Source organism: Phaenicophaeus curvirostris, chromosome W, assembly GCF_032191515.1.
Source record: "Phaenicophaeus curvirostris isolate KB17595 chromosome W, BPBGC_Pcur_1.0, whole genome shotgun sequence".
NCBI lineage: Eukaryota > Metazoa > Chordata > Aves > Cuculiformes > Cuculidae > Phaenicophaeus > Phaenicophaeus curvirostris.
Genome location: NC_091430.1, coordinates 1 through 137,209, shown reverse-complemented (window position 1 = coordinate 137,209; position 137,209 = coordinate 1). Strand labels below are relative to the sequence as shown.

General features: G+C 51.7%; 5 protein-coding genes across 8 annotated transcripts; 2 read left to right on the top strand and 3 right to left on the bottom strand.

Annotated features, from left to right (window-relative positions):
• The first annotated feature begins 33,709 nt into the window (after positions 1-33,709).
• LOC138732924 (netrin receptor DCC-like) lies at positions 33,710-82,740 on the top strand. The gene is given in 29 exon segments (XM_069879705.1): positions 33,710-34,145; positions 43,482-43,634; positions 43,637-43,759; positions 46,026-46,176; positions 46,386-46,522; positions 51,476-51,630; positions 53,791-53,911; positions 55,071-55,227; positions 56,959-57,113; positions 57,923-58,071; positions 58,349-58,487; positions 60,930-60,979; positions 61,435-61,576; positions 63,084-63,194; positions 64,874-65,068; positions 66,123-66,218; positions 68,926-69,164; positions 71,168-71,306; positions 71,716-71,823; positions 72,670-72,864; positions 73,653-73,685; positions 75,238-75,303; positions 75,954-76,119; positions 76,985-77,202; positions 77,568-77,684; positions 78,217-78,372; positions 79,106-79,336; positions 81,441-81,583; positions 82,651-82,740. Coding segments are annotated over 29 exon segments (4,371 nt in total).
• Positions 82,741-85,689: 2,949 nt separating this feature from the next.
• Positions 85,690-97,681, bottom strand: LOC138732930 (methyl-CpG-binding domain protein 2). 3 transcript variants are annotated; one of them, XR_011339339.1, is made up of 8 exons: positions 97,504-97,681; positions 93,669-93,828; positions 92,132-92,269; positions 91,555-91,645; positions 91,148-91,325; positions 87,834-87,974; positions 85,861-87,270; positions 85,690-85,829 (listed from the first exon to the last, which is right to left on the bottom strand). XR_011339339.1 is itself a non-coding variant. In XM_069879712.1 (7 exons), the coding sequence occupies exons 1-6, from the start codon at positions 97,614-97,616 to the stop codon at positions 87,845-87,847; spliced, it is 810 nt and encodes a 269-aa protein (XP_069735813.1). In that variant the 5' UTR covers positions 97,617-97,681; the 3' UTR covers positions 85,690-87,270; positions 87,834-87,844. The 3 variants fall into 3 exon arrangements, 1 of the variants encoding a protein (XP_069735813.1); XR_011339338.1 differs by having other exon boundaries at positions 85,690-85,911; positions 86,313-87,270; XM_069879712.1 differs by having other exon boundaries at positions 85,690-87,270.
• Positions 97,682-99,117: 1,436 nt separating this feature from the next.
• LOC138732932 (DNA polymerase iota-like) lies at positions 99,118-107,134 on the top strand. Its single transcript, XM_069879717.1, has 10 exons — positions 99,118-99,212; positions 100,644-100,757; positions 100,990-101,154; positions 101,231-101,377; positions 102,596-102,832; positions 102,907-103,085; positions 103,221-103,312; positions 103,475-103,608; positions 103,856-104,040; positions 104,778-107,134. The coding sequence occupies exons 1-10, from the start codon at positions 99,137-99,139 to the stop codon at positions 105,183-105,185; spliced, it is 1,737 nt and encodes a 578-aa protein (XP_069735818.1). The 5' UTR covers positions 99,118-99,136; the 3' UTR covers positions 105,186-107,134.
• LOC138732933 (oxalate decarboxylase OxdD-like) lies at positions 105,831-110,326 on the bottom strand. 2 transcript variants are annotated; one of them, XM_069879718.1, is made up of 8 exons: positions 110,165-110,326; positions 109,672-109,899; positions 108,248-108,526; positions 107,555-107,708; positions 107,149-107,258; positions 106,782-106,895; positions 106,542-106,688; positions 105,831-106,397 (listed from the first exon to the last, which is right to left on the bottom strand). In XM_069879718.1, the coding sequence occupies exons 1-8, from the start codon at positions 110,231-110,233 to the stop codon at positions 106,296-106,298; spliced, it is 1,203 nt and encodes a 400-aa protein (XP_069735819.1). In that variant the 5' UTR covers positions 110,234-110,326; the 3' UTR covers positions 105,831-106,295. The 2 variants fall into 2 exon arrangements, with proteins under 2 accessions (XP_069735819.1, XP_069735821.1); XM_069879720.1 differs by having other exon boundaries at positions 108,248-108,478.
• Positions 110,327-120,394: 10,068 nt separating this feature from the next.
• On the bottom strand, positions 120,395-136,748 carry LOC138732923 (transcription factor 4-like; the record flags this gene model as incomplete). Its single annotated transcript, XM_069879704.1, has 9 exons — positions 120,395-122,325; positions 122,974-123,126; positions 123,951-124,180; positions 125,898-126,060; positions 127,031-127,163; positions 127,700-127,903; positions 133,208-133,281; positions 135,868-135,946; positions 136,681-136,748. Coding segments are annotated over 8 exons (1,091 nt in total), but the record flags the coding sequence as incomplete, so codon positions are not given.
• Between the last annotated feature and the right edge of the window lie 461 nt (positions 136,749-137,209).

Genomic DNA, 137,209 nt, shown 5'->3' with positions numbered 1-137,209 from the left:
GAGAAGTCTTCGCTGAAAGAGTGGTGAAGCCCTGGCAGAGGCTGCCCAGGACAACCCTGGAGGGGCTGTCTCCAACCCTGGAGGGGCTGTCTCCAGCCCTGGAGGGGCTCAGAAGATGAGTAGATGTGGCACCTGGGGACACGGTTTGTTAGGCACAGCGGTGTTGGGCTGACGGTTGGACTTGATGATCTTAAGGGTTTTTCCCAACCTCAATTATTTAATTCCCATATAAAGCTCAAGGTACCATTCTGATTTTTCAGCTGGAAGTCTGTCTGAAAAAGAATTAAGTATTTTTGACTTTATTTGTTCTCCCAGCTCCTCTTAAAGTAGGTTTGCTGGTTGAGTAGAACATGAAAAACTTATTTTCCAGGTGTGATAGTGGAAACAAATAAAACACCGAAACCTTCAGAACTTTGTCCTTCCTTGCACCTACCTGGAGGCTGTAAAAGTGGTGGGGGAGGTAAAACGGATGAGTTCTGCAGGTTCATTTAGGAATAGGACCACAGTAATTATGTCACATCATTATTTGGCTCTTTATTTGGTTGGAGCTCATCTACTTCGATAAATGGTATTAAGTAGTTTTATTAATGATAATCTTGAAGCACATTAAAAACCTGTTCTGTTGAGCGTTTTGGATTTAAAACATATGTTTTCCCAGATACAGCCTCTGATTTATGGATTTCATTAAGGAATGTGTTCTGAATTATAATGAAAATTAATATTAAAGTGAATTGTATTTCCTGTTTTGGTTACCTGTAGATTCATGATCTCCCTCTACACCTCTGGTCCTATCAAGAAATATAAGAAAACGTACGAGAAATATAAATTTTGTGGGTTTGGTTTCAGACAAAGACCTCTAGAGCGTGTCTGAGCTTAAGTACTTCATGTAGTTATGGAGTCATCAGATCGAGGAAGACATGGATCTGTTGGAGCAAGTCCAGAAGAGACCACAAAGATGATCTGAGGGCTGCAGCACCTCCCATACGAAGACAGGCTGAGAGAGTTGGGGTTGTTCATCCTGGAGAACAGAAGATTCTGAGGAGAACTTAGAGCCGCTTCCAGTACTGAAAGAGGCTCCAGGAAAGCTGGGGAGGGGCTCTGGATCAGGGAGGGCAGGAACAAGATGAGAATGGATGCTTCTTGGCTGCATGAGGGTGATTGAGATGAGATCTTAGGAAGAAATGTCCTGCTGTGAGGGTGGGGAGGCCCTGGCCCAGGTTGTCCAGAGCTCCCCTGGTGGAGCTTGAGGCCATTCCCTCTCGTCCTGTCCCCTGTCACTTGGGAGAAGAGCCCAGCTCCCTCCTCTCCACAACCTCCTCTCAGGGAGTTGGAGAGAGCAATGAGGTCTCCCCTCAGCCTCCTCTTCTCCAGGCTGAACACCCCCAGCTCTCTCAGCCGCTCCTCTTGTTCTCCAGCCCCCTCACCAGCTTCGTTGCTCTTCTCTGGACTCGCTCCAGAGCCTCAACATCCTTCTTGTGGTGAGGGGCCCAGAACTGACCCCAGGATTCGAGGAGCGGTCTCCCCAGTGCCGAGTCCAGAGGGAGAAGAACCTCCCTGGCCCTGCTGGCCACGCCGTGTCTGATCCAAGCCAAGATGCCATTGGCCTTCTTGGCCCCCTGGGCCCCTGCTGGCTCCTGTTCAGTCGCTGTCAACCAACACCCCCAGGTCCCTCTCCTCCAGGCAGTTTCCTTCATCCAATAGGTGGACGAGGAGTAACGCCAAATCCCCCCTTCAGTACAGTATTTTCCATTCTCTCTTCATTTCTTCCCTCCCATATGATAAAACCACAGAACACGTGTCAAGAGTTGTGATTTTTGGAGTCTGAGCTCACACTTGTGCACGTTCATAAAATGAATCTTGATTCAGTCGTTCTCTAACCTTAACCCCTCAAAACCCTTTTCCAACCAAAGAATTGTATGATTCTGGTAAAAATCGGAAAAAAATTTTCTTTAAAGAGCACACGTGGTTTGCAAATGAATTGAGTTCCAATAACTTTCCTGGGTTTTTTTCCTTCTGTAATTGCTATGTCTTAAATAAAATGCTGGTTCTAAAAATATTTAGCTTTGAAAATGCTCTCTCATAATGCTTTTCTTCAGATATTCCTCTTCTCTGTTTTAGAAAGGAAGGATTCTTGGAGTAGATAAGGAATTAAGTGGTGACATCAGTTTATTTCCATTTGACTTTGATGGATTATTTTAGCGAGTCGTGTGCCTTTAGAAGAAGACAGCGTTTTATTTCTGCTTTGTTTCTCCTCTTCTTATTTTCAGAATGAATTCTATCCAAGGCAGATACTTATTATTATTATTACAGGTACGTCCCGTTCCCAGCATGACCAGATCGGAGTGTCCAAACCAGCAATTAAAATAAATACGCCCTGTTCCATATGAATCTGTCACTTTGGGATGTTCTACCCTTTCGCTTAATCTGAAGTTCATTTTCCCCGTTGAAATTTTGATTCTTTGTGACATTTCTGCTAGGAAATGGACTCAGATCGTGCTGGGGACGTTTAAATTGGAGAGTAAGAATAATTTCTTTGCTGAAAGAGCGGTGAAGTATCGGAAGAGGCTGCCCAGGGCAGTTGTGGAGTCTCCATCCTTGGAAGAGTTAAAAAAAATGTGTAGATGTGGTGCTTGGGGACATGGTTTAATAGGCAAGGTGGTGTTGGGCTGACGGTTGGACTGGATGAGCGTAGAGGTCTTTTCCAACCTCGATGATTCTAAGATCCGATGGAGAAAACCTTTCTTTTTGAATCCTTTCTGGTTGACTAACTTTTGCCCTTCGGAAGTCTTCATGAGAAGCAACTTCTAGATGTCTTCGTTAATTGTTACGAGCTTCTTCTAGACCCTTCCAAGGCCTCCGGACGATCGGTAGCTGGTGTGAGTGCCAACGTACGAATAGCCTAGATGGTGCAGCGCTCACAGGGAGTAAAAGCGCTGCCTATAAATCTAATTTGAGGGCTACTTTGCAGATTTATCGCTGTTTGTCGGCTGCTCCTTTTGGCAGGATGTTGTGGCAAGCCTCATGAATAATGGATGCCGTTCCCACAGTGGTTTTATGATCTCAGCCCATCAAATACCTGCCTGGATTTTCGCGAATACGCTGCCAAATATATTCATAAATCTTGCAGGAAAGGTATCGTCGTATATATGGGGAGAGAAAAACGAAGACGAATGCTTCGTATGTGTGGTTGGGAAAGGAATTGTCGACTCTCGAGTGGGTCAAAAGCCAAAGGTTTATTGGCAGGGGTGTTAGAAATCTAGTGAAGTGGTTGAGCTCAGGAGCTGAGGACACGGCGTCACCGCAAGCCGGTGAAACCATTTCGTAGAGTCAGAATCACGGAGCGGTTTGGATTGGAAGGGAACTTAAAGCCCATCCCGTTTCAACCTCCCTCTCACGGGATCAGGGGCTCCAAGCCCCATCCAACCTGGCCTTGAACCCCTCCAGGGATGGGGCAGCCACCCCTGCTCTGGACAACCTGGGCCAGGGCCTCGCCACCCTCACAGCAAAACATTTTCTTCCTAAAATCCCATCTAAATCTCTCCTCTTCCAGCTCAAAGCTGAAATAAAGCTTTCCGTTTTATCTGTAATGCCCTGCTGTCTCTCTCCAACCTCCAAGGGCTTTGGAGAGTGTTAGATTCGAATTTCACAGGCACCTAGGTGCTCGCCCCCTGCTTCCAGCTACACCACTGTAATTTGGCATAACTTCGTTATCTCCAGGACAGCCTCGTCCTTGAGTCAGCAACAAGATTCTCCACCCCAGAGAAAGGCTATTTCTGCATCAACTTCAGTCATCATTCTCCTGTAATATATTTGGTCCTAACCCATGATTTACATGTGAAAGGACAAATGACCCGAGAAGCTGTGCGGGTGTTTATTAACGAGGGGCTCCTTGGGAAGCCCTTCCTAGCCTTGTGCTGGGTCTCCTAGTCCAAGGATTGGCTAGAAATTCCTTTGTGCGATGTGCTGTGCCACGAATGGAACATTCCGGCTATTGGAAGGCGTGGAAGGTTTGGAAGGTTTCCTCATCTAGTTTTAGTGTTGTTCAGTGCAACCTGGAGGGATCGACAATACAAGCTCCTCTTGAGCTGGAGGAATACTCGCTGCCCTTTATGCTTGGCTGAAGCTGGTGGATGTTCCTCAACATGTAAAGCTCTTTTTTCTTTGAGACCAGAATATTTGTGAGAGGAAACATTTCCACCGTGTCGGGACAGACGTGTCCAGCCCACGTAGGAAATTTTGTTAGGTTAAGGGTTGAAATTCATGAGCTTTAAGGTCTTTTCCCACCTAAATGATCCTGGGGTTCGATGGCCTCAAGTTGCACCAGGCGAGGTTTAGATTGGATATTAAACAAAACGCCCTGACAGGGTGGTGAGACATCAGAAGAGGCTGCCCAGGGCAGCAGTGGAGTCACCATCTCTGGAGGGGTTCAAAAAATATGTAAATGTGGCACTTGAGGACATAGCTTGGTAGGCATAGAGGCGTTGAGCTGATGGTTGGATGGGATGATCTTAGAGGATGATCTTTTCCAACCTTAATGACTCAATTATTCTATGAACACGCTCCTAAATGTTGGTAAAACGGGACACAGAAAGATTCCATCACCCAACGCAGGCAGGGAAGTTGAGACGCACAACGTATACCAGCGCGGCTGAGAGGAGGATGGTGCTTGGAGTCAAAAAAGAAGAAGTTTTGCTTAGCTATATTTCGTAATCTCATAAAATTGATGATTCATTTTGCTACGCAAAACTTCAAATAATATGAATTACGAAATATTATTTCACTCTGGGCTGGAAGGGACTTCAAAGCCCATCCAGTTCCATCCCTCTGCCCTTTGACACAGTTTCTCCCAGCATTCTGCTTGAGAAACTGTCACCTCTGGGCTGGACAGGCGCACACTCTCCTGGGTGGAAAACTGGTTGGCTGGAGGGCCCGGAGAGTGGTGGGAGATGGAGTTAACCCCAGCTGGAGGCCAGTGACAAGTGGGGTTCCCCAGGGCTCAGGGCTGGGTCCAGCCCTGTTCAATGTCTTTATCAATGACCTGGATGAAGGCATCGAGTGCACCCTGAGCAAGTTTGTGGATGACACTAAGCTGGGTGGGAGTGTGGATCTGCTGGAGGGTCGGGAGGCTCTGCAAAGGGATCTGAACAGGCTGGATCCATGGGCTGAGACCAAAGGGATGAGGTTTAACAAGGCCAAATGCCGGGTCCTGCACTTGGGGCACAACAACCCTGAGCAGCTCCAGACTAGGAAAAGTCTGGCTGGAAACTGCCTGGAGGAGAGGGACCTGGGGGTGTTGGTTGACAGCGACTGAACATGAGCCAGCAGGGGCCCAGGTGGCCAAGAAGGCCAATGGCATCTTGGCTTGGATCAGACACGGCGTGACCAGCAGGTTCTTCTCCCTCTGGACTCGGCACTGGGGAGACCGCTCCTCGAATCCTGTGTTCAGTTCTGGGCCCCTCCCCACAAGAAGGATGTTGAGGCTCTGGGGCGAGTCCAGAGAAGAGCAACGAAGCTGGTGAAGGGGCTGGAGAACAGGCCTTATGAGGAACGGCTGAGAGAGCTGGGGGTGTTCAGCCTGGAGAAGAGGAGGCTGAGGGGAGACCTCATTGCTCTCTACAACTGCCTGAAAGGAGGTTGTGGAGAGGAGGGAGCTGGGCTCTTCTCCCAGGTGACAGGGGACAGGACGAGAGGGAATGGCCTCAAGCTCCGCCAGGGGAGGGTCAGGCTGGACATTAGGAAAAAATTTTTCACAGAAAGGGTCATTGGGCAGTGGCAGAGGCTGCCCAGGGAGGGGGTTGAGTCACCTTCCCTGGAGGGGTTTAAGGGACGGGTGGACGAGGTGCTAAGGGACATGGGTTAGTGATTGATACGAACGGTTGGACTCGATGATCCGGTGGGTCTCTTCCAACCTGGTTAATCTGTGATTCTGTGATTCTGTGATCTATAAAACTGAAATTTTCATGATTTCCTGGACTCAAATTATGGGGTTTTTTGCTGCCTGTCCAACAAGTGGGATACGGGGATACTGTTTGCCTTCCCTTCTAATGGGAATCGCAGCCTAGTGCCGTATACAACTTAGTTTCATGCCTTGTTTAAGCAAATTATGCTCAAGTGGGGTATTTTAAAAGTAGCAGTTCATCACAGTTCATCATTTACTCGGATGAAACTCTGGATGTATTTTAGACTCGATATCAAGTACAGATTTTCCTTCTCTAATGACGTTTAGTTACCATAAACGACCTCCTAATGAGGTTAGTTGTTAGACTCTCAAAGACCTCTCAGAGTTCTTTCCCCATCGAACAGTGCTTGCTGTCTACAATTATCTGGAAGGAGGTTGTAGTGAGTTATGAGTGAATCATAAAATAGTTTGGGTTGGAAGGGACCTCAAATATCATCCAGTCCCACCCCGTGCCATGGGCTGGGACACCTCCCACTGGATCAGGGCCTCCAAGCCCCATCCAACCTGGCCTTGAGCATCTCCAGGGATGGAGCATCCACAGCTTTTCTGGGCAACAAGGGCCTCCCCACCCTTGTTGTGTAGAATTCATCCCTAATGTCAAGTCTAAATCTTCCTCCTTCCAGTTTATAGCCACTCCCCCTTGTCCTATCTCTTCACTCCCTGATCCAGAGCCCCTCCCCAGCTTTCCTGGAGCCCCTTTCAGCCCTGGAAGCTGCTCGAAGGTCTCCTCGGAGCCTCCTCTTCTCCAGGCTGAGCAACCCCGCCGCGCTCAGCCTGTCCCCGTGGGAGATGCTCCAGCTCTCAGATCATCCCCGTGCCCTCCTTTGGGCTTGCTTTTTAATTTAGTCATTTCATAAGCATTTTAATCACCTGGAAATGCTGTTCCTTTGAAGTTTAATAAACTGTAAAAGAGTAACAGGACAGCAGTCACAGCCTGTGCTCGTTGTTTTCTCTAAAGCTCTTCAAAAAGAGGAGAAAAAGGAGTGTCCTTTAGCACGTGCGGTTGAGAGCGATAGGATCCCTTCAAACCTCTCGCATCCGTGTTTTCTGCTAGTCCAGAAACACGCGTAAGATCATAGAATCATAAATCATAGAATAACCAGGTTGGAAGAGACCCACCGGATCATCGAGTCCGACCATCCCAATAAGGGATTTTTAGGTTTTCTTTTGTTTCAAGCCACAGCAAAATCACTCAAACAAGGAGAAAAAAAATCAATCCCATCAGGATTGGTGTCTTGACCGATTTAGACTGCTTTGGTCTTAATCTGTGGGGTGAAGCCAAAGACAGAGAGAGTTAAAAAAACACAGAATAATTCTCTGCGGTGGTACGGAAGGTTGGTTTTTAATTTGGTTTAGGTGCTCTGCTTTATTCAGTTCTCGTGGTGCTACTCGAGGCTCAGGAGGGGTAGCAGCCTCTTCTATTTCGACGTGGAAGCCGGGGTGCTCGTGGTTTCATGCAAATTGCCAGGCAACTAAATCGTCTCTCGAAACGCCGTGTCCTTCGCTAAGTGGAGCTCGGCAAATGCCATCGGCAACCTGTTTTAAAGGGATCCCTGCTGTGATCTCTGAAGCAGCAAGAGGAGAAAAATCCAAATTGTGTCTTCGTAGGCTGAATAAATGTCAATTCCCAGGGTTTCTGTTATACATCCAAAGGCACTCAAGTGCTTAAATGACCGTGTCTATTGATAACTGTGGGATTTTAATATTAGCCAAGGGAGGGATTTTTCAAACCCTTCTGGGACGCCGGGCAGGTTTTCAAATGCGTTTACTTCTGTGCTTAAATAATTTTGAGTAGAAGGGTTGGCTTTAGCAATCTCGTTAGGTGAGCGCTTAACACCACATCTAAACACAGTATCGGTCTTCGATGACTTAGGGGGAAACATGAAATATGCCTCATGTGAAAAAAACAAAACACCAGCAAGCCCGAGAAACCTCAGACCAAGCCAAAAAGATTGAGATGAGATCTTGGGAAGAAATGTTTTGCTGTGAGGGTGAGGAGGCCCTGGTCCAGGTTGTCCAGAGCAGGGGTGGCTGCCCCATCCCTGGAGGGGTTCAGGGCCGGGTTGGATGGGGCTTGGAGCCCCCGATCCAGCGGGAGGTGTCCCTGCCCATGGCAGGGGGGTTGGAATTAGATGACCTTTAAGGTCCCTTCCAACCCTAAGTATCTATGATTCTATAATTCTAAATCAATAAATAATTTCCAAGCGAATATTGGCTACGTAAATATTATATTGCTTATTTATTTCATTTTTTTGTTTACCATTTGCTTTTAACTGTTACGAAAACCGCGCGCCATGCTGCTCTTGGGTTAGCTCTGCGCCTAATTTTTCCTTCTGGTATGTTGGAAAGAATCCCCTACGCGTTCTCTTTATTGACGTAACCATGAATAAAATCCCATTGTTGCAACTTGGGGGCCACACGTCATTAAACCTTTATGAGATGATTATTGCTGACTGGAGTTTGATCAAATACCGAGCTAATCAGGTCCATTTAACATCAAAATGCAATTCTGTGCATAAGGTTTTCGGGAACAAAGTGCAACATAAATAATGGATACGGTTCCCTCCTAGTGATTTTTCGAGGATGGCATCGTATTGTTTTCTTCTGTGTTTTTGGGGCAATTTCTACAGAATGAATGAAAATTATAGAATCATCGAATTGCTTGGTTGGAAAAGACCTTTGAGATCATCAAACCGCATCCCTACCCATCTTTTAAACCCATCCAGGGATTGGGACTCCACCACCTCCCTGGGGAGCCTCTGCCAGCGCCTGAGAACCCCTTTTCTGAAGGAAACTTTCCTAATTTCCAATCTGAACCTGCTCTGGCCCAGCTTGAAGCATTTTCCTTTTGTCCTGTCACCTATAACTTGGGAGAAGAGACCGGCACCCACCTCAACGTAACCTCCCTTCAGGGAGGTGCAGGGAGTGATGAGGTCTCCCCTCAGCCTCCTCTCCTCCGAGCTAAAACGAGGGTGCAAGGGGAGGAACAGGGAAGGAATTAAAAGTGAGAGGTGAAGAAACCCCCGCGTGCCGTTCAAGACAATTTAGTGGAGCACTCTCCTCAGTCTTTATGTCGGATGATTCCCGTGAGACCCACACTAAAACCAATCGAGCTGCGATGTAGAGTTACGCATACGCAGTTCCCGGTTATTTCATCACGTATTTTCGACTGGCAAACCTTTCGCTCGCCGTTTTCATGGGACGAGCACGTGTCCCTGCACAATTTGCTTCCTTCTAGCTCGTGCCGCTCGAAGATGATGGACACGTGCCCAGGGATATGTTCATCTCAATCCCCCCTCTTCCAGCTGATAAACCATCCTCCCCGTCCTGTCCCCGCGCCCTCAACCAGGAGCCCCTCCCCAGCTTTCCTGGAGCCCCTTTTATTACTGGAAGCAGCTCTAAGGTCTTCCCAGAGCCTTCTCTTCCAACTCTTCTAGCTTGTCCTCGAGACAAAGCGAGGCAGCTGCCGATGTCGCGGAGGGAGCGAAGGATTTCAGGAGAGGCGAGAGCCTCTTTCCAGGGACAAAGGACTCGGGGTGGTGCATTCATCTGGGAAGCCTTTTTGAAATGCCTGCTTCAGGCATATTCAGATTTAGCATCCTTTAAAAAAAGAAAAACAAGTCCTTCTTCCATCCAACATTAACAATGATGTCTTTATTAGTATTGTGTAGTTAATAGCGGGTTATCATTACTCCGATTTGTTTTCGGGAGCCGCGAGCCTGATTTATGGGCTGGCAAAAAGGTCTGCGGTGGACTTTTTCCAGTTCTCAATGACTTCAGAGGCAAAATGATGACAAAAAAAGGAGGAAGTGCCAGAAACGAGCGAGTTCCTAAACCTAACGCTGTAGAGAACACCAGGAGCCGAGAGCTGGAAGATGAAACGAGGCGAATTAAAATGCTAAGCAAGTTGGACACGTTTAAGAGAGGCTGGCTGTCCACGTCGCTGGGCTCTCTTCACGCCTGCCTCCCTTCTTGCACAATATTCTTGGTTCAATGACAAGGTTTGGAATTATAAATGACTCACTGGATCGTCTTTGTTCAATAACTAAGCAGATGAGAACATCATAGAATAATGGGATTGCGCTGGCATGGAAGGAACAGAATCATAGAATCATAGAATCACAGAATAACCAGGTTGGAAGAGACCCACCGGATCATCGTTCCCATCAAACACTAACCCATGTCCCTCAGCGCCTCGTCCACCCGTCCCTTAAACCCCTCCAGGGAAGGTTCCTCCAGGGAACCTTAAAGCCCATCCAGTTGCAACCCCCCTGTCACGGGCAGGGACACAGAATCCCAGAATCATCGACATCTCCCACCGCATCGGGGGCTCCGAGCCCCCTCCAACCTGGCCTCGAAGCCCTCCAGGGGTGGGGCAGCCACCTCTGCTTTGGGCAACCTGGGCCAGGGCCTCCCCACCCTCATCACGAGGGAATTTCTTTCTAATATCTCATCTACATCCTCCCCCTTCCAATTTAAAGCCATTCCCCTTACCCCATCTCTCGCAGCACTTGTAGAATATTCCCTTGTAAAATACGCGGCCCGGGAGAAGGTTGAGCTTCTGGGCTGCGAGTGCGATGAACGTGCGAGGAAACCGCTTCTGTTGTTTCTTTTGCCGCGTGCCGTAAATACAAGCCTGCCGGCCCTAAATCCTCCGTGCGTGACTGTAGGAATAAATTTTCTGCGCCGCGGGGTGGAATGGAAGCACTCGTAAAGGGTGAGCGCGCCACGCTGAGCAGTTGAACCCTCGCCTTTTTCCATTAACCCGTGTCCCTCCTTTGCCTTTCAAACAATTACCTGGAGTTTTTTTAACGCCGACGCCTTCAGCTCTATAAATTAAAGCTCATTCTGCAGAGTTGGAGGTGATGAAGCAGCAAGACCTCTTATTTTTCTTATTTTTCTTCTTCTTTAACTCCCTTACCACCTTCTCCTCAGGCTTGCTGCCCATCCATTCTCCACCCAACACGCAGGTTGGTGTCGCTGGCGACTTTGCTCATGGTGTCCTCCATCCTACTGTCCAGGTCTGTGATAAAGACACCACCACCCCTCCTGCAGGCTCTGCCAGGGCCTGAGAACCCTTTCAGTGAAGGATTTTTTTGTAATGTCCTGGCACAACTTGAGGCCGCTCCCTCCTCAGGTTCTATCACCTGGGAGAAGAGAGCATCACCTACCACTCTACAACCTTCTTTTAGATAGTTGTAGACTGAGATAAGGTGCCCCGCATTCTCCATCTCTCCCCAGCTTTTCTGGAGCACCTTCCAGTGCTCCCCTCAGCCTCCTCTTCTCCAGGCTTCACCCGCTTCTCATAAAACTCGTTCTCCAGCCCATCACCAGCTTAATTGTCCTTCTCTGGACACTCTCCAGCCCCTCAATGTCCTTCTTTGAGTGTCCAGGCACCCAAAACTGAACACAGGATTCGAGGCGCGGCCCTCAGTGAAGCCGTGCGTGTGACTGGACGTTGAATTGGTGCAGAAGGAGACTTCAAGTACACGAATATCTCGTTGCTGATTAGTCTAGTTCTTCACTTTGACCTCTGCCGTGAATTCAAACCCAGTATGATGCTGGTAACTTCAGTCCTTGCTAGATTAATACGTTCCCAGGGTGCTGAGCTAGTAGGAGGTGTCCCTACCCATGCCATGAGGGTGGAACTGGATGGTCTTTAAGGTCCCTTCCAACCCAAACCATTCGATGATTAGGATTCCTTGTTGGACATCCCTGATTTTTTTTTTTTCAACTGAAAATAAACCACCTTTATGTCCATTCTTTATCATCACAGTCACCTAGCAACAGAGCTTCTTCTCGTGACCCTTTCCCTTTTTGGAAGGTTTGTCCCCGAGATGCTCTAAATAACCTTAGTTCTTCTTGCAGTTTCTGCGACTTGTACAGATAAAGGGTTGATTTACGCTCGATTTCCCAGAAAAGGAGGTGCTGTTTGCTCCGACTCCTGTCAGGATAAACCAATATTATTAATACGAAGTCGTTATTTTCGCGGAAGACACTTTCTAGAAAAAAAAATAAAAATTGCTCGCTCTATTAATATTTCAGGGAGTTGGAGGCAGCAGTTTTTACTAACTCAAGCTAATTTTCTGTTGATTATTGAAACAAATTCTGCTGCTGCAGCAGCTGGGACTCCATCCAATGCGTTACCACTGGAGGATCATTAGCAACCTGATTGCGTTGAAGATTTCCCTGCTCGCTGCCGGGGAGTGGGGCTAGATGACCTTCATGGCACCTTCCAACCCAACCCATTCGATGAGTCTATGAGATTTGTGGCCCGCGTTAAAGGTTATTCCAAGCTTTCCATTGTGGGATTCAGGTTTTTTTGTGTTCCTCTCAGTCTGTTAAACAATCCCCTTTGTTCTTCTATAGAATCGCAGCCCTCTGAACGCCACCATCCAACCAATTCCTCGTCCACTGAACAATCCACCCATCAAATCCGCGTCTCTCCAGTTTAGAGAGAGGGATGTTGTGGGGGACCACGTCCAAGGCTTTACAGAATTCCAGATCGAGGACATCCATCGCTTCTCCCGTGTCCCTGAATGCGATCAACCCATCATAGGGATCAACCCCAACTAGGTTGGTCGTGCAGGATTCACCCCGGTGAAGCCATGCTGGCTGTCTTGAATCACCTCCCCATCCTTTATGGTTCTCAGCAGAGCTTTTAGGAGGATCTGTTCCATGACTTTCCAGGTCGATAGTTCCCAGGATCGTCTTTTCTACTTTTCTTAAAAATAGGCACAGGGTTGTCCTCCTTCAAGCCACCAGGGACTTCCCCGCCTGCCACGACTGTAGAGATATCACAGAGAGTGTCCTGGCCACCACGTCATCCAACTCCCTCAGGACTCTGGGGTTTGTCTCATCAGGTCCCGTAGACTTAGCTACGTTCCTGTTCCTCACGTGGTCCCATAATTTCTATAATAAACTCGGCTATAAAGCTCTCAAAGTCCCGATTTGGGTCTTTTCCTGATTTTTAGGCCCGATTTAAAATGGCATAAAACGCATCGTTCTGAAATAAAGGCACAGGACTAAAAATAAATCATATTTGCAACGCGTGATGTCAAAATTCTGAAAGATCTCTGGGGTTTTGGGGCTGCAGCCGCTGCCGTGAGCTCGTGATGTGAATGTTGGGGTTGTCCTGGGGAGGGACAGGAGGCGGGCTCGATGACCCCTTCCAACTCAGGGGACTGTATGATTCTGTAACAGCGTATTTGGCTCTTAAAGCAAGAAAGAGGCCTTCGGTCTCCGTGTAGCTGCGAATTCTTTATTTATTTTATTTTTTTTTTTGAGCAAAGCTATTCTCAAAACTGCTTTTTTTGGAGGGTTAGTAATTGCCAGGCTAAGAAATTTAATATTTTGGTTGCCTTGAAATAAAGTGATGCAGTTCAGATCCAACAAATTAGATGTGGCATCCATCAGAATCATTAAGGTTGGAAAATCACAGAATCACAGAATCACAGAATCACCAGGTTGGAAGAGACCCACCGGATCATCGAGTCCAACCGTTCCTATCAAAAAAATACCTCTAAGATCATCCAGTCTGTCAGTCCAACATCGCTGTGCCTACTAAACCACGTCCTGAAGTGCCACAGCTCCAAGACTTTTGAACCTCTCCTGGGATGGTGACTCCACTGCTTCTCTGGGCAGCCTCTTCCACTGTTTCACCATCCTTTCAGTGAAGAAATATTTCTTAATATCCCGTCGGAACCTCCCTGATGCAACCTGAGGCCATTTCCCTGTCACTTCTTGCTTGGGAGAAGAGTTGAAGACCCGCATCTCCACACCTTCCTTGCAGGGAGCTGCAGAGATCAATGAGGTCTCCCATTCAGCCCCCTCTTCTCCAGGCTAAACAACCCCAGGTCCCTCAACCATCTCCACAACCCCTGTTCTCCAGCTCTGTGCCCTTCTCTGGACTCACCCCAGCCCCTCAATGTCCTTCTTGTGGTGAGGGGCCCAAACCTGAACTCAGGATTCAAGGTGCAGCCTCACCAGCTCCGAGTCCGTGGTAACAACCCCTTCCATGCTCCTGCTGATCCAAGCAAGGATGCTGTTGACCTTCCTGACCACCTGCCCAGGTCCCACGTTCCATGGGGTTGCCCAGAGCCGGGGTGGCTGCCCCATCCCTGGAGGGCTTCGAGGTGAGGTTGGATGGGGCTTGGCGATGTTCTCGTTGGAAGAGCGTGTAGAAAGAGAGAAAGGGACGCTGAGGAACTGGGATGCGTCTTCGCTGCTGCGCGGTGCCGTTATTTAACAAATAACGTTAAGTACGTACGGTGATCCCCTTCACCAAGCCGGTTTTTTTTTTTTAGTCTAGGGGGAAAGAAGTAATTTGTTGACATTACAGCAATTATAAAATACTTGCCTCCGAGAACACAAACGTAATGATATTAAGTTTAATTACATATAATTAATTCTGCGAAATATTTAAATGGTTGTGGTGAATTGTGCGGCGACGGTTGCTGTACGTTTCGTTAATGCGTGGAGCAGATGTGCATGAAAGAGCCTGGAAGTCATCCAGAAGTTGGTAATTATTAACTGGATAATCCGATCGTGATTTATTCTACCGCTGGTTAACGAACCTACAGAAATGTCTACGTACAAGACTCATCCAGCAGTGGCAGAGGCTGCCCAGGGAGGTGGTGGATCCCCATCCCTGGAGGGCTTTAGAAGCTGGGTAGATGGAGTGCTTAGTGATCTGATTTAGCGTTGAGCAGGTATGATTGGGCTTGACGAGCTTTCCAACCTGGTGATTCTCCGATTCTATTCCCATGCAGAGCAAGTAGGCGTTGACTGCACAGCTAGAGGCGATAGGACTTTAATTGTTAAATCGTCGTTAGCGTCGCTGAGAATCCACATTCCCACAACCTGATCCCGTTTTCCCCGCTGCCGGTTCTTGGCGTCAGGTTATTTTTAGATCCCTGCCTAACGAGATAGTTCATATCACAGGATTAGACGACTAGATCCACGAAATAATCCGCGGGGATCGAGCGCTAATCCTGTTCAAAGGGGCTAAGAAGTTAGACGACTTCCGCGTTATTTAATTGGATGCCTGTATTGAGTCCGTCGAATCACAGAATCATGGAATGGGTTGGGTTGGAAGGGACCTCGAAGACCATCCAGTCCCACCCCTGCCCTGAGCAGGGACACCTCCCACTGGATCAGGGGCTCCAAGCTCCATCCAACCCGGCCTTGAACCCCTCCAGGGATGGGGCAGCCACCCCTGCTCTGGGCAACCAGTTCTGGGGCCTCCCCACCCTCACTCCGCTTGGATCTATCTGCAAATTCTGAGGCTAGAAGTTATTTCGAGCTCTATCCCAGTGCCAGGTGTTTTAATTATGATTTTTTTTTTATTTATTTTTTAATTTCTATTCTGGAAGATGCTGCTGCTAGATATCTGCAGCCTGCGAGGCAGCTGTGGGGAGGTGTGTGTGTTATCGTTATCTACCAAGCGTGGCTCGGAGTCGTCAGGACAACCCCTTTGGCAGGAGGTAGCGTCTGCATCCCCTGCCTTTGAGCATCGGTGGGGTGTCAGAGCTCATCGCCGAGCCCCCTCCCTCCCCCTGACAGTCGTGGCGAAGAAGAACCGTTTATTCCTGACAGCTTCGGTGACAATATCCACTAATTTATGCAGAACTTCTTCCTGGGATAATTGGGACGCGGACATGCTCTGCATAAAAGCCGAGGGGTAGGAGGAGACCCCCAGCCTACCAACTGCTGCTCCCTGGAAGAGGCTGGAGGCCAAGCAGATTGCCCCTTTTCAGAAGAAATGAAGGGGGATAAGGAGGTTTGAAGACAAAGAAGCCAGAGCCCCGCGCGGGTCAGAGGTCAGGAGCTCTGGATAGAGCTGGGGAGGAGACAATGGGAACAATTTCAGCTCCAACAATGCGACTTGGAGAGACGCGGGGGGTTTATTAGAGAAGGGAATAGAAATGTTGGCTCTCGCCGTATTCCCCTCTCTTTAATTTCAAGCTCAACTACAACTCGCCGAGCAGAAACGTCCCCTCTTCCTTTTTCTGCGTCTTGGTTCAGGAAAATCAGCAAATGATTCAAATCTTGGCTGAAAACGCGAGGTTTGTGGCAGGAGGACAAAGCGTAGGTGGAAAAAAAAAAAAAAGGCAAAGATGATGACAGTTTGAGATGACAGTAGAAGTTAAGGGATCTCTTAAAAATGCACTAATTACCTGTAATTTGTCTCTGGTCTTTCGAAACATGAAGCTGGATGTTGAGAGCAGACAAAACGAGACAATTTCGCCTCTGCTTCTTTTTTTTTTTTCCTAAGAGATTGGGTCCAGACCTACAGATGGTTCCTAGATGGATTTTGAAGCCAGCTAGATGAGCTGCTGAGGGATCTGATCTACTAGTGGGCTCCTACGGTTGGGCTTCATGATCTTAAAGGTCTTCTCCAATCTAGTGATTTTCTCATTCTACGATTCTGTGCTAATGACGTAGTGATTACTTTGCTCATTAAGCCGAACCAGTCAGGTTAGACTTAATTAGAATTTTCTTAACAGCTTAGGTAGAATTTTCTTAACAGCTTTTACGCGAAGAATTCTACCTTTTTAAAGAGCGTCGATGCCAAAATCAAATGAAAAGGTAGCGAGGTCTTTGGGAGAGTGAATGTCCCCATTTTAGTCTTGCTGGGGTGGACTTAGCTAAACTTTCTATGATTCTAAGCAGAGTCACAGCATCACAGAACCAGGTTGCTCCAAGCCCTGATCCAGCGGGAGGTGTCCCTGCCCATGGCAGGAGGTGGAACTTCATGGGCTTTGAGGTCTCTTCCAAATTATTCTCCGATTCTATCATTCTACCATCCATGCAGGAGCTCCGACCGATTCCTCTTGATTCCATCACTCAACACCTTGTCTTTGTTCTGTGTTCTAAGCGTGATTTCTCATTCTCTCTTGTGTTTCCTTTCTAAAAAAAAGACATTTAAAGCTTGGTGTTTCTTCTTCTGGATGCTACTTGTCCTTACAGGCCAGTATTTATTTCAATAACCATGCTATTTAACGAGAAGAAAAATTCTTAATGGAGAGAATGAAGGGAAGGAGTGGAAACCTAATTTTCTTTTCTTACCCTATAAATCCCGGAGAGTAATTTAACAATTGCCGTATGCGACACAAATTGGGTTTTTTACAGTGTTATGGGAAAAAACCTCTTGTTTCCCTCCTCCACTCTTCAGGCTTGCTCGAAGAAATATGTATATTAAAAAAAAATCATTATGTAGATAAAAAAAATCATTATGAATTGTCTCTACAAGTTGTGCCGGTGAGGACACACCTCAAATCCCCGTTTTTGTGGCCTCTATCCCCATTTTTGGCTCTCTGACACCACTTTAGGGGTCCCTGTGTCCACTTAGGGGTCTCTGTCCCCATTTTTAGGTCCCTGTCCCCATCTTTGGTCTCTTTCTCCCCATTTTGGGGTCCCTTTCCCCATTTTTGGTCTCTTTCTCCCCATTTTTGTGGCCTCTATCCCCATTTTTGGCTCTCTGACACCACTTTAGGGGTCCCTGTGTCCACTTAGGGGTCTCTGTCCCCATTTTTAGGTCCCTGTCCCCATCTTTGGTCTCTTTCTCCCCATTTTGGGGTCCCTGTCCCCATTTTTGGTCTCTTGCTCCCCATTTTTGTGGCCTCTATCCCCATTTTTTAGTCTATGACACCACTTTAGGGGTCCCTGTGTCCACTTAGGGGTCTCTGTCCCGATTTTTAGGTCCCTGTCCCCATCTTTGGTCTCTTTCTCCCCATTTTGGGGTCCCTGTCCCCATTTTTGGTCTCTTCCTCCCCATTTTTGTGGTCTCTATCCCCATTTTTTGCTCTCTGACACCACTTTAGGGGTCCCTGTGTCCATTTAGGGGTCTCTGTCCCCATTTTTAGGTCCCTGTCCCCATTTTTGGTCTCTTCCTCCCCGTTTTTGTGGCCTCTATCCCCATTTTTGGCTCTCTGACATCCAGTCTAAGCCTCCCCCGGTGCAACCCAAGGCCATTTCTTCTCGTCCTCTCACTGTTGCCTGGGAGGAGAGGCCAACTCCTACCTCACCACAACCTCTTTTAAGGTCGTTGTAGAGGGCAATGAGGATTTCGAAGAGCTCGCTTCCCTCAGCCCCCTTCTGAGTGGTGGCAAGGGTTCTCATGAGAACTCATGAGGTTCTCCCAGCCCCTCTCCTCCAGCCTGTCCAGGTCCCTCTGGATGCCACCCCAGCCTTGTGGTGTGACAACCACACCACTCAGCTTGGCGTCGTCTGCAGATTTGCCGCGATTAAATGCCTTCTCCGTAGCTGGAAGGGTGTGAGAGCTGCTTCTTGAGGAGATGAAGCTATCACAATCCATTTTGCGGCTCAACAAAGTCGCTTGCCATCCTGGGTTTGGATAGTCTTATGTGTTTGCATAGGCCTGGCAAGAGCAGAAGGAAAGATGAGCTCTGCAAAGCAACCGCGTCCCTCAGTTTTGATTTTACACATGAGAGGTTCCTATTCGAGCGTGCGAGAATCTATGAATGTTGGCATTTTGTTTAGGGGAAAAAAAAAAATACAGTCATTTTCCTCTCTTTCTTTCCCTCCTCCCACCCCGCTTCCAACTCCGTCGCGTACAAATTATTGGAGTAGCAGGAGGACTCGGTAATTTTCAAAATACATAAATCAAGGGCCGCGTTTCAAATCGATCGGTGACCGAAGATGCAGTCAAAACAAATTGGAGGCTGGATTCGGGGTTGGTTTGGTCTTAAATTGCCCTGTTTTCACGGAAATGGGATGACAGAATCACAGAATCACAGAATAACCAGGTTGGAAGAGACCCACCGGGTCATCGAGTCCAACCGCCTGCCCACGGAATCGTAGAATCATCACATCGCAGAATGGGTTTCGTTGGAAAGGACCTTAAAGCCCACCCAGATCCACCCCCGGCCACGGGTAGGGACGCCTCCCGCTGGATCAGCGGCTCCGAGCCCCGTCCAACCTGGCCTTGAACCCCTCCAGGGATGGGGCAGCCACCACTTCTCTGGTCAACCAGTTCCAGGGCCTCCCCACCCTCATTATAAAGAATTTCTCTTCAATATTTAGTCTAAATCTTCCCCCTTGCAATCTAAAGCCGTTGATGCACAGATTTCCATCCCCGAATCCATCTACAGTGGCGTTTTCCTTGAATAGCATTCCAGGAAATCTTAAATCCGTTGTTTCCCATCATTTATTGGCGTAGAAGAGCGAGGAGACTTGGCTGAACGCGGCGTTAGAGGCAATATTCCTCCTGCGATGTTGCTCTTGACCTTTGAAGACGACACCGTACAAGTTCACTAGTTCTTCGGTTTATGAAATTGCCTTCTTGAAGCTCCGGAGAAGCAACTTGGTGGCTCCATCCGAACAGATTTATGCGCGCAGCTCTGCGCGGATCCTTTCTGATAACCATAACCCTCCGTTAGACGGTTTCGGTTGTTGTTTAAAGGAAATAAATGCCTCCAGTAGTTACAGGGCCAGACAGAGAGCGACGTGTCTAGCTAGTAAGATTTATTTGCAGGTCAACTGCTCGACGGTTGCACCACTTTACCTTTCAGAAAGTGAAGCGGTGATTTATCGTGGGCTGGTTTTGTACGCGTCGAGTATTTTTGAGACCGGAGCAGCAGCAAAGGGCACTTTATATATTTACATTAGGAAAAGTGACTTCCAAAGGAAAAGTCAGCAAAAGATTTAATTAACCTTTTCACTATAAATCTAACTCCATCGATTGTCTTCTACTTCGTCCTCCTTTTCCTTTCTTTCGTGTTCTTTCTCGTAGACCAATTTTGTTGCTTGTTTTTAGATTTTACATGCGTCAACTGCTTTTCTAGCTCTAGCCTGTCTCAGTCTCTGAAACCACCTTATTTTCTCATCTGTGGGTCTTCCATAGTGATTTTGGCTACTTTATTACCTCCTCTAGCCCTGCTAAATATTTAATTGAAAAAAATCATTATAGGCTCAAGAAAACAGGGTCGGCCGAGGAGTTTCGTTACCTCCCAGGGCTGAAACTTCGAAATATTAGTTTGACCTCAGGGCTTCACAATTCACCTCGAAAGAATATTATTTCACGGATTCGTGGAGTCGTAGAACGTCCGGAGGCGGAAGGGACCCACGAGGATTATTGAGCCCAGCCCCACGCGGAGACGCGGCTCTTGGGGTCGTGGTTTAGCAGGCGTGGGGGCGTTGGGCTGATTTGATTGGATGAGCTTAGAGGTCTTCTCCGACTTTATCGATTCTACGATTTCATGATCTCTTCCATCATTGTTCAATGCTCTTCCGGCTACCGAGCTGTATCCAAATTAAGCGCTTATTGAGATCTGAAGAATATTTTGATTGCTTTCTATTTTAACGCTTCTCTCCTTCCAAACGAGGCCGGAAATAGAAGCTGGGAGAACTGGGTGATCATCAACGAGCACAGCGACGTCTGTGTTTGCATCACCTTGATGTTGCAGCATCAACTCTAGAGAGCTGGTGGGAAGGGGCTGTTGTCCACCACGCTAGATGCATTTCGGAGTTTTTGCTTCGAGGAGTTGCGTTCGAATCCTAGGGATCCAAAGCTCTTCCAGCCCGGCTTCAGGTTTAGCTTCAGCTGGAAGGGACCCAGTTTACGTGCTCCACCACGTGGACTGAGCAGAACAGGTCAGAGATACAAGGAGCTCCGAAAAGCTCTATTGAGACCCAAGCCAAAATGCTCGTGTGGGTGTTTTCCATCTGTCCCTGGTGTGCTGTGATCTGGAGAGCAATCCCAGTGCTCTAAGATCGCAACCGACTTCTGCGTCTCCTCAGCTTTGCACGAGACGAAGAAGGTTCTGATATAATATCGTGTCTCTTAGGGTTTCGGTTGTTAAAATCGGTGTCTCAAATGGCAGCAAAACCAAGAAAAACAACGTTTTTGAGATGGTTACATCCCACTTCAGTGCTGTTTGAATAGAATAAATTGTTGGTGCAGCTTATTTTTTATTACTCTCAATGTTGATAAGTGTAGGATCTGGGGGAGTGTGGCTGGAGAGCTGCTCAGCGGAAAAAAGACCCGGAGGTGTTGGTCAACGGCAGCTGAACGTGACCCGAGGTCACCAGCAGCATCCTGGATGGGGTCGGCCGTGCAGGGACCAGCAGGAGGAGGGAAAGGATCATCCCCGTGGCCTCGGCACCTCAAATCCTGGCCTCGGTTTTGGGCCTCTCAGTAGAACGAGACGGAGGGGCTGGAGCGTGGCTGGAGAAGGGAAATGGAGCTGAGGAAAGACCTGGAGCACAAGTCTTAGAAGGAGAAGCTGTGAGGAGCAGCTGAGGGAACTGGGTTTTTTCAGTCTGGAGAAGAGGAGGCTGAGGGGAGACCCCATCGCTCTCTGCAGCTCCCCGAGAGGCTGTAGCAAGGTGGGTGTTGGTCTCTTCTCCCACGTACGAAGCGATAGGACGAGAGGGAACGACCTCAAGTTGCGGCAGCGGAGGTTTAGATTGGAAATCAGGGAAAAATCCATCACAGATTCTTGTCTTTTTTATTGCAGTCGAAGTTTACAAAGTAGGACAACTCAAAAAAAAAATGACCATGTCCCTCCCCAGCTGGGCAGGGAAAGTGGAATTGGATGAGCTTTAAGGTCCTTCCCAGCACAAACCGTTGTGAGATTGTATGGAAAGTAACGTCAGGAAGGTCTAAAAAGCTTCAAGGGCTTAAAGATCGTCATCAAAATTGGAGAAGGTGTCATTTTTGCAGGAATGGGTTATGCAACTAGGGGACTTTTCTTCTTCCAACAATACTCAAATTTTACGGTTCCTCTAGAACAGTAGAGTTTGGATACCTCTTGGGTACATCTTGAGTAGCCTGATCTAGTGGGATGTCCCTGCCCGTGGCAGAAGGAGTGGAACTAGATGATATTTAAGGTCCCTTCCAACCTAAACTGCTCGATGATTCGATGATTCTAAGGTTTGTCTTGAAACAGCGCGTCGAGCATGTTTTTTCTAGAAATAAAACAGATTGGAACGTCTCGAAGGTTTGAAGGAGAGAGAGAAACCTTCACCTCCGAGGGACAAACAGGGTGTGTTCGGTGGCACTAAAACCAGCAATTTAAATAAAAAAACCACGACCGATTCCTTTCTTAACTTAAATCTTCCATTCTACGCCGTCAAAGCTAATTTCTTCCTTCTGCCTCCAACCTTCCACTAATTTCACTCTAGCTAATGAGACAATTCTAGGCGCTCATCGACACGATCCAACAAGCACGGCGTCAGCTCCTTCGTGGCGCGGCCGCGCGGCCCTTTTCAGCCGCTTGGAGTTGGACGGTTTCCATCTCGGGGCTTGCCAAGAGCAGTTCTGGAGTCTTTGATATTTTGTCTGACATGAGTCAAGGCCGGTAAAGCAAGATTCCTTGGCAGCGGTTCTGCAAACTCGTCCGTTTGGTCAGGAGAAAGGGGTGAGCCAGCTAAAAAAAGAAAAAAAAATATATATTTCCTCTATAAAATAACGGCGGAAGTCTTCATCTTGGATAAATATGAATTCATCTAGAACGAAATCTCCTGGAGATGCAGGCAGCGTCTCCGTTTCAAGTGCTAATGACCAAAAAAAAATGTCGTATTCGTTCCCTTGAGCTCCGATTTGGAAAATAGAAAGTGAATATTGATTAGAGAAATCAAAAACGTCTCTGTTTTTTAAAATTCAAGCCACGTCGGCCGGCCTCGCTTCGTGAATGGAGACTGTGCAAGAGTGGCTGCTCCTTCTGTTTCTCTGTTTCTGCCTCTTATTCCAAACGTCTTGTTTGATACGGATTTCTACTCATGTTCTTAATCAGAATGAGCCACAGAGCCTCAACCTTTTTCACAGAATCAGAGAATCGTCTCGTTGGAAAAGACCTTGGAGATTATTGAGGCCAAATGGTAGCTGGACACCACCAAACTGGGTCTCAGAGTGGGTTTTCTGCCTGGCTTTTAGATGCCTCCAGGGATGGGGACTCAATAATAAGCTGAGAGAGTTGGGGTTGTTCAGCCTGGAGAAGACTCTGGGCAGACCTTGGAGGAGCTTCCAGTGCTGAAAGGGGCTCCAGGAAAGCTGGGGAGGGGCTCTGGATCAGGGAGCGCAGGGATAGGATGGTTTTAAGCTGAGAGAGGGGAGGTTGAGATGAGATCTTACAGAGAAATGTTTTCCTGCGAGGGTGGGGTGGCCGTGGCTCAGGTTGCCCAGGGATGTTGTGGTTGCCCCATCCCTGGAGGGGTTCAAGGCCAGGTTGGATGGGGCTTGGAGCCCCTGATCCAGTGGGAGGTGTTCCAGATGGAAAGAGGGTGTTGGTCCAAGCCCTGCTTCTCTGAGGAGAACTGGCCAGAGGAGGGGAATGGAGCTGGGGAAGGGTCTGGAGCTCTTGGGGCTGTTTTGGCTGGAGAAGAGGAGCCTGAGGGGGGACCTCGTGACTCTCTGCAGCTCTTGGAAAAGCAGCTGTAGTGAGGTGGGTGTTGGCCCCTTCTCCCAGGTGACAAATGGTAGAAGAGGACACGGCCTCAAGCTGCACCAGGGTAAGTTTAGATTGGATATTAGGACAGATGTCTTCACCAAAAGGGTGGTGAAGCACTGTTGGAGGCCGCCCGGGGCGGTGGTGGAGTCACCATCTCTGGAGGGTTTCAGAGAGCATGTAGATATCTACATATGCACTTCAGGACATGACTTAGTAGGCACAGTGGGTTTGGACTGGTGGTTGGGCTGGATGATCTTGGAGATATTCACCAAGCTTAGTGATTCCATGATAGGTTTGTGAGTACCGAGATCATAGAATCATAGAATCACCAGGTTGGACGAGCCCCATCGCATCATCTTGCTTGCTCTTAGTAGCGTCGCTTGCCAAATTCACCACCACCACCACCGTAACCATCGTTTCCACTTCGTTCTTCGCTCAAACGAGGTGCCTGCCGGGCCGCTTAACTTTCCAGGTGTGGCGTGATGCCTGTGAAGTTTGATATTCAATTAAACCACAGCGATAAATTATTCCGAGGACAGATGAATCTCGTTGAGTGGCGTTTTACTCCCAGATTTGACTGCTGAATAATAACCTGGTTAGTAAGAAACGCGCTCGTCACTCAGCGGGCTGCGGGATATTTCAGCATCTCTTAATTAAGAAGGGAGAGAATTTCCTCCTAGCAAAATCAGCTTTATGTAATACTCATTCACTAGGTTGTATAACGTTTAATTTATTCAACATATCCTTAACGCAATGGTATTTGGGCTTATTTTGACACTCGTTGACTTAGCAAACCGTGTATTTTCACTGTACTTAATTAAGAGAACCGATGGCCGTTAAAGAACTATATATTTACTCAGTCGGTCTTATGGAAAAGGCAAAAAAATACCCCTCAGGGAGTTAATGTTGTGGCTGTAGCCCTGGAATAAAGAAATGTTCCTTTTTTTAAAACCGAAGGCTACTTGGAAATTGCGTTGTCCCAAAGCGACGTGCTCTTCGTTTGCTGCTAGAGGTCCTAAAGCTACTTTTTGCAGAAATTCCGAGTGCGAAGGTTTCCAAAAAGGGTTTATGGGTGATTTGCTGGATCTTCAGAAGACGGGAACCACCGAATCGTGGAATGGTTTGGGTGTGAAGGGACCTCAAAGCCCATCCAGTTGCACCCCCTGCCATGAGACACCTCCCCCTGGATCAGGTTTCTCAAATTCCCATCCAACCTGGTCTTGAACCCCTCCAGGGCTGGGGCAGCCACCACCGCTCTGGGCAACCTCTTCCAGGACCTCCCTGTCCGCATCGTGAAGAATTTCTTCCTGAAGTCTAATCTAAATCTTCGCTCTTCCAGCTTAAACCCATCGTCCTTCTCCTCTCCCTGCACCCTCTGCTCACCAGCCAGGAGAAAAGTTAAGGTCCTGCCTTAATCAAACCTCTTCTAGCGATCTTGTTGTGATTATTAATTTTTTTATAGTATTGTTGAACGGTTTCACCCTTTGAAACTAAAACCTAGCAGAGATTTTATCACTAAAAACATCTGAAATTAAGCATGTATGGCCGGATTTAATTCTTCTTCCAGTCAATCAACAAGCCCTGTTCTTCAGATTCTCCTGGAGAACTTCTACTCCATCCTTCCCTCAGTGTTAATTGCAAGGAGAAGAAATGAAGTTGTGGCTGTTCAGCTAGTAGGAGGTGTTGTCTTTTCAATCCAATTGCATTCCACAATTAAAAATCCGCCGCATATTAATATATTTTTATTATTGAGTTTATTAACACTTCATAAAACTGTGCAACGTGCACTACTAGTAGCTGCTTTATAATTGCAATATATTTTAAGTTTTCAGCTCAAAGTGGTTTTTTTTAAATGGTAATTAGTATAAAGGGTGATGGGAATATTTTAATTAAAAACGGTGAGCGATCAGATCGGATATCAGGAAAAATATCTTAACTGGAAGAGCGATGAAGGAGCAGCAGAGGTTGCCCAGGGCAGTGGTGGCATCTCCATCCCTGGAAGGGTTCAAAAACCATTGGGATACGGTTCATCAGACACGGTAGAGTTGGGTTGATGGTTGGACTGGATGCGCTTAGAGCTCTTTTCCAACCTTAACGAGTCTATATTTCTTCTATAATTTGGAAAGAGGATTTAGTACTAAGGCAGACAGTGGTTTTGTCTCGATGATGTCTTAAATCCATGTGGCTCTTGCTTTTAAATCATTGTCCGGCTATTCGAAGGGCTCAGCAGTGAAATATTTAACTCCCGACTGGTCATTCCTTCTGACCTACATCGCGTCCTCCTCGAAGATAGAAGCACTGACTCATGATAGTTCCTGGCAGTGACGAAGCTGCTTTATTACTTATCATCTTTCTTCCGTGCTGAGTGTCCATGACTGGGTTCTAGGAGACCTGTGAATGAATCGGACTGGTGAGTTACGCGCCCTGAGATACCTTAAATGGTGGGTGGGTGGGGGATCCACCATAGTGGTTGAAGAAATAGGTCTGAAATTCCAGAAAATAATCTCCTGGGGCTTAAGATTGCAGACATCTGCTTTTGTAGATCCGTGAAAGGACTGTTTGAGGATGCTCAAGCCTTGTGAGGTGCCTACCAGGGACCTGGCTGAGATGAGAAGTAGCCGTTGTATCAGAAAGCGGTTGCGGAGCTGAGGCTCCTCCTGCGACCGCGTGGGCTTCGCCTTGAAATCCCTAGGAGAGCCTCAGGTGCTGCTGTAAAACCTTGTAGTGGGACCAGAAGGGTGAGGGAGGAGATTCTACCCACCTACTGCGTTCAGTTGTGGGCCCCTCCCCACAAGAAGGATGTTGAGGCTCTGGAGCGAGTCCAGAGAAGAGCAACGAAGCCCTAAGATCATCCAGTCCAACCTTAGTGGCTGCTAAACCCTGTACTGAAGTGCCTCCTCTACACATTTTACTCATTCTGGTTGTTCAAAAAATCTGATATGGGCTTTAAAGTCCCTTAAAGTCCAACCAATTCTACGATTCTGTGAAATTCGGGGCAGGGGACACGTGCTCCAGAGACACTTTCTTCACTTCGGTAATTGCGCGTCACTTAAAATAGAGTATTTTGCAGAAAAAATACAGTATAAGTAGAATAAAATCATGGAACGGGTTGTTGGATGGACCTTAAAGATGAATAAATTATTTTTTTATTATTACAACGATAGATTTTGTGTTTCTAAAAAAGTCTTGTCTGAAATTTGCTTACAGAAGCGCGATTTGGGGGAGATATTTCTACTTAATTGAAGAGAAACTGCCGTTCTTAATAGATGTTTCTTCCTGATCCTTATCATTAAACGAATTAAAACACGAGGCGCGATATTTGCTGGCTTTGAAGGGAGCACCCTTCGGCCAGCAAGGGCAAACCAGGAGTTGGAAATCATTCTAGACGGTCAAATCGGGGGAAATAAATTCATTTTCCTCTTTATACTTTTTTTCTGAGGTGGCTGCGTCCGTATTTAGCACAAAATAGAAATTATTTCGCGGCGTGCAGGACTCTGCGAGCGGGTTCGCGATGAGAAGCCAGTTGGGGACCACACACTCTTCCATTACGCCGCTGCCGGTTGGAGGATTTTGATGGATATTTATTAATATAAAAGGTTTTCTATTTTTCCCGTGTTTGTCGGGAGAGAAATCAAAGCCCCTCCAGTCCGCCTTTCATTTTTTTTCCCTAATTAATTGGCCTAATTGGTAGAAATGGGCCATTTGGGAGTGAAAACTCCATCAGTAACTACCTGAAATTACTAAGCCCTGTTTATCTACGCGAGCGGTTGTAATTTAAATTAAAATGTTCGGTCCAGAGCTTCATTCTCACCACGTCAAGTGATTTTAATTCTTTTCGTCACGTTATCCTCTGATTTTTGTTTCATGTCTTCCACTTTCCTTTCTACATGAGAAGCCAGAGACCATCCATCTTCACCTGCTTTTATTTTCCACGCAGCGCTCGAGGAATACGGGGAACCGAGTCTCCAAGCGACGTGCTGGGCTTTGAGAAAGCCGGGGTGGAAGGTGTAAATTAAAGGAAAAATAAAAATTAGACCATTTCGATTTGTTAATTAAAGATGGAGCTCCTCAAGCGCTTGTGTTCTCCCAAGTAACTGGTGACAGGAGAAGCGGAAATGGCCTCGAGATGCACCACGAGAGGTTCAGACTGGAAACTAGGGAATATTTTTCTTACTGAAAAAGGGGTAAAAGCTTTGGAAGAGGCTGCGCAGGGGTGGCTGCCCCATCCCTGGAGGGCTTCAAGGCCAGGTTGGATGGGGCTTGGAGCCCCTGAGCCAGTGGGAGGTGGGTAGAACTGGATGGGCTTGGAGGTCCCTTCCAACCCACCCCATTCCATGATTCGTATGATTTAAAAGCAGGTGTTACCGACGGCAGAGGTTGTAGAACGTCTTCGCCTCCCACCGCAACTGCCTTCATAAGCTTGAAATTGAATTTTTCGCAGCCCTCAGATCATCTCCGTGGCCTCCTCTGGACCCGTTCCAGCAGCTCCCCGTCTTTCTTCTGTTGGGGATTCCAGAAATGGACACGGGACTCCAGGTGGAGCCCCACAGGAGTGGAGTAGAGAGGCAAAATCCCCTCCCTGGCCCTGCTGGCCGCGCTGCCTTGGATGCAGCCCAGGAGATTGAATCATAGAATCACCAGGTTGGAAGAGACCCACCAGATCATCGAGTCCAACCGTTCCCATCAAACACTAAACCATGTTCTTCAGCGCCTCGTCCACCCGTCCCTTAAACCCCTCCAGGGAAGGGGACTCAACCCCCTCCCTGGGCAGCCTCGGGCAGGGCCCAACGACCCTTTCCGTGAATTTTTGATCTTGATTTTTGATCTTCCCAGAACCTCAGATAGGGAAACTCATCCGACATATGTCTATAAGCATAAGTCTGAGTTCCTAGCTTAGGGATGTAAATACTTTTGGTGTGTAGCCTCCTCGTTTTCATCCTCCCAGAAACCCTGACGCAATCCGAGAAGTCGTTCAGTCGCAAGGGGTGGCCACGAGCCTTGGCAGAAGGCCCCAAAGCCACTGCCCCATCTGCACGGCATTATCTGCATGAGTAGGTTTTCTTCATCAAAACCAACAGGACCGTATGGCAATATTCAGAGCTGAAATTATTTCGAACGGGTTCCCGTGTCGTTACAAGGCGGCGCCTCCGATCTCGGGGATTTCAATTTGGAAACTCATTGGAGTGGATAAAATAACGTCGGACTGCTCCTTCTGTCTTCCCTCGGAGCTGGAAAACTTAGAAAAAAAAACTTTATTCTCTGGAAACTTCGCAGGATGGGAAGAGGACATCTGGGTGGTTCAGATTTCTTTGCTCCGTGTTTAAAATTGAGTCGAAGTTACTATTTCTGCACGACATTTGAGTGAGAGCGACTGAAGGTTCTTCTCTGGGTTTTCATGGAATCTTGGAATGGGTTTGGGTTGGAGGGGACCTCCACGCCCATCCAGTCCCACCCCATGAGCAGGGACACCTCCCGCTGGATCAGGAGCTCCAAGCCCCATCCAACCACGCCTTGAAGCCCTCCTGGGATGGGGCGTCCTCACTCATAGAATCATAGAATCATCGAATAACCAGGTTGGAAGAGACCCAACCAGGTTGGAAGAGATCATCGAGTCCAACCATAATGGGAGCCAACCTCCTCTTCCTTTCCCTTGGGCTGTAAGTTTGCATTATGGGATGTCATTTTGGGGTAACCGTAAAGAGAAGAGGGAACTCTTGCGAGGTCTTGGTGGCTGTGGGGCCGTGGGTTGTTGCTCTGCGCAGCGGGACGTGAAACGAAGCACGGTGATGGCATCCAACCTGTGGGAAGTGCTTGAGGAGCCTCTTGGTGGGAGGACCTACACCTACCATCCATGGGTTCCACACAGGCTGAGGGATGATGTGATCGAGAGAAGCTCCGTGGAGAACTTGGGGTGATGGGGATGAGAAGCTCCTGATCCAGTGGGAGGTGATGGAACTGGATGGCCTTTGAGGTCCTTCCAACCCAACCATTCCATGATTCTCCAACAAAGAGCTTCATGATACCCTGAAACAAAATGTCCTGATAAGCTCAACCGGTAGTTTTCACCTTCCCGACGCGACTTATTGAGATTGATTGAAGCTCCGCGCTCGTCCTACCCAAACCGCTGCGTAATTAACGCTTCATTATGCTAACGCATGCAAATTCGGTCGTACGCCTTTGATGGGGAGGGGAGAGAACGAAAAGGATTAAAGAGCTCGCTCTAAAGTACAAATTAATTGATTGCATTGCTAAATGGCCTGCAAGGAAGGAGGGAGGCGGTTAAGAAATGAACAAAGATGAACACAAAACCAAAAAAAAAACCTTTCTAAACGTTTTGTCTTGCTGAGAAGTGGCTTTATTCCGAGCGCTGGCGCCTGCGTGAGGAGCTCGTTTGTGCTGTGGGCTCTTAGGACAGGAATCGTGAAGCGGGTTGGGTTGGAAGGGGCCTCAAAGCCCACCTGGAGCACCTCCCGCTGGATCTGGAGCTCCAAGCTCCATCCAACCTGGCCTTGAAGCCCTCCAGGGATGGGGCAACCACAGCTTCTCTGGGCAACCTGGGTCAGGGGCTCCCAACCCTCAGGAGAACATTTCTCCCTAACATCTCATCTCAACCTTCTAGCAGCTCTTTTATTCGTCTTCAGTCCTTGTCCCCCGAATAGTTTTATTTTCTTGCTCTCTACTTCGTGTTTTACGCTTCAACCGCAAGGAATCTGGCCTGAGAAGATCGGGTTTCTCGTAAGGGTCGGTAGGTCAATCTGGCTCTTGTGTTTTCATAGAATCATTAAGGCTGGAGATGATCTACGATCATCACATCCAACCCCGTTGTCCTGCTTCGCTGGAGCCAAAGGGAAGGAAGCCCCAGGAGCACACGGCTGGGGCTGGAGGAAATGAGGATCGTGCATCCCTCCCACTTCACCACGTCCGGAGATCGGCTTGGATCAACCCCAGAGCCGTTGTCCGAATCGCTTGGTTACTCCACGTACCCACGCTGGGAAGGAAATCAAACCAATCCAATCAATTAACGTGGATTTTAGAGGCACCAGTCACCTAGAGGGCAGCAGAAAGGGACATCCGTGCGCGCGTGTGTGAACGCTCTCACCTCTCTCATCCCATCAGGGTTCGTTGAGCACGTGCAGCCTCGTTAAATCGGAGCACTGAGGGTGTAAGGCGATGTGACAAACCCATCTGTTGCGTAGGGGCTCTTCGCTCTTCGTTAAGGAGAATTACACACGGAATTCAGCTGGTTTTCTTCTATCGTGGATTAATTTGCTTTTTTTTTTATATACGGGACGATGGGCTTGCACTAGAGGGGTGGCTTGACGGTGGGACACGCATCATGATGGATCCGCTCCTCGGTTTCAGACTTATTCCTAATAAATTTTTCACGGAAAGGGTCATCGGTCCCTGTCCGAGGCTGCCCAGGGAGGTGGTTGATTCATATTCCTTGGAGGGGTTTAAGGGCCGGGTGGACGAGGTGCTGAGGGACGTGGTTTAATGTTTGATGGGAACGGTTGGACTCGATGATCTGATGGGTCTTTTCCAGCGCGGTGATTCTATGATTCTAATTGTGGAATCATAGAAACATTGTGGTGGAAGAGATAATGAAGATCATCAAGTCCAACCCCGTATCGTAAGCAGGAACATCGTCAACTCAACCAGGTTCCTCAGAGAAACATCCAGCCTGACCTCAAACCACCCTCAGCCTCAAAACTTTCTTCTTAATGTTTAGTTTAACCTCTCGCCTTTTCGTTGAAGTCTTTCCACCCCTTGCCCCGTTGCTGAGGGCTCCAGAGCTGCTAAAACCTTTTTTTCTAGCGGTTGCTCCTCGCTTATCCCCAGAAAAAGGTCTTTGTAGCTGAAGTTTTGAGCCCTCTGGATATAAATAGTTGGGAACTGGGGTGTGGTGGCACTACCCTTCGTGATAAATAGCCTCAACCCCTTATTTTTTTATCAAATTAAAGGTTTAAATTAAAAATGAGACAGCCACTCACTACACATCCCTAATGAGTCATTAAATATGGAGGAGTCGTGATGGAGTTGGTGTTGTAAACGCTTTAAGTAAAGTCCAAAACCTTTTAAAACTTCAGCGGTTCAGGACATGGCGATAAAATCCTGCGTCAAACTCTTTGTTCGCTTTCATTCTCAGTGGAAGAACTGTTGGGATGAGTCTAGAAGAGGGCGAGAAGATGATCCAAGGGCTGGAGAACCTCTGCTGCGAGGACAGGCTGAGAGAGTTGGAGTTGTTCAGTGTGGAGAAAAGAAGGCTCCAAGGAGAACTTCGAGGAGCTTCCAGTCCCGGAAAGGGCTACAAGAAACCTGGGGAGGGACTTTCAAAGGGTCTGGAGGGCCAGGATGAAGGGGAATGGCTTTAAATTGGAAGGGGGAAGACTTAGATTGGAAATTAGGAAGAAATTCTTCGTGATGAGGGTGATGAGACCTTGGCCTCAGTTGTCTACCCCATCCCTGGAGGGTTCAAGGCCAGGTTGGATGGAGCTTGGAGCCTCCGATCCAGTGGGAGGGGTGGAACTGGATGGACTTTGAGGTCTCTTCCAAGCCAAACCATTCTATAACTCTACGATTCCTCTAAAAATTGAGCGATGCTTCCACGTCCCACGCGCTCGCGTGCCGCGTTTTCCATTTCTCAGAGCAGGGGGCTTTTGGAGGAGAAGGACCTGGAGGTGTTGGTTGAACGTGAGCCAGCGGTGGCCCAGGGGGCCAAGAAGGCCAAGGGCATCTTGGCTTGGATCTCAACAAATTTAACTTTCTTTTTTCCGTCTCATTCGATGGTTTGAAAAGTCAAGTTGGGCCTCGAAGCCCACCCAGTTCCACCTCCGGCTGGATCGGGGGCTCCAAGCCCCATCCAAGCTGGCCTTGAAGCCCTCTGGGGATGGAGGAGAACCTGGGCCACCCTAATGTCTAGTCTAGAACTTCCCCCTTCCAAACTAAAGCCGTTCCCCCAAGTCCTGTCCCCCCCGTGAAAAGTCCCTCCCCAGCTTTCCTGGAGCCCCTTACGCTCCTGGAAGGCTGCTAGATGCTCTCCTTGAAGCCTCCTCTTCTCCACACTGACCAACCCCAGCTCGCCCAGCCCTCGGATCATCTTCGGAGCACAAGAGACCTCCAAGAGACCTCCAAGAGACCACCCAAGAGACCTCATGATGCCCATTCCAGGCTCTCCATGACCCCCACCCAAGAGACCTCGTGATGCCCATTCCAGGTGCTCCATGACAACCTTCCAAGAGACCTCGTGATGCCCATTCCAGGTGCTCCATGATGCCCATTCCAGGCTCTCCATGACACCCACCCAAGAGACCTCATGATGCCCATTCCAGGTGCTCCATGACAACCTTCCAAGAGACCTCGTGATGCCCATTCCAGGTGCTCCATGATGCCCATTCCAGGTTCTCCATGACACCCACCCAAGAGACCTCATGATGCCCATTCCAGGCTCTCCATGACACCCACCCAAGAGACCTCATGATGCCCATTCCAGGTGCTCCATGACGACCTTCCAAGAGACCTCATGATGCCCATTCCAGGTGCTCCATGACAACCTTCCAAGAGACCTCGTGATGCCCATTCCAGGTGCTCCATGATGCCCATTCCAAGCTCTCCATGACCCCCACCCAAGAGACCTCATGATGCCCATTCCAAGTGCTCCATGACGACCTTCCAAGAGAGTCCAGAGAATAAAATGGCTCTAAAGCTCCTGGAGAGTGTCTAGAGGAGGACACGGGAGAGCTCATCATGGTCCACAGCTTCCTCACCAGGGGAGGAGGAGGAGCAGGCGCTGAGCTCTTCTCTCCGGTGACCAAGGGCAGGACCTGAGGGAATGGCAGGAAGATGAGCCAGGCAGGGTTAGGTTGGACATCAGGAGAAGGTTCTTCCCCCAGAGGGTGGTGGAGCCCTGGAAGAGCTCCCAGGGCAGCAGGCACAGCCTGACAATGTTCCAAAATCAACATCCTTGGCCCCACGGTGTGAGTGTCGGGGTGTCCTGTGCAGGGCCAGGGGCTGGACTCGAAGATCCTTGTGGGCTCCTTCCAACTCGGAACGTTCTACGAGTCTATTCTCCACTTCGATGGTCTCCTAATTAAATCAACCTCAAGAGGTTTAGTGGTTTTATATGAGTTTCCATCTGAGTTGTACATAGTCGTAGAGGTTTTTAGCTTTCCTACATCTCCATGTTTTACACAGAAATAGGAAAATTGTCTTTCCTGAAAGAGTGGTGGAGCCTTGGAAGAGGCCACCTAGGGAAGCGGTGGAGTTCTGAGCCCTGGAGGGCTCCAAAAACCACGTGGGCCACGGTTTGGTAGGCACGGTGGGGTTGGGGTTGGACTTGATGATCGTAGAGGTCCTTTCCAGCCTTGATGATTCCATGAATCAACATTTCTTCTCCCATAAAAAAATACAGAACGAATATTTACTCCGTGTCTCTTGTGGTTTCGCCCTTTCAGGTTCGCAGACGAAGACTTTTACCTCACTGAGGTTCTTGGTGGAGCCTTCCGACGCCGTCACCCTGCGCGGGAGCAACGTGCTGCTCGACTGCGTCGCCGAATCGGACCGAGGAAGCCCCGTGGTCAAATGGAAGAAAGACGCCGTCTTCTTAAACCTGGCGGTGGACGAGAGGAGGCAGCAGCTGCCCAACGGGTCCCTCCTGATCCAGAACATCGTCCACTCCAGGCACCACAAGCCAGATGAAGGGCTCTACCAGTGCGAAGCGTCTCTAGAAGGCATCGGAGCCATCATCAGCCGGGCAGCTAAGGTGATGGTTGCAGGTAAGCAGGAACATTCCTATTTTTATTTCCAAACTTCTCTAGGGCACTGAACGTACAAATTCTTATGGTTTAGGAACTTCTTCATCCACGAGGAAGGACTCATTATGCACCTAATTGGAATTGGCAGCTTCTTTGTGTCTCCTTTAATATGTTTGTCTGGGAACACAGCAAAAGTTCTCAGATACCTGGTGACAAACCCCTCCAGCTCCTCGTTGACTCAACGAATTCCTTCGTAAAAGATGTTTGCTTGAGGTTTTATAGAGCCTCTTCGTCAGTCTGGAGAAGGATGTAGCGAGAGTCCTCGATCACCTCGTTATTGAGGAAAAAGGTGGTTGGAAAGACTTCAAATAAAAGCTAGAAAGGAGCTGGGAATCTCTTCGGAACCGACCCCAACACGGATGGGCTGGAATCATAGAATAGTTTAGGCTGGAAGGGGCGCGGACACCTCCCACCGGGTCAGGTTGCTCCAAGCCCCATCCAACCCAACCCTGAACCCCTCCAGCGATGAGGCAGCCCCCACTTCCCTAGAAAAGTGGATCGGTGGCCTCACCACCCTCCGCGTGAAGAATTTCTCCTTAACGTTTAGTTGAAACATCAATAAGCTTGATAATTATAGGTGCGGTTGAGCCCTGATGGGTGGAAGATCATGTTTGTGTCAATGGTAGGGATCCTCATTTTCTTAGTCTTCCATTTCTGCGCAAGATTCCGTTTTTCCGAGTTTTTTCTAGTGATGCGGATAGAAACGGGAATGGGAGCGCTGGAGAGAAACTCAGAGCTGCTTCCTTCTCCTACAAGAAGGACGTTGAGGTCCTTGAGGGTGTCCAGAGAAGAGCAACGAAGATGTTGAGGGGCTGGAGAAGAAGAGGAACGGCTGAGAGAGCTGGAGGTGTTTATCCTGGAGAAGAGGAGGCTGAGGGGAGACCTCATTGCTCTCTCCAACTCCCTGAGAGGAGTCAAGAATAAATAAGGATTAGGGGTCCGAGTTAGAGCTCAACAGGTTTTTCTCGTATTAGATTGTAATTAAAGAAAACGGGATCCCTCTATTCTTCATGGTCATAAGTGGAGGAGCAAGATCCCCTCAACATTAGGTTGGTCATCAGAGAATTTGTCAGCAGGCTGAGAAGAAGCCAGGCTAGATAAGGCTGTCGATTGCTCCACTGAGGTCCACTGAGATCCTGAGGGTCTCTTCCAACCTGGTGATTCTATGACTCTACGATTGCCGTTACGAGTGCAGCTTCTCCAGGTCTTGGTGCCCATGGCCACCTCCTGCAGAGACAGCCTGATCCTTCCTTCATGGACGAGGCACAGTGGATCTACCCACCAGGCAGTAAGTAAGACCTCTGAGTTCATCAAGCCCAACCGTCCCTGTCCACTAAAAATCAGATCCTGAAGCACTTCATCTACGCAGCTTCTAAACCCCTCCAGGAATAGGGATTCCACCACCTCCTGGGGCATCCTCTGCCTCCAAGAGGCTGAACCTGCAGCTGAGAGTGAGAAGAACTAAAGGCAGAGGGGTCCTTCTTGGCTCCAGAGCCTCCCGATGGGAGATGGCTTGAGGGAGGAGGAGAAGAGATGCTGTTTCTTTCCAGGCTTCGACTGTTGTCCCCCAGCAGCACCTTTGTCTTGAGAAGACGAAGAGGCTCCGTTTCCATAAAATCACGTCCTGACACGTCATCCCGAGGAGATGGTGGGATTTCGCTCGCTCAGGGTTTGAGCAGACAGAGGACGAGCCGACGCGGTGGGGAAAAAACCTTTCCTGGAAGGTCAACTGGTCATGGATCCACGGGCTGAGAGCCACCTCCAGTGCTGATGATCTATGAAACTCCATCATTTTAATTCCCTGGGACCTCGTGCCCTCGTTAACGGCGGCTGCTCCTTCTTCAATCCAATCTCCTCCGGTTCGGTCGCCGTAAATCTCCGCGGAATCCAAAGCGAAACCTTTCTCCTAAATGAACTTTGCTAATTAAAGCCGCGTTTCTAGGCAGGGCAAGGACGCGAAGAGGAGGAGCTCCCTGGGCAGCCCCTGAGGACCTTTTCAGTGAAGAAATTCTTCTCGATGTCTAATCTGAACCTCCCCTGGTGCAGCTTGATGCCATTTTGGGGAGGAGAGACCAACATCCACCTAGGTGCAACCTTCTTGCAGGGGCTTATGGGTAGATAAGGTCTCTCCTCAGCCTCCTGTTTGAGCTGGTGGGTCTCTTCCAAGCTGGTCATTCTATGATAAGGCCAAGGGCATCTTGGCTTGGATCAGACACGGCGTGACCAGCAGGTCCAGGGAGGTTCTTCTTTAAACTGGAGGGGGCGAGATTTGCATGAGATTTTGCGAAGAAATTCTTCACGCTGAGGGTGGGGAGGTCCTGGCCCAGGTTGCCCCATCCCTGGAGGCCTTCAAGGCCGGGTTGGATGAGGTTTGGAGCCCCCGATCCAGCGGGAGCCTCATCCAACCCGGCCTCGGACCCCTCCAGGGATGGAGCAACCACCTCTTCTCTGAGAAACCTGGTCCAGGACCTCTCCGCCCTCCCAGAAAAACTTCACTTCCTAAGATCTCGGCTCATCTCCCCTCTTTCCGCTGGGCTCTTCTGCCTGCGGCGTTCTTCTCATCCCTCGTTTGGATGAGCCTTCTCTTCTCCAGGCTGAACAACCCCAACTCTCTCAGCCTGTCCTCAGCGTAGAGGTTCTCCAGGCCCCAAATCATCTCCATGGTCTCCTTTGGACTTGCTTCAACAGATCCATGTCCTCCCTGTGCTGAGGATTCCAGAACTGGATGTAGGACCCCAGGTGGGGTCTCACTAGAGAGGAGCAGAGGGGTTGAATCCCCTCCCTCCCTCTGCTTTGGGTCCCCCTGCTCTGGATGCAGCCCAGGACACGGTTGGCTCTCTGGGTTTAGGAATGGTTGGACTCGATGATCCGATGGGTCTCGTCCAACCTGGTGATGATTCTACGATTCTACAACATCTTCGACTGGATCCGCTTGCTCAGAGCCCCATCCGACCTGACCTTGAATGTTCCCAGGGACGGGAACCTCCTGAGGTTCTCTCAAGCTCCGTTCTCCAGCTTCTCAAGGTCCTTCTGGATGGCACCACGTCCCTCGGGGACGTCAACCTCACCACCTAGTGAGGAATAGATGGTGCGTATGGTGGTTTTGGAGACTTGATTGACGTACAACCACGCAGAAAGAGTTGAAGCAAGGAATTATAGAGTGGGTTAAGGAAAGGACCTTCAAGATCATCCAGTTCCAACCCCGCGGCCATGGGCAGGGACACCTCTGGCACTGAAACGATTCGAATAATTAGCGTTTATTATGCTGGTGGTTTGAGGCAAAAAAAAAAAAAGGAAAATCCTGGAACTGAGAAGCTGTCGGCGTTTCCGAGATCAACTCGATTTTCATGGGTTTATAATTCATTCCTCAAAGCTCACCTGGGCCGGTGGCTGGTCTCCAAGATCTTAAGTCAGAAATGAAGAGTCCACAGAGGAATTTTCCATCCCCTCTCTTAAAATCGAAGAATCATGGAATGGGTTGGGTTGGAAGGGAGCTTCAAGGTCGTGGAATGGCTCGAGGTGGAAGGAACTTAAATTTCATCCCGTTCCAACCTCCTTCCGCTGGATTGGGTTGAACATAAGCCCATCCAGCCTGGACTTGGCCACCTCCAGGGATGGGGCATCGTTACGTGCCGTGAGTAATTGGAGATGAGTCATTTTGGAGAGTTTCTCCACTCTTCCCGTCGTGTTTTACGACCGAGCCAGAGGGGTTTTTTTTAGCAGAGCGTGTTCTACAAATATTTATCGACTTTGGAGCTCATGGAAGACCTTCCAAGCAGGCAGGAAGCCCAAATAAGACAATATGAAGCTATAGGAGGCGTTATGTTCATTTTTTTTTATTTATTTCCTCATTTAAGATGGAAGAGGGGAGGTTGAGATGAGATTTTAAGAAAAAATATTCTCCTGGGAGGGTGGGAAGGTCCCGGACCTGGTTAACGATGAGAGAAAATGGGATCAAGCTGCACCAGGGGAGGTTCAGATTAAACATCAAGACCAATTTCTTCATCAAACGGGTCCTCAGGGGCTGCCCAGGGAGGTGGTGGAGTCTCCATCCCTGGAGATGTTTAGAAGATGGATAAAGAAGGTGCTCAGGAATCATTTTTAGAGGTGGACTTGATGATCTCGAAGGTTTTTTCCAACCAAACGATTCCGTGAGCCAGCGGGAGGTGTCCTTGCCCACGGCAGGCGAGCTGGATGGGCTTTAAGGTCTCTTCGTACGTCAATCGTTCCATGATCCTCTGATTCTACGGAAAACTCACTAGGAAAACACCCAATCAACAATAAAACCCATCAAAAACCCACAGAAAATAATAATAAAATAATAAAAACCCACAGAACCATCAAGATTTTGGGGTTAGGTCCAAATTTCTATGGAAATAGGATAGAAATGATAGAAAAAGCAATTAAAGAATAAAAATAATTGGGGGAAGTGGGCGCACGCTACATTTATTCATTTATCTTATCTGGAATCCTCAGTAGAAGGACATGGAACTGTTGGAAAGGGTCCACGTGAGGCCACCAAGATGATCTGAGGGCTGGAGAAGCTCCGGTATAAGGCCAGGCTGGGAGAGTTGGGGTTGGTCAACCTGGAGAAGGCTCTGGAGAGACCTTAGAGCAGCTTCCAGGGCTGAAAGGAGCTCCAGGAAAGCTGGGGAGGGGCTTTCTACGAGGACACGGAGCGATGGGACAAGGTGGAACGGCTTGAAGTTGGAAGAGGGAAGGTTGAGATTAGATTTTAGGAAGAAATTCTTCAAGTTGAGGTTGGTGGGACCCCATCCCACGTTGTCCAAGGAAGCTGTGGTTGCCCCATCCCTGGAGGGCTTCAAGGTTGGGTCGGATGGGGCTTGGAGCTCCTGATCCAGCGGGAGGTGGCCCTGCCTGGGGCTGGGGGTGGAACTGGATGGGCTTGGAGGTCCCTTCCAACCCAAACCAGATGCTCCAGGCTGGGGGGAGAAGATTTCTCAGCCTGAAAAATCTGACTTTTCATTAAAATCGGATGGAGAAGGTCGGTCCCAACCCCCCTCCCTCCACATAATCCTCCCCTCTGCCTCCGGAGGAGTTTTAACGAGATCCTCGTTAATCCCGGAGCGCCGTGTAATTCAACAAACTCGGACGCAAGCAAGAGCTCATCCCAACCTCTTTCTGCCTCCGGGTTTCGACGTAGGTGCAAGTTTAAGAGTTTTAATGCGATTTTTTTGATTTTTATTTTCAGTTTCCCTCCCGTTATTATCCTTTTTTTTCCATTAGTGGCTCATCCCGTTATATAACGACTCTTTCTAATCTTCCTTAGCAAGAGAAAAATAATAATATTGAGCTCGTAGATGCGTCTTCCAGGGCGACGTGGCCCAGTTTTTCTCCCCGAGGCAGGAAGGTTGATTTGATGCTGGAATAAAATATTTGGAGGTCGTTGCTCCACGGTTGCCGTGGTCGCTAACGATTCGTGTTGCTAAAAGTCGCCCTCGCGCTTCGTTAAGTCGTAAAATCCCGAGGTTGGAGAAGACCTTTGGGATCCTCAAGCCCAACCGTGTGACTTGGCGCTTCAGAGGGACTCGTGGCCTCTGGGTTTGGGGTGAAGGTGGATTCCGGGAAGAGGGTTTGGGAGCGACGAGGGAAGCGTCGAAGCTTAGAGTCATGGAATGGGTTGGATGGGACCTCGAAGCCCACCTAGTTCCACACCTCCCACTGGTTCAGGACCTCCAAGCTCCATCCAACGTGGCCTTGGACACCTCCAGGGATGGGGCAGCCACCTCTGCTCCTCGCCCTCAGCGTGGAGAAGTTCTTCCTTGATCGAAATCTTCCCCCTCTCCAATTTAAAGCCGTTTCCCCTCGTCGTGTCCTTCCAAGCCCTCGGAAAAAGCCCCTTCCCACCTTTCCTGGAGCCCCTCTCAGCGCTGGAAGATGCTCCTTCTCTTCTCCAGGCTGACCAACCCCAACTCTCTCAGCCTGGCCTTGAGCATTAAATCCAACTCTGGACTCAATGCTCTGTGGCTTCTCTAGAAAACAGCCCGAGCAGAGAGCTGGTTGCTCATTCCTTTGAGAGACCAACTCTCAAGACCAAGATGCCCTTGGCCTTCTTGGCCACCTGGGCCACCGCTGGCTCCTGTTCAACCAACCCCCCCAGGTCCCTCTCCTCCAGGCAGCTTTCTAGCCAGACTTCTCCTAGGCTGGAGCTGCTCAGGGTTGTTGTGCCCCAAGTGCAGGACCCGGCATGTGGCCTTGTTAAACCTCATCGAAAAATCATAGAATCGTAGAATCGTGGAATTGTGGAATCATGGAATCGAAAAATCATAGAATTGTAGAATCGTAGAATCATAGAATCGTGGAATTGTGGAATCGTAGAGTTGTAGAATCTTAGAATCATAGAATTGTGGAATCGTAGACTCATAGAATCGTGGAATCAAAGAATCAGAGAATCATAGAATCGTAGAATCGTAGATTCATAAAATCGTAGAATCGTGGAATCATAGAATCATAGAATCCTGGAATTGGAGAATCTTTGAGTCATAGAATCACAAATCATAGAATCACAGAATCATAGAATCGTAGAATTGTAGGATCGTGGAATCATAGAATCATGGAATCGTAGATTCATAGAATCATAGAATCGAAGAATCGTGGAATCGAAGAATCATAGAATCATAGAATCACAGAATTGTAGAATCATAGAATCAGAGAATCATGAATCGTTGAATCATAGAATTGTGGAATCGTAAAATCGTAGAATCGTAGAACCATAGAATCGTGGAATCATAGACTCATGGAATCGTAGAATTGTAGAATCATGGAATTGAAGAATTGTAGACTCTTAGAATCGTAGAATCATATAATCATAGTAATCGTAGAATCATAGAACCATAGACTCATAGAATCATGGAATCGTAGAATCATAGAATCATAGAATTGTTGAATCATAGAATCAGAGAATCATAGAATAGTAGAATCGTAGAATCATAGAATCACAGAATTGTAGAATCGTAGAATTGTAGAATCATAGAATTGTAGAATCATAGAATTGTAGAATCATAGAACCATAGAATCATGGAATCGTAGAATCATAGAATCACAGAATCGTAGATTCATAGAATCATAGAATCGAAGAATCACAGAATCGTAGAATCATAGAATTGTGGAATCGTAGAATTGTTGAATTATAGAATCGTAGAATTGTGGAATCATAGAATCGTATATTCGTAGAATCATAGAATCATGGAATTGTGGAATCGTAGAATCATAGAATCGTATAATCATAGAATCATAGAATCGTAGAGTTGTAGAATCATAGAATCGTAGAAACACAGAATCACAGAATCTTAGAATCATAGAACTATGGAATCATAGAATTGTGGAATCAAAGAATCGTAGAATCACAGAATTGTAGAACCTCAGAATCATAGATTCGTAGAACCTTAGAATCATAGAATCGTAGACTCATAGAATCGTAGAATCGAAGAATCACAGAATCATAGAGTTGTAGAATCGTAGAATCGTAGAATCGTAGAATTGTAGAATTGTAGAATCATAGAATCATAGAATCGTGGAATCGAAGAATCACAGAATCGTAGAATTGTAGAATCATAGAATCACAGAATCATAGAATCACAGAACCATAAAATCATAGAAATGTAGAATCAGAGAATCAGAGAATCGTAGAATCATAGAATCGTGGAATCGTAGAGTCATAGAACCAGAGAATCACAGAATTGTAGAAACGTAGAATCATAGAATCGTAGAATCGTGGAATTGTAGAGTTGTAGAATCGTAGAATCATAGAATCGTAGAATTGTAGAATTGTAGAATCGTAGAATCATGGATTCGTTGAATCATAGAATTGTAGAATCATAGAATCGTAGAATCACAGAATCTTAGAATCATAGAATGGTGGAATTGAAGAATCATAGAATATTAGAATCGTGGAATCACGGAATCGTAGAATTGTAGAATCTTAGAATCGTGGAATCACAGAATCATAGAATTGTGGAATCTTAGAATCATAGAATTGTGGAATCATAGAATTATAGAATTGTGGAATCCAAGAATCGTAGAATCATAGAATTGTAGAACCTTAGAATCATAGAATCATAGACTCATAGAATTGTAGAATCGAAGAATTATAGAATCATAGAATCGTAGAATCGTGGAATTGTAGAATTGTAGAATCTTGGAATTGTGGAATTGTAGAATCATAGAATCGTGGAATCGAAGAATCACAGAATCGTGGAATCGAAGAATCACAGAATCATAGAATTGTAGAATCATAGAATCATAGAATTGTAGAATCGTAGAATCATAGACTCACAGAATCACAGAATCTAGAATCTTAGCATCGTAGAATCCCTAGAATCGTAGAATCATGGAACGGTTGGCTTGGAAAGGTCCTTGAAGCCCATCCCATTCCAACTCCGTGCCGTGGGCAGGGACGCCTCCCAGTGGATCCGGCTGGTCGAGGCCCCGACTTTGAAGCCGGAATTAAGCGTACGATTTCTCGCTGTGTCCTCTTCTGCCCTGGGCTGCTCTTGAAACGCTTGGCGGGTCCCCCTCCTCGGCTTCTCGGACCATCTCGCTCTCCTTCCCTCTGTGGGAAATGGCTTCCGCTTCCGTCTCGCCAACCCTGAGGGGCCCCCAACGTCGCGTATCGAATAAAATATCTTCTTAATATTAATTTTATTGTAATATCGAAATCCTTCCCCTCGAATCCTTCTCGTTAGGCTGGTAGCGAGTCCGAGGAGTGGCCGGGGAGGCGATTTTGGAGCTGGGAGCGCGGGGATGGGATGAAGGGAACGGCTTGAAGCTCAAAGAGATGAGACCTTGAGAAGAAATGTCCTCCTAGGAGGGCGGGGAGGCCCTGGAAGGGTTTTTCCTGAGAAGCTGTGGTTGCCCCATCGCTGGAGGTGCTCAAGGGCAGCTTGGATGGAGCTTGGAGCCCCTGATCCAGCGGGAGGGATGGATCTGGATGGGCTTTGAGGTCCCTTCCAACCCAACCCATTCTACAATTCTCAAAAAAATTTGCTCTGGGTAACCTCAACCAGGTCCTCCTTGCATCAGCGTGAAGAATTTCATCCTAACACCTCATCTAAGTCTTCCCCCTTCCAATTTCAAGCCAGGACCCCTCATCCCGTCACTCCAGGCCCTCAGAAAAAGCTCCTCCCCGTTGGGTGAAGCATGAGACGTCCTCGTAGATCATCTTCCATTTAATTTATTTTGGAATTCCCACCACGCCAGCTCGTAACTTGGATTTCCAGCAGCTCCAAAATTGCTTCAAGGGGTTGGGTTGGTTTTTTTTTTTTTTTCTTCTTGCAGGACCTCTGAGGTTCCTTTCCCAGACGGACTCGGTCACGGCTTTCGCGGGAGACACCGTCCTCCTCAAGTGCGAAGTGGTGGGGGAGCCCGCGCCCACCGTTCACTGGCAGCGAAACCAGGAGGACCTCATCCCTCTGGACGCCCGCGTGGCCGTCCTCCCTCCGGAGCTCTCCAGATCAGCAGGATCCAGCACGGAGACAGCGGCGTCTACAGGTGCTTGGCCAAGAACCCCGCCAGCTCCAGGACCGGCAACGACGCCGAGGTCCGAGTTTTAGCAGGTAAGACCTCGATCAACCCCCTAAACCACCTTTAGGAGCCCGGATGGTTCATCTCACTTGGGTTCCTTCAAGTCGCACGTTCTTCTTCATCTGGAGAAGTTTAGAAGCAGGTGGGTTCCTCCCTTGGGAGAAGAGCCCAGCTCCCTCTTCTCCACAAGGCTTCCAACCCAACCCATTCCATGATTCTAGTGAAGCCTTCAACCTCCGTTAGCAACAAACGAGCTTGAGGTCTTCTCCAAGCGGTTGGATGGTTCTACGACTCTAGAAAGATGTTTTATAAAGAGCTGGGGCCTCGCGGGCTTCTCCATCATGAACCTGGTGGCCGTAGATGCACGCGGAGCAGACGCTTGATGGTCCTTGAAGGTCCCTTCCAGCTCCAGAAATTTCATCAGCTGGAAGTGAGGAGGGTCAGAGAAGCTCTAGGTGGAACGTCAGGATCATCGAGGAGAAGAGAAAGAAGAAGAGGAGGAGGAGGAGGAGGAGGAGGAGGAGGAGGAGGAGGAGGAGGAGGAGGAGGAGGAGGAGAAAGAAGAAGAAAAAGAAGGAGAAGGAGAAGGAGAAGGAGAAGGAGAAGGAGAAGGAGAAGGAGAAGGAGAAGGAGAAGAAGAAGAAGAAGAAGAAGAAGAAGAAGAAGAAGAAGAAGAAGAAGAAGAAGAAGAAGAAGAAGAAGAGAGGGACGGAAAGGAAAGGAAAGGAAAGGAAAGGAAAGGAAAGGAAAGGAAAGGAAAGGAAAGGAAAGGAAAGGAAAGGAAAGGAAAGGAAAGGAAAGGAAAGGAAAGGAAAGGAAAGGAAAGGAAAGGAAAGGAAAGGAAAGGAAAAGGAAAGGAAAGGAAAGGAAAGGAAAGGAAAGGAAAGGAAAGGAAGAATAGAAAAGGAAAGATAAGGAAGAAAAGAAAAGGAAGAAAAGGAAGGAAAGGAAAGAAAAGGAAAGGAAATAAAAGGAAGAAAAGAAAAGGAAGGAAAGAAAGGGAAGAAAAGGAAGGAAAGAAAGGGAAGGAAAGAAAAGGAAGGAAAGAAAGGGAAAGATAAGGAAGAATAGAAAAGGAAAGAAAAGGAAAGGAAAGAAAAGAAAAGGAAGAAAAGGAAAAGAAAAGGAAGAATAGAATAGAAAAGGAAAGAAAAGGAAGAAAAGGAAAGAAAAGGGAAGGAAAGAAAGGAAAGAAAAGGAAAGGAAATAAAAGGAAGAAAAGACCAGGAAGAAAAGAAAAGGAAAGATGAGGAAGAAAAGGAGAGGAAAGAATAGGAAGAAAAGAAAAGGAAGGAAAGAAAAGGAAAGAAAGAAAGAAAAGGAAAGAAAAGGAAGGAAAGAAAAGGAAGGAAAGAAAAGGAAAGAAAGGAAAGAAAAGGAAAGAAAAGGAAGGAAAGGAAAGGAAGGAAAGGAAAGAAAAGGAAAGAAAAGGAAGGAAAGAAAAGGAAGGAAAGAAAAGGAAGGAAAGAAAAGGAAAGAAAAGAAAATAAAGGAAAAGGAAAGGAAAAGGAAAGGAAAAGGAAGAAAAGGAAAGGAAAGGAAAGGAAAGGAAAGGAAAGGAAAGGAAAGGAAAGGAAAGGAAAGGAAAGGAAAGGAAAGGAAAGGAAAGGAAAGGAAAGGAAAGGAAAGGAAAGGAAAGGAAAGGAAAGGAAAGGAAAGGAAAGGAAAGGAAAGGAAAGGAAAGGAAAGGAAAGGAAAGGAAAGGAAAGGAAAGGAAAGGAAAGGAAAGGAAAGAAAGGAAAGGAAAGGAAAGGAAAGGAAAGGAAAGGAAAGGAAAGGAAAGGAAAGGAAAGGAAAGGAAAGGAAAGGAAAGGAAAGGAAAGGAAAGGAAAGGAAAGGAAAGGAAAGGAAAGGAAAGGAAAGGAAAGGAAAGGAAAGGAAAGGAAAGGAAAGGAAAGGAAAGGAAAGGAAAGGAAGAAGGAAAGGAAAGGAAAGGAAAGGAAAGGAAAGGAAAGGAAAGGAAAGGAAAGGAAAGGAAGGAAAGGACAAGGAAAGGAAAGGAAAGGAAAGGAAAGGAAAGGAAAAGAAAGAAAAGGAAGAAAAGAAAAGGAAGGAAAGGAAAGATTCTTCAAGTTCTTCCACTCCTCATCTCCTAACTCGCCACTTTCTCTTCTCTCACCGTATTTCACGGCCTCATCGAACCGTTGGCTTGGCTTGGGTTGGGTTGGGTTGGCTTGAAGGGACCTCCAAGCCCATCGAGCTCCACCTCCCGCTGGCTCTGGAGCTCCGGGCGTCCCCAGCGAGGAGAAGGCTTCGTTGGGCTGGGGAGGACCTCGACGGCTTCGTCTTCCCTTGCAGATCCAGGGCTCGCCAGGCAGCAGTTCTTCCTGCAGAGACCGTCCAACGTGGTGGCCACGGCAGGAGAAGACGCCGTCCTGGAGTGCTGCGTGGCCGGGTCCCCCCCCCCCACCTTCACCTGGCTGCGAGGAGATGAAGTTCTCCCCCTCAGGTAAGGAAGGAGGAACCCTGAGAAGGTGCAAGGAGCTTCTTCTCCCTCTGGACTCACCTCTGGTGGGACCAAGCCTTGGATGGTGGGTTTCATCCTGGTTCCTCACCTCGAGAAGGAGGTTGAGGACGTCCGGAGAAGAGCAACGTCTCTGGAAGGACACGCCTGAGGTGTTTCTCTTAACGAAGGCGCTAACGTAACGATGTTTTCAGGTCCAGGAAATACTCGTTACTGGCCGGGAGCAACCTCCTCATCTCCAACGTGACGGACGCCGACGCCGGGACCTACACGTGCGTGGTCACCTACAGAAACGAGACCAGCAGCGGCTCGGCTGAGCTCTCGGTGATGGGTAAGCTCGTCAACCTCTCCCATTTCAGTTTTCGTGGTCCATAAGTCCCTTTCTCGAGAATTTTGGGGCTTCCAGCTCCTCGAGTCGCTTCGATTCCCACCCTCGGAAGCCAGAAGGTTCGCCGTCTCCTGAAGAAAAGTCAACGAGTTTAGGGTCTTCTCAAGGATGGAGGGCTCCAAGCTCCATCCAAGGTGGCCTTGAAGGCCTCCAGGGATGGGGCGGCCACCACTGCTCTGAGGAACCTCGACCAGGAGCTCCTCAGCCTCCCAGGAGGACCTTTCGAGCTAAGGGCTCGTCTCAAGGTCCCCTCTTGAAGCTTCGAGGTGTTCTCCGGGTCTTATCAGTGGGACCTTTGATCAAGAGGCCTTCAGAGCTTGCTGGAGGCTCTTTCCAGAGTGGAAGAGGCTTGAAGGTCTCCTGCGTGGAGGCTTCTCTTCTCCAGGGTGAAGAACCACGAGTCCCTCAGCCCCTCTCAGCCTGTTTTTATGTGGTGATAAGATACGGTGGGAAACGAGGTGGGATGGAAGGAGAGAAGAGAGAAGAGATGAGAGATAAGAGAGAAGAGAGAGAAGAGAGAAGAGAGAAGAGATAAGAGATAAGAGATAAGAGAGATGAGAGAGATGAGAGAGATGAGAGAGATGAGAGAGATGAGATAAGAGATAAGAGATAAGAGATAAGAGATAAGAGATAAGAGAGATGAGAGAGATGAGATAAGAGATAAGAGATAAGAGATAAGAGATAAGAGATAAGAGATAAGAGATAAGAGATAAGAGAGATGAGAGATGAGAGATGATAAGAGATAAGAGATAAGAGATAAGAGATAAGAGATAAGAGAGATGAGAGATGATAAGAGATAAGAGATAAGAGATAAGAGATAAGAGATAAGAGATAAGAGATAAGAGAGATAAGAGAGATGAGAGATGAGAGATGAGAGATGAGAGATGAGATAAGAGATAAGAGATAAGAGATAAGAGAGATGAGAGATGAGAGATGAGAGATGAGAGATAAGAGAGATGAGAGATGAGAGATGATAAGAGATAAGAGACATGAGAGATGAGAGATGAAAGATGAGAGATGAGAAGAGATAAGAGATAAGAGAGATGAGAGATGAGAGATGAGAGATGAGAGATGAGAGATGAGAGATGAGAGATGAGATAAGAGATAAGAGAGATGAGAGATGAGAGATGAGATAAGAGATAAGAGATAAGAGATAAGAGATAAGAGATAAGAGAGATGAGATAAGAGATAAGAGATAAGAGATAAGAGATAAGAGATAAGAGATATGAGAGATGAGATAAGAGATAAGAGATAAGAGATAAGAGATAAGAGATAAGAGATAAGAGATAAGAGAGATGAGAGAGATGAGATAAGAGATAAGAGATAAGAGATAAGAGATAAGAGATAAGAGAGATGAGAGAGATGAGATAAGAGATAAGAGATAAGAGATAAGAGAGATGAGAGATGAGAGATGATAAGAGATAAGAGATAAGAGATAAGAGATAAGAGAGATGAGAGATGATAAGAGATAAGAGATAAGAGATAAGAGATAAGAGATAAGAGATAAGAGATAAGAGAGATGAGAGATGAGAGATGAGAGATAAGAGAGATGAGAGATGAGAGATGATAAGAGATAAGAGACATGAGAGATGAGAGATGAAAGATGAGAGATGAGAAGAGATAAGAGATAAGAGAGATGAGAGATGAGACATGAGAGATGAGAGATGAGAGATGAGAGATGAGAGATGAGAGATGAGATAAGAGATAAGAGAGATGAGAGATGAGATAAGAGATAAGAGATAAGAGATAAGAGATAAGAGATAAGAGAGATGAGATAAGAGATAAGAGATATGAGAGATGAGATAAGAGATAAGAGATAAGAGATAAGAGATAAGAGATAAGAGATAAGAGATAAGAGATAAGAGAGATGAGAGAGATGAGAGAGATGAGAGAGATGAGATAAGAGATAAGAGATAAGAGATAAGAGATAAGAGATAAGAGAGATGAGAGAGATGAGATAAGAGATAAGAGATAAGAGATAAGAGATAAGAGATAAGAGAGATGAGAGATGATAAGAGATAAGAGATAAGAGATAAGAGATAAGAGATAAGAGTTAAGAGATAAGAGAGATAAGAGAGATGAGAGATGAGAGATGAGAGATGAGATAAGAGATAAGAGATAAGAGATAAGAGATAAGAGATAAGAGAGATGAGAGATGAGAGATGAGAGATGAGAGATAAGAGAGATGAGAGATGAGAGATGATAAGAGATAAGAGACATGAGAGATGAGAGATGAAAGATGAGAGATGAGAAGAGATAAGAGATAAGAGAGATGAGAGATGAGACATGAGAGATGAGAGATGAGAGATGAGATAAGAGATAAGAGATATGAGAGATGAGATAAGAGATAAGAGATAAGAGATAAGAGATAAGAGATAAGAGATAAGAGATAAGAGAGATATGAGATAAGAGATAAGAGATAAGAGATAAGACATAAGAGAGATGAGAGGTGAGAGGTGAGATAAGAGGTAAGAGATAAGAGATAAGAGATAAGAGATATGAGAGATGAGATAAGAGGTAAGAGATAAGAGATAAGAGATAAGAGATAAGAGATAAGAGATAAGAGATATGAGAGATGAGGCATGAGATATGAGATATGAGATATGAGAGATGAGAGATGAGAGATGAGATATATGAGAGATGAGAGATGAGATGTGAGATGATAGATAGGAGATAGGAGATAGGAGATGAGACATGAGACATGAGACATGAGATATGAGATATGAGATAAGAGGTATGAGAGATGAGATATGAGAGATAAGAGATGAGATAGGAGATATGACATAGGAGATAGGAGATACGAGATACGAGATACGAGATAGGAGATAGGAGATGAGAGATGAGAGATGAGAGATGAGATATGAGAGAAGAGATAAGAGATATGAGATACGACATGAGATGATGTATATGAGATATGAGATGTGACATGAGATGAGATATGAGATAAGAGGTATGAGAGATGAGAGATGAGATATGAGAGATGAGAGATGAGAGATGAGAGATGAGAGATGAGAGATGAGAGATGAGAGATGAGAGATGAGGTATGAGATATGAGATATGAGATATGAGACATGAGATATGAGATAAGAGATAAGAGATAAGAGATAAGAGATATGACATGAGATGATGTATATGAGATATGAGAGATGAGATGAGATATGAGATATGAGATATGAGATATGAGAGATGAGAGATGAGAGATGAGAGATGCGAGATGAGAGATGAGATTAGAGGAGATATGAGATATGATGATAGATAGGAGATAGGAAATAGGAGATAGGAGATGAGATATGAGAGATGAGAGATGAGAGATGAGAGATGAGAGAAGAGATAAGAGATATGAGATATGAGAGATGAGACATGAGATATGAGATATATGAGAGATGAGAGATGAGATATGAGATGATAGATAGGAGATAGGAGATAGGAGATGTGAGATAAGAGAGATGAGATATGAGATGTGAGATAGGAGATAGGAGATATAACATGAGATGATGTATATGAGATATGAGATGAGATGAGATATGAGGTATGGGAGATGAGATATGAGATTAGATGAGAGATGAGAGATGAGAGATGAGATATGACATAGGAGATAGGAGATAGGAGATGAGATGAGAGATGAGAGATGAGAGATGAGAGATGAGATGAGATGAGATGAGACGAGACGATAGGAGATAGGAGATAGGAGATTAGATGAGATATGAGATATGAGATATGAGATATGGGATGATAGATAGGAGATAGGAGATGGGAGATGGGAGATGAGAGATGAGACATGAGACATGAGATATGAGATATGAGAGATGAGGTATGAGAGATGAGATATGAGACATGAAAGATGAGATATGAGATAAGAGATATGAGGTATGAGACATGAGGTATGAGAGATGAGAGATGAGACATGAGAGATGAGATATGAGATGATAGATAGGAGATAGGAGATAGGAGATGAGAGATGAGAGATGAGAAATGAGATATGAGATATGAGAGATGAGATATGAGATAAGAGAAATGAGTTCCAAAGTTTCCTTCAAAGGTTCCTTCAAAGGTTCCAAAGGTTCCAAAGGTTCCAAAGGTTCCTTCAAAGGTTCCAAAGGTTCCAAAGGTCCTAAAGGTTCCAAAGGTTCCTTCAAAGGTTCCTTCAAAGGTTCCTTCAAAGGTTCCAAAGGTTCCAAAGGTTCCTTCAAAGGTTCCTTCAAAGGTTCCTTCAAAGGTTCCAAAGGTTCCAAAGGTCCTAAAGGTTCCAAAGGTTCCTTCAAAGGTTCCTTCAAAGGTTCCTTCAAAGGTTCCTTCAAAGGTTCCAAAGGTTCCAAAGGTTCCAAAGGTTCCTTCAAAGGTTCCTTCAAAGGTTCCTTCAAAGGTTCCAAAGGTTCCAAAGGTTCCAAAGGTTCCTTCAAAGGTTCCTTCAAAGGTTCCTTCAAAGGTTCCAAAGGCTCCAAAGGTTCCTTCAAAGGTCCCAAAGGTTCCTTCAAAGGTTCCAAAGGTTCCTTCAAAGGTTCCTTCAAAGGTTCCTTCAAAGGTTCCAAAGGTTCCAAAGGTTCCTTCAAAGGTTCCAAAGGTCCCTTCAAAGGTTCCTTCAAAGGTTCCAAAGGTTCCTTCAAAGGTTCCTTCAAAGGAAAAATTAACTTAACGAGCTTTTCTTCCCTCTCCTCTCGCTCCAAGACAATTAAACGCCTCTTTCCTTCTCTCGGAAGCAATTAAATCGCGGCTTTAATTAATTATCGAGCTAAAAAATGAATTAAACCCAAATTTCGAGCCTCTTATTCCGCTTCGAAGCTCAGAAACTAAGTGGATTTCGCGCTATTTTTGATGGCGTCTTCGTCTCCTCCCCCCTTAACGAGGCGATTCGCTCTCTGCGCCCTAATTAGCCGTTTCCTCGTTATCTCCCCGCAGTCCCCCCCTGGTTCCTCACCCGCCCGCGGAGCCTCTTCGCCTACGAGCGCCTGGACATCGAATTCGAGTGCGCGGTGGCCGGCAAGCCCGTCCCCACCGTGGAGTGGATCAAGAACGGAGAAGTGGTGATTCCCAGCGATTATTTCCAGATCGTGGTAATTAGCAGCCTTCATTTCTTAATTATTAACCATTTACGAGGGCGTCGACTCCATAAATGTCTTTCTCCGCCCCAAAACCCCTCGTTTGCCACCTAGAAAGAAGGGGTTTTTTGAGGAGAAAACCCATCGCAGGAGCTCCAAGGTCCATTCCAGGAGCTCCAAGGTCCCTCCAACCCCTTCCAGGAGCTCCAAGGTCCCTTCAAGGTCCCTTCCAGGAGCTCCAAGGTCCCTCCAACCCCTTCCAGGAGCTCCAAGGTCCCTTCAAGGTCCCTTCCAGGAGCTCCAAGGTGCCTCCAACCCATTCCAGGAGCTCCAAGCTCCATTCCAGGAGCTTCGAGGACCCTCCAAGGTCCATTCCAAGAGCTCCAAGGTCCCTTCCAGGAGCTCCAAGGTCCCTCCAACCCCTTCCAGGAGCTCCAAGGTCCCTTCCAGGAGCTTCAAGGGCCCTCGAAGGTCCCTTCCTGGAGCTCCAAGGTCCCTCCAACCCCTTCCAGGAGCTCCAAGGTCCCTCCAACCCCTTTCCAGGAGCTCCAAGGTCCCTTCCAGGAGCTCCAAGGACCCACTAAGGTCCATTCCAGGAGCTCCAAGGTCCCTTCCAGGAGCTCCGAGGTCCCTCCAACCCCTTCCAGGAGCTCCAAGGTCCCTTCCAGGAGCTCCAAGGTCCCTTCCAAGAGCTCCAAAGTCCCTTCAAGGCTTATTCCAGGAGCTCCAAGGTCCCTCCAACCCATTCCAGGAGCTCCAAGGTCCCTTCCAGGAGCTCCAAGTTCCCTTCCAGGAGCTCCAAGGTCCCTCTTAACCCATTCCAGGAGCTCCAAGCTCCATTCCAGGAGCTTCGAGGACCCTCCAAGGTCCATTCCAAGAGCTCCAAGGTCCCTTCCAGGAGCTCCAAGGTCCCTCCAACCCCTTCCAGGAGCTCCAAGGTCCCTTCCAGGAGCTTCAAGGGCCCTCAAAGGTCCCTTCCAGGAGCTCCAAGGACCCACTAAGGTCCATTCCAGGAGCTCCAAGGTCCCTTCCAGGAGCTCCGAGGTCCCTCCAACCCCTTCCAGGAGCTCCAAGGTCCCTTCCAGGAGCTCCAAGGTCCCTTCCAAGAGCTCCAAAGTCCCTTCAAGGCTTATTCCAGGAGCTCCAAGGTCCCTCCAACCCATTCCAGGAGCTCCAAGGTCCCTTCCAGGAGCTCCAAGGTCCCTTCCAGGAGCTCCAAGGTCCCTCCAACCCATTCCAGGAGCTCCAGGTTCCATTCCAGGAGCTCCAAGGTCCCTCTTAACCCATTCCAGGAGCTCCAAGGTCCCTTCCAGGAGCTTCGAGGGCCCTCGAAGGTCCCTTCCTGGAGCTCCAAGGTCCCTCCAACCCCTTCCAGGAGCTCCAAGGTCCCTTCCAGGAGCTCCAAGGACCCACTAAGGTCCATTCCAGGAGCTCCAAGGTCCCTTCCAGGAGCTCCGAGGTCCCTCCAACCCCTTCCAGGAGCTCCAAGGTCCCTTCCAAGAGCTCCAAAGTCCCTTCAAGGCTTATTCCAGGAGCTCCAAGGTCCCTCCAACCCATTCCAGGAGCTCCAAGGTCCCTTCCAGGAGCTCCAAGGTCCCTCCAACCCATTCCAGGAGCTCCAAGGTCCCTTCCAGGAGCTCCAAGGTCCCTTCCAGGAGCTCCAATGTGCCTCCAACCCCTTCCAGGAGCTCCAAGCTCCATTCCAGGAGCTTCGAGGACCCTCCAAGGTCCATTCCAGGAGCTCCAAGTTCCATTCCACGAGCTCCAAGGTCCCTCCGACCCCTTCCAGGAGCTCCAAGGTCCCTTCCAGGAGCTCCAAGGTCCCTCCAACCCCCTTCCAGGAGCTCCAAGGTCCCTCCAAGGTCCATTCCAGGAGCTCCAAGGTGCCTCCAAGCCATTCCAGGAGCTCCAAGGTCCCTTCCAGGTGCTCAAAGGTCTCTCCAAGGTCCATTCCAGGAGCTCCAAGGTCCATTCCAGGAGCTCCAAGGTCCCTTCCAGGAGCTCCAAGGTCCCTCCAACCCCTTTCCAGGAGCTCCAAGGTCCCTCTTAACCCATTCCAGGAGCTCCAAGCTCCATTCCAAAGCTCTTCAAGAAGGGGGTTTGACCTCTGAGGTCCCACCAAACGATGTTCTCCTAATTAATTTTCTTAATTATCTTAATTTTTTCTCCTTCCAGGGGGGCAGCAACTTGAGGATTCTGGGCTTGGTCAAGTCCGATGAAGGTTTCTACCAATGCGTCGCGGAGAACGAAGCCGGGAAGGTCCAAGCCAGCGCTCAGCTCCTCATCCCCGAGCCCGGTAATGAACTAATTAACCTAATTAACCTAATTAACCCACCCAGCCCTTCCCGCGGCTTCTTTAGAAGCATCTAAACCACCTTTGTGGACGCGTGGAGGGTGGAGATGGAGCAGATCGGAGGTTTCCTCGTGGTGGGACCTCAGGTTGAGAGGTTCTCGATGGGCTTTGAGGTCCTTCCAAGCCTCCAGAGAGAAGCTTGAAGGCTTCTAGAAGGTCTCCAGGGAGGTTTCTCCTCGCCGGGATGAGCCACCTCAACGTTCTCAGCCTCTTCGTGTCCTCCAGGAGGTTCTGCGGCCCTCGAGGTCTTCTCCGTGGGCTCCTCTGGAGCTGGTGGAGAAGCCCCGATGGAGCTGGAGAAGCTCTCGCTGTGAGGACAACGTGAGGAGGGTCAACCTGGCGAGGAGAAACCTCCGAGGAGACTTTTGAGGGCCCTTCAAGCCCCGAGAAGCTGAGGAGAAGGCCAGAAGTTGCAGGAGGAGAAGGGTTGGAAGGTCCAAGAGGGGCGAGAGCTTCCAAGGAACCTTCTCCTGGTGGAGGGGGGAGGTCCTAGACGAGGCCACCTAGAGCCGTGGTGGCTTCTCCGTCTCCTTGGAGATGTTGGATGGAGCTTGGAGCTCCATTTGAGGAGCTGGATGGACCTCAAGGTCCTTCCAAGCCAGCAGAGAGAAGCTTGAAGGCTTCTAGAAGGTCTCCAGGGAGGTTTCTCCTCGCTGGGATGAGCCACCTCAATGTTCTCAGCCTCTTCGTGTCCTCCAGGAGGACCTGGATGGACTTTGAGGTCCTTCCAAGCCTCCAGAGAGAAGCTTGAAGGCTTCTAGAAGGTCTCCAGGGAGGTTTCTCCTCGCTGGGATGAGCCACCTCAACGTTCTCAGCCTCTTGTTCTCCTCCAGGAGGACCTGGATGGACCTCGAGGTCCTTCCAAGCCCCGATCTGATGACCTTGAAGCCCTCGGAGGCTCCATCTCCTCTCAAGCTTCTTCTCGAGACCCACCTCCAAGCTCTTCTTTGACTCTCGCTTCTTCTTCTCTTCCTCCCACCCCTTTGTCTTCTCCTGCCACCCCCCTTGACCCCCTCAGAGGTCCCCTCGGTGGCTTCTCCGGCCCTTCCCACCGCTCCGAGCCCCCCGGCTTCTCTGATTGTCTCCTCTCCTTCCCCACCAGCCTCCCCCGGCTCCGGTGTCCTCCCCTCCGCCCCTCGCGACGTTGTCCCCGTCCTGGTCTCCAGCCGCTTCGTCCGCCTCTCCTGGCGTCCCCCCTCGGAGCTCCGAGGCCACCTCCAGGCCTACACGGTCTTCTTCTCCAGGGACGGCGTCAACAGGTAAGTTGGAAGACCCCGTGGACCTTCTCCCTTCCCTTTAAGCTGTCCCAGAACCTCAGGAGAACCTTCCGAGTGCTCCTCAAGCTTCACCTCGTGGGAAGCCTGGAGGTGGAAGGGACTCGGGGCCCTCTGGAGGCATCTAGACAGGTTCCTCGAGGGGTTTGAAGGACCTTGCGTGGTCCTGGTGGTGGATTCGGACCTCGGGTCCTCCAAGAACCTGAAGCGACGTGGGCTGAGGTCCTCCAAGCAGCAAAAATGAAGGAGTTGGAGGTCCTCCAAGCATCTAAAAGGAAGGAGAAGCTCCATCTTCTTCATCCCCTGGAGCCACCAGCTCAGATCTTCATCCCATGGAGCCACCAAGATGAGGTCTTGGAGAAGGTTCTGAGGTCTTGGAGAAGGTTCTGAGATCTTGGAGAAGGTTCTGAGGTCTCCGAGAAGGTTCTGAGATCTTCAAGAAGGTTCTGAGGTCCTGGAGAAGGTTCTGAGGTCCTGGAGAAGGTTCTGAGGTCCTGGAGAAGGTTCTGAGGTCCTGGAGAAGGTTCTGAGGTCTCCAAGGAGGTTCTGAGGTCCTGGAGAAGGTTCTGAGGTCTTGGAGAAGGTTCTGAGGTCTCCGAGAAGGTTCTGAGGTCTCCGAGAAGGTTCTGAGGTCTTGGAGAAGGTTCTGAGGTCTCCAAGGAGGTTCTGAGGTCCTGGAGAAGGTTCTGAGGTCTCTGAGAAGGTTCTGAGGTCCTGGAGAAGGTTCTGAGGTCTTGGAGAAGGTTCTGAGGTCTCTGAGAAGGTTCTGAGGTCCTGGAGAAGGTTCTGAGGTCTTGGAGAAGGTTCTGAGGTCTTGGAGAAGGTTCTGAGGTCTCCGAGAAGGTTCTGAGGTCTCCGAGAAGGTTCTGAGGTCTCCGAGAAGGTTCTGAGGTCCTGGAGAAGGTTCTGAGGTCTTGGAGAAGGTTCTGAGGTCTCCAAGAAGGTTCTGAGGTCTTGGAGAAGGTTCTGAGGTCTCTGAGAAGGTTCTGAGGTCCTGGAGAAGGTTCTGAGGTCTCTGAGAAGGTTCTGAGGTCCTGGAGAAGGTTCTGAGGTCTTGGAGAAGGTTCTGAGGTCCTGGAGAAGGTTCTGAGATCTTGGAGAAGGTTCTGAGGTCTTCGAGAAGGTTCTGAGGTCTCTGAGAAGGTTCTGAGGTCCTGGAGAAGGTTCTGAGGTCCTGGAGAAGGTTCTGAGGTCCTGGAGAAGGTTCTGAGGTCCTGGAGAAGGTTCTGAGGTCTTGGAGAAGGTTCTGAGGTCTCCGAGAAGGTTCTGAGGTCTCCGAGAAGGTTCTGAGGTCTCCGAGAAGGTTCTGAGGTCTTGGAGAATGTTCTGAGGTCTCCAAGAAGGTTCTGAGGTCCTGGAGAAGGTTCTGAGGTCTCCGAGAAGGTTCTGAGATCTTCAAGAAGGTTCTGAGGCCTTGGAGAAGGTTCTGAGGTCCTGGAGAAGGTTCTGAGGTCTTGGAGAATGTTCTGAGGTCTCCGAGGAGGTTCTGAGGCCTTGGAGAATGTTCTGAGGTCTCCGAGGAGGTTCTGAGGTCTCCGAGAAGGTTCTGAGGCTTCATTGAAGCCCTGAGGGCTGGAGAACCTCCCCATGAGCTCCAGAAGCTTCTCAGGAGGCTTCGGATGGAGCCTCGTATCTCAGGGGCTTCCGAGTCCACCACGAGGTGGAGCTCGAGGAGCTTCTCGAGGGTCTCAGGGGCTTCTCGGGGCTTTCTTGCAGGGAACGGGCGGTCAACACCTCGCAGGGCGGGAGCCTCCAGGTCACCGTGGGCAACCTGAGACCTCAGGAGACCTACAGCTTCCGGGTGGTGGCCTACAACGAGTGGGGCCCTGGAGAAAGCTCGCAGCCCATCAAGGTGGCCACTCAACCAGAACGTGAGTCCCGTGAGTCTTTGAGGGCCTCCCGACCCCTTCCAGGAGCTCCAAGGTCCCTCTCAACCCCTTCCAGGAGCTCCAAGGTCCCTTCAATCCCCTTCCAGGAGCTCCAAGGTCCCTTCCAGGAGCTCCAAGGTCACTCCAAGGTCCATTCTAAGACCTCCAAGGTCCCTCCCACCCCTTCCAGGAGCTCCAAGGTCCCTTCCAGGAGCTCCAAGGTCCCTCCAACCCCATTCCAGGAGGTCCAAGGTCCATTCTAAGACCTCCAAGGTCCCTCCAACCACTTCCAGGAGCTCCAAGGTCCCTTCCAGGAGCTCCAAGGTGCCTCCAAGGTCCATTCCTGGAGCTCCAAGGTCCCTTCCAGGAGCTCCAAGGTCCCTCCAAGGTCCATTCCAGGAGCTCCAAGGTCCCTCCCACCCCTTCCAGGAGCTCCAAGGTCCCTTCCAGGAGCTCCAAGGTGCCTCCAAGGTCCATTCCTGGAGCTCCAAGGTCCCTTCCAGGAGCTCCAAGGTCCCTCCAAGGTCCATTCCAGGAGCTCCAAGGTCCCTTCCAGGAGCTCCAAGGTCCCTCCAACCCCTTCCAGGAGCTCCAAGGTCCCTTCCAGGAGCTCCAAGGTCCCTCCAAGGTCCATTCCAGGAGCTCCAAGGTCCCTCCAACCCCTTCCAGGAGCTCCAAGCTCCATTCCAGGAGCTCCAAGTTCCCTTCCAGGAGCTCCAAGTTCCCTTCCAGGAGCTCCAAGGTCCCTTCCAGGAGCTCCAAGGTCCCTCCGACCCACCCCAGCCCCTGATCCTCTCGTCTTCCTCCTCCAGTTCAAGTCCCCGGCCCCGTCGAGAACCTCCGGGTGGTGTCCACCTCGCCGACCTCCCTCCAGGTCACCTGGGACCCTCCGGCTTACGTCAACGGCCCCGTCGAAGGCTACAGACTCTTCTGGAAGGAGGCGGCGACCGGCAAGGAGCAGGTGAGAAGCTCCAGGGAGGAGAAGACCTTGGGTGGTGGCATCTCGGGGGGGTTCGGAGCCCCGAGAAGACCCAACGTGAGAAGTTGGAAGGGTTCCTCGGGGGGTATTTAAGCCTCGAAGGTCCATCTGGAGCCACCTCCCACCAGAGGAGGTTCCTCCAAGCACGTCTTGGAGACCTCAAGGCTTGGAGGAGCCTCCAAGGGGTCTAGAAGAAGGTGGATTGAGTCTTCCTTCTTCTTCTTCTTCTTCTTCTTCTTCTTCTTCTTCTCTGATCCAGCACGTGGAGGTCGAGGGCTTCTCCCACCGCCTGGAGGCCCTCAAGAAGTTCACCGAGTACTCCCTGCGCCTCGTGGCCTTCAACCGCTACGGCCCCGGCGTCTCCAGCCACGAGCTCAGCGTCTCCACCTTGTCGGATGGTGAGAAGGGACCTGGGCCACGAGCTCCAAGGTCCCTCCAAGGTCCCTTCCAGGAGCTCCAAGGTCCCTCTGACCCCATTCCAGGAGCTCCAAGGCCCCTTCCAGGAGCTCTGAAGTCCCTTCAAGGTCCCTTCCAGGAGCTCCAAGGTCCCTTCCAGGAGCTCCAAGGTCCCTCCAAGGTCCCTTCCAGGAGCTCCAAGGTCCCTCCGACCCCTTCTAGGAGCTCCAAGGTCCCTCTGACCCAATCCAGGAGCTCCAAGGTCCCTCCAAGGTCCATTCCAGGAGCTCCAGGTTCCATTCCAGGAGCTCCAAGGTCCATTCCAGGAGCTCCAAGCTCCCTCCAACCCCTTCCAGGAGCTCCAAGGTCCCTCCAAGGTCCCTTCCAGGAGCTCCAAGGTCCCTTTGAACCCATTCCAGGAGCTCCAAGGTCCATTCCAGGAGCTCCAAGGTCCCTCCAACCCCATTCCAGGAGCTCCAAGGTCCCTTTCAGGAGCTCCAAGGTCCCTCCAAGGTCCATTCCAAGAGCTCCAAGGTCCTTCAAACCCATTCCAGGAGCTCCAAGGTCCCTTCCAGGAGCTCCAAGGTCCCTCTGACCCCTTCCAGCAGCTCCAAGGTCCCTTCCAGGAGCTCCAAGGTCCCTTCAAGGTCCATTCCAGGAGCTCCAAGGTCCCTCCAACCCCTTCCAGGAGCTCCAAGCTCCATTCCAGGAGCTCTGAGGTCCCTCCAAGGTCCCTTCCAGGAGCTCCAAGGTCCCTCCAACCCCATTCCAGGAGCTCCAAGGTCCCTTCCAGGAGCTCCAAGGTCCCTCCAAGCTCCATTCCGGGAGCTCCAAGGTCCCTTCAAGGTCTATTCCAGGAGCTCCAAGGTCCCTTCCAGGAGCTCCAAGGTCCCTCCAAGGTCCCTTCCAGGAGCTCCAAGGTCCCTCCAAGGTCCCTTCCAGGAGCTCCAAGGTCCCTCTGACCCCATTCCAGGAGCTCCAAGGTCCCTCCGACCCCTTCTAGGAGCTCCAAGGTCCCTCTGACCCAATCCAGGAGCTCCAAGGTCCCTCCAAGGTCCATTCCAGGAGCTCCAGGTTCCATTCCAGGAGCTCCAAGGTCCATTCCAGGAGCTCCAAGCTCCCTCCAACCCCTTCCAGGAGCTCCAAGGTCCCTCCAAGGTCCCTTCCAGGAGCTCCAAGGTCCCTCCAAGGTCCCTTCCAGGAGCTCCAAGGTCCCTTTGAACCCATTCCAGGAGCTCCAAGGTCCATTCCAGGAGCTCCAAGGTCCCTCCAACCCCATTCCAGGAGCTCCAAGGTCCCTTTCAGGAGCTCCAAGGTCCCTCCAAGGTCCATTCCAAGAGCTCCAAGGTCCTTCAAACCCATTCCAGGAGCTCCAAGGTCCCTTCCAGGAGCTCCAAGGTCCCTCTGACCCCTTCCAGCAGCTCCAAGGTCCCTTCCAGGAGCTCCAAGGTCCCTTCAAGGTCCATTCCAGGAGCTCCAAGGTCCCTCCAACCCCTTCCAGGAGCTCCAAGCTCCATTCCAGGAGCTCTGAGGTCCCTCCAAGGTCCCTTCCAGGAGCTCCAAGGTCCCTCCAACCCCATTCCAGGAGCTCCAAGGTCCCTTCCAGGAGCTCCAAGGTCCCTCCAAGCTCCATTCCCGGAGCTCCAAGGTCCCTTCAAGGTCTATTCCAGGAGCTCCAAGGTCCCTTCCAGGAGCTCCAAGGTCCCTCTGACCCCTTCCAGCAGCTCCAAGGTCCCTTCCAGGAGCTCCAAGGTCCCTTCAAGGTCCATTCCAGGAGCTCCAAGGTCCCTCCAACCCCTTCCAGGAGCTCCAAGCTCCATTCCAGGAGCTCTGAGGTCCCTCCAAGGTCCCTTCCAGGAGCTCCAAGGTCCCTCCAACCCCATTCCAGGAGCTCCAAGGTCCCTTCCAGGAGCTCCAAGGTCCCTCCAAGCTCCATTCCGGGAGCTCCAAGGTCCCTTCAAGGTCTATTCCAGGAGCTCCAAGGTCCCTTCCAGGAGCTCCAAGGTCCCTTCAAGGTCCATTCCAGGAGCTCTGAGGTCCCTCCAAGGTCCCTTCCAGGAGCTCCAAGGTCCCTTCCAGGAGCTCCAAGGTCCCTCCAAGGTCCCTTCCAGGAGCTCCAAGGTCCCTTTGAACCCATTCCAGGAGCTCCAAGGTCCCTTCCAGGAGTTCCAAGGTCCCTTCAAGGTCCATTCCAGGAGCTCTGAGGTCCCTCCAAGGTCCCTTCCAGGAGCTCCAAGGTTCCTCCAAGGTCCCTTCCAGGAGCTCCAAGGTCCCTCCAAGCCCTTCCAGGAGCTCCAAAGTCTTTCCAACCCCCCTCCACCCCCCCAAGTCCCTGATCTTTGACCCCAGGCCCACGAGCCACGTTGCCTGGACCTTCATCCACCTCGGAAGAGCCTCATCTTCTCCATCTCCTTCTTCTTCTCCTTCTTCTCCTTCTCTTCCAGTGCCCAGCGGGCCCCCCCAGAACGTCTCCTTGGAGGTGGTCAACTCCAGGGTAAGTCCAGGTGGCCCCAGCACCACCTTCTCGCCACCTTCTCCCTCGCTCCCATCATCTTCTCCACCACGGGAGGTCCCCAAGCTCGAAAGCCACACCTTGAGGTTCCACCTCGAAGCCCTCCAGCTCCTCATCTCCAACCCCCGGAGCTCCACGAGCTCCACGGGACCTCGAGGAACCTCCTCCCGTTGCTCTCCACCCACCTTGGAGGAGGCTTCAAGCCTCCAAGCCCTGAAGGACCTTCCTGAAGCTCCTTGGAAGCATCTCAACCACCTTTTGTGGACGCTTGGAAGGTCCTCCAGGTGCGGAGATGGAGACGACAGAGTCGCGGATGAAGATCTGGAGAAGAACTTGAGGGTTTGAGGCTTGGAGAAGCTCGACCTTCTCCTCCTTCCACGTCTTCGAGGTCCTGCTGGACCCCAAGACCTTGACCTTCTCCTCGTTTCTATCTCCAGAGCATCAAGGTGACCTGGTTGCCGCCTCCACCGGGAACCCAAAACGGTTTCATCACGGGCTACAAGATCCGCCACCGGAGGACAACCCGGCGCGGAGAGATGGAGACCCTGGAGCCCACCAACCTCTGGTACCTCTTCTCAGGTCAGTAGGTCCACGTCTTGAGGTCCTCAAGGGTCTTTCTGGGCTTCCTCCACGCCTGGAGATGCTGGAGGTCCCACCCGAGGCTGGTGGGAGGCGGTTCTTCTCGAAGGAACCCGGATCGAAGCTTGAGGAACCACCTCGTGGCCCTTCAAACCCTTCTCCTCGCCCCGTCCCACCCCGTCAAGGTCCAAAACTTCTTCTCCGGAGGCTCTTGCCCCTCTAGAACCTTCTCCGAGGTCTCCAGGGCACCTTCTCCTCCGGGTTGAGGAACCTCAAAGCGTCTCAAGAGGTTCCGGGGTGGGATGGGACCTGGAGATGGCTTCGAAGCTCCAATTTTTGAGTTTCTTCTTCTCCTTCTTCTTCTTCTCCTTCTCCTTTCTCTTCTTCCTCTTCCTCCTCTTCTTCTTCCTCTTCTTCTTCCTCTTCTTCTTCCTCTTCCTCCTCTTCTTCTTCTTCCTCTTCCTCCTCTTCTTCCTCCTCCTCTTCCTCCTCCTCCTCTTCCTCCTCCTCTTCCTCCTCCTCCTCTTCTTCTTCTTCCTCCTCTTCTTCCTCCTCTTCCTCTTCTTCCTCCTCTTCTTCCTCCTCTTCTTCCTCCTATTCTTCCTCCTATTCTTCCTCCTCTTCTTCCTCCTCTTCTTCCTCCTCTTCTTCCTCCTCTTCTTCCTCCTCTTCCTCTTTCTCCTCCTCTTCCTCCTCCTCTTCCTCCTCCTCTTCCTCCTCCTCTTCCTCTTCCTCCTCCTCTTCCTCTTCCTCCTCCTCTTCCTCTTCTTCCTCCTCTTCCTCTTCCTCTTTTTCCTCCTCTTCCTCATCCTCTCCCTCCTCTTCTTCCTCTTCTTCTTCTTCTTCCTCCTCTTCTTCCTCCTCCTCCTCTTCCTCTTCCTCTTCTTCCTCCTCTTCTTCTTCCTCTTTCTCCTCTTCTTCCTCCTCCTCCTCCTCCTCTTCCTCCTCCTCCTCCTCTTCTTCTTCCTCCTCTTCTTCCTCTTCCTCCTCTTCCTCCTCCTCTTCTTCTTCTTCCTCTTCTCCTTCCTCTTCTTCCTCCTCTTCTTCTTCTTCCTCCTCTTCCTCCTCCTCTTCTTCTTCTTCCTCTTCTCCTTCCTCTTTTTCCTCCTCTTCCTCCTCCTCTTCTTCTTCTTCTTCCTCTTCTTCCTCCTCTTCCTCCTCTTCCTCTTCCTCCTCTTCCTCCTCCTCTTCCATCTCCTCTTCTTCTTCTTCTTCCTCTTCCTCTTCTCCTTCCTCTTCTTCTTCTTCTTCTTCTTCCTCCTCCTCTTCTTCCTCTTCCTCTTCTTCCTCTTTTTCCTCCTCTTCCTCCTTCTCTTCTTCTTCTTCTTCCTCTTCTTCCTCCTCTTCTTCCTCTTCCTCCTCTTCTTCCTCTTCCTCCTCTTCTTCCTCTTCCTCCTCTTCCTCCTCCTCTTCCTCCTCCTTCTCTTCCTCCCCCTCTTCCTCCCCCTCTTCCTCTTCCTCCTCTTCCTCTTCCTCCTCTTCCTCCTCCTCTTCCCGGTCCCCCCAGGCCTGGAGAAAGGGACCCACTACAGCTTCCAAGTAGCCGCCATGACGGTCAACGGGACGGGCCCTTCGTCCGACTGGGTCACGGCCGAGACCCCCGAGAACGACCTCGATGGTAACCGAAAGGGCCTCCAAGCCGGGTTCCTCAGGGGCTCCGGAAGCTTCTGAGGGGCCTGGAGAGGACCAGGTGCTGGGAAGAGGTGGTTGAGCTCCATAAAGACCTAAAAATGAGGGGGTGGAGGGGGAGAGGTGGGTCTGTGGGGGCTTTCTAGAAGGTTCTAGGATGGAGGAGGCTCCATGGGGACCTTCTAGAATCATAAAATCATGGATGGAGGCTCCATGGGGACCTTCTAGAAGCTTCTCAGGCTGAAGGAGGCTCCATGGGGACCTTCCAGACTCATAGAATCATAGATGGAGGCTCCATAGGGACCTTCTAGAAGCTTCTAGGATGAAGAAGGCTCCATGGGGACCTTCTAGAAGCTTCTCAGGACGGAGGAGGCTCCATAGGGACCTTCTAGAAGCTTCTCAGGAGGAAGGAGGCTCCATGGGGACCTTCTAGACTCATAAAATCATGGATGGAGGCTCCATGGGGACCTTCTAGAAGCTTCTCAGGGTGAAGGAGGCTCCATGGGGACCTTCTAGAATCATAAAATGATAGATGGAGGCTCCATAGGGACCTTCTAGAAGCTTCTCAGGATGAAGGAGGCTCCATGGGGACCTTCTAGAAGCTTCTCAGGCTGAAGGAAGCTCCATGGGGACCTTCTAGAAGCTTCTCAGGGTGAAGGAGGCTCCATGGGGACCTTCCAGACTCATAGAATCATAGATGGAGGCTCCATAGGGACCTTCTAGAAGCTTCCAGGATGAAGGAGGCTCCAAAAAGTCCCTCTAGAACCTTCAAAGTGGAGCTGAGGAACCTCTAGGAGATGTTTCCTCAAGCTCAATCTCCATAAAAGGGGCTCCAGCTCCATCTTCTCCTCCAAAAAGTCCCTCTAGAACCTTCAAAGTGGAGCTGAGGAACCTCTAGGAGATGTTTCCTCAAGCTCAATCTCCATAAAAGAGGCTCCAGGTCCTCAAACCCTCCATTAGGTCCTTCTAGAACCTTCAAAGTGGAGCTGGGGAACCTCTAGGAGATGTTTCCTCAAGTCCAATCTTCACAGAAGGGGCTCCAGCTCCATCATGTCCTCCATAAAGTCCCTCTAGAACCTTCAAGGTGGAGCTGAGGAACCTCTAGGAGACGTTTCCTCAAGCTCAATCTCCATAAAGGGGGCTCCAGCTCCATCTTCTCCTCCATAAAGTCCCTCTAGAACCTTCAAAGTGGAGCTGAGGAACCTCTAGGAGATGTTTCCTCAAGCTCAATCTCCATAAAAGAGGCTCCAGGTCCATCTTCTCCTCCATAAAGTCCTTCTAGAACCTTCAGAGTGGAGCTGGGGAACCTCTAGGAGATGTTTCCTCAAGCTCAATCTCCATAAAAGAGGCTCCAGGTCCTCAAACCCTCCATTAGGTCCTTCTAGAACCTTCAAAGTGGAGCTGAGGAACCTCTAGGAGATGTTTCCTCAAGCTCAATCTCCATAAAAGAGGCTCCAGGTCCTCAAACCCTCCATTAGGTCCTTCTAGAACCTTCACAGTGAAGCTGAGGAACCTCTAGGAGATGTTTCCTCAAGCTCAATCTCCATAAAAGGGGCTCCAGCTCCATCTTCTCCTCCATAAAGTCCCTCTAGACCCTCCAGATTGGAGCTGAGGAACCCCTAGGAGATGTTTCCTCACCATTTTTGCTCTTCTCCTTGTCCACCTCAGAGTCCCAGGTCCCCGACCAGCCCAGCTCCCTCCACGTCCGCCCCTTGGCCACCAGCATCGTCATGACCTGGACCCCCCCCCTCAAGCCCAACGTCCTGGTCCGCGGTTACATCATCGGCTACGGGGTGGGGAGTCCCTACGCCGAGACCGTCCGGGTGGACGCCAAGCAGAGGTTCTTCTCCATCGACAACTTGGGTGAGTAGGACCTTCCCCTTCCACCTCCCGGGGCTTCCGAGGAGAAGCAACCCCCTTGCTTGGACCTTTCTTGAAGGTTCCTCGCTTCCTCCTCAACTTCTTCTGCATCTTAGACCATCCCGGGTCCCTTCATGAAGCTCTAGATGCTCCAAACCTCAGGAGATGGTGGTCTCCACCAGCTCCTCCGGCTTCAGGAGGACCTCAAGCTCCATCTCCTGGTGGCTTCGAGCTTCTCAAGATGCTCCAGAAGGACCCGGGACCTTCTCATAGTGATGGGTCCTTCAAGGTTTCATGGGTTCCTCCTGGTAGCTTCTTGAGAACTTCCATGGAAACGAGGCGATGGCTTCTCCGTGGTCCAAGATGAGAAGAAGACTCGTTAATTCATTAACTAATTGGCCCTCAGGAGGTCTCCAAGGTGACCTTGGAGCCACCAGAGCCACCAGAAGGTCCCCGTGTCCCCGTAGAAGGTCACGACTCGATGGTCCTTGAGGTCCCTTCCAGCTCCAAACCTTCTAGGAGGCCACGGGGTTGAGTGGAGGAGAAGTTCCACCTGAGGAACCTTGAGGAACCAGGCACCTGAGCTCCACGGGGATGGACCAGGTGGTCCTAGGGGGGGGTTGGATGGTCTCCAGGCCACCTGAGCTCCATGGGGATGGACTCCAGGTCTTCTCCAGGAGATCTGGATGGTCCTAGGGGGGGGTTGGATGGTCCCCAGGCCATCTGAGCTCCACAGGGATGGACTCCAGGTCCAGGAGCCACCACGACCTTCACCTCCCACCTTCATAGAAGCCTCCTGAGCTCCAGCTGGTGGCTCAGAAGCTCCGGTTGAGGTGTCCTCCACCTCTTAACTCGGACCTGGAGCTCCTCAACCCAACGTCAACGTGGAAACCACCACGAGAGGGACCTCAACGAAGGTCCTAGACCTCAACCTTGACCACGAGTGGTTCTCCTGGTGGCTTTTCTGGGTTCTTCCTGGGGTTTAGGAGGACCTTCTCCTCTTCTCCGGCCTCGATGTGGACTTTAAGGTCCTTCTCTTCACTCTTTTCTCCTCCAGAGCCAAGTTCTCACTACGTCATCTCCTTGAAGGCCTTCAACAACGCCGGAGAGGGGGTCCCGCTCTACGAAAGCGCCACCACCAGGTCCCTGACAGGTGAGTCTCGAGGTCTTCTGGGTCCCCGAGAACCTGGTGCCTCCAACCTCCCTTCCACGAGGTGGAAGGAAGAAGCTCCAGGGCCTCCAGAACCTCTTGGAGATGGTGGGATGGGGCCTTTCGCCTTCTCCACCAAGAGGTTCTAGAAGCTCTGGGGTGGTGGGACCCGAAAGAGCTCGAAGAACCTTCATGGTTCTCAAGGTTCTGAGGGTTTTCCACCCCTCACCGTGAGCTGAGGGACCTCAAGATCTTCTCAAAGCTCCACGAGCAGGTGGCTTCTCGAGGTTCTACCACGTCGGGTGGAGCTGAGGGGGGTCGAGAAGGTCGGAAGTGACCTCAAAAGCCACCCCCTGAGGGGCTTCTGGAGAGAAAGGAGCAGCTGGAGGCCCACCAGGAGGTTCTAGAAGGTCAGGGAGGTGGGACCTGAAGGGTCTTGAAGAACCATCAAGGTTCTCAAGGTTGCGAGATGAGAGTTCCCACCAACCATGAGCTTCAAACCACCTCGAGGAGCTTCAAACCACCTTGAGGAGCTTCAAAGCACCACGAGGAGCTTCAGAACCACCACGAGGAGCTTCAGAACCACCACGAGGAGCTTCAGAACCACCACGAGGAGCTTCAGAACCACCTTGAGGAGCATCAAATCACCTTGAGGAGCATCAAAAAAACCTTGAGGACCTTCAGAATCACCTCGAAGAGCTTCAGGACCACCTCGAGGAGCCTCAAACCACCTCGAGGAGCTTCAGAATCGCCTCGAAGAGCTTCAGAACCACCTCGAGGAGCCTCAGAACCACCTCGAGGAGCCTCAGAACCACCTCGAGGAGCCTCAGAACCACCTCGAGGAGCCTCAGAACCACCTCGAGGAGCCTCAGAACCACCTCGAGGAGCCTCAGAACCACCTCGAGGAGCTTCAAACCAGCTTGAGGAGCTTCAGAACCACCTCGAGGAGCCTCAGAACCACCTCGAGGAGCCTCAGAACCACCTCGAGGAGCCTCAGAACCACCTCGAGGACCTTCTTGAAGGTCCTCCTTGATTCTAGGTGGCCCCAGATCTCCTTGAGGACCTTTCTGAAGGTCCTGCAGGTCCTTTGAAGCCTACGACCTTCTCCTTGGGGGTTGCGGGGGGGTGGGGGGAGGTCTCCAAGGTGTCTTCTGCTGGTGCATTAACCCCCTTCTCTCTGTTCTCCTCCTGTTCTTCCTCCTCATCGAAACCATCAAACCTCGTCGTGCTCCTTGGTGCCTTTGACCCTCTTCTTCTCCTCCATCTTCTTCTTCTCCTCCTTCTCCATCTCCATCTACTCCATCTTCTCCTTCATCTTCTTCTTCTCCTCCATCTTCTTCTTCTTGTTCTCCTTCTCCATCTTCTCCTCCTCCTCCATCTCCATCTTCTTCTCCTCCTTCTCCATCTGCTTTTTCTTCTCCTTCTCCATCTTCTTCTTCTCCTCCTCCATCTTCTCCATCTTCTCCTCCACCTCCTCCTCCTCCTCCACCTCCTCCTCCTCCTCCACCTCCTCCTCCTCCTCCACCTTCTCCTCCTCCTCCACCTTCTCCTCCTCCTCCACCTTCTCCTCCTCCTCCATCTCCTCCTCCTCCATCTCCTCCTCCATCTCCTCCATCTTCTCCTCCTTCTCCTCCATCTCCTCCTTCTCCTCCATCCTCTTCTCCATTTTCTCCATCATCATCATCTTCTTCTCCATCTTCTTTTTCTCCTCCATCTTCTCCATCTCCTTCTTTTCCTTCTCCATCTTCTTCTTCTTTTCCATCTCCTCCTTCTTTTTCTCCATCTCCTTCTTCTCCATCTTCTCCATCTTCTTCTTCTCCATCTTCTTCTCCTCCATCTTCTTCTCCTTCTGCATCTCCTCCTCCTTCTTCTTCTCCTTCTCCATCTTCTTCTCCTTCTCCATCTTCTCCATCATCTTTTTCTTCTCCTCCATCTTCTTCTCCTCCATCTTCTTCTCCTCCATCTTCTTCTCCTCCATCTTCTTCTCCTCCATCTTCTTCTCCTCCATCTCCTCCTTCTTCTTCTCCTTCTCCATCTTCTTCTCCTCCATCTTCTTCTCCTCCATCTTCTCCATCTCCTCCATCTTCTCCATCTCCTCCATCTTCATCTTCTTCTTCTCCTCCTCCATCTCCTCCTCCATCTTCTCCATCATCTTCTTCTTCTCCTCCACCTTCTTTTCCTCCTCTTCTATCTTCTCCTCTCCATCTCCATCTTCTTCTCCTCCATCTTCTTCTCCTTCTCCATCTCCTCCTTCTCCTTCTTCGTCTTCTCCTCCTTCTCCTTCTCCATCTTCTTCTCCTTCTCCTTCTCCTTCTCCTTCTTCTCCTTCTTCTCCTTCTCCTTCTTCTCCTTCTTCTCCTTCTCCATCTCCTCCTTCTTCTCCTTCTCCATCTCCTCCTTCTTCTCCTTCTCCATCTCCTCCTTCTTCTCCTTCTCCATCTCCTCCTTCTTCTCCTTCTCCATCTCCTCCTTCTTCTCCATCTCCTCCATCTTCTTCTTCTCCATCTTCTTCTTCTCCATCTTCTCCTCCTCCTCCTTCTCCTCCTCCTCCTTCTCCTCCTCCTCCTTCTCCTCCTCCTCCTTCTCCTCCTCCTTCTCCTCCTCCTTCTCCTCCTCCTCCTTCTCCTCCTCCTTCTCCATCTCCTCCATCTCCTCCACCTCCTCCTCCATTTTTGGTTGCAATGTTCTCCCGTTGACTCGCCGCCCCCAGACCCCGTGGACCCTTTCCAAGTTGATTTGTCTCCTCTCCTTGACGCCCTCCCCACCTCGCTCCCAGACCTCTCCCCCCCCATGCTCCCCCCGGTAGGTGTCCAGGCCGTGGTCCTCGCCCACGACGCCGTCCGGGTCCTCTGGGCCGACAACTCGGCTCCCAGGAACCAGAAGAGCCCCGAGATCAGGTTCTACACCGTCCGCTGGAGAACCAGCTACTCCACCAGCGCCAAGTACAAGGTGAGCTTGGAGCTCCTGGGGGCTTGAGGAGCACCACCACCTTCTCCTCGTGGGCTCGCGATGGCCTTGGAGGAAGGTTCTTCCATGGAAAATGGTGGTTGGCGCCATAAAAGGGTGGTGGACATCAAGATATGGAGGTTTCCAGCCATAAAATGATGGTTGACATCCATAAAATGGAGGTTGACATCAAAATATGGAGGTTTCCATCCATAAAATGGAGGTTGACATCAAAATATGGAGGTTTCCATCCATAAAATGGTGGTTTCCAACCATAAAATGGTGGTTGACATCAAAAAATGGAGGTTTCCATCCATAAAATGGTGGTTTCCATCAAGATATGGAGGTTTCCATCCATAAAATGGTGGTTGACATCAAAATATGGAGGTTTCCATCCATAAAATGGTGGTTTCCATCCATAAAATGGTGGTTTCCATCCATAAAATGGAGGTTGACATCAAGATATGGAGGTTTCCATCCATAAAATGGTGGTTGACTCCATAAAATGGAGGTTGACATCCATAAAATGGTGGTTGACACCAAAATATGGAGGTTTCCATCCATAAAATGGTGGTTGACTCCATAAAATGGTGGTTTCCATCCATAAAATGGTGGTTGACTCCATAAAATGGAGGTTTCCATCCATAAAATGGAGGTTGACATCAAAATATGGAGGTTTCCATCCATAAAATGGTGGTTTCCATCCATAAAATGGTGGTTTCCATCCATAAAATGGTGGTTTCCATCCATAAAATGGTGGTTTCCATCCATAAAATGGTGGTTGACATCAAGATATGGAGGTTTCCATCCATAAAATGGTGGTTGACTCCATAAAATGGAGGTTGACATCAAGATATGGAGGTTTCCATCCATAAAATGGAGGTTGACATCAAAATATGGAGGTTTCCATCCATAAAATGGAGGTTGACATCAAGATATGGTGGTTTCCATCCATAAAATGGTGGTTGACCTCAAAAAATTGATGGTTTCCATGAACAAAATGTTGGTTTCTATCAAGAAATTGTGGGTTTCATCAACCAAATTCTGGTTTCTATCAAAAAATTGATGGTTTCCATCAACAAAATTTTGGTTTCTATCAACAAAATTCTGGTTTTCATCAAAAATTTGATGATTTCTATCAAAAAAGTCTGGGTTTTAATAAAAAAAATTATGGTTTCTATCAAAAAATTGATGGTTTCCTTCAAAGAATTGAGGTTCTTCATCAAAAAAATGGTGGTTTCCATCCAAAAATTGTGGGTTTTATCAAAAAATTGATGGTTTCCATTAAAAAATTGTGGGTTTCATCAACAACATTATGGTTTCTATCAAAAAATTGAGGTTCTTCATCAACAAAATTCTGGTTTCTATCAAAAAAATGATGGTTTCTATCAAAAAATTGTGGATTTCATCAGCAAAATTCTGGTTTCCATCCAAAAATTGATGGTTTCCATCAAAAATTTGATGGTTTCCATCAAAGAATTGAGGTTCTTCATCAAAAAATGGTGGTTTCCGTCAAAAAAATGGTGGTTTCTATTCAAAAATTGTGGGTTTAATCAAAAAAATTCTGGTTTCTATCAAAAAATTGATGGTTTCCATCAAAAATTTGAGGTTCTTCATCAAAAAAATGGTGGTGTCCATCCAAAAATTGTGGGTTTCATCAACAAAATTCTGGTTTCCATCAAAAACTTGATGGTTTCCATCCAAAAATTGTGGATTTCATCAACAAAATTATGGTTTCCATCAAAAAATTGATGGTTTCCATCCAAAAATTGTAGGTTTTATCAACAAAATTATGGTTTCTATCAAAAAATTGATGGTTTCCATCAAAAAATTGAGGTTCTTCATCAAAGAATTGAGCTTCTTCATCAAAAAATGATGGTTTCCATCCAAAAATTGATGGTTTCCATCAACAAAATTTTGGTTTCTATCAAAAAATTGTGGATTTCATCAACCAAATTCTGGTTTCTATCAAAAACTTGCTGGTTTCCATCTCCTTCTCCTCGTAGTCGGCCGACACGACTGCCCTGAGCCACACGGTGGTGGGGCTGAAGCCCAACACCATGTACGAGTTCTCCGTCATGGTCACCAAGGGCAGAAGGTCCAGCACGTGGAGCATGACGGCCCACGCCACCACTTACGAAGCAGGTAAGGGACCTTCTGGAGCTCCTCGGGACCTCCTGGAGGCCCTCAAGACCTTCTGGAGGCCCTCAAGACCTCCTGGAGGTCCTCAAGACCTTCTTAGAGACCAGCCGGGCTTGGTGGGACCCGTAAGCCACGTGTCCTCCTGAGCTTGGGAGGTCCTAACGTCTCACCTTGAGGTCTCGGAGCTGGTGGAGAAGCTCCAAATCCACCTCGAGGAGCTCCAAGAGGCATCGAGAAGGGACCTGGTGGAGCTCCGAGAACTTCTTGAGGTTCTCCAAGCTCCACGGGGTGGAAGCTCCGAGACCTGGGGGCGTGGTGGGGACGTGGGGCTGGGTTAGAAGACCCGGAAAGTCTTCTCCAAGCCAGCCGTTGCGAAGCTCTGAGCTTCTTCTTGATGGTTCCTCCTTCTCAGCTCCATCTTCTCCACCCAAGGACCTCACGGTCATCGGCCGAGAGGGGAAGCCCCGAGCGGTCACGGTCACCTGGCAACCCCCCCTAGAAGCCAACGGGAAGATCACAGGTGAGGTTCTTGGTCTTCTCCAGGGCTCCAAGACCTCAACGGGGCTCCAGAAGGTCCTTGAGGGCCTTCAAGTGGGTTCAGAGGAGGTGGAGAAGGTGGAGAAGGAGGTTTGAGGAGCAACCAAGGGGCTGGAGAAGGTGGAGAAGGAGGTTTGAGGAGCAACCAAGGGGCTGGAGAAGGAGGAGAAGGAGGTTTGAGGAGCAACCAAGGGGCTGGAGAAGGTGGAGAAGGAGGTTTGAGGAGCAACCAAGGGGCTGGAGATGGTGGAGAAGGTGGAGAAGGAGGTTTGAGGAGCAACCAAGGGGCTGGAGAAGGTGGAGAAGGTGGAGAAGGAGGTTTGAGGAGCAACCAAGGGGCTGGAGAAGGTGGAGAAGGAGGTTTGAGGAGCAACCAAGGGGCTGGAGAAGGAGGAGAAGGAGGTTTGAGGAGCAACCAAGGGGCTGGAGAAGGTGGAGAAGGTGGAGAAGGAGGTTTGAGGAGCAACCAAGGGGCTGGAGAAGGTGGAGAAGGTGGAGGAGGAGGTTTGAGGAGCAACCAAGGGGCTGGAGATGGAGGAGAAGGTGGAGAAGGAGGTTTGAGGAGCAACCAAGGGGCTGGAGAAGGTGGAGAAGGTGGAGAAGGAGGTTTGAGGAGCAACCAAGGGGCTGGAGATGGAGGAGAAGGTGGAGGAGGAGGTTTGAGGAGCAACCAAGGGGCTGGAGATGGAGGAGAAGGTGGAGAAGGAGGTTTGAGGAGCAACCAAGGGGTTGGACCTTCTGGAGAAGCAAATTTTGAGGGTTTCGTGGACTCCGTGAAGGTTCCTCCTGGCGAGGAACATCTCAAGACCTTCTCGGCGTGTCCTTCCAGCCTATCTCCTGTTCTACACGGTGGAGAAGTCCTCGCCCATCGAGGACTGGAGGCTGGAGACCATCGGGGGCGAGCGGCTGAGCCACCAGCTCCTGGACCTCCACCTGGACACCCTCTACTCCTTCCGCATCCAAGCCCGGAACTCCAAGGGGGTTGGACCTCTCTGCGAGCCCGTCACCTTCAGGACCTTGAAAGGTGAGGAACCTCATCCTGGACCTTCTAGAAGCTCAGGAGGTTCCATCAAGGTCCCAAGCCAGGTGGTCCTGGACCTTCTAGAAGCTCAGGAGGTTCCATCAAGGTCCCAAGCCACGTGGAGAACCTCATCCTGGACCTTCTAGAAGCTCATGAGGTTCCATCAAGGTCCCAATCCAGGTGGAGAACCTCCTCCTGGACGTTCTAGAACCCTTAATTGCTTAATTACTTCATTAATTAACTAATTAGAAGGTCCAGATTGAGCTTCTCCAAGCTCTGGTGGGACCTTCACGTGGACCTCGGGGGCCTGGGACCTGGTGCCTTTAATTAATGGCAATTAGGGGCTTTAATTAATGAGCTTGGGGGCTTTAATTAATGGGCCTTAGTGGCTTTAATTAAAGGGTATAGTGGCTTTAATTAATGGGACTTTGTGGCTTTAATTAATGGGACTTAGTGGCTTTAATTAAAGGGTCTTAGTGGGTTTAATTAAAGGGTCTTAGTGGCTTTAATTAATGGGATTTAGTGGGTTTAATTAATGGGATTTAGTGGGTTTAATTAAAGGGTCTTCATGGCTTTAATTAATGGGACTTAGTGGCTTTAATTAATGGGACTTTGTGGCTTTAATTAAATTTGTGGCTTTAATTAATTAATGAGTCTTGGAGGCTTCATTGCTGGGTTCTCGTGGCTTTAATTAACGAGCCCTGGTAGCTTTAATTAAGGAGCCCTGGTGGCTTTAATTAAGGAGCCGTAGTGTCCTCGTTAACCGCTAACGAGCTCTCTCTTCGTTACAGCCGATCACCCCGATAAAATGGCCAATGACCAAGGTAGGTGCCTTCCAACCTTCTCCAGAACCTTCCGGAAGGAAGAATCGGCCTCGTTAACGAGGCTAATTAACCTCCTTAATGAAGCTTCGGCCTCGTTAGAGAAGCTGGAAACGAGTTGGGGACGAGCTTCGTTTGTCCTCGTCTCGAAATTTAGAAAGCTCCATGTTTCTTTTTCTTGAAATTTCTAAATTTCCAAATTTCTTTCTAAATTTCCTTCTAAATTTCTATTTTGCTTTGTAAATTTCTTTCTAAATTCCTAAATTTCTAAATGTCATTCTGAATTTTTGAATTTTTTAATTTCTATGTTTCTACGTTTCTACATTTTAAAATTTCTAAATTTCTTTCTAAATTTCTGAATTTCTTTCTAAATTTCTTTCTAAATTTCTAAATTTCTTTCTAAATTTCTAAATTTCTTTCTAAATTTGTAAATTTCTTTCTAAATTTCTTTCTTTCTTTCTAAATTTCTGAATTTCTTTCTAAATTTCTTTCTAAATTTCTAAATTTCTTTCTAAATTTGTAAATTTCTTTCTAAATTTCTAAATTTCTTTCTAAATTTCTTTTTCTTTCTAAATTTCTTTTTCTTTCTAAATTTCTAGATTTCTTTCTTTCTTTCTAAATTTCTAAATTTCTAAACTTGCTTCTTTCTCTCTAAATTTCTCTCTAAATGTCTCTCTAAATTTCTAAATTTGTAAGTTTATTTATAAATTCCTAAATTTCTTTCTTTCTTCCTAAATTTCTTTCTTTCTTTCCTTCTAAATTTCTATGTTTCTAAACTTCAAAGTTTCTAAATTTCTAAGTTTCTCAATCTCTTTCTAAACTTCAAAGTCTCTAAATTTCTTTCCTCCTAAATTTCTTTCCTCCTAAATTTTTAAGTTTTTAAATTTCCTTCCTTCTAAATTTCTAAATTTCCTTCCTTCTAAATTTCTAAATTTCTTTCCTTCTAAATTTCTTTCCTTCTAAATTTCTTTCCTTCTAAATTTTTAAGTTTCTAAATTTTTAAGTTTCTAAATTTTTAAGTTTCTAAATTTCTTTCCTTCTAAATTTTTAAGTTTCTAAATTTCTTTCCTTCTAAATTTTTAAGTTTCTAAATTTCTTTCCTTCTAAATTTTTAAGCTTCTAAATTTCTTTCCTTCTAAATTTCTAAGTTTCTAAGTTTCAAAATTTTGAAATTTATTTCCTTCTAAACTTCTAAGTTTCTTTCTAAATTTCTAAGCTTCTAAATTTCTTTCTAAATTTCTAAATTTCTTTCCGTCTTTCTAAATTTCTTTCTGTCATTCTAAATTTCTAAATTTCTTTCCTTCTAAATTTCTAAATTTCTAAATTTCCTTCCTTCTTTCTCAATTTCTAAGTTTCTAAATTTCAAAATTTCAAAATTTCTTTCCTTCTAAACTTCTAAATTTCTTCCTCTGACCTCAGCTCCTCCTCGAAGCCCCCTCAGATGTTCCTCAAGCCCCCTGGGGCGTCTTCTCCTCCATTTTTCTGACCCCTCCCAGGTTCCTCTGTGGTTTCCTCCATCCCCTCGTATCTCAGGAGCTTCTTTCTCCTCCTCCAGGTCGTCACGGGGACGGGGCCTTCTGGCCGGTGGACACCAACCTCCTGGACCGGAGCAGCTTGAACGGTAACCGCGACGCTCCGGAAGCTTCTCCTTCAGCTTCTCGTCTTCTTTCTCCTGGCCTGGAGGCCACCAGGCCTCCTCCTGGACCTTCTCCAGCCTCTAAGTTGCTCCTGGAGAGGAGCTGAGGCCACCAAGATGGTCCTAGAGGTGGAGAACCTCAACTCTGAGGTTCTTTGGAGCCCTTGGACCATCAGAGGAGACCATGGAGATGGTCCCAGAGGTGGAGAAGCTCCTCTCTGAGGTTCCTTGGAGCCCTTGGAGGAGCTCGAGGGTCTTCAGGGAAGCTTGGGAGATACCAGAGATGGTCCCAGAGGTGGAGAAGCTCCTCCCTGAGGTTCCTTGGAGCCCTTGGACCATCAGAGGAGACCATGGAGATGGTCCCAGAGGTGGAGAAGCTCCTCTCTGAGGTTCCTTGGAGCCCTTGGACCATCAGAGGAGACCATGGAGATGGTCCTAGAGGTGGAGAAGCTCCTCTCTGAGGTTCCTTGGAGCCCTTGGAGCATCAGAGGAGACCATGGAGATGGTCCTAGAGGTGGAGAAGCTCCTCTCTGAGGTTCTTTGGAGCCCTTGGAGGAGCTCGAGGGCCTCCAGGGGTGGTGGAGACGTAGAGACGGGGCGGTTCCTCACCTTCTCGTGGTCTTCTCTCCTCGCAGAACCCCCCGTGGGGCAGATGCACCCACCCCACGGCGCCGTCCCCCCCCAGAAGACCAACCACCTCCTCCTGGTCCTGGTGGTCACGGTCGGCGGCCTCGCGCTCCTCGGGGTGGTGGTGGCGGCCGTCGTCTGCTCCAGGAGGTCCTCGGCCCAGCAGCAGAAGAAGTAGGTGCCTTCGGCTCCTGGGAGGGACCTTGGAGGGACCTTGGAGCTCCTGGAAGGAACCTTCGAGCTCCTGGAATGGGGTCAGAGGGACCTTGGAGCTCCTGGAATGGGGTTGGAGGGACCTTGGAGCTCCTGGAAGGAACCTTCGAGCTCCTGGAAGGGGTTGGAGGGACCTTGGAGCTCCTGGAAGGGACCTTGGAGCTCCTGGAATGGGGTTGGAGGGACCTTGGAGCTCCTGGAATGGGGTCAAAGGGACCTTGGAGCTCCTGGAAGGGACCTTGGAGCTCCTGGAAGGGGGTTGGAGGGACCTTGGAGCTCCTGGAATGGGGTCAAAGGGACCTTGGAGCTCCTGGAAGGAACCTTCGAGCTCCTGGAAGGGGTTGGAGGGACCTTGGAGCTCCTGGAAGGGACCTTGGAGGGACCTTGGAGCTCCTAGAAGGAACCTTCGAGCTCCTGGAATGGGTTGGAGGGACCTTGGAGCTCCTGGAATGGGGTCAGAGGGACCTTGGAGCTCCTGGAATGGGGTCAAAGGGACCTTGGAGCTCCTGGAAGGGGGTTGGAGGGACCTTGGAGCTCCTGGAAGGGACCTTGGAGGGACCTTGGAGCTCCTAGAAGGGACCTTGGAGCTCCTGGAAGGGACCTTGGAGGCACCTTGGAGCTCCTAGAAGGGACCTTGGAGCTCCTGGAAGGGGGTTGGAGGGACCTTGGAGCTCCTGGAATGGGGTCAAAGGGACCTTGGAGCTCCTGGAAGGGACCTTGGAGCTCCTGGAAGGGACCTTGGAGCTCCTGGACTGGGGTCAGAGGGACCTTGGAGCTCCAGGCCTGGGGTGGTGGGACCTTCTCTGATGTCCCCGTGTCCCCGCAGGAACCGAGCGGCCCCCAGCGCCGGGAAGCGGAAGGGGAGCCAGAAGGAGCTGCGCCCTCCCGACCTGTGGATCCACCACGAGGAGATGGAGATGAAGAACCTGGAGAAAGCGGCGGGAGCCGAGGCCACCGGGAGAGAGACCCCGATGGAGACCAACCAGGAGATCAACCCGAGCCCTTCGGAGACCCAGCTGGGGCCTAAGAACCCTCCGCAACCTGGTGAGAAGCTCCAAGGTCCAAGCCTGGAGCTCCCCGAGGTCCCTCATGAAGCTGGAGGAGCTCCTTGAGGTCCCTCATGAAGCTTGAAGAGCTCCTTGAGGTCCTAATGTTCCTCTAGATCCAACCCTGGAGCTCTTGGAGCTCCTGATGCTCCTCAAGGTCCAACCCTGGAGCTCCCCGAGGTCCCTCATGAAGCTTGAGGAGCTCCTTGAGGTCCCTCATGTTCCTCAAGGTCCAACCCTGGAGCTCCTTGATGTCCCTCATGAAGCCTGAGGAGCTCCTCGAGGTCCCTCATGAAGCTTGAGGAGCTCCAACCTCTTGTAGCTTGAGGAGGAACCTTCTCCTCCAGCTTTTTCTCCTCCCAGGCCCAGACCCAGAAGACGTTGGAAGCTCCATGTCCACCTTGGAGAGGTCCCTGGCCGCTCGCCGAGCCACCCGGGCCAAGCTGATGATCCCCATGGAGCCTCAAGCCACCAACCCACGTGAGTTTGGGGTCCCACCTCCCTCCTCAAGGTCCTCGGAGGGTTTGGAGGGGTTGGTGGATCCTCAGATGCTCCTCAAGGCCTTGAAGGACCCGAGGAAGCTCTGGAGAAGCTCTCAAGGAGGTCCCAGTGGGGCTTGGCGGCTCCTCAGATGCTCCTCAAGGCCTTGAGGGACCTGAGGAGGCTCTGGAGATGCTGGAGAAGCTCTCCAGGAGGTCCAGTGGGGGCTTGGTGGCTCCTCAGATGTTCCTCAAGGGCTTGGTGACCACCAGGGGGTTGAAGGACCTGGAGCTGGTGGCTCAGAGGAAGCTCTGGAGATGCTGGGAGGGCTGGAGAAGCTCTCCAGGAGGTCCCAGTGGGGGCTGGTGGCTCCTCAGATGCTCCTCAAGGGCTTGAAGGACCTGAGGAAGCTCTGGAGAAGCTCTCGAGGAGAACCAAGTTGGCTTTGTGATGTTCCTCAGCCCCTTGAGGAGCCTTTGAGGTCCTCCCGGTGGCCTCCGGGGTTGACCGGGGTCTTCTTCTGCCCCCGCAGCGGTGGTGAGCGCCATCCCGGTGCCGACGCTGGAGAGCGCCCAGTACCCCGGGGTCCTCCCGTCGCCCACCTGCGGCTACCCCCACCCCCAGTTCACCCTGCGGCCCGGGCCCTTCCCCAGCCTGGCCGCCGACAGGACCTTCGCGCCCGCACGAGGTCAGCACCGTCTCCTTCTCCTCCATCTCTTTCTTCTCCTCCATCTCTTTCTTCTCCTCCTCCTCCTCCTCCATCTCCTCCATCTCCTCCTCCTCCATCTCCTCCATCTCCTCCTCCTCCATCTCCTCCTCCTCCTTCTCCTCCATCTCCTCCTCCTCCTTCTCCTCCACCTCCTCCTCCTCCTCCATCTCCTCCTCCTCCTCCTCCATCTCCTCCTCCTCCTCCTCCATCTCCTCCTCCATCTCCTCCTCCTCCTCCTCCATCATCTCCTCCTCCTCCTCCATCATCTCCTCCTCCTCCTCCATCTCCTCCTCCTCCATCATCTCCTCCTCCATCTCCTCCTCCATCTCCTCCTCCATCTCCTCCTCCATCTCCTCCTCCATCTCCTCCTCCATCTCCTCCTCCATCTCCTCCTCCTCCTCCATCTCCTCCACGTTCTCCTCCTCCACCTTCTCCTCCTCCTCCTCCACCTTCTCCTCCTCCATCTCCTCCTCCATCTCCTCCTCCATCTCCACCTCCATCTCCTCCATCTCCTCCATCTCCTCCATCTCCTCCATCTCCTCCATCTCCTCCATCTCCTCCATCTCCTCCATCTCCTCCATCTCCTCCTCCTCCATCTCCTCCTCCTCCTCCTCCATCTCCTCCATCTCCTCCTCCTCCATCTCCTGGTCTTGAAGCCCCCTCCCTCCGAGCCTTGAGACCCCCTCAACCTTCTCCTCTTCTCCTCCTCCAGCCGCCACGGAGGCCCCGCCGCCTCCTCCACCTCCTCAACCTCCTTCCTCCCTCCTCCCTCCGGGCCCAGGAGGAGACCACCCGGCCGCCGAGGACGCCCCCAGCAGGACCATCCCCACCGCCTGCGTCCGCCCCACCCACCCCCTGAGGAGCTTCGCCAACCCCCTGCTGCCCCCCCCCATGAGCTCCATCGAGCCCAAGGTCCCCTACGCGCCCCTCCTGGCCCAGCCAGGTGAGAAGGTCCTCGGGGGGGGTGGGCTGGGAGGGGAGGGAGAAGGTCCACGGGACCATTGGAGCCACTTGAGTTGCGAGGAGAAGGTTGGAAGAACCTTCAAAACGGGGTTGAGGGGGGAGAAGATCTCCAAGAGCTGCTGGTTCCGTCATCTAAGGAGGTTGAGGTGCCTCCAAACCCATAAAAAGGTTGAGGAGACCCTCAAGATCTTCCAGTTCCAGCATCTAGAGGAGGTTTAGGGGCCTCCAAACCCATAAAAAGCTTGAAAAGACCTTCAAGATCTTCCAGTTGAAGCATCAGGAGGAGGTTTAGGGGCCTCCAAACCCATAAAAAGGTTGAAAAGACCCTCAAGATCTTCCAGTTCCAGCATCTGGAGGAGGTTTAGGGGCCTCCAAACCCATAAAAAGGTTGAAAAGACCTTCAAGATCTTCTACTTGAAGCATCTAGAGGAGGTTTAGGGGCCTCCAAACCCATAAAAGGACCTTGAAGATCATCCAGATCCACCTAGAAGGATCTATAGGATCATCAAGGTTGGAGAAGACCCTCAAGATCTTCCAGTTGAAGCATCTAGAGGAGGTTTAGGGGCCTCCAAACCCATAAAAAGGTTGAGGAGACCCTCAAGATCTTCCAGTTGAAGCATCAGGAGGAGGTTTAGGGGCCTCCAAACCCATAAAAAGGTTGAAAAGACCTTCAAGATCTTCCAGTTGAAGCATCTAGAGGAGGTTTAGGGGCCTCCAAACCCATAAAAGGACCTTGAAGATCATCCAGATCCACCTAGAAGGATCTATAGGATCATCAAGGTTGGAGAAGACCCTCAAGATCTTCCAGTTGAAGCATCAGGAGGAGGTTTAGGTGCCTCCAAACCCATAAAAAGGTTGAAAAGACCTTCAAGATCTTCCAGTTGAAGCATCTAGAGGAGGTTTAGGGGCCTCCAAACCCATAAAAGGACCTTGAAGATCATCCAGATCCACCTAGAAGGATCTATAGGATCATCAAGGTTGGAGAAGACCCTCAAGATCTTCCAGTTGAAGCATCAAGAGGAGGTTTAGGGGCCTCCAAACCCATAAAAAGGTTGAGGAGACCCTCAAGATCTTCCAGTTCCAGCATCTAGAGGAGGTTTAGGGGCCTCCAAACCCATAAAAGGACCTTGAAGATCATCCAGATCCACCTAGAAGGATCTATAGGATCATCAAGGTTGGAGAAGACCCTCAAGATCTTCCAGTTGAAGCATCAGGAGGAGGTTTAGGGGCCTCCAAACCCATAAAAAGGTTGAGGAGACCCTCAAGATCTTCCAGTTCCAGCATCTAGAGGAGGTTTAGGGGCCTCCAAACCCATAAAAAGGTTGAAAAGACCTTCAAGATCTTCCAGTTGAAGCATCAGGAGGAGGTTTAGGGGCCTCCAAACCCATAAAAAGGTTGAAAAGACCCTCAAGATCTTCCAGTTCCAGCATCTGGAGGAGGTTTAGGGGCCTCCAAACCCATAAAAAGGTTGAAAAGACCTTCAAGATCTTCTACTTGAAGCATCTAGAGGAGGTTTAGGGGCCTCCAAACCCATAAAAGGACCTTGAAGATCATCCAGATCCACCTAGAAGGATCTATAGGATCATCAAGGTTGGAGAAGACCCTCAAGATCTTCCAGTTGAAGCATCTAGAGGAGGTTTAGGGACCTCCAAACCCATAAAAAGGTTGAAAAGACCTTCAAGATCTTCTACTTGAAGCATCTAGAGGAGGTTTAGGGGCCTCCAAACCCATAAAAAGGTTGAGGAGACCCTCAAGATCTTCCAGTTGAAGCATCTAGAGAAGGTTTAGGGGCCTCCAAACCCATAAAGGGTTGAAAAGATCCTCAAGATCTTCCAGATGAAGCATCTAGAGGAGGTTTAGGTGGCTCCAAACCCATAAAAGGTTGAGGAGACCCTCAAGATCTTCCAGTTGAAGCATCAGGAGGAGGTTTAGGGGCCTCCAAACCCATAAAAACCTTGAGAAGGTCTCCAAGATGATCCAATCTCCAACCTTCCTGGTTCCTCCTCGATCTCCTGGAGCTTCCAGCCTCGTTTTCTCGCCTCCAAGAGCCTCCGGGTGACCTCGGTGTCTTCTTCTCCTTGCAGGGTCCAACCTCCCCAAGGCTCAGGTGAAGACGGCGTCTCTGGGCTTGGCCGGCAAGGCCAGGTCCCCTCTGCTCCCCGTCCAGGTCCCAACGGCTCCGGAGGTTGGAGAAGAAGGTCCCAAGGCCATGGAGGACACCACCAACGTGAGGAGCTTCCACCCCTTCCCATCATTCCATGCTCCCAGCAACCTCGGAGGTCCTCAAGGCCACCTCAGAGGGCCTCAAGGCCACCTCAGAGGGCCTCAAGGTCACCTCAGAGGTCCTCAAAGTCATCTAAGAGGTCCTCAAGGCCTCCTCAGAGGTCCTCAAAGTGACCTCAGAGGTCCTCAAGGTCACCTTGGAGGCCCTCATCTCATCCCGGAGGTTCTCAAAGTGACCTTGGAAGTCCTCAAAGTCATCCTGGAGGTCCTCAAAGTCATCTAAGAGGTCCCTAAGGCCACCCTGGAGGTCTTCAAGGTCACCTCAGAGGTCTTCAAGGTCACCCTGGAGGTCCTCAAGGCCACCTCAGAGGTCCATAAGGTCACCCTGGAGGTGCATAAGGTCAACTTAGAGGTCCTCAAGGTCACGTTAAAGGTCCTCAAGGTCACCTCAGAGGTCCATAAGGTCACTTTGAGGTCTTCAAGGTCACCTCAGAGGTCCATAAGGTCACCTTGGAGGTCCTCAAGGTCACCCTGGAGGTCCTCAAAGTGACCTCAGAGGGCCTTAAGGCCACCTTGGTGGTCCTCAAGGCCACCTTAGAGGTCCATAAGGCCACCTCAGAGGTCCTCATGGTCACCTCAGAGGTCCTTGAGGTCACTTTGAGGTCCTCAAGGTCACCCTGGAGGTTCTCATCTCATCCTGGAGGTCCTCAAAGTCATCTAAGAGGTCCTCAAGGCCACCTCAGAGGTCCTCAAGGTCACCTTAGAGGGCCTCAAAGTCAACTTAGAGGTCCTCAAGGCCACCCTGGATGTCCTCAAGGTCACCTCAGAGGTCCATAAGGTCACCTCCGAGGTCCTCAAGGTCACCTCAGAGGTCCATAAGGTCACATTGAAGGTCCTCAAGGTCACCTGGAGGTCCTCAAAGTGACCTCAGAGGTCCTCAAGGTCACCTCAGAGGTCCATAAGGTCACCCTGGAGGTGCATAAGGTCAACTTAGAGGTCCTCAATGTCACCCCAGAGGTCCACGAGGTCCTCGAGGTCCCCTCCACGAGGCGCCTTCTCCTTCTCCTCCAGGTCTACGAGCAGGACGACCTCAGCGAGCAGATGGCCAGCTTGGAAGGCTTGATGAAGCAGCTCAACGCCATCACGGGCTCGGCCTTCTAGAACCTTCTCCCAGAAGCCAGGAGGAACCCAGCACCAAGAAGCCCACCAGGAACCACCTCGCTCCATCTCCTCCAGCTCCGAGAAGACGCCTTCCAAGTCCTTCAAATGGAGGAGAAGAAGCGCTGGAGGTCACCTTGGTTGCCACCATAAAGCTCCTCGAGGTCATCACGGACTCTTCTTCCCATCGAGCTTGGTGGATCTTCATCTAGATCCTCCTCGAAGGTCTCCTAGGTGGCTCCTCGGTGCTTTCTCCTCGTTCTCCATCGTCTCCTGCCCGACCCAGACCAGCTCCTCGGGGTCTTTGGGGGCTTCCAGGCTTCTTCTCGCTCCAGAGATTGGTTTGAGGCATCGCTGAAGCTCCTTGAGGTGCTTCTTGGAGCCTCCAAGAGCTTCTTGATGTTCCTCAGGCCTCTAGGAGCTACTTTTGAAGCTCCCTGAGATGCTTTTTGGAGCCTCCAAGAGCTTCTTGATGTTCCTCAAGCCTCGAGGAGCCACTTTTCAAGCTCCTTGAGAAGCTTCTTGGAGTCTTCAAGACCTTCTTGATGTTCCTCAAGCCTCGAGGAGCCATTTTAGAAGCTCCTTGACATGCTTTTTGGCTCCTCCAAGAGCTTCTTGATGCTCCTCAAGCCTCTAGGAGCCACTTTTCAAGCTCTTTGAGATGCTTCTTGGAGCCTCCAAGAGCTTCTTGATGTTCCTCAAGCCTCTAGGAGCCACTTTTCAAGCTCCTTGAGATGCTTCTTGGAGCCTTCAAGAGCTTCTTGATGTTCCTCAAGCCTCTAGGAACCATTTTAGAAGCTCCTTGAGATGCTTCTTGGAGCCTCCAAGAGCTTCTTGATGCTCCTCAAGCCTCGAGGAGCCACTTTTCAAGCTCCTTTAGGTGCTTTTTGGAGCCTCCAAGAGCTTCTTGATGTTCCTCAAGCCTCTAGGAGCCATTTTCAAGCTCTTTTTGGAGCCTCCAAGAGCTTCTTGATGTTCCTCAAGCCTCTAGGAGCCATTTTAGAAGCTCCTTGAGATGCTTCTTGGAGCCTTCAAGAGATTCTTGATGCTCCTCAAGCCTCTAGGAACCATTTTAGAAGCTCCTTGAGATGTTTTTTGGAGCCTTCAAGACCTTCTTGATGTTCCTCAGGCCTCTAGGAGCCATTTTTGAAGCTCCTTGAGATGCTTCTTGGAGCCTTCAAGAGCTTCTTGATGTTCCTCAAGCCTCTGGCTGGAGACGATGGAGACGATGGGTCCTCGGAGCTGAAACCTCTGGACCTTCTGGAGCCCAGGGAGGAGAAGACCTGGTGGGCGGCTTCCTCCTGGTCCACTAGAGCCGGCGAGAGGACCTTCTCGTCGTCACATTGGGGATAAAACTCGGGGTCTGGGGGGGGGTTGGGGTGGGGTGGGTCGTCCTCGTTTTTCTACGTCCTAATTAATTTATTGCTTAGCGGGTTCTTAATTAATGGGGATAACGGGGCTGGAGGTCTCCACCCCAAGAGCTTCTGGGGGGGGTCCAGCTCCTCGTGGTGGCTCCAGCTCCTCCACCTCGAGGTCCTTGGAGCTCCTGGCCGGCACCTTGGAGAAGGTGGGACCCTCGTTAAGCTCTTAACGAGCTTGATTGGGCCCCATAATTAAAACAAAAGGAGGTGGAAGCGGCTTCTGGAGCTCCACGGCTCGACCCGAGGGGGAAGGACCTCCAAGTCCTCATGGGAGCGGTGGGACGTCTTCTCCAAGGGGCTTTTTGTTGAGCGTAGGGGGGGGGTAGGAAGCTTTAATTAGCCTTAGACGGGGAAACGAAGGTAACGAGAGGCTCGTTAAGGTCCAAGGAAGCCGGTTGGAAGCTCCTTGAGATGCTTCTTGGAGCCTCCAAGAGCTTCTTGATGCTCCTCAAGCCTCGAGGAGCCACTTTGAAGCTTCTTGAGATGCTTCTTGGAGCCTCCAAGAGCTTCTTGATGTTCCTCAAGCCTCGAGGAGCCGTTTTCAAGCTCTTTTTGGCTCCTTCAAGAGCTTCTTGATGTTCCTCAAGCCTCGAGGAGCCACTTTTCAAGCTCCTTGAGATGCTTTTTGGCTCCTTCAAGAGCTTCTTGATGTTCCTCAAGCCTCGAGGAGCCACTTTTCAAGCTCCTTTAGATGCTTCTTGGAGCCTTCAAGACCTTCTTGATGTTCCTCAAGCCTCTAGGAGCCACTTTTCAAGCTCCTTGAGATGCTTCTTGGAGCCTTGAAGAGCTTCTTGATGCTCCTCAAGCCTCGAGGAGCCACTTTGAAGCTTCTTGAGATGCTTCTTGGAGCCTCCAAGAGCTTCTTGATGTTCCTCAAGCCTCTAGGAGCCACTTTTCAAGCTCCTTGAGATGCTTCTTGGAGCCTTCAAGAGCTTCTTGATGTTCCTCAAGCCTCTAGGAGCCACTTTTCAAGCTCCCGGAGATGTTTTTTGGAGCCTTCAAGACGTTCCTCAGCCTGTTTCATGCTGCAAAGCAGGAGAAAAGCTCCTCCAAGGTCTCCATGTGGACCTCGAGGTCTTCAGGAAGAGGCGACCGGACCCAAGGAAGCTTCTCGCCGCCTTCGCGGAGCCCCCGAGGGCTTTGGTGACGCCCTGGAGACACGTCCCCGAGTCCTTTTTTTTATAGAAACGTCCTCGCCTGGAGGGTTTTTTTGGGTTTAATAAAGAACGTTTTGATATAAAACCCCAAAGGCTCGCGTGGTCCTCCTGGTGGGGTGGGATGGAGGTCCGGGAGGGGGTCAGAGGGACCTTGGAGCTCCTAAAAGGGACCTTGGGGCTCCTAAAAGGGACCTTGGAGCTCCAGAAATGGACCTTGGAGCTCCTGGAAGGGGTTGGAGGGACCTTGGAGCTTGTGGAGACCACGTTTGATGAGAAGCCCCCCCCGTTTCTCCCCCCCGAAGGCCTCGGAGATGATGGGAAGAGGCCCCCGAGGAGGTTCTCCTCCTTCTCCTGGTCACCACAGGACACGGGCGTGAAGTGCTGCCAAGCCTTTTATTTCTCTTTCCAACCGCGACGGGACCTTCTCCAGGGGCGGCCACCCCGCGGAGAAGACAAAGCTTCTGTACAAGAAGGCGGAGAGGAAGAAGAGCTTGAGGTTCTCCTGCTCCAAGACCTCAAAACCTTGAGGTTCTTCACTTTCCAACCTCAAAATCTCGAGGATTTTGCTCTCCAACCTCAAAATTTTGCTCTTCAACCTTAAAATCTTGAGAATTTTGCTCTTTAACCTCAAAATCTTTGGATTCTGAGCTCTTCAACCTCAAAATCTTGAGGTTCTCCTGCTCCAAGACCTCAAAATCTTGAGGTTCTTCACTTTCCAACCTCAAAATTTTGAGGTTCTCCTGCTCTAAGACCTCAAAATCTTGAGAAATTTGCTGTAAGACCTCAAAATCTTGAGAATTTTGCTCTTTAACCTCAAAATTTTGAGGCTCTGAGCTCTTCAACCTCAAAATCTTGAGAATTTTGCTCTTTAACCTCAAAATCTTTGGATTCTGAGCTCTTCAACCTCAAAATCTTGAGGTTCTCCTGCTCTAAGACCTCAAAACCTTGAGAATTTCGCTCTCAAATCTCAAAATCTTGAGGTTCTGAGCTCTTCAACCTCAAAATCTTGAGGTTCTCCTGCTCTAAGACCTCAAAATCTTGAGAATGTTGCTCTCCAACCTCAAAATTTTGCTCTAAGACCTCAAAATCTTGAAGTCCTTCTGCTCTAAGACCTCAAAATCTTGAGGATTTTGCTCTCCAACCTCAAAATTTTGCTCTTCAACCTCAAAATCTTGAGAATTTCGCTCTTTAACCTCAAAATCTTTAGATTCTGAGCTCTTCAACCTCAAAATCTTGAGGTTCTCCTGCTCCAAGACCTCAAAATCTTGAGGTTCTTCACTTTCCAACCTCAAAATCTTGAGGTTCTCCTGCTCTAAGACCTCAAAATCTTGAGAAATTTGCTCTAAGACCTCAAAATCTTGAGAATTTTGCTCTTTAACCTCAAAATTTTGAGGCTCTGAGCTCTTCAACCTCAAAATCTTGAGAATTTTGCTCTTTAACCTCAAAATCTTTGGATTCTGAGCTCTTCAACCTCAAAATCTTGAGGTTCTCCTGCTCTAAGACCTCAAAATCTTGAGAATTTTGCTCTCCAACCTCAAAATTTTCCTCTCCAACCTCAAAATCTTGAGGTCCCGAGCTCTCCAACCTCAAAATCTTGAGGTTCTTCCCTTCCCAACCTCCAAATCTTGAGGTTCTCCTGCTCCCCGACCTCCAAATCTCGGCCTCAGGAGGTTTAGAACCTCGGCCTCAAGCTCAGCTTTGGCTGGAAGGACCAGAAGGTCCAAGAGCTCCAAAAAAAAAAACCAAAAAGAGGACTTGGAAGTCCTTGGAGACCCAATAAAGTGGCTTCTCGGAGGAGATATTTACATCCAAAAATAGGAAATCTAGAAAAAAAGGGACTTTAATGCTAAAGGTCGAAGCTCTAGGTGCACGGGGTGGGGTCTTCTCCAAGAAGACCCAAGGAGAAAGTGCCTTGGACCTTCTAGGAAGTTCCTCCTGGGACGAATCCAAAGTACCTGGAGACAAAAAACCAAAGAGAGAGGGTGGAGGGAAGGTCTCCAGAGGTTCCTGGGCTGCTCGGAGCCACCAATCGAGCTTCTCCAGAGGTTCCTGGGAGGTTGGAGCCACGAACTGAGGTTCCTCAGAGGTTCCTGGGCTGCTTGGAGCCATGAACAAGGTTCTCCAGAAGGACCTTGAGGGGTTGGATCCATAAATTGAGCTTCTCCAGAGGTTCCTGGGCTGGTCGGAGCCACAAATCAAGGTTCTTCAGAGGTTCCTGGGAGGTTGGAGCCACGAATCGAGGTTCTCCAGAGGTTCCTAGTCAAGCTGGATCCACAAATCTCCTCTGGAGAACCTCAATTCTTGGATCCAAGCAGCCCAGGAACCTCTGAGGAACCTCAATTCATGGATCCAACCTCCCAGGAACCTCTGGAGAAGCTCGATTTGTGGATCCAACCCCTCGAGGTCCTCCTGGAGAACCTTGTTCATGGATCCAAGCAGCCCAGGAACCTCTGAGGAACCTCAATTTGTGGATCCAACCCCTCAAGGTCCTTCAGGACCTCGAAAGGAGGTGACCCACCTGATTTCTCATCACGCTTCTTCTCCATTGTCCATCTCCACCTCGAGGTCCTTGGTGACGTCGGCCGCTCGGGACAAGATGTCGGCCAGAAGTGCTTCTTCCAGTTTCTTTCGGACCTGGTGGACTCGTTCTTCTTGCTTCCTGGAGGCCACAAGAAGGGGAAGAACCATCGAATCGTGGCCAGGAGGACCTCAAGGTGGCTTCTCACCACGTTCGAGGACTTGGAGATGAAGGACGTGGGGGAATCCTGAGGAGTTTGGGCTCCAACCTCAAAATTTTGAGGTTCTCCTGCTCCTCAACTTCAAAATCTTGAGGATTTTGCTCTCCAACCTCAAAATTTTGGTCTCCAACCTCCAAATCTTGAGGTTCTCCTGCTCCTCAACCTCAAAATCTTGAGGATTTTGCTCTCCAACCTCAAAATTTTGAGAATTTTGATCCCCAAACCTCAAACTCTTGAGAATTTTGCTCTCAAACCTCAAAATTTTGCTCTTCAACCTCAAAATCTTGAGGTTTTTGGTCTCCAACCTCAAAATCTTGAGGTTTAGAGCTCTTCAACCTCAAAATCTTGAGGTTCTCCTGCTCTAAGACCTCAAAATCTTGAGAATTTTGCTCTCCAACCTAAAAATTTTGGTCTCCAACCTCCAAATCTTGAGGTTCTCCTGCTCTTCAACCTCAAAATCTTGAGGTTCTCCCGCTCTACGACCTCAAAATCTTGAGAATTTTGCTCTAAGACCTCAAAATTTTGCTCTTCAGCCTCAAAATCTTGAGGTTCTTCTGCTCTCCAACCTCAAAATCTTGAGAATTCTGGTCTCCAGCCTCAAAATCTTGAGGTTCTCCTGCTCCAAGACCTCAAAATCTTGAAGATTTTGCTCTCCAACCTCCAAATCTTGAGGTTCTTCACCTTCCAACCTCTAAACCTTGAGGTTCTCCTGCTCTAAGACCTCCAAATCTTGAGAATTTTGCTCTCCAACCCCAAAATCTTGAGGTTCTCCTGCTCTCCAAACCTCAAAATCTTGAGAATTTTGCTCTCCAACCTCAAAATTTTGAGATTCTGAGCTCTTCAACCTCAAAATTTTGCTCTTCAACCTCAAAATCTTGAGATCCTGAGCTCTTCAACCTCAAAATTTTGAGAATTTTGGTCTCCAGCCTCAAAATTTTCCTCTCCGACCTCAAAATCTTGAGATTCTTCACTTTCCAACCTCAAAATCTTGAGGTTCTCCTGCTCTCCAAACCTCAAAATCTTGAGAATTTTGCTCTCCAACCTCAAAATTTTGCTCTTCAGCCTCAAAATCTTGAGGTTCTCCTGCTCCTCAACCTCAAAATCTTGAGAATTTTGCTCTCAAACCTCAAAATTTTGCTCTTCAACCTCAAAATCTTGAGATTCTGAGCACTTCAACCTCAAAATCTTGAGGTTCTCCTGCTCTACGACCTCAAAATCTTGAGAATTTTGCTCTAAGACCTCAAAATTTTGCTCTTCAGCCTCAAAATCTTGAGGTTCTTCTGCTCTCCAACCTCAAAATCTTGAGAATTTTGGTCTCCAACCTCAAAATCTTGAGGTTCTCCTGCTCCAAACCTCATAATCTTGAGAATTTTGGTCTCCAAACCTCAAAATCTTGAGAATTTTGGTCTCCAACTTCAAAATTCTGGTCTCCAGCCTCAAAGTCTTGAGGTTCTCCTGCTCCAAGACCTCAAAATCTTGAAGATTTTGCTCTCCAACCTCAAAATCTTGAGGTTCTTCACCTTCCAACCTCAAAACCTTGAGGTTCTCCTGCTCTAAGACCTCCAAATCTTGAGAATTTTGCTCTCCAACCTCAAAATTTTGCTCTTCAGCCTCAAAATCTTGAGGTTCTCCTGCTCCAAGACCTCAAAATCTTCAGAATTTTGCTCTCCAACCTCAAAATTTTGAGGATTTTGGTCTCCAACCTCAAAATCTTGAGGTTCTCCTGCTCTAAGACCTCAAAATCTTGAGAATTTTGCTCTCCAACCCCAAAATCTTGAGGTTCTCCTGCTCTCCAAACCTCAAAATCTTGAGAATTTTGCTCTCCAACCTCAAAATTTTGAGATTCTGAGCTCTTCAACCTCAAAATCTTGGGGTTCTTCACTTTCCAACCTCAAAATCTTGAGATTCTGAGCTCCACGACCTCAAAATCTTGAGGTTCTCCTGCTCTAAGACCTCAAAATCTTGAAAATTTTGCTCTTCAACCTCAAAATTTTGCTCTTCAACCTCAAAATCTTGAGATCCTGAGCTCTTCAACCTCAAAATTTTGAGAATTTTGGTCTCCAGCCTCAAAATTTTCCTCTCCGACCTCAAAATCTTGAGATTCTTCACTTTCCAACCTCAAAATCTTGAGGTTCTCCTGCTCTCCAAACCTCAAAATCTTGAGAATTTTGCTCTCCAACCTCAAAATTTTGCTCTTCAGCCTCAAAATCTTGAGGTTCTCCTGCTCCTCAACCTCAAAATCTTGAGAATTTTGCTCTCAAACCTCAAAATTTTGCTCTTCAACCTCAAAATCTTGAGATTCTGAGCACTTCAACCTCAAAATCTTGAGGTTCTCCTGCTCTCAAACCTCAAAATCTTGAGAATCTTGCTCTAAGACCTCAAAATTTTGCTCTTCAGCCTCAAAATCTTGAGGTTCTTCTGCTCTCCAACCTCAAAATCTTGAGAATTTTGGTCTCCAACCTCAAAATCTTGAGGTTCTCCTGCTCCAAACCTCATAATCTTGAGAATTTTGGTCTCCAAACCTCAAAATCTTGAGAATTTTGGTCTCCAACTTCAAAATTCTGGTCTCCAGCCTCAAAATCTTGAGGTTCTCCTGCTCCAAGACCTCAAAATCTTGAGGATTTTGCTCTCCAACCTCAAAATCTTGAGGTTCTTCACCTTCCAACCTCTAAACCTTGAGGTTCTCCTGCTCTAAGACCTCCAAATCTTGAGAATTTTGCTCTCCAACCCCAAAATCTTGAGGTTCTCCTGCTCTACGACCTCAAAATCTTGAGGATTTTGCTCTCCAACCTCCAAATCTTCCTCTCCACCTCCTCCCATCTCCGAGCTTCTCCTCATCCCACCGCTCCAAGCCCTCCGAGGACCCTCCAGGAGCCCCTTCCAACCTCTGCCCCTCCTCCCCCCCCCATCACCTCCCCCCTGAAGGCCCCAAACCCCTCCTCGAAGCGGCCCCACCACCTCCAGAACCCCCCTGAGATGCCTCCAACCATCTCCACCTCCTCCTCCTCGAGCCGCGACGCCCCGAGGCTCCAAGATCTTCACCCGGAGGAGGTCCGGAGGTGGAACGCGAGGAGATGGGACCTCCAGGACCTACCTGATGTCCTCGTCGGTGACGATGAAGGCCTTGCAGAGGGGTTGCGAGGTGTTGAGCCACACGGCCGGGTTCTTCTCCACGGCAGCCGAGAGTTGCCCGGTGATGGGGGCCGAGCTGGTGTGCAGAGCGCTGGCCACGGCGGACAACAAGGTCTCCTCGTTGCTTCCCGGCCCCACCCCTCGGAGAAGACCCGAAAACGGAGGTTAATCTCCTCCACGAAGCACCGAGAACCTCAAAGTTCTCGGTGGTTGAGGAGAAACCGAGAAGAACGTGAGGGAAACGCGATGAGGAGCTCAACATCTCAAGAAGGTGGAGCGGGACCTTCATGGTGTGCTCCGAAGCCACCGCCGGGAGGACTTGGAGGTCCTCGCGGTGGAGCTGGAGGGGTTGGAAGGGCCTTTAAGTACCTTGAAGGCCCTTTGGAAGCTCCATGGACTTGATGATCTGCTCGCTGACGTCCGAGGCGCTGAGGCCTTGGAGCCTCTTCTCCCAGAAGAGCTGGAAAAGGAGGAGGAGAAGGTGAGATCCACCATGATGAAGCATCTCAAGATGATTGGAGGTCCCACCAAGCCCTCAAAGTCCACAAAATCTGAGCTCCAACCAATCTATGAGGCCTCGAAGCTTCAGGAGAAGCTCCAGGAGGAGGAGAAGGTGGTGAGATCCACCATGATGAAGCATCTCAAGACGATTGGAGGTCCCACCAAGCCCTCAAAGTCCACAAAATCCCAGCTCCAACCAATCTATGAGGCCTCGAAGCTTCAGGAGAAGCTCCAGGAGGAGGAGAAGGTGGTGAGATCCACCATGATTAAGCATCTCAAGATGCTTGGAGGTCCCACCAAGCCCTCAAAGTCCACAAAATCCGAGCTCCAACCAATCTATGAGGCCTCGAAGCTTCAGGAGAAGCTCCAGGAGGTGGAGAAGGTGCTTTCCAGCTCCTCCTGGAGGTTCTAAGAGGGTTTTGATGGGACTCCAAGAGGAGCTCACCTGGCGAGGCTGCTCGGAGACGCGTTGGGGGTCGGCGCGGACCTTGTTGCTGGGGTGGTTGGTGACTTTGGTGACGGGTTGCTTGAAGATGGAGGCCGTTTGCCGGATGGGTAACGAGGTGTTGAGGTCGGGCTTGCCCTGCTTAACGAGAAAGCGGCTCGTTAAGGCCACCCAGGAAGGCGAAGGGCGCTCGTTAAGCTTCCAAACCCCTCAAGGTCTCCTCCAAGACCTCGAGACCAAGCAGGGTTGGAGGAGAACCCGGAGAAGGTCGTCTAGGCGGTTTAATGAAGCGCTAATGAGGCTTAATTAAGCGCTAACGAGGCTTAATTAAGGAGGAGGAGGAGGGTCTGAGGTTTAATTAAGAAGAAATGAGGGAGGCTCCAAGTCAACTTGGAGTCTCCATGGTTGGAGGCTCCAAATCTTAATTAATCATCAAGGATGGAGACTTTGAGGATTAATTAATCATTAAGGAACGAGGCTGCGGGGCTTAATTAATCATCAAAGGTTGGAGGCTCCAAGTCTTAATTAATCCTCAAGGAACGAGGCTCCGAGTCTTAATTAATCATCAAGGGTTGGAGGCTCCAAGTCTTAATTGATCCTCAAGGAACGAGGCTCCAGGTCTTAATTAATCCCCAAGGATGGAGGATTCGAGGCTTAATTAATCATCAAGGATGGAGGCTCCGAGTCTTAATTAATCCTCAAGGAACGAGGCTCCAAGTCAACTTGGAGTCTCCATGGTTGGAGGCTCCAGATCTTAATTAATCATCAAGGATGGAGCCTTCGAGGCTTAATTAATCCTCAAGGATGGAGCCTCCAGGTCTTAATTAACCCTCAAGGAACGAGGCTCCAGGTCTTAATTAATCATCAAGGGTTGGAGCCTCCAGATCTTAATTAATCCCCAAGGATGGAGGATTCGAGGCTTAATTAATCATCAAGGATGGACCCTTCAAGGCTTAATGAATCATCAAGGAACGAGGCTCCAGGTCTTAATTAACCATCAAGGGTTGGAGCCTCTAAGTCTTAATTAATCATTAAGGGTTGGAGCCTCCAAGTCCTAATTGATCATCTAGGAATGAGGCTCTGGGTCTTAATTAATCCTCAAGGAACGAGCCTCCAGGTCTTAATTACTCCCCAAGGGTTGAAGCTCCAAGTCAACTTGGAGTCTCCATGGTTGGAGGCTCCAAATCTTAATTAATCCTCAAAGATGGAGCCTCCAAGACTTAATTAACGAAGATCCCTGGAGCCACCTCCAAAGGTCCCTGGAGGACCTGGAGCCGAGGGGACCTCGTGGGGCTCTGGAGCTCCTGGAAGACCCTCAAGTCCCACCATGAGAAGTTCTACTCGATCATTAGAACCTCGTGGACATCACCAAGAAGCCCTGGAGGTGGCTCGGAGGTCCCTCCCTTCCCTTTTCCCCCTCCCCGAAGCCCTCGGAGATGCCTCCTGGGAGGAGAAACTCAAGGTTGGGTGGAGCTGGAAGACGAAAACGAAGGGGTTGAAGGTTTTTGAAGGCATCTACGGGGACTTGGAGACCCACCTTGTTGGGGTTGAGGGCCTCGGTCCTCAACCGTTGCTTGTTCTTCTGCAACTTGCTGGGCATCATCTTCCCCGTGCGGAAGTCGAAGCTGCTGAGATCGACCGTGTTGCCCAAGTATCTGGCCAGTTGAGGTTTGCTCCGGAACTTCTTCCCGCTGGGGCTGCAAAGGAGAAGAAAAAGGACCTTCTCAGAGGAGAAGACGCCACCCGGAGAGCTTCGGAAGAGCGTGGAGGCCTTTGGAACCTTCGGAGGTATCTCCGAGGCTTGAAAAAATGGGGGGTTGGGAGGTTCTTGAGGGGATTTCAGGTGGTGGGAACCCAAAAGGACGTGGCTACCAGCAGCTCCGGGCTTTGAGGGGGTGGTAGGAGCCATGGAACCATCGCCAGATGCTCCTCTAGGTCCCTCTAGATCCATGGAACCACCTCCAGATGCTCCTCTAGGTCCCTCTAGACCCATGGAACCATCTCCAGAGGTCCCTGGATGTCCCTATAGGTCCCTCTAGGTCCATCATCTCCACTCAAGACCCATGGAACCATCTCCAGATGGGCCTCTAGGTCCCTGTAGGTCCCTCCAGGTCCATCATCTCCACTCAAGACCCATGGAACCACCTCCAGATGCTCCTCTAGGTCCCTCTAGACCCATGGAACCATCTCCAGATGCTCCTCTAGGTCCCTCTAGATCCATGGAACCACCTCCAGATGCTCCTCTAGGTCCCTCTAGACCCATGGAACCATCTCCAGAGGTCCCTGGATGTCCCTATAGGTCCCTCTAGGTCCATCATCTCCACTCAAGACCCATGGAACCATCTCCAGATGGGCCTCTAGGTCCCTGTAGGTCCCTCTAGGTCCATCATCTCCACTCAGGAGCCATGGAACCATCTCCAGATGGGCCTCTAGGTCCCTCTAGACCCATGGAACCACCTCCAGATGCTCCTCTAGGTCCCTCTAGATCCATGGAACCATCTCCAGATGCTCCTCTAGGTCCATCATCTCCACTCAAGACCCATGGAACCATCTCCAGATGGGCCTCTAGGTCCCTGTAGGTCCCTCCAGGTCCATCATCTCCACTCAAGACCCATGGAACCACCTCCAGATGCTCCTCTAGGTCCCTCTAGACCCATGGAACCATCTCCAGAGGTCCCTGGATGTCCCTATAGGTCCCTCTAGGTCCATCATCTCCACTCAGGAGCCATGGAACCATCTCCAGATGCTCCTCTAGGTCCATCATCTCCACTCAAGAGCCAGGAAACCATCTCCAGAGATCCCTGGAGGTGACCAAGAACCAGCTTGGCTGGAGCTGGCAGCTCCTGATCCCCTGGGAGGTGGATCTAAAGGAGCTTTGAGGTCACCGCGAAGCACCAGAGCTAATTAAACCCCCTCAGGGAAGTCCCTTTGATCTTCTCCGAAGCTCCTCTTGGCCTCCTCCCAACCTTCCAAGCCCTTTTATCAAGCCCCACGTCTCCTCAAGAACCGGTTCCACCTCCGGTTGCCTTCAAAAGCTCTTTAGAAACCACCCTCTGGGGCTTCAGGTGGAGATGGGACCTTAAAAACCTCCCCAACCTCCTTTCTAGGAGCTTTTAAGAACCACGAGGTCCTCCCCCCGGCTTCTTCTCCGGGTTCAAACCACCTCAAAGGCCTCAGATGTTTCTCCAGCTCTTCCCTCTCCAGAAACTCCACCAAGCTGAGGTCCCGGGGCCGCTAACGAAGGGGTTTTAATTAATTTAACGAGGTTACGGAGCAGGCGAACCGTGGAAAGAGAAGAACTTGGAGAAGCTTCTTCCATGCTCTTCCAATTAGAGATGGAGGAGCTCCAGGGCTTCGTTAGGGCTTAACGAGCTCTACGGCTCCCGGAAAGGAGGTTTTGGAGAGGCGCTTCCTGGTTTCTTCTCCCAAGGAACAAGGATGAGAAGAAACCACCTCAAGTTCCACCACGAGAGCTTTAGGTTGGATGGAAGGGGGAGTAGAGGAAGTTCTCAAGAACTTTGGTGGTGGCTCCATCAGGTTGAGCTCAAGAACCTCAAAAAGAAGCGATTCAGCTCCTCGGTTCCTCTCCCTGGTGGGACCTCAGCTGGAGGAGGATCCCATCCAGGTCTGGAATCTTCAGAAGAAGGAGATGGAGCTGCTGGAACAGCTCCAGAGGACGTTCTGAGGTGGAACCGGCTGATCTGGAAGGTCCCTCCCAACCCAAAGTGTCTCCTCAGCCTCAAAGAGCTTTCAGATGTGGTTCCTCAGAGCTATAAATAGAGACCTCGGGGTGGGGGAAGGTCGCGGTTGAAGAGTGAGAAGAAGCCACCGAGATGGACCTAGAGGAACGTGGCTGAAGAGCGAGACTCGGTTTTCTGCTCCTTTCGCTTCCGGAAAGAGCCGGAGGACGAAACTAAAACCAGGTCCTCTCGGTTTGACTCCAAAATACGAGGCTGGTTGAGGAACCTCAAGGTTTCTTCCACCTTCATGGGGACCTCCTGAAGTCCTAGATGGACTTTAAAGTCCTTTCCGAGCCAAACATGGATTCTAGAGGTTAAAAAATCAACTCAGGAGGTTCTTAAGACGTTAAATATGGCGCCCGAGAGCTTCATCGAGGGCTTAATGAACGTCGCGGGGAGAGGAATGGTGGGAAGGGAGCTCCATGTCCTCTCAAGGAGGAGAAATGGAGGGAAGGGGGGTTCTTCAGGTCTTCTCTGAGGAGAACATGGAGGGAAGGGGGCTCCATGGCCCCTCAAGGAGGAGAAATGGAGGGAAGGGGGCTCCATCATGTCCTCTCTGAGGGGAAATGGAGGGAAGGGGGCTCCATCATGTCTTCTCTGAGGGGAAAATGGTGGGAAGGGGGCTTCTTCATGTCCTCCCTGAGGGGAAAATGGTGGGAAGGGACCTTCTTGTCCTTCCCTGAGAGGAAAAATGGTGGGAAGGGGGTTTCTTCATGTCTTCTCTGAGGGGAAAATGGAGGGAAGGGGGCTCCATGTCCTCTCAAGGAGGAGAAATGGAGGGAAGGGGGCTTCTTCATGTCCTCCCTGAGGTGGAAAATGGAGGGAAGGGGGCTCCATATCCTCTCAAGGAGGAGAAATGGAAGGAAGGGGGCTCCATCATGTCTTCTCTGAGGGGAAAATGGTGGGAAGGGACCTTCTTGTCCCTCCCTGAGGGGGAAAATGGCGGGAAGGGGGCTTCTTCAGGTCTTCTCTGAGGGGAAATGGAGGGAAGGGGGCTCTTTCATGTCCCTTCCCGCCATTTTCCCCTCCGTGAGGGACAAGAAGGTCCCTTCCCGCCATTTTTCCCTCAGAGAAGAGGCACTGGGGGAACTGGGAGGCACTGGGAGGAGGCGCTGGGGGAACTGGGAGCACTGGGAGGACCCCCTGAGGGGAACTGGGAGCACTGGGAGAACTGGGAGCCACTGGGAGGAGGCACTGGGGGAAACTGAGGTAAACTGGGAGGGGGAACTGGGGAAACTGGGAGGAACTGGGGGGGAACTGGGAGGCACTGGGGGGGAACTGGGAGGCACTGGGGGGGAACTGGGAGGAGGCACTGGGGGGACCCCCTGAGGGGAACTGGGAGCACTAGGGGGTACTGGAAGGCACTGGGGAACACCCTGAGGGGAACTGGGAGCACTGGGAGGCACTGGGAGGCACTGGGGGGAAGTGGGAGGACCCCCTGAGGGGAACTGGGAGCCACTGGAGCAACTGCGAGGCACTGGGGGGAACTGGGAGCCACTGGGAGGCACTGGGAACCCGGAAGGCTCGGTTGGGCCCCCTGGATCCCCAGCGGAACGGGAGTCGCGGGGCTCGGGGGGCCGGGGGGGAAGGGAGAGGGGGGGGCGCCACCCCCCGCGGCGCCTTTTCCGGTACCTGAAGTAATAAACGTCGCTCTTGCCGGCGCTCAGCCCCGACTTGCGGATCACCTCCTCCTTCTTCCAGCCCGGCGGCAGCGCCGGACACTCCATCCTCCCCGCCTTCTCCATCCACCGGGGGCCTCTCGGGGGCCGCCGCCGCCTCCGGTGTCTTCTTCTTCTTCTTCTTCTACCCCCCCCCCTCCCTCCCTCCCCTCCCCGGTGCCTCCCGCCGCCTCCTCCGCCGCCGCTGCTCCCGGAACCGGCCACCAGCGAGACGGCGGCGCAGAGAGGCCCCCGGCGCGCCGTTGACTTGCATTGGAGGAGCATAGAGAGGGCGGGGCAGAGCGGCTCCTGCGCCGCCGCCGTGGGGCGCCAGAGAGGGGAAGGGAGGGGGGGGGCTGGAAAAGGTATAGGGGGGGAGCATAGAGACGGAGGGGCAGAGCGGCCTCCGAGGCCGTAGCGGCTAATGGGGGGAGCATAGAGAGGGAGGGGCAGAGCGGCCCCTGCGCCGCCGCCATGGGGCGCCAGAGAGGGGAAGGCGGGGGGGTGGGGAGCATAGAGAGGGAGGAGCAGAGCGGCCCCTGCGCCGCCGCCATGGCCCGTAGCGGCTAATAGGGGGAGCATAGAGACGGAGGGGCAGAGCGGCCTCCGAGCCCGTAGCGGCTAATGGGGGGAGCATAGAGAGGGAGGGGCAGTGCCGTGGCCCATAGGGGCTAATGGGGTCGCCTGAAGCCTCTGAGATCGGTGCCAGGTCCTCGAGTTGGACCTAAACCCCCTTTAGATCGGTGCCAGGTCCTCGAGTTGGACCTAAACCCCCTTTAGATCAGCTCCAGGTCCTCGTTTTCGATCTGGAATCCAGCTCTAGGACCTCGAGGTGGATCCAAACCCTCTTAGATCGGCGCTAGGACCCGGGTTTGGAGCTGGAATCCAGCTCCAGGACCTCAAGGTGGATCCAAACCCTCTTAGATCGGCGCTAGGACCCGCGCGTCGTCCCTGGCGGGCGGCGCTAGGACCTGCGCGTTGTCCTCATAGGGTTAATGGAAGAAACCATAGAGAGGGCGGCGCAGGGAGGCCCCCGGCGCGCCGTTGACTTGCATTGGAGGAGCATAGAGAGGGCGGGGCAGAGCGGCTCCTGCGCCGCCGCCATGGGGCGCCAGAGAGGGGAAGGGAGGGGGAGCATAGAGACGGAGGGGCAGAGCGACCCCAGAGCCCGTAGCGGCTAATGGGGGGAGCATAGAGAGGGAGGGGCAGAGCGGCGGCGGGGCGGGCACCGTGGCCCATAGGGGCTAATGGGGGCGCCTGAAGCCTCTGAGATCGGTGCCAGGTCCTCGAGTTGGACCTAAACCCCCTTTATATCAGCTCCAGGTCCTGGTTTTGGACCTGGAATCCAGCTCCAGGACCTCAAGTTGGATCCAAACCCTCTGAGATCGGCGCTAGGACCCGCGCGTCGTCCCTGGCGGGCGGCGCTAGGACCCGGGCGCTGTCCTCATAGCGGTTAATGGGGGGAAACCATAGAGAGGGCGGCGTAGAGAGGCCGCGCGGGGCGGGCGCCATGACCCATAGCGTCGAATGAGGGGGAGCATAGAGAGGGTGGGACAGAGCGGCTTGAGCGGCAGCGCTAGGAGGCGGCGTGGGAGTCGCGGAGCGTCATGGAGCGCTTGGAGGGGATGGAGGAGGAGGAGGAGGAGGAAGAAGAAGAAGAGTCGTGGGAGGGCGAGCAGGAGGGTGAGGGGGCAATGGCGGCGGGGAGAGGGGGAGATGGAGCGGGAGAAGGGGGGAAGGAGCGGCCTGAGGGGAGGGGCGGCCGCCATCTTGGGGAAAATGGCGGGGGGGGGCGTGAGGGGAAAAGGGCGGGAAGGGGAGGGGAAAAAGGGCGGGAAGGGGGAGAGAAAAAGGGCGGGAAGGGGAGGGGAAAAGGGCGGGAAGGGGGAGGGGAAAAGGGCGGGAAGGGGAGGGGAAAAGGGCGGGAAGGGGAGGGGAAAAGGGCGGGAAGGGGGAGGGGAAAAGGGCGGGAAGGGGGGGGAAAGGGCGGGAAGGGGAGGGGAAAAGGGCGGAAAGGGGGGGTACAAGGGAAGCCAAGATGGCGGCCACAAGGGGCTATGAGGGAAGCCATGATGGTGGCCACGAGGGGCCGTGAGGGAAGCCATGATGGTGGCCACAAGGGGCTATGAGGGAAGCCATGATGGTGGCCACGAGGGGCCGTGAGGGAAGCCATGATGGTGGCCACGAGGGAAGCCATGATGGTGGCCACAAGGGGCCACGAGGGAAGCCATGATGGTGGCCACAAGGGGCTAGGAGGGAAGCCATGATGGTGGCCACAAGGGAGGCCATGATGGTGGCCACAACGGGCCGTGAGGGAAGCCATGATGGTGGCCACAAGGGAGGCCATGATGGTGGCCACAAGGGGCTATGAGGGAAGCCATGATGGTGGCCACAAGGGAGGCCATGATGGTGGCCAGAAGGGGCTGTGAGGGAAGCCATGATGGTGGCCACAAGAGACCGTGAGGGAAGCCATGATGGTGGCCACAAGGGGCCAGGAGGGAAGCCATGATGGTGGCCACAAGGAGCCACGATGGTGGCCACAAGGGGCCGTGAGGGAAGCCACGATGGTGGCCACAAGGGGCTATGAGGGAAGCCATGATGGTGGCCACAAGGGAAGCCATGATGGTGGCCACAAGGGGCTATGAGGGAAGCCATGATGGTGGCCACAAGGGGCTATGAGGGAAGCCATGATGGTGGCCACAAGGGGCCAGGAGGGAAGCCATGATGGTGGCCACGAGGGGCCGTGAGGGAAGCCATGATGGTGGCCACAAGGGGCCGTGAGGGAAGCCATGATGGTGGCCACGAGGGAAGCCATGATGGTGGCCACAAGGGAAGCCATGATGGTGGCCACAAGGGGCTGTGAGGGAAGCCATGATGGTGGCCACAACGGGCCGTGAGGGAAGCCATGATGGTGGCCACAAGGGAGGCCATGATGGTGGCCACAAGGGGCTAGGAGGGAAGCCATGATGGTGGCCACAAGGGGCCATGAGGGAAGCCATGATGGTGGCCACGAGGGAAGCCATGATGGTGGCCACAACGGGCCGTGAGGGAAGCCATGATGGTGGCCACAAGGGAAGCCATGATGGTGGCTTTTAATCCGTTTTCTCCATCCAGGAGGCCGCTCGGCCGAGGCCTCAAGGTCTCGAGTCATCGTCCACCTCGACCTCGACTGCTTCTACGCCCAAGTGGAGATGATCCGCAGGCCCGAGCTGAGGGCCAAACCCCTAGGTAGGTCCCCACCTCCTCCTTCCTCGCCTGGTGGGTACGTCCCGATGGGGTTTGGGACCTCCAAAAGAGCTCCAAGATCTTCTCCCACCACCCCGATTCCACGAAACTTGAAAAGGAGAGAAGCTCTCTCCGAGGTTTCTTCTCCTTGAGCTTCTCGGGGGCTGGTTGGAGACGTTTGGCCACCTCGTGGTGTCCTCCAAGCCTCCGAGATCTCCGCTTTTGGGACCTCTAGGTGTCCAACAAAAAAGCATCGTGGTCACCTGCAACTACGTCGCGAGGAACCTCGGCGTCCGGAAGCTGATGGCGGTGGAAGAGGCCAAGGAGAAGTGTCCTCACCTGGTCCTGCTCAACGGAGAAGACCTCACGCCCTACAGGGAAACGTCCTACAGGGTTACAGGTAGAAGAACGCGATCGGTGGGACCCTGGGGACCTCCTGGAACCCCTGGAGGCCTCATTGTCCGTGGTTCTTCTAGAGTTGTTGCAGGAGATGTGTCCTCTGGTGGAAAGACTCGGCTTCGATGAGAACTTTGTGGACGTCACCGAGCTGGTGGAGAAGAGGTTGGAGCAGCACGAGGGGCCTGAAGACCTCGCCGTGGCCGGCCACGTCTACGGCAACCGGGGTGAGGCCCTGGAACCCCTGCCAGGAGCTCCAAGGGCCCTTCCAGGAGCTCCAAGGTTCCTCCAACCCCTTCCAGGAGCTCCAAGGGCCCTTCCAGGAGCTCCAAGGTTCCTCCAACCCCTTCCAGGAGCTCCAAGGTCCCTCCAAACCCATTCCAGGGGCTCCAAGGTCCCTCCAACCCCTTCCAAGAGCTCCAAGGTCCCTTCAAGGTCCCTTCCAGGAGCTCCAAGGTCCCTTCCAAGAGCTCCAAGGTCCCTCCAACCCCTGCCAGGAGCTCCAAGGTCCCTTCCAGGAGCTCCAAGATCCCTCCAAGGTCCCTTCCAGGAGCTCCAAGGTCCCTCCAAGGTCCCTTCCAGGAGCTCCAAGGTCCCTCCAAGGTCCCTTCCAGGAGCTCCAAGGTCCCTTCCAGGAGCTCCAAGGTCCCATTAACCCCATTCCAGGAGCTCCAAGGTCCCATTAACCCCATTCCAGGAGCTCCAAGGTCCCTCTGACCCATTCCAGGAGCTCCAAGGTCCCACCAAGCTCCATTCCAGGAGCTCCAAGGTCCCTCCAACCCCTTCCAGGAGCTCCAAGGTCCCTCCAACCCCTTCCAGGAGCTCCAAGGTTCCTCCAGCTCCATTCCAGGAGCTCCAAGGTCCCTTCCGGGAGCTCTGAGGTCCCTCCAACCCCTTCAAGGAGCTCCAAGGTCCCTTCCAGGAGCTCCAAGCTCCTTCCAAGGTCCCTTCCAGGAGCTCCAAGGTCCCTTCCAGGAGCTCCAAGGTCCCTCCAAGGTCCCTTCCAGGAGCTCCAAGGTCCCTCTTACCCCATTCCAGGAGCTCCAAGGTCCCACCAAGCTCCATTCCAGGAGCTCCAAGGTCCCTTCCAGGAGCTCCAAGCTCCATTTCAGGAGCTCCAAGGTCCCTCCAGCTCCATTCCAGGAGCTCCAAGGTCCCTTCCAGGAGCTCCAAGGTCCCTCCAAGGTCCATTCCAGGAGCTCCAAGGTCCTTCCAAACCCCTTCCAGGAGCTCCAAGGTCCCTCCAAGGTCCCTTCCGGGAGCTCTGAGGTCCCTCCAACCCCTTCCAGGAGCTCCAAGGTCCCTTTGAACCCCTTCCAGGAGCTCCAAGGTCCTTTCCAGGAGCTCCAAGGTCCTTTCCAGGAGCTCCAAGGTCCCTTCCAGGAGCTCCAAGCTCCCTCCCACCCCGTTCTCGCTAACCAGGACCCTCTTCTCCTCCTCCGCAGCCCTCGATCTCCACGACGGGACCCACCTGCGACTCCTGGTGGGCTCCCACCTCGCCTCGGCCTTCCGCAGCTCCTTGGCCACCACCCTGGGCCTCTCCAGCTGCGCCGGGGTGGCCTCCAACAAGCTCTTGGCCAAGTTGGTCTCGGGGACCTTCAAACCCAACCAACAAACCCTTCTCCTCCCCGAAAGCCACCAGGATCTTCTCCGAAACCTTGGTGGCCTCCAAAAAATTCCTGGTGAGGCTCCTTCCCGCCTTTTCTGAGGCCCCAAAACACGGAGACGTCCCCTTCTCCTCCATCTTTTTCTTCAGGAATCGGCTCCAAGACCTTCAAACGCTTGGAGACCTTGGGGATCGAGACCGTTTGGCATCTCCAGAGCTTCCCCACCGCCGTCTTGGAGAAGGAACTCGGCCTCCCCCTCGCTCGCCGCCTCCAGAGACTCAGTTTTGGAGAAGACGACTCGCCGGTGGCTCCTTCGGGGCCTCCTCGGGTTGGTGGCTCCTCAAAGAGCTCCTTGAGGTTCCTCGAAGCATCTCAGCTTCTTGGAGATCCACCTCGGTGGCTCCTTCGAGGACCTCTTGGCTCCAAGCTGGGACCTTCAACTTCTCCTCTGCTTCCTCTTTAGTCCTTGAGCGAGGAAGAGGCCTTCAAGAGCTGCTCCTCGGAGGCGCAAGTCAAGGAGAACCTCGAGAAGCTCCTCCTGAACCTCTTAGAAAGGTGAGAACCTCCCATATCTCCTTCCTTGAGGGCCAGAAGATCCTTAGAACCTCTCCGGGTGGTCGTTTCTCCATCGAAACCCCCTTTAAGGACCTCTCTGTCTTCTCCTCCTCCATCTTGGAGGTCTTCTCCTCCATCTTATCACGGTGTCTTCTCCTCCAGGCTCCACCAAGATGGCCGCCGGCCCCACACCCTGCGCCTCGCCCTCCGCCGCGGCTCCTCCGCCTCCAGAAGGTTCCACCGGGAGAGCCGCCAGTGTCCTCTCCCCCCTCATCTCCTCCACCGCTTCCACAAAGGTACCTTGGCACCTCCAGATGGAGCCCCACCACCTCCCAGAGGTCCTTCCAAGCCCCTTGAGGTCCTTCCGAGCCCCTTGAGATCCTTCCAAGCCCCTTGAGGTCCTTCCAAGCCCCTTGAGATCCTTCAGATCTTCATCCAGGACCTCCACAAGCCTCGTGGTGGCACCTCTGGAGGTCTCCAAGGGCCACGTGAAGCTTCAACCTCATGGAACTGGGTGGTTTCCACCTTCTCCACCTCTTCTAGGTGACTCCAACCTTCTGGCCTCCTTGCTTGAGCTCCTGCTGAAGCTCTTCAGGAAGATGGTCCCCCCGGAGGTCCCGTTTCGCCTCAACCTCCTCAGCGTCTCCTTCTCCAACCTCAAAGAACCTCCCGGAAGCACCAGAGGATCCATCGGCTTCTACCTCAAGGAGATCTCGACCCCACACCAGGTGAGGTGGGAAAAAAAATCAATTTGGACCTTCTGGAGAAGCTCGATTGGTGGCTCCAAGCAGAGAGCAAAAGGTTGAGGTTGGAGAGCAAAATCCTCAAGGTTTTGAGGTCTTGGAGCAGGAGAACCTCAAGATTTGGAGGTTGGAAAGTGAAGAACCTCAAGATTTTGAGGTTGGAAAGTGAAGAACCTCAAGATTTTGAGGTTGGAGAGCAAAAAACCTCAAGATTTTGAGGCTGAAGAGCAAAATTTTGAGTTTTGAGAGCAAAATTCTCAAGATTTGGGGGCTTAAGAGCAAAATTTTGAGGTTGGAGAGCAACATTCTCAAGATTTTGAGGTCTTAGAGCAGGAGAACCTCAAGATTTTGAGGTTGAAGATCTCAGAACCTCAAGATTTTGAGGTTAAAGAGCAAAATTCTTAAGATTTTAAGGTCTTAGAGCAGGAGAACGTCAAGATTTTGAGGTTGGAAAGTGAAGAACCTCAAGATTTTGAGATTGAAGAGCAAAATTCTCAAGATTTTGAGGTTTAAGAGCAAAATTTTGAGGTTTGAGAGCAAAATTCTCCAGATTTTGAGGTTGGAGAGCTCAGAACCTCAAGATTTTGAGGTCTTAGAGCAGGAGAACCTCAAGATTTTGAGGTTGAAGAGCTCAGAACCTCAAGACTTTGAGGATGAAGAGCTTGGTGGCTCCAGCCCTCCAGCTCCTTCTGGAGAACCTTCAACCTTCTTCTTCCCCTCAGGAAGCAGCCGGTGGCCACCAAGAGGCCTCCCAGCTCCAGGCCCCGAGCAGAAGCGAAGCCACCAAACGCAAGAGACTCGTGGAGGAGGAAGAAGCCTCGTGTCCCACCTCCAGGTCCTCAAGTTCTCCTGAGCCCTCTAGGATTCAGCTTCCTCCAGACGTTGACCCTCAAACCTTCTCCGAGCTCCCTCGGGAGGTCCAGGAGGAGCTGGTGGCCCAGTGGAGGAGCCGAGAAGCCACCTCCAAGCCCTTGGAGAAGCCCAAAGCCACCAGGAGGAGGAGGAGGAACCCGCCGAGGGCTCCGGAGCAGCTCAACACCTTGTGGAGATACATGGAACCGCGGTGGGAGGGGACCCCGGGACCTCCTGGAGACTCGGAGGAGGTGGCTGAGGACCTGGGGACCTTCTAGGAGGTCCCAGCGAGGGGCTCCTGGGCTCTTGGACCACCTCGAGGTGGCCACCAAGGCCCTGAGACCCTTTGTGGTTGTGGAGCATGATGGGAGCTGTAGTTCTGGCTATAGTGGAGTCTATGGGGCCGCGGGGCATGATGGGAGCTGTAGTTCTGGCTATGGGGGTGTATGCAGCCGCGGGGCATGGTGGGAGCTGTAGTTCTGGCTATAGAGGCCTCTATGGAGCCGCAGGGGATTATGGGAGTTGTAGTCCTGGCTATGGAGGCATCTATGGAGCCGCAGGGGATGATGGGAGCTGTAGTCCTGGCTATAGAGGCCTCTATGGAGCCGCAGGGGATTATGGGAGTTGTAGTTCTGGCTAGGTAGGCCTCTATGGAGCCGCAGGGCATGATGGGAGCTGTAGTTCTGGCTGTGGGGGGGGTCTATGCAGCCGCGGGGCATGATGGGAACTGTAGTTCTGGCTAGAGAGGCCTCTGTGGAGCCGCAGGGGATTATGGGAGTTGTAGTTCTGGCTAGATAGGCCTCTATGGAGCCGCAGGGGATTATGGGAGTTGTAGTCCTGGCTAGCGAGGCCTCTATGGAGCCGCAGGGGATGAGGGGAGTTGTAGTTCTGGCTAAAGAGGCCTCTATGGAGCCGCAGGGCATGATGGGAGCTGTAGTCCTGGCTATGAAGCCTCTATGGAGCCGCAGGGGATGATGGGAGCTGTAGTCCTGGCTATAGGGGGATCTATTGAGGTCAAGACAGGAGCAGAAGAATCTCTGGAGAACCTTGATTTGTGGATGCAACCTCCCAGGAACTTCTGGAGAACCTCGATTTGTGGCTCCAACCAGCCCAGGAACCTCTGAAGAACCCTTCCAGAAGATCCAAAAGCCCCTCCAGAAGGTCCAAAAGCCCCTCCAGGAGCTCCAAAATCCAGGTTCTCCAGCTCCTCCAGCTCCTCTTGGGGTCTCCAGCTGAGAAACATGGAGCTGTGGGACCTTGGAGCTGAGGGACCTTGGGGTTGGGGGGAAGGACTTTTTTAATATCAAACCGAGCCTCGGGGATCCAAAAAAAAGATCCTCGAGGTCAGAAGAACCTCGGGAAGGTCTCCAAGGGCCACCGGGAGGAGGTCACGGGATCTTCTGGAAGTCGCGTTGGTCCTTGTGGAAGAGCTGAGCCAGGACGTGGTCGGCCGTGCCCTTGAAATAGTCCCTCAGGCGAAGAGTCTCCAGCTGCGCAGGAGAAGACAGCGGTGAGAGGAGGCCCCGAGGGGACCTCGGGTGGGGTTGGAGGGACCTTGGAGCTCCTGGAATGGGTTCAAAGGGACCTTGGAGCTCCTGGAAGGGACCTTGGAGCTCCAGGAGCTCCGTCCTCACCTGCTGTCCCGTGCTGTAGGCCAGGAGAAGGAGCAGGTCCTCCTGGCAGGTGCTTTTGAGGAAGTGCTGGGTCCCCTCGGGGAAGAAGACGACGTCCCCGACGTCCACGTTGAAGTCGGAGGCTCCTTGGGGCACCACGAGCCCGGCCTGAGGAGAAGACGAGGGGTCCGAGGCCCCCAAAGGTCCTCCTAGAAGCTGGAGGAGATGGTGGGAGAAGGTTCCGGGGGGGGGGACACGTACCTGCCCGCAGCCGCTAACGACGTAGCCCAGCTCGTTAGCGTTGGGGTGGAAGTGGGGGTGGCCCAAGGAGTTGGTGGAGAGGCGAAGGGCGGCCAGGGTCAAGGTGTCCTCGTGCTGAGGAGAAGGAGACACGGAGAGGAGGGAGCTTGGAGCTCCTGGAATGGAGCTTGGAGGGACCTTGGAGCTCCTGGAAGGGACCTTGGAGGGACCTTGGAGCTCCTGGAATGGGTTGAGAGGGAGCTTGGAGCTCCTGGAAGGGCCCTTGGAGCTCCTGGACTCCTGGCTTGGCTTGGCTTGAAGGTTCCTCCAAGGCCCCCGAGCTCCATCCAAGCTCCATCGATGAGAAGATCCCAGCGGAAGGTCCCACCTGGTTCAAGGACTGGCTGAAGATCTTCTCCAGGGCACTGAGGCCGCTGGGGTCTCTGCGGTATCGAGCCCACTGGAAGGAGCCTCCTGGGAATGGAAAGGTGGCCGAGCCTAGAAGAAAAGGCCCCCAGGTGACCAACTTGGACCTCTCGGACCTTCTGCGAGGCGAGGGCTTCACGTTCTGGAGCCAAAACGCGGAGAACGATGGAGAAAAAAACCTTGGAGAACCTCGATTTGGGGCTCCACCAGCCCAGGAACCTCTGAGGAACCTCAAGTTGTGGTTCCACCAGCCCAGGAACCTCTGAGGAACCTCAAGTTGTGGCTCCAACCAGCCCAGGAACCTCTGAGGAACCTCGATTTGGTGACCCCAAGCCCTCCAGGTCCTTCTGGAGAAGCTGGGTGGTCACCTCGGAGGTCGTAGAAGAACCTCCAGACGAGGTGGGCTGGAGTTTGGCCGTAGGTCACGTTGTGGAGCAGCTCCTCGAGGTTGGCCGGGAGGTTGAGGGCTTGGGCCTCTCGGGGCTTCTTGAAGGTGCGGATGAAGTTGACGCCACCTCGAGACTGAAGGAGAAAGAGAAAAGTTGAGGAAACATCTACCAGGGCTTCATCCAGCCCATCCCAGCACCTCCTGGTGGCCACAGGGGGGACATCTGGAAGCTCTGAGGGCTTCTTGGAACCTTCTCCAAGGCCTCAGACCCTCTCCAGGAGCCTCTTTCCTCCTCGAAGCTGCTCTGAGGTCCCTCTAGAACCTTCTCCGAGGCCTCAGATCTTCTCAGGAGCCTCTTTCCTTCTAGAAGCTGCTCTGAGGTCCCTCTAGAACCTTCTCCGAGGCCTCAGACCCTCTCCAGGAGCCTCTTTCCTCCTCGAAGCTGCTCTGAGGTCCCTCTAGAACCTTCTCTGAGACCTCAGACCTTCTCCAGGAGCCTCTTCCCACACTAGAAGCTGCTCCGAGGTCTCCTTGGAGCCTTCTCCATGGATTTTCTCCACCAGCTTCAGCTCCGAGGTCTCCAGAAGGAGACCTAGAAGCCAAGAAGAACCTTGCAACCCCCCCCTAGATGGAGGTGGAGAAACCCAAGAAGTGGAGATGCCACCAGATTGACCTTCAAAGCTCGAGCCACGACGTCTTCTGGGGTGGAGAAGAAGACCTCGTCCAGCTCCAGGGTCTCCAGCTCCTCGTGGGTGGAGAAGAAGAGCAGGAAGAGACAATCCTGGGGTCCGACGTTCTTGATCCAGTGGACGGAGTTGCGAGGGAAGAAGACCACCTGGCCGGCCGAGACGTTGAAGGTGGCGACCTCGGCGTCCGCGGAGATGACCCCCACCCAGGCTGAGCCCTGGGGGACGAGGAGGACTTGGAGCTCCTGGAAGGGACCTTGGAGCTCCTGGAATGGGGTTGGAGGGACCTTGGAGCTCCTGGAAGGGACCTTGGAGCTCCTGGAATGGGGTTGGAGGGACCTTGGAGCTCCTGGAAGGGGCTGGAGGGACCTTGGAGGGTCCTTGGAGTTCTTGGAAGGGACTTGGAGGGACCTTGGAGCTCCTGAAGGGACCTTGGAGGGACCTTGGAGCTCCTGGAAGGGACCTTGGAGCTCCTGGAAGGGACCTTGGAGCTCCTGGAAGGGACCTTGGAGGGTCCAGGGAGCTCCTGGAAGGGGTCAGAGGGACCTTGGAGCTCCTGGAAGGGACCTTGGAGCTCCTGGAAGGGGTTCAAAGGGACCTTGGAGCTCCTGGAAGGGACCTTGGAGGGACCTTGGAGCTCCTGAAGGGCCCTTGGAGCTCCTGGAATGGACCTTGGAGCTCCTGGAAGGGACCTTGGAGCTCCTGGAAGGGACCTTGGAGCTCCTGGAAGGGAGCTTGGAGGGACCTTGGAGCTCCTGGAAGGGACCTTGGAGCTTCTGGGATGGGGTTGGAGGGACCTTGGAGCTCCTGGAAGGGACCTTGGAGGGACCTTGGAGCTCCTGGAAGGGACCTTGGAGCTCCTGGAAGGGACCTTGGAGGGACCTTGGAGCTCCTGGAAGGGACCTTGGAGCTCCTGGAAGGGACCTTGGAGCTCCTGGAAGGGACCTTGGAGCTCCTGGAAGGGACCTTGGAGCTCCTGGAAGGGGGTCAGAGGGACCTTGGAGCTCCTGGAAGGGACCTTGGAGCTCCTGGAAGGGACCTTGGAGCTCCTGGAAGGGACCTTGGAGCTCCTGGAAGGGGGTCAGAGGGACCTTGGAGCTCCTGGAAGGGACCTTGGAGCTCCTGGAAGGGACCTTGGAGCTCCTGGAAGGGACCTTGGAGCTCCTGGAAGGGACCTTGGAGCTCCTGGAAGGGACCTTGGAGCTCCTGGAAGGGGTTGGAGGGACCTTGGAGCTCCTGGAAGGGACCTTGGAGCTCCTGGAAGGGACCTTGGAGCTCCTGGAAGGGGGTCAGAGGGACCTTGGAGCTCCTGGAAGGGACCTTGGAGCTCCTGGAAGGGGTTGGAGGGACCTTGGAGCTCCTGGAAGGGACCTTGCCTCCCATCTCCAAGGTCTTCTCCAAGCGCGCTCACCTTGGAGCTCTTGAGATGGTTCAGGAACTGGAACTTGGCCTCCAGGCTCTTTTCTTCTGGCCCTGGAGAAGGTGGAAGCTCCTTCGGAAGGTCCATCCCTCTCCTGGAGGTGGGACCCGAGCCGCCGTAGACCAAGGAGAGACCCAAGACCCCCAGAGCCGTGCTGAGGAGCCCGGCCAGGAGACACACCAAGAAGACCTTCAGCAGGGACCACGAGGGCTTCAGGACCTGAGAAGAACCCCGAGGAACCTCACGAGAAGCTTCCAACCCCCCTCGGAGGCCCCTCCAGCCACCAGCTTCGAGGTCCCACCACCCCTTCCATCAACCTGAAGGTCCCACCACCCTTTCCATCAACCTGAAGGTCCCACCACCCCTTCCATCAACCTGGAGGTCCCACCACCCCCTTCCACGACCTCCAAGGTGCCTCCAACCCGCGATTCCAGGAGCTTGGAGGCCCTTCCCACCGTCTTCTAGAAGACGAAAGGACCTTCACCTCCTTCTTCAGCTCCTCCGAAGAACCTCGGAAGGTCTCTCCGTGCATCTCGAAGGCTTCGTTGTCCATCCAGGAGGCGGCAAGGACCTTCCTGGAGGAGAAGAGGAGGAGGACGACGAGAAGAAAGAGGAGGAGAAGGTTCTTTGAGATGTTTCCTCAGGCCAGGAGCCCAAGGAAGTGACTCATCTCCTGGCCCACCGTGACGCAACCCAAGAAAAAGGCCTCCCTGAAGCAAGAAGGTCCCTGTGGAGCCACAAGGTCCCACCCCACCCTCCAGCCGAGTCCATCGGCCCGGTTGCGTCACCTCCAGCCACCGGAAAACAGGGTTTGAGGCCTCCAGGGCTTCGGTTTCTCAAGGACTTTGGTTTCTCGAGGGCTTCGGGTCCTCCTCAAGCTCCTTGGAGCCTCCTCAAGCTCTTTGGTTCCTCCTCAAGCTCCTTGGAGCCTCTTCAAGTTCTTTCTTTGGTCCCTCAAGCTCCTTGGAGGTTCCTCAAGCTCTTTGGTTCCTCCTCAAGCTCTTTGTTTGGTCCCTCGAGCTCTTTGGATCCTCCTGGAGCTCCTTGGAGCCTCCTCGAGTTGTTTCTTTGGTCCCTCGAGCTCTTTGGATCCTCCTGGAGCTCTTTGGATCCTCCTGGAGCTCCTTGGATCCTCCTGGAGCTCCTTGGATCCTCCTGGAGCTCCTTGGAGCCTCCTCAAGCTCTTTCTTTGGTCCCTCAAGCTCTTTGGTTCCTCCTCAATCTCCTTGGAGCCTCCTCGAGCTCTTTCTTTGGTCCCTCAAGCTCCTTGGAGCCTCCTCAAGCTCTTTCTTTGGTCCCTCAAGCTCTTCGGTTCCTCCTCAAGCTCTTCAGTTCCTCCTCAAGCTCTTTCTTTGGTCCCTCGAGCTCTTTGGATCCTCCTCAAGCTCTTTGGGGCCTCCTCAAGCTCTTTGGGGCCTCCTCAAGCTCTTTCTTTGGTCCCTCAAGCTCCTTGGAGCCTCCTCAAGCTCTTTCTTTGGTCCCTCAAGCTCTTTGGAGCCTCCTCAAGGCTCTTTGGAGCCTCCTCGAGCTCCTCGGAGCCTCCTGAGCTTCTTCCTTCATCCAGAAGGTTCCTCCACCTCAAGCTGCTCCACGCGTCCAGGATCTAGAAGGTTCCTCCACCCCAACCCCCTCCAGGACCTCCAAGGTCCCTCAAGACCCGACCCAGCCCATCAATCCGTGATCCAGAAGGTCCTTCCAGCTCAAGCGGCTCCATCAACCCAGGATCTAGAAGGAGCCCCCTGAGGTCCCTCAAACCCTGGTTCTCCTCCTCCTCCTAATAAAAAGTCGTTAACGAGCTCCATCGTTGCCTTCTCAATGAGATCTAATTAATCCAGGAGCCTCCGTTCCGAGGTTTAGGAGCCACCGACTCAAAGCCAAGAGCTCCAAAGGGTCTTTTTGGGGTCAGAAGGGACCTCAAAGCCCGTCTAGATCCACCTAGATGGTCGCTCCGTCCGCGACGGAAGGTTCCGGGACTCCAGGTTCGCTCACCAAGGCCCTTGGAGGCATCTCCCAGGGCTTTTCGGCTCCGGTTCTCCAAGCAGTGGAAGATTCTTGAGCGGAATCATCTCCTTCTGAGCTTCTGAGGGCCGGGAGGTCCCCTACAAAGCCCAGAAGAACCTCAGGGAGGTCCTCAAACTCGTCTTTCCCCAGGTCCAACGAGCTCGGGGCCCTCAACCAGGAGACCTGGAGTGAAGAAGCCGCCGAGGAAGCGCTTCGGGACCTTTCCTGGAGGTCACAGAAGCTTCCGGCTCCGGGAATGAGGTTCTTGAGGCCTTGGTGGCATCTCAAGCGGCTTCTGGAAGGAGAAGCTGGAGGAACAAGAGAACAGCTGCATAGACCCCCCCATAGCCAGAACTACAGCTCCCATCATGCCCCGCGGCCCCATAGACCCCCCCATAGCCAGATCTACAGCTCCCATCATGCCCCACGGCCCCATAGACCCCCCATAGCCAGAACTACAGCTCCCATCATGCCCCACGGCCCCATAGACCCCCCATAGCCAGATCTACAGCTCCCATCATGCCCCGCGGCCCCATAGACCCCCCCATAGCCAGAACTACAGCTCCCATCATGCCCCGCGGCCGCATAGACCCCCCCCATAGCCAGAACTACAGCTCCCATCATGCCCCGCGGCCGCATAGACCCCCCCCCCATAGCCAGGACTACAGCTCCCATCATGCCCCGCGGCCCCATAGACCCCCCCCATAGCCAGAACTACAGCTCCCATCATGCCCCGCGGCTGCATAGACCCCCCCCATAGCCAGAACTACAGCTCCCATCATGCCCCGCGGCCGCATAGACCCCCCCCCCATAGCCAGAACTACAGCTCCCATCATGCCCCACGGCCCCATAGACCCCCCCATAGCCAGAACTACAGCTCCCATCATGCCCCGCGGCCCCATAGACCCCCCCCATAGCCAGAACTACAGCTCCCATCATGCCCCGCGGCCCCATAGACCCCCCCATAGCCAAAACTACAGTTCCCATCATGCCCCGCGGCTGCATAACTTCCCCCCTATAGCCAGAACTACAGCTCCCATCATGCCCCGCGGCTGTATAGACAACCCCATAGCCAGAACTACAGCTCCCATCATGCCCCACGGCCCCATAGACCCCCCCATAGCCATAACTACAGCTCCCATCATGCCCCGCGGCCCCATAGACTCCTCTATACCCGGAACTACAGCTCCCATCATGCCCCGCGGCCCCACAGACCCCCCCCCCCATAGCCAGACCTACAGCTCCCATCATGCCCCGCGGCCCCATAGACCCCCCCCCATAGCCAGAACTACAGCTCCCATCATGCCCCTCGGCCCCATAGACCCCCCCATAGCCAGAACTACAGCTCCCATCATGCCCCGCGGCCCCATAGACCCCCCCATAGCCAGAACTACAGCTCCCATCATGCCCCGCGGCCCCATAGACACCCCCCCCATAGCCAGATCTACAGCTCCCATCATGCCCCGCGGCCGCATAGACCCCCCCCATAGCCAGAACTACAGCTCCCATCATGCCCCGCGGCCCCATAGACCTCCCCTATAGCCAGAACTCCAGCTCCCATCATGCCCCGCGGCCCCATAGACACCCCCCCCATAGCCAGACCTACAGCTCCCATCATGCCCTGCGGCCGCATAGACCCCCCCCAGCCAGAACTACAGCTCCCATCATGCCCCGCGGCCCCATAGACCTCCCCTATAGCCAGAACTCCAGCTCCCATCATGCCCCGCGGCCACATAGACTCCTCTATACCCGGAACTACAGCTCCCATCATGCCCCGCGGCCCCATAGACCCCCCCATAGCCAGACCTACAGCTCCCATCATGCCCCGCGGCCCCATAGACCCCCCCCATAGCCAGAACTACAGCTCCCATCATGCCCCACGGCCCCATAGACCCCCCATAGCGAGAACTACAGCTCCCATCATGCCCCGCGGCTGCATAGACCCCCCCATAGCCATAACTACAGCTCCCATCATGCCCCGCGGCCCCATAGACCCCCCCCATAGCCAGAACTACAGCTCCCATCAGGCCCCGCGGCCCCATAGCCAGAACTCCAGCTCCCATCATGCCCCGCGGCCCCATAGACCCCCCCATAGCCAGACCTACAGCTCCCATCATGCCCCGCGGCCCCATAGACCCCCCCATAGCCAGAACTACAGCTCCCATCATGCCCCGCGGCCCCATAGACCCCCCCATAGCCAGAACTACAGCTCCCATCATGCCCCGCGGCCCCATAGACCCCCCCATAGCCAGATCTACAGCTCCCATCATGCCCCGCGGCTGCATAGACCCCCCCCATAGCCAGGACTACAGCTCCCATCATGCCCCGCGGCGGCCGGCGCCCTCAGGGCCCCCAGGTCAGCGCGGGGGGTTCCTCACTCCCAGAAGGACCCGGAGAAGCTCCCGGCAAGGTCCTTGTGGGCGCTGGGGTCTCCTCCGAGGAGCTCCGAGCTCGGGGTGTCCCAGGAGAAGCTCCGCGGGGCCAGCAGGGAAGGGTCCTCCACAAGGAAAAAGGGGCTCGGGGACTTGGTGGCCACTTCGAGGGCTCCAAGAGCCGAGGAGCCGAGGGCTCGGGGCTCTCTAAGAAGGAACCGAGGGTGGACTTGATGCTCCTGGTGGGCTCCTTGCAGCTCAGAGCCTTCTAGAAGAGCCCATGGAGGTCGGCGACCTGGGGAAGTCCAGGAGGCGCCCGTGGAAAAGGGCCCCTGGGGACCTCCGAGGAGGTTTTCTAAGGAGAAAGGACATCGGGGACCTGAGGAGAAGGGTCTCCAGGGAAGGTTCTCAAAGGAAAAGGGACATTGAGGCCCTCCAAAGGGGTTTTCTAAGGAGGCCGGAGAGCGCGGCCCTGAGGAGAAGCGCTTCTCCAGCGCCGCCCTCACAGAAAAAGGCGGGAAAGGGCGGGGGAGGGGGGTTGGAGGGCGCGAAACCGCGGGGCACGCCGGGAGTTGGAGTCCCCGGGAGGCCCTGGCGCCAGCGCCCTCCAGACTCCTATAAGGGGAGCCGGGACTACAACTCCCATCATGCCCCGCGGCGCGGCCGGAAACGGCTCTTCCCGCTTTCCCGAGCCGGGACTACAGCTCCCATCATGCCCCGCGGCCCCATAGACCTCCCCTATAGCCAGAACTACAGCTCCCATCATGCCCCGCGGCTTCCGGCGCCCTCAGGGGCCTCCAGGTCAGCGCGGGGGGTTCCTCGCTCCCAGAAGGACCCGGAGAAGCTCCTGAGAAGGTCCCTGTGGAGCTCGGAACCTTCTCGAAGGGCCCGTGGAGGTCGGGGTTGTCCTTAGGGAGGTCCAGGAGGTGGGTTGGGACCCACCAGGAGCCGCGAGTCCGACTCGGGACCTTCTAGAAGGTTCCTCGAGGAGGTTTCTTCAGCCCAGGTGGGACCTGAAGCCTCCAGCCTGGGGAGCTGCTTCTCCCCAACTTCATTAGGAGCTAATTAAAAGGTAGTTAAAGCCAAATGATAATTAATGCCTTAATGAAGAAGTGGGGGGGGGGGCAGAAGTCGTTGAGGAGGCCCCATCGTGGTCTTCATGGAGCTTTGGTTGCCGCGGAAACCGGCGCTAACGAAGGGAGGAGGCAACGAGGAGCTCGGAGGGGTTGGAGCTCAAGAAAACGAGCGCCGAAAGCTTAATTAGGTTGTTAATTAGGGTGGTTCGTTAGCAGCGATGGAGCCAGCCTGGTCAGATCCACTGGGAACTTCTTGGATCAGAAGAACCTTCTTGGACCTCTTGGACTTTTCTGGATCAGAAGAACCTTCTTGGCCCCCTAGGACCCTCCTGGATCGGCTCCATCTCCTTGTCCCCCCGGCAGGTGGCGCTGTGGGACCCTCGGCTGGAGCTTCAGCCACCCAGAGCGAGGCTCTTCCAGCTTCTTCCGATCCAGGAAAAGGTCCAGGGGGGCCGAGGAGCTTCTTCTGATCCGTGTGGACCGAGGTCGGAGGGACCTTGGAGCTCCTGGAATGGGTTTGGGAACTTAGAACTCCTGGAAGGGACCTTGGAGCTCCTGGAAGGGACCTTGGAGGGACCTTGGAGCTCCTGGAAGGGACCTCGGAGCTCCTGGAAGGGAGCTGGAAGGGACCTTGGAGCTCCTGGAAGGGACCTTGGAGCTCCTGGAAGGGACCTTGGAGGGACCTTGGAGCTCCTGGAAGGGACCTTGGAGGGACCTTGGAGCTCCTGGAAGGGACCTTGGAGCTCCTGGAAGGGACCTTGGAGCTCCTGGAATGGGGTCAGAGAGACCTTGGAGCCCCTGGAAGGGGTTCAAAGGGACCTTGGAGCTCCTCAAAGGGGTTGAGAGGGACCTTGGAGCTCCTGGAAGGGAACTTGGAGCTCCTGGAAGGGACCTTGGAGCTCCTGGAAGGGACCTTGGAGGCACCTTGGATCTCCTGGAATGGACCCTGGAGCTCCTGGAAAGTGTCAGAGGGTCCTTGGAGCTCCTGGAATGGGTCAGAGAGACCTTGGAGCTCCTGGAAGGGACCTTGGAGCTCCTGGAAAGGGCTTGAAGGGACCTTGGAGCTCCTGGAAGGGCCCTTGGAGCTCTTGGAAGTGGTCAGAGGGACCTCGGAGCTCCTGGCCTGGGTGGGAGGGTCCCGGTCCCCTCCCGCTGGGCCCCCCCGGCCCCAGGAAGTGGCCGCCGGCCGCGCCCGTACAAAATCGGCACATTTATTGCTACAGACGGAGATGGACACGACGGCACCGAGGGCGACGGGCGACCCGCCGGCCCCACGAGGCCCCAGAAGGTCCCAGGAGGCCCCAGGGGGCCCCTCGGCCGACACGCTACGACACCAACCCCAGAACACGAGGGACGCTCCCCACGCCGGAGCCTTTTCCTCCTTTTTTTCCTCCTTTTATGGCCCTCGGCCTCCTTTTTCCCGCCTTTTCCCCTCCATTTCCCGCCTTTTCCCCTCCATTTCCCGCCTTTTCCCCTCCATTTCCCGCCTTTTCCCCTCCATTTCCCGCCTTCTTCCCCTCCTTTTCTTCCCCCTTTTCCTCCTTTTTTCCCAATTATTTCCCCCTTTTTCCAATTTTTCCATTTCTCCTTTTTCCCTCAATTTCCTGATTTTTCCCGATTGATTTTTCCCCCTTTTTCCTGATTTATTATTTCCCCCCTTTTCCCAATTTATTTTTCCCCTTTTTCCAAGTTTTCCCCTTTTCCCAGTTTTTCTCCTTTACAAATTTTTCTCCCTTTTACAAATTTTTCCCAATTATTTTGCCTTTTTCCCAATTATTTTCCCTTTTTCCCCAATTATTTTCCCTTTTTCCCAATTTATCCAATTATCTTTTTTCCAATTTTCCCCTTTTTTCCAATTATTTCCCTTTTTTCCAACTTTTCCATTTCCCAATTTTCCCCCTTTTCCCCCCCTTTTCCGATTTTTTTCCAATTTTTCCCAATTTTTCCTCAGTTTCTCCTTTTTTCTCGTTTTTCCCCCCATTTTCCCTTTTTTCCAATTTTCCCTCATTTCCTTTTTTCCATTTTTCTTCCATTTTTCCAATTATTTCCCCTTTTTTCCAATTTTTCCATTTTCCATTTTTTCCTCAATTTTCCAATTTTTCCCCCATTTTTTTCCAGCTTCCCCTCATTTTCCCCCAATTTTCCTTTTCCCAGTTTTCCCTCATTTTCCCCAATTCTCCCTTTTTTCCCCAATTCTCCCTTTTTTCCCCAATTTTCCCCAATTTTCCCTTTTTTCCCCAATTTCCCAACTTTTTCCAGTTTTCCCTTTTTTTTCCAATTTTCCCTTTTTTTTCCAATTTTCCCTTTTTTTTCCAATTTTCCCTTTTTTTTCCAATTTTCCTTTTTTCCCAGTTTTCCCTCATTTTCCTTTTTTTTCCAATTTTCCCTTTTTTTCCCCCCAATTCTCCCTTTTTTCTCCAATTCTCCCTTTTTTCCAATTTTCCCTTTTTTCCTCGATTTCCCAATTTTTCTCCAATTCTGCCTTTTTTCCCCTTTTTTCCCAATTTTCCCTTTTTTCCCAATTTTCCCAATTTTCCCTTTTTCCCTCAATTCTCCCTTTTTCCCTCAATTCTCCCTTTTTCCCCCAATTCTCCCTTTTTCCCCCAATTCTCCCTTTTTCCCCCAATTCTCCCTTTTTCCCCCAATTCTCCCTTTTTTCTCCCAATTTTCCCTTTTTCCTCAATTTTCTACCTTTTTTTCCTCAATTTTTTTCCCTCAATTTTCTCCTTTTTCCAATTTTCTCCCTTTTTTCCAATTTTCTCCCATTTTTCCAATTTTCCCTCATTTTCCCTCGTTTTCCCTTTTTTTCCAATTTCCCTTTTTTTCCAATTTCCCTTTTTTTCCAATTTCCCTTTTTTTCCAATTTCCCTTTTTTTCCAATTTCCCTTTTTTTCCAATTTCCCTTTTTTTCCAATTCTCCCTTTTTTCTCCAATTTTCCCTTTTTCCCAATTTTCCCTTTTTTCCTCAATTTCCCAATTTTTCTCCAATTCTCCCTATTTTCCCCTTTTTTTCCCAATTTTCCCCAATTTCCCCTTTTTTCCCCAATTTCCCCTTTTGTTTTCCAATTCTCCAATTTTCCCTTTTTCTTCCAATTTTCCCTTTTTCCCTCATTTTCCCTTTTATTTTGGGGCCAAACCTCACGATTTCTCCCTTTCCCCCCCCAGCCCCAAAGGGGCTTTTTCCCCTTTTCCCCCTCTGGGTCTTCTCCGACCTCCGGAACCTCCACAAGCTCCAACTCCAACTTCCAGCCGAGGCCACGAGGTCCCCTCGGAGCCTCCCAGAAGCTCCAAAGCCCCTTGAGGGCCACGTGCTCCTGGGGTCCCACCACGCCAACCTTCTCCTTCCCCTCCACCTTCCTCCTCCTCCTCCTCGTGGAGCTTCTCCTCGCGTCCCAGGAAGGTCCCCGAGGACCTCCAGGGTCATCCCACCCCACCCCGAGGACCTCCAGAGCCTCGAATCCGTCCCCGGAAGGAGCCGGACACCGAGACCAGGAGACCAGGAGATGAGGATCCAGCAAAAAAGGTCAGGAGGGAACTTCTCGAGCTTCTCCAAGCGAGGCCCCTGGAGACACGGAGGGTTTGGTGGGTCCAGATGGAGACGTGGAGGGCGATGGGGAGAGTCTCCACTCTTCTCTGCGTCAAGAGCCTCTGGAGGAGCCTCTGCAACATCTTCCTCCTGGAAGGACCTTCTTGAGGAGCCTATTGAACAACCTCTTGAGAAGCCTCTTGAAGCTCCTGAAGAGCCTCTTGAGGAGCTCTTGAAGAAGCTCTTGAGGGGCCCCTTGAAGCAGCTCCTGAAGAGCCTCTTGAGGAGCCTCTTGAGAAGCTCTTGAGCCTCTTGAGAAGCTCTTGAAGAAGCTCTTGAAGAAGCTCTGAGGAGCCTCTTGAAGAGCCTCTTGAGGAGCCTCTTGAAGAAGCTCTTGAGGAGCTATTGAAGAAGCTCCTGAAGAGCCTCTTGAAGAAGCTCTTGAGGAACCTCTTGAAGAGCCTCTTGGGGAACCTCTTGAGGAGCCTCCTGAAGAGCCTCTTGAGGAGCCTCTTGAAGAAGCTCGAGGAGCCTCTTGAAGAAGCTCCTGAAGAGCCTCTTGAGGAGCCTCTTGAGAAACGTCCTGAGGAACCTCTTGAAGAGCCTCTTGAAGAAGCTCCTGAGGAGCCTCTTGAGGAGCCTCTTGAGGAGCCTCTTGAAGAACCTCTGAGGAGCCTCTTGAGGAACCTCTTGAAGAAGCTCCTGAAGAGCCTCTTGAGGAGCCTCTTGAAGAAGCTCTTGAGAAGCTCCTGAACAGCCTCTTGAGGAGCCTCTTGAGGAACCTCTTGAAGAAGCTCTGAGGAACCTCTTGAGGAACTTCTTAAGGAGCCTCTTGAAGAAGCTCTTGAGAAGCTCTGAGGAGCCTCTTGAGGAACCTCTTGAGGAACCTCTTGAGGAACCTCTTGAGGAACCTCTGAGGAACCTCTTGAGGAGCCTCTTGAGGAGCCTCTTGAGGAGCCTCTTGAGGAGCCTCTTGAGGAACCTCCTGAAGAGCTTCTTGAGGAGCTTCTTGAGGAACCTCTTGAAGAGCCTCTCGAGTGCCTCCTAAGGGCCTCTCAGCTGCTTTCCCCCCCCGTGGCCTCGTCCGCAGCCCCCGCAGGGCCCTGAAGCTCCGATCCCACCACGTTCCCGTCTCCCAAGTCGCCCTCGTCCCCTCCAGGAGCCCAGAAGGTCCCCGCGGCTCCTCCCAGGAAGCCCCGGAGACCTTTCCTCGCGGCTTTCAGGTGGGAAGGAGCTGGTGGAGAAGGTCCAGGTGGCCACCGCGAGCTCCTGGCATCGAGTCCAATCCAAAGGTCACTTGGTCTTCTCCCTGGAGAAAGTGCAACTTGAAGGACCTTCTAAGGCTTTGGGGGGGGGGGGGTTGAGGAGCAGGAGAAGACGATGAGATGTTTCCTCAAGCCGAGAGGCCACCAGCTGCTTCTTCTTCTTCTCCTTCTTCTCCACGAAGTCCTCGTTAGGAAGGCACAACGGTTAACGACTCTCGCGGCTCGTGAAGGTCCCAGCCAGAAGAAGCGACGTGGAGAAGCCAAGGAGGAGTGGGACATCCCACCAGGAGAAGCCACCCAGGCGGGTTTCCTTCCTCCACGAGGTTCCAGTCGAGGAGAAACATCTCAAGAACCTCCCAGGTCCACGCTGGAGGCATCTCTGGTGGCTTCGGGCGGGGCCCGAGGGCTCCAAGGAGCTGGGAAGCGGTGGCTGAGAAGACTCGGGGGCGGAAGGAGAGGCCGGAAGTCACTAGGTTTCTCATATAGCTTTATATATAGATTTATATAGATTTCTGATAGGTCTCTAAGGTCCAACGGGTCCTTGGAACCTCCAGGAGGGCTGGTGGTGGGCGCCGAAGAGGACGGGGAGGCGGTCCAAGCAGCCTCAGCTGCTCCCCGCGACGAGGGCCTCGAGGAACCTCAAGGAATCTCTGAGGAACCTCAAGGAACCGCTGAGGAACCTCAAGGAACATCTAAGGAACCTCTGAGGAACCTCGAGGAACATCTAAGGAGCCTCAAGGAACCTTGAGGAACGTCAAGGAACCGCTGAGGAACCTCAAGGAACCTTTGAGGAACCTCGAGGAACGTCTGAGGAACCTCAAGGAACCGGTAAGGAACCGGTGAGGAACCTCAAGGAACTTCTTGAGGAACCTCTTGAAGAGCCTCTAAGAAGCCTCTTGAAGAGCCTGTTGAGGAACCTCTTCAAGAACCTCTAAGAAGCCTCTGGAAGAGCCTCTTGAGGAACCTTCTAAGGAGCCTCAAGAACCTCTCAAAGAGCCTCTTCAAGAGCTTCTTGAGGAACCTCTGAGAAACCTTTTGAGGAGCCTCTTGAAGAACTTCAAGAACCTCTTGAGGAACCTCTGAGGAGCCTCTTAAGGAACCTCTTGAGGAGCCTCTTCGAGAACCTCCTGAGGAACTTCCTGAGGAGCCTCTTGAAGAGCCTCTCAAGGAACCTCTTGAGGAGCTTCTTCAAGAACCTTTGAGGAACCCCTCGAGGAACTTTCTGAGGAGCCTCTCGAGGAGCCTCTTGAAGAACCTTTGAGGAGCTTTTTGAGGAGCCTCTTGAGGAACCTCTCAAGAAACCTCTCGAGGAACCTTTGAGGAACCTTTCAAGGAACCTCCTGAAGAACCTTTGAGGAGCCTCTTGAAGAACCTTTGAGGAACCTTTCAAGGAACCTCTTGGGAACCTCTTGAGGACCCTCTTGGGAACCTCTTGAGGAACCTCTTGAGGAACCTTTGAGGAACCTCTTGAAGACCCTCTCGAAGAACCTTTGAGGACCCTCTTAGGAACGTTTGAGGAACCTCTTGAAGAACCTCTTAGGAACCTCTTAGGAACCTCTTAGGAACCTCTTAGGAACCTTTTAAGGAACCTCTTGAGGAACCTCTTGAAGACCCTCTCGAAGAACCTTTGAGGAACCTCTTGAAGAACCTCTTAGGAACCTTTTAAGGAACCTTTGAGGAACCTCTTGAGGAACCTCTTGAAGAACCTTTGAGGACCCTCTTAGGAACCTTTGAGGACCCTCTTGAAGACCCTCTCGAGGAACCTCTTCAAGAACCTTTGAAGAACCATTAAGGAACCTTTTGAGGAACCTTTTGAAGAACCTTTGAGGAACCTCTTGAAGACCCTCTCGAAGAACCTTTGAGGAACCTTTTAAGGAACCTCTTGAAGACCCTCTTGAAGAACCTTCCAGGAAGTTTCTGAGGCCCCTCTTGAAGCCCCTTGGTGGAGCCTCCTCCCAGGTCCCTTCGGGCCCTTCCAGGTGCTTCTCGCACCTGGGACGAAGTTTCCAGTTCGAGCTCCAGATTTTTTTTTCCTCGTTTCTTCTCGTTTTCACCCCACCCCAAAAAAAAAAAACCACCCCAAACCCCAGAAGAAGCAGAAGAAGAAGAAGAAGAAGAAGTTTTAGGCACAAAGAACTTGTCGTGGTCCCACAGTGAGGAGGTTCCCGCTCGTCCGAGTCTCTTCGAGGTCCACGGGGGCGTCTGGGGGGGTGGGGGAGGGGTGGGGTGGGGGGGAGGACAACTGGGACTCGTCTTCTCTCACCAAACTCCACAAGAACTCGAGGTGGGGGGAGGGGGAAGGAGGAGGAGGAGGAGAAGGACCTCGGTGGGATCGGCTGGAGATGCTTCAGCTCGGAAGGACCGCGGCTCGCCGGCTCCGGGTGGAGAGAAACGGAGACATGGACCTGCGGGAGAAGGAGGAGAAGGTCAAGGAGGGTGGAGAAGAGCTCAAAGAGCTTCTCCTCAACGTTCTGGGCTCCTCCAGGAGCTCCAGGAGCTTCTCCTCAACCTTCTGGGCTCCTCCAGGAGCTCCAGGAGCTTCTCCTCAACATTCTGGGCTCCTCCAGGAGCTTCTCCTCAACCTTCTGGGCTCCTCCAGGAGCTCCAGGAGCTTCTCCTCAACGTTCTGGGCTCCTCCAAGAGCTTCTCCTCAACCTTCTGGGCTCCTCCAGGAGCTCCAGGAGCTTCTCCTCAACCTTCTGGGCTCCTCCAGGAGCTTCTCCTCAACCTTCTGGGCTCCTCCAGGAGCTTCTCCTCAACCTTCTGGGCTCCTCCAGGAGCTTCTCCTCAACCTTCTGGGCTCCTCCAGGAGCTTCTCCTCAACGTTCTGGGCTCCTCCAAGAGCTTCTCCTCAACGTTCTGGGCTCCTCCAGGAGCTCCAGGAGCTTCTCCTCAACCTTCTGGGCTCCTCCAAGAGCTCCAGGAGCTTCTACTCAACGTTCTGGGCTCCACCAGGAGCTTCTCCTCAACCTTCTGGGCTCCTCCAGGAGCTCCAGGAGCTTCAACTCAACGTTCTGGGCTCCCCCAAGCTCGGAGAAGACCTCCAGACCCACCTTCCTCGTCTCTTTACATCTGCCCCATGTGGTTGGAGGCGTCTCCCATGCCGGGGTGAGGTCCTCCTGCCAGGGAGAGGGGGGGAGGCTCCGAGGAGACCTTCTCTTCTTCTCTCCTCTTGAGACACGCGGCTTTCGGGTTCAGGTTTCGTTCTAGGAGACCAAAAGAACCATCATCAAGGGTGGAGAAGACCTCGAAGAAGGTCCACAGCTCCTCAACTACGGCTTGAGGAACATCTACAGGGGGGTTGGAGCAAGTTGAGGAGCTCCAGGAGCTTCTCCAGGTCCCTCAAGAGCTCCCAGAACTTCTCATCTCCAGCCCCAGGTCCCTCAAGATCCTTCTGAAGAGCTTCTCAAGACCTTCTAGAGGCCCTTCAAAGACCTTCTGAAGACCCTTCAAAGACCTTCTGAAGGCCCACAAGCTCCACCACCATCTCCACCTCAACCTTAAAAGCTTGAACCTCCTTGAAAGCCACCAAGAAGCTTCTTAAAAGCCACCAAGAACCTCCTTGAAAGCCACCAAGAACCTTCTCATGGAGCAGGAGCTGGAGCAGAACCCGAGCTGGACTCCTCCAACCCCCGTTGAGATGTTTCTCCTGGACTTTTGAACCCCATGAGGAGCTTTTTGACTTCTCCAACCCCCTCGAGATGTTTCTCCTCGAGTTTTTTGGACCCATGAGGAGCTTTTTGACTTCTCCAACCCCCCTGAGATATTTCTCCTGGACTTTTGAACCCCATGAGGAGCTTTTTGACTTCTCCAAACCCCCCTGAGATGTTTCTCCTTGAGTTTTGTCCCCATGAGGAGCTTTTTGACTTCTCCAACCCCCCTCGAGATGTTTCTCCTGGACTTTTGAACCCCATGAGGAGCTTTTTGACTTCTCCAACCCCCCTGAGATGTTTCTCCTGGCTTTTTGGACCCCGCGAGGAGCTTTTGAAGGTTGGATCGAGGTGGGCTGGGGGTGGGAGGAGCCACTGACCTCGGACCTGCTGTTCCAAGCTGAGGATGACGGCCACGGCCTGGTGGAGGATGAGGAGCTTGGTTTGGGGTTTGTCGCTCTTGAGGTGGAGCTGGACCATGCGGCCGAGCTCTTTGAAGGCCTCGTTGATGTCGCGGACGCGGAGCCTCTCCCGGGCGTTGTTGGCCATTCTCCTCTCCTTCTCCCTCTCGGCCTTCTGCTCGGGGGTCAGGTCCTCGTCATCGTTATTGCTGGAGACGAGAAGATCCCAGAGACCTTCGAACGAGGTGGAACCCCGAAACCTTCATCCGACTCCGCCTCCGAGCCACCCAGCGGGACCTCGGCAGCTTCCTCCGCTCGCTCGAGGCCTCCAAGCTCCGTCCCACGTGGCCTCCAGGGGGCCACCGGCTCCTGGAGCTCCTAGAAGCTTCTTCAAAGGGCCCCTCGGAGGTGAGTGACCCCCCGCCACGGGTCACGGCGTTGCCGGCTGGGGAAGAACCCAACGGGGACCTTCTGAAGAGCTTCTCAAGAGGTTTTGAGGGGCTTCAGAAGGTCTTTAAAAGGTCTTTAGAAGGTCTTCTTGAAAAGGTCTTCAAAAGGTCTTTAGAAGGTCTTCCAAAGGCCTTTTAAAGACCATCTAAGGACCTTTTAGAGACCTTCTAAAGCCCTTTCAAAGACCTTCTAAGGATCTTCTAAAAGACCTCCTGAAGACCTTCTAAAAGACCTCCTAGAGACCTTCTATGGACCTTCTGAAGCCCTCCTGAAGCCCTTGACCTTCTAAAGACCTTGTGAAGACCTTCTGAAGACCTTCTAGAGACCTCCAGAAGGTCTTCTTCAGGAGATCTTTAAAAGGTCCTTAGAAGGTCTTGAAAAGGTCCTTAGAAGGTCCTCAAAAGGTCTCCCAAAGGCCTTTTAAAGACCCTCTAAGGACCTTTTAGAGACCTTCTAAGAGACCTTCTAAAAGACCTCCTAGAGACCTTCTAAAAGACCTTCTGGAGACCTTCTATGGACCTTGTGAAGCCCTCCTGAAGACCTCCAGAAGGTCTTCTTCAGGAGATCTTTAAAAGGCTTTTAGAAGGTCCTTAGAAGGTCTTCAAAAGGCCTTTTAAAGACCCTCTAAGGACCTTTTAGAGACCTTCTAAAGCCCTTTCGAAGACCTTCTAAGAGACCTCCTGAAGACCTTCTAGAAGACCTCCTAGAGACCTTCTATGGACCTTGCAAAGCCCTCCTGAAGACCTTGACCTTCTAAAGACCTTCTAGAGACCTTCTGAAGACCTTCTAGAGACCTTCTAAAGACCTTGTGAAGACCTTCTAGAGACCTTCTGAAGACCTTCCGAGGACCTCGTGGAGGCCTCCAGCCCCCAGACTCCACCCCAGACGTCCCCCAAGCGAAGGTCCCGCCCTCGTTAGCGCCTCGTTTGCATCAATTAATCAAACGTAGGGTCCCCGCCTCCCACCTCCAGAGCTTCAAGCCTAGAAGGTTCCACCCTCGAGAGGTTCCACCACCTCCAAGGACGGAGAACCCGAAGCTCTTGGTGGAGGAACCGGGTCTACGAGGCCCTGGAGGTGGGATCAGCTCGTTAAGGGCTCGTTAAGCCCCTCGGAGAAGATCTCAGGGCGCTCGGAAGGATCTTCAAGGTGAGGAGAGACCTTCAAGCCCATCGAGACCCACCTCCTGCTGCAGCAGGAGCTCCACGGTGGCCTCGGGGACCTCCAGGATGGAGCAACCACCCTTAAGCTTGGAAGATCTCCCTTCCCCTGACCCTGAAGGTCCTTCCAACCTCCTCTGGAGCTCCAAGAACCCATCCCACCTCCAGAAAAACCTTCAAGTTGAGGTTCTCCTGGAGGTCCAGGAGCTCGGGGCTTCTCCGAGAGGTTCCACCCGACCAGGAGAAGACCTGGGGCTGTTCACTTCATCGAAATCCAGTGAAGGAATTAAATGAAGCGACACTCGGGTTGTCCCGTTACCTAGATCTTGACCTAGTTATGGATTTGAGCTCCTTCTTCTCCTCCTCCAGCTTCTTCTCCTCCGTGGACTTGGGCTCCTGGAGGTTCTCGTCGCCCTCGTCGTCCGATTTGATCTCCGAGCTCCCCGACGAGACGCTTTGACCTTGCAGAGCGGTGGGAAGGCCTGAAGGAGAAGACAAGGCGGCCTCGAGACGGGACCTTCAAGAGGAGGAGCTCCAAGGTCCCTTTGAACCCCTTCCAGGAGCTCCAAGGTGCCTTCAATCCCCTTCCAGGAGCTCCAAGGTCCCTTCAAACCCATTCCAAGAGCTCCAATCTCCCTCCAAGGTCCATTCCAGGAGCTCCAAGGTCCCTTTGAACCCATTCCAGGAGCTCCAAGGTCCCTTTGAACCCATTCCAGGAGCTCCAAGGTCCCTCCAAACCCCTTCCAGGAGCTCCAAGCCCCATTCCAGGAGCTCCAAGGTCCCTCTGACCCCATTCCAGGAGCTCCAAGGTCCCTCTCAACTCATTCCAGGAGCTCCAAGATCCCTTTGAACCCATTCCAGGAGCTTCAAGCTCCATTCCAGGAGCTCCCAAGGTCCCTTCCAGGAGCTCCAAGGTCCCTCTGAACCCATTCCAGAAGCTCCAAGGTCCCTTCCAGGACCTCCAAGGTCCCTCCAACCCCATTCCAGAAGCTCCAAGGTCCCTTCCAGGAGCTCCAAGGTCCCTCTGAACCCATTCCAGGAGCTCCAAGGTCCCCTCCAGGAGCTCCAAGGTGCCTCCAACCCCATTCCAGGAGCTCCAAGGTCCCTCCAAGCTCCATTCCAGGAGCTCCAAGGTCCCTCCAAGGTCCATTCCAGGAGCTCCAAGGTCCCTCAGACCCATTCCAGGAGCTCCGAGGTCCCTTCCAGGAGCTCCAAGGTCCCTCCAAGGTCCCTTCCAGGAGCTCCAAGCCCCATTCCAGGAGCTCCAAGGTCCCTCTCAACCCATTCCAGGAGCTCCAAGGTCCCTTCCAGGACCTCCAAGGTCCCTCCAAGGTCCCTTCCAGGAGCTCCAAGGTCCCTCAGACCCATTCCAGGAGCTCCGAGGTCCCTTCCAGGAGCTCCAAGGTCCCTCCAAGGTCCCTTCCAGGAGCTCCGAGGTGGAGGTGGCCTCACCTCGATAGGGGTCCTGGGGGGGGTTGAGATCGGGGGACGTGGCCGACTGGACGGGCAGCTGAGGGACCGGGACCTGGTTGGGGAGCAGCGAGTGGGTCCCACGCAGGGCGACCTCCTCCCGGTGGGCTCCGACCTGCAGGAGAAGACACGGAGAAGCTTGAAGGTGGTCAAGGTCCCTCTGGAGAACCTCGATTTGTGGATCCAACCAGCCCAGGAACCTCTGGAGAACCTCAATTTGTGGCTCCAGCCCTCAAGGTCCCTCTGGAGAACCTCGATTTGTGGATCCAACCAGCTCAAGAACCTCTGGAGAACCTTAACTCCTGGATCCAGCCCCACCAGGTCCCTCAGGACCTTCAGCGCTTCCCCCCTCGCCCTCATCTTCTCGAGAAGCTTGAGCTTCTCCAGCCCGAGGTCCCTCTGAACCTTCCTTCTCCACCTCCTTCAGCTTCTCCAAGCCCCTCCAGGTCCTCCTGGGGGCGAGGAACCTCCCATCACCTCGTTCCCACCACCCCCAGGGAAGCCAGGAGAGAAGGAGGAAGGTCCAAGCAAGGCCGGGAAGGTCCATCCCCAACGTTGGAGCTGGAGAAGCTTCACGGAGAAGCTCCTGAGCTCCTCCAAGTCCTCATGGAAGGGTTTGAGGGCTTCCCCGAGGTCTTCGTGGTGTCTCACCATGAGCGAGTGGCGGTTGGAGGAGAGGAGGCCGGTGCCGTAGCCGGTGGCCAGGCCGCCCATGGCCCCGTTGGGGCTTGGTCCTATCAAACCGTGGAGCTCGTTAGGAGGTGCGGCCATGCCGGTGGCCGGGCCCACCGCGTGGTTCCTCAGGACGTGGATGGCGTCGTCCAACCGCTCCAGACGGTCCTCGATTCGGCTTTGCTGGAGGGGGGGAAGAGGGAAAAAGGGAGGAGAAGGTCAGCGGGGACCTTCTGAGAAGATCTGAGAAGGGGCGGGGGGCGGGTTGAGGAGGTTTGAGGAGGTTTTGAGGAGGTTTGAGGAGGTTTTGAGGAGGTTTGAGAAGGTTTTATGGTTGGTTTGAGTGGGTTTGAGAAGGTTTGAGGAGGTTTGAGAAGGTTTTGAGGACGTTTGAGGAGGTTTTGAGGATGTTTGAGGAGGTTTTGAGGACGTTTGAGGAGGTTTTGAGAGGGTTTGAGGAGGTTTAGGGTTGGTTTAAGAAGGTTTTGAGGAGGTTTGAGAAGGTTTTAAGGAGGTTTGAGAAGGTTTTGAGGAGGTTTGAGGAGGTTTGAGGAGGTTTTATGGTTGTTTTGAGAGGGTTTGAGGAGGTTTGAGGAGGTTTTGAGAAGGTCTGAGGAGGTTTTGAGGAGGTTTTGAGGAGGTTTTGGGTTGGTTTGAGGAGGTCTGAGAAGGTTTTATGGTTGGTTTGAGTGGGTTTGAGAAGGTTTGAGGAGGTTTTGAGGACGTTTGAGAAGGTTTTGAGGTGGTTTGAGAAGGTTTTGAGGAGTTTGAGAAGGTTTTCAGGAGGTTTGAGGAGGTTTTATGGTTGTTTTGAGAGGGTTTGAGGAGGTTTAGGGTTGGTTTGAGAAGGTTTTGAGGAGGTTTGAGGAGGTTTGAGAAGGTTTTGAGGAGGTTTGAGAAGGTTTTGAGGAGGTTTTGGGTTGGTTTGAGGAGGTCTGAGAAGGTTTTATGGTTGGTTTGAGAAAGTTTGAGGAGGTTTTGGGTTGGTTTGAGAAGATTTTGAGGACGTTTGAGGAGGTTTTATGGTTGTTTTGAGAGGGTTTGAGAGGGTTTGAAGAGGTTTGAGGAGGTTTTGAGGAGTTTGAGAAGGTTTTGAGGAGGTCTGAGGACGTTTTGGGTTGGTCTGAGAAGGTTTGAGAAGGCTTTATGGTTGTTTTGAGAGGGTTTGAGGAGGTTTTGGGTTGGTTTGAGGAGGTTTTGAGGAGGTTTGAGGAGGTTTGAGAAGGTTTTGAGGAGGTTTGAGGAGTTTTTGAGGAGGTTTGAGGAGGTTTGAGAAGGTTTGAGAAGGTTTTGAGGAGGTTTGAGAAGGTTTTGAGGAGGTTTGAGAAGGTTTTGACGAGGTTTGAGGAGGTTTTGAGGTGGTTTGAGAAGGTTTGAGGAGGTTTGAGGAGGTTTGAGAAGGTTTTGAGGAGGTTTTGAGGAGGTTTTGAGGAGGTTTGAGGAGTTTTTGAGGAGGTTTTGAGGAGGTTTTGAGGAGGTTTGAGAAGGTTTTGAGGAGGTTTGAGAAGGTTTGAGAAGGTTTTGAGGAGGTTTGAGGAGGTTTGAGAAGGTTTTGAGGAGGTTTGAGAAGGTTTTGACGAGGTTTGAGGAGGTTTTGAGGAGGTTTGAGAAGGTTTTGAGGACGTTTGAGGAGGTTTTATGGTTGTTTTGAGAGGGTTTGAGAGGGTTTGAGGAGGTTTGAGGAGGTTTGAGAAGGTTTCGAGAAGGTCTGAGGAGGTTTTGAGGACGTTTGAGGAGGTTTTGAGGACGTTTGAGGAGGTTTTGAGGACGTTTGAGGAGGTTTTGAGGACGTTTGAGAAGGTTTTATGGTTGTTTTGAGAGGATTTGAGAAGGTTTTGAGGAGGTTTGAGAAGGTTTTGAGGACGTTTGAGGAGGTTTGAGGAGGTTTGAGGAGGGTTTGAGGAGGTTTGAGGAGGTTTTATGGTTGTTTTGAGAGGATTTGAGAAGGTTTTGAGGAGGTTTGAGAAGGTTTTGAGGACGTTTGAGGAGGTTTGAGGAGGTTTTATGGTTGTTTTGAGAGGGTTTGAGGAGGTTTGAGAAGGTTTCGAGAAGGTCTGAGAAGGTTTTGAGGAGGTTTGAGAGGGTTTTGAGGACGTTTGAGGAGGTTTTGAGGACGTTTGAGGAGGGTTTGAGGAGGTTTGAGGAGGGTTTGAGGAGGTTTGAGAAGGTTTTATGGTTGTTTTGAGAGGATTTGAGAAGGTTTTGAGGAGGTTTGAGAAGGTTTTACGGTTGTTTCGAGAGGGTTTGAGGAGGTTTGAGGGGATCTGAGAAGGTTTGAGGGGATCTGAGAGGGCTTTGAGGTTGGTTTTGATGGTTTGAGGAGGTTTTGAGAAGGTTTGAGGGGGTTTTGAGAAGGTTTGAGGAGGTTTTGAGAAGGTTTGAGGGGATGTGAGAAGGTTTTGAGGTTGGTTTTGATGGTTTGAGAAGGTTTTGAGAAGGTTTGAGGAGGTTTTGAGAAGGTTTGAGGGGATTTCGAGAGGGTTTGAGGAGGTTTCGAGAGGGTTTGAGGAGGTTTCGAGAGGGTTTTGAGGTTGGTTTTAACGGTTTCAGGTGGTTTTGAGAAGGTTTGAGGAGGTTTTCAGAAGGTTTTGAGGTTGGTTTTGATGGTTTGAGAAGGTTTTGAGGGGATCTGAGAAGGTTTTGAGGGGATCTGAGAAGGTTTTGAGGGGATCTGAGAAGGTTTTGAGGGGATCTGAGAAGGTTTTGAGGTTGGTTTTGATGGTTTGAGAAGGTTTGAGGACGTTTTGAGAAGGTTTGAGGACACTTTGAGAAGGTTTGAGGAGGTTTCGAGAAGGTCTGAGTGGATTTGAGAAGGTTTGAGGAGGTTTCGAGAGGGTTTGAGGAGGTTTCGAGAGGGTTTTGATGGTTTGAGGGGATCTGAGAGGGTTTGAGGAGATTTGAGGAGATTTTGAGAAGGTTTGAGAAGGTTTGAGGAGGTTTTGAGAAGGTTTGAGGGGATCTGAGAAGGTTTTGAGGTTGGTTTTGATGGTTTGAGAAGGTCTGAGGAGGTTTTGAGAAGGTCTGAGGTTGGTTTCGGGCCCGAGCAGCAGGAGCAGGGGTTGCTGCCCCTGGGGGTTGTCCCCAGAGGAGCAGTCGGTGGCCCCCAGGAGTCAACCCCTCGGCTTTTTTCGTGGGCAGAACGGGTTTCAAAGGTTCCTCAGGGCCGAGGGTCCCAAGTCCCAGCGTGTCCCCTTCAAGCTCTCGGTGGGGCTCGGAGGAGAAGCTCCAACCCCCCCCGAGAAGGAGAAGAAGAACCGAAGCCGTCTCCAAGCGGTTGAGAGCCACCAGGACGTCTCCCTCCCCGCCTTCCCCCTTCGAGAAGAACCAGAAGAGGAACCACCAGGTCCTCGAGAAGGTCCCCAGCAGGATGGAAACCAAGGAGCTTCTGGGCTGGAGCTGAGGAGCTTTGGGGTCCCACCACCGAGGCCCCGGGAAGGATGGAAGGTCCCTCAACCTCTTCTTCTCGCCACCCCCACCCCTCCGAGAAGCCACCTGAGAGGCTTCTCCTGCTCTGCTCGCCCCCTGGAGGCACCGGGGAAGGAGAAGCTCCAGAGGAACCTCCTAGACCTCATCAAAGAAGCTTCTAGAACCTCCAGGAAGAACTTAGAAGCTCCAGCTTCTCCATTTCACCGCTCGAGGAGACCTCCCCAAGGTCTCAACCACCCCAGAAGAACCTCCTGGAGGCCACCAGCTCCTCAAATTCTTCCACCTCCTGCTTCCTCCGGCCCTGAGGGAACCTTCTCAAGAGCTTCAGAAGCTCTGGGAGGGGCCACCAGCCGCTCCTCTTGGACCATCGCGAGAAGAGGACTCGCGGCCACCCCCACCAGCTCCACAAGACGGTTCCGAGGAGCAGAAGCCACCAGAGTGTCCTCCTCCACCACAACTCACTGGGGGCTTCCAGCTCCTCAAGAAATCAATGAGAAGAACCTCGTCACCTCAAGGAGAAGAACCTCGTCGCCTCCACCAGGAGAACCTCGTCAGCTCAAGGAGAACCTCGTCACACTAACGAGGAGAACCTCATCACCTCAACAAGAACCTCGTCACCTCCACCAGGAGAACCTCATCACCTCAAGGAGAAGAACCTGGACACCTCAAGGAGAAGAACCTCATCACCTCCACCAGGAGAACCTCATCACCTCAATGAGGAGAACCTTGTTGCCTTGAGGAGAAGAACCTCATCACCCTAACGAAGAGAACCTCATCACCTCAAGAAGAACCTCATCGCATCAACGAGGAGAACCTCGTCACCTCAAGGTGAAGAACCTCATCACCTCAACCAGGAGAACCTCATCACCTCAACAAGAACCTCATCACCCCAACGAGGAGAACCTCAACACCTTGATGAGAAGAACCTCATCACCTCCACCAGGAGAACCTCATGACCTCAAGAAGAACAACCTCATCACCTCAACGAGGAGAACCTCATCACCTCAAGGAGAAGAACCTTGTTGCCTTGAGGAGAAGAACCTCATCACCCTAACGAGGAGAACTTCATCACCTCAAGGAGAAGAACCTCATGACCTCCACCAGGAGAACCTCATCACCTTCAGGAGAACCTCATCACCTCAAGGAGGAGAAGAACCTCATCACCATAATGACAAGAACCTCATCACCTCAAGAAGAACCTCAACACCTTGAGGAGAAGAACCTCGTTGCCTCCACCAGGAGAACCTCATCACCTCAATGAGGAGAAGAACCTCATCACCCCAAGGAGGAGAACCTCATCACCTCAACAAGAACCTCATTGCCTCCACCAGGAGAACCTCGTCACCCTAACAAGGAGAACCTCGACACCTCAAGGAGGAGAACCTCGTCACCTCAACGAGGAGAACCTCAACATCTCAAGAAGAACCTCGTCAACTCAAGGAGAAGAACCTCATCGCCTCCACCAGGAGAACCTCATCGCCTCAAGGAGAAGAACCTCGTCGCCTCCACCAGGAGAACCTCATGACCTCCACCAGGAGAACCTCATCACCTCAAGAAGAACCTCATTACACCAAGGAGAAGAACCTCATCACCTTCAGGAGAACCTCAACACCTCAAGGAGAAGAACCTCAACACCTCAAGGAGAACCTCAACACCTCAAGGAGAAGAACCTCAACACCTCGAGGAGAACCTCAACACCTCAAGGAGAAGAACCTCAACACCTCAAGGAGAACCTCAACACCTCAAGAGGAAGAACCTCAACACCTCAAGGAGAACCTCATCACCTCCACCAGGAGAAGCACCTGGACACCTCAAAGAGAAGAACCTCGTCACCTCAAGGAGAACCTCAACACCTCAAGGAGAACCTCATCACCCTAACGAGGAGAACCTCATCCCCTCAAGGAGAACCTCATCCCCTCAAGGAGGAGAACCTCCTCCCCTGGAGCAGGAGGCCCTCCCCGAGGAGCCGCCCCGCGGGGTGGGGAGCGATGGATGGAGCGATGGTGGAGAAGCAGGAGGAAGGGGGGTGGGGGGAGGTCACCCGGGGCGGGGGGCACCTACCAAGGAGTGGAGGGGACCTTCATAAGTGGGAGATGACGCCGCTTGAGCTCCAGTCCTAGACCAAAGCGCCGCGCCTGCCGACAGCAAAACTTGGAGTTACCAGCCAGAAGTTCTCCAGGATGCCCTTCCAGAACCTTCTCGGGGCCACCCGGAGCCGCCCTCGGGTCGAGGAGATGAGGAGAAGGTCCAGAACTACGTCCCAGCGGCGAGGGACGGGGCGGGGGGGGACGGGGCGTGGAGGAGAAGGTGGAAGGTGTGGAGATCCACCACGGAGGGGGAGGAGGAGGGGCTGGTGGGAGGGGCCTCCGGCCTTCTAGGAGGTCTTGGAGGTCCTGAAGCTCCTGAGTTATGGTCCTAGAGACCTTTAGAGCTCATGAGTTGTGGTCAGATGGACCTTTAAAGCTCCTGAAGCTCCTGAGTTATGGTCAGATGGACCTTCAAACCTCTTAAAGCTCCTGAGTTATGGTCCTAGAGACCTTTAAACCTCCTGAGTTGTGGTCAGATGGACCTTTAAAGCTCCTAAACCTCCTGAGTTATGGTCCTAGAGACCTTTAAACCTCATGAGTTATGGTCAGATGGACCTTTAAAGCTCTTGAAGCTCAAGAGTTATGGTCAGAGAGACCTTCAAAGCTCCTAAAGGTCCCGAGTTATGGTCCTAAAGACCTTTAAAGCTCCTGAGTTATGGTCAGATGGACCTTTAAAGCTCTTAAAGCTCAAGAGTTATGGTCAGGTGGACCTTTAAACCTCATGAAGCTCCTGAGTTATGGTCCTAGAGACCTTTAAAGCTCATGAGTTGTGGTCAGATGGACCTTTAAACCTCCTGAAGCTCCTGAGTTATGGTCCTAGAGACCTTTGAAGCTCCTGAGTTGCGGTCAGATGGACCTTTAAAGCTCCTGAAGCTCCTGAGTTATGGTCCTAGAGACCTTTAAAACCTCGTGAGTTATGGTGAGATGGACCTTCAAAGCTCCTAAAGCTCCTGAGTTATGGTCAGATGGACCTTTAAAGCTCCTAAAGCTCCTAAGTTATGGTCCTAAAGACCTTTAAACCTCCTGAGTTGTGCTCAGATGGACCTTCAGACCTCATAAAGCTCTTGATTTATGGTCAGAGAGACCTTTAAATCTTCTAAACCTCATGAGTTATGGTCCTAGAGACCTTTAAACCTCATGAGTTATGGTCAGATGGACCTTCAGACCTCATAAAGCTCTTGATTTATGGTCAAAGAGACCTTTAAATCTTCTAAACCTCATGAGTTATGGTCCTAGAGACCTTTGAAGCTCCTAAAGCTCCTAAATTATGGTCAGAGAGGCCTTCAAAGCTCCTGAAGCTCCTGAGTTATGGTCAGATGGACCTTTAAACCTCATGAATTATGGTCAGATGGACCTTCAAAGCTCCTAAACCTCATGAGTTACGGTCAGAGAGACCTTCAGACCCCCTTAAGCTCCTGAGTTCTGGTCAGAGAGACCTTTAAACCTCATGAGTTATGGTGAGATGGACCTTCAGACCTCATAAAGCTCCTGAGTTATGGTCCTAGAGACCTTTAAACCTCATGAGTTGTGGTCAGATGGACCTTTAAACCTCCTGAAGCTCCTGAGTTATGGTCCTAAAGACCTTTAAACCTCCTGAGTTGTGGTCAGATGGACCTTCAAACCTCTTTAAGCTCATGAGTTGTGGTCCTAGAGACCTTTAAACCTCATGAATTATGGTCAGATGGACCTTTAAAGCTCCTAAAGCTCCTGAGTTATGGTCAGGTGGACCTCAAAAGCTCCTAAAGCTCCTGAGTTATGGTCAGATGGACCTTCAAAGCTCCTAAACCTCATGAGTTATGGTCCTAGAGACCTTTAAACCTCATGAATTATGGTCAGATGGACCTTCAAAGCTCCTAAAGCTCCTGAGTTATGGTCCTAGAGACCTTTGAAGCTCCTGAGTTGCGGTCAGATGGACCTTTAAAGCTCCTGAAGCTCCTGAGTTATGGTCCTAGAGACCTTTAAATCTCATGAGTTGTGGTCAGATGGACCTTCAAAGCTCCTAAAGCTCATGAGTTATGGTCAGAGAGACCTTTAAAGCTCCTAAAGCTCCTGAGTTATGGTCCTAGAGGCCATAAACCTCATGAGTTACGGTCAGATGGACCTTCAAAGCTCCTAAAGCTCCTGAGTTATGGTCAGATGGACCTTTAAAGCTCTTAAAGCTCAAGAGTTATGGTCAGATGGACCTTCAAAGCTCCTAAACCTCATGAGTTATGGTCCTAGAGACCTTTAAACCTCATGAGTTATGGTGAGATGGACCTTCAGACCTCATAAAGCTCATGAGTTACGGTCAGATGGACCTTTAAATCACCTTGAGATCATGAGTTACGGTCAGATGGACCTTCAGACCTCCTGAAGCTCCTGAGTTATGGTCCTAGAGACCTTCAAACCTCCTGAGTCGTGCTCAGATGGACCTTCAGCCCTGCTAAAGCTCCCGATTTATGGTCCTCCACCCCTCCATCTCCTCCCTGGCCGCCTGGGGAGCTGCTAGAACCCGTGGAGAACGTCTCCTCGCTCCTGGTCGCCTTCTCCTGGGGGTTTGGCTCCCGAGGGCGAGGCCCCAGGTGGCGGGAGGAGGTTCTGGGAGGTCTTCTCCTCCCCTTGGGGCGGAGGCCAAGAGAAGGGGAACCACAATACCTGAGAGAGAAGGGGGAGAACCCACAGGAGTTGAAGGATTTGATGAGAAGCTGGTGTTGGTGTGATCTGGAGAGTAGATCTTTAAGAGACGATAGACAATTAATCTAACGAACTCGAGGCCCCCAGGAGAAACACGAAGGTGGTTGCAACCAAAAAAAAAAAAGGTCCTGGAGGACCTCAAAACGGCTTCGGTTCCGGGGCTGGGAGCTCGACGGGAGGAGAAGACGGTGGTGGGACTCCAAGGTCACGTGTCCTCCTCAAGGAGGAGGAGCTCGAGGAGGAGGAGGAGACCTTTCTCCTCAACCAGGAGATGTTTCTCCTCAACCAGGAGATGTTTCTCCTCCCCTGGGGTCTCCAGGTGGCCTCCCGGCTTCTCCTCCCATCAAGGTCCCGCTTGGAAAAGTGGCTTCTGGTCTCCAAGGGGACCCCGGGAGGTGGTGGAGTGGGGGGGGGAGGTGGTCCCGGTGGTCTCCTCGTTCAACGGAATCGTCAAGCGAGCCCTAACGAGCGGCCTGAGAACTCAATGGAACCCACTGTGCCCAGGAAAGAGCTCCAAGAGGTCCAAGCCGAGGCCACCGGGTTGGAGAAGCCCCCAAGGTGGCCTCCAACCAACCCCGAAGAAGGCGGCGAGCGTTGACCTCTCTGCTTTCTCCCACCGACCTCGGAGAAGATCCCGATTTTTTTTTCTTTGAGGGCTTCCAACCCGCCCCGGATCTTCTGGAGGAACCACCCGGCTGGGGGGTCACCTTCTCCTCCTCCTCCTCCTCCCCCAGCCCACCCCGTGGCCTTCAAAGAAGCCCAGAAGGTTCTTACAGAAGCGAGAGCTTTGCCCAGAGCGTCCCCGGTCTGCGAGCTGCCGGCTGTCCCGCCGCCTCTGGGGGCTGCAAGGAGAAGGTTCCAGGTCAGGAGAACCCAAAAAACCATCCTGGACCTCTCCTCCTGGTCCTTTTCTTCCTGGTTTCTACGAGTTTTGGGATCTCGGGGGGGTTGGAGACACCAAAGAACCATGAGGAGCAACCAGAGGGACCTCGAGGTTGGATTTATGGGGCTGGGAGGGGAAGAACCTCAAGGTTCCAGCTCAGGAGAACCCAAAAAACCAGCTTGGACCTCTCCTCCTGGTCCTTTTCTTCCTGGTTTCTACGAGTTTTGGGATCTCGGAGGGGTTGGAGACACCAAAGAACCATGAGGAGCAACCAGAGGGACCTCGAGGTTCATGGATTCATGGAGAAACCCTCAAGGTTTGTGGATTTATGGAGATGGGAGGAGGAGAACCTCAAGGTTCTTGGTCTTTGGAGGTGGAGAAGAGGTTTGGAGGAGCTGGAGGTGGAAGGTCCCCCCCTGG

Coding starts and splice junctions, on each gene's coding strand:
- LOC138732930 (XM_069879712.1), bottom strand. CDS start 97,616: ATGGAGAAGGCGGGGAGGATGGAGTGTCCGGCGCTGCCGCCGGGCTGG. Junction 92,270..93,668: donor AGGCCCTCAACCCCAACAAG/GTGGGTCTCCAA, acceptor CTCGTTAAGCAG/GGCAAGCCCGACCTCAACAC. Junction 91,646..92,131: donor TCTCCGAGCAGCCTCGCCAG/GTGAGCTCCTCT, acceptor CTCCTTTTCCAG/CTCTTCTGGGAGAAGAGGCT.
- LOC138732932 (XM_069879717.1), top strand. CDS start 99,137: ATGGAGCGCTTGGAGGGGATGGAGGAGGAGGAGGAGGAGGAAGAAGAA. Junction 101,155..101,230: donor AACGTCCTACAGGGTTACAG/GTAGAAGAACGC, acceptor TGGTTCTTCTAG/AGTTGTTGCAGGAGATGTGT. Junction 103,609..103,855: donor CCTCCACCGCTTCCACAAAG/GTACCTTGGCAC, acceptor CACCTCTTCTAG/GTGACTCCAACCTTCTGGCC.
- LOC138732933 (XM_069879718.1), bottom strand. CDS start 110,233: ATGGACAACGAAGCCTTCGAGATGCACGGAGAGACCTTCCGAGGTTCT. Junction 108,527..109,671: donor ACCATCTCAAGAGCTCCAAG/GTGAGCGCGCTT, acceptor ACCCCATTCCAG/GAGCTCCAAGGTCCCTTCCA. Junction 107,259..107,554: donor GTTCTTCTACGACCTCCGAG/GTGACCACCCAG, acceptor CTTTTCTTCTAG/GCTCGGCCACCTTTCCATTC.